The sequence below is a fragment of the Macaca fascicularis genome, chromosome 5 (assembly GCF_037993035.2).
Source record: "Macaca fascicularis isolate 582-1 chromosome 5, T2T-MFA8v1.1".
Lineage (NCBI taxonomy): Eukaryota > Metazoa > Chordata > Mammalia > Primates > Cercopithecidae > Macaca > Macaca fascicularis.
The window spans coordinates 65,236,886-65,381,064 of record NC_088379.1 but is presented as its reverse complement, the minus strand read 5'-3'; the positions used below and the strand labels follow the sequence as shown (position 1 = coordinate 65,381,064).

Below are 144,179 nucleotides of genomic sequence, written 5' to 3'. Positions count from 1 at the left end.
AATATTTTATTCATTCCCTGTGAGTGCCAGGAAGGGAGTGAAGGTAGAGAATATTTCATTTGTCAATACTCTTTCAAACTACTGATTTAGGGAAATTCATGAAAGAGCTTATAGTTTAAAATTCTACAATGGATTAAATACATATATCTGATTATAACTGAAGTTCAAGTCCGTCATATCAATCAGCAGTATTTTCAGAGATAAGTAGATTTATTTCCTAATTAATATTTATGTCTCTATTAAATATGGTTCTTCGTTGCACATACTTTGATTTTTTTTTTTTTTTTTTTGAGACGGTGTCTTGCTCTGTCACCCAGGCTGGAGTGCAGTGGTGCAAGCTAGGCTCACTGCAACCTCTGCCTCCCAGGTTCAAGCAATTCTCATGCCTCAGCCTTCAGAATAGCTGGGATTACAGGCGTGTACCACCATGCCCAGCTAAGTTTTGTATTTTTAGTAGAGACGAGGTTTCACTGTGTTGGCCAGGCCGGTCTCAAACTCCCAACTTCTGGTGATTCGCCCACCTCGGCCTCCCAAAGTACTGGGATTACAGGCATGAGCCATCACAACTGGCCCATACTTAGAAATTTTTAACCATCAAATTAGTGAATAAATTACTGAATAAAACTTAACCATATCTCTTCCATGTGTAAGGAGACTACAGCATCACAAAGGAACAGCGTTGTTGTATCTTTACATTAGGAAACATTGGATGAAGATGGAAGAGTAAGGACAATGTTATTGTTTCCATTGTTCCATCATCATAATGTGCCATGTTGTATATAGACTTCTCTACACTGTGTGGCTACTTCTTTGGAATACATAGTCCTAAGCATTGCTGGGGTTGTGAATGCCAAGCTCCTACTATAGATATTTTGTATCTCAGAACTTAAACTTGATAGGCAGTAATTATTGTCTTAATCATTGGTTTTACCCTTCCCATCACTGTGTTGGAATAAGGTCTTTCCTGAAGTGAGTACTATAAGCAAGGTAGTATAGAAATACACAAGAGACAATAAAGTATGTGAGGAAGGCTGGGTGCAGTGGGTCACGCCTGTAATCCCAGTGCTTTGGGAGGCTGAGGCGGGTAGATCACCTGAGTTCAAGACCATCCTGACCAACATGGTGAAACTCTGTCTCTACTAAAAATACAAAAAATCACTGGGTGTGGTAGCATGTGCCTGTAATCCCAACTACTTGGGAGGGTGAGGCAGGAGAATCACTTGAATTTGGGAGGTGGAAGTTGCAGTGAGCCAAGACTGTGCTGAAAGGACACAAAGATAGATGTGTACCCGCCCCCCACCCGCTACACCCTTGTTCTGCTCTCTAATCTTTGCACATACCAGAGATTTCGTAAGTTCTGTGAGTACCTGGTTTTCTGCACGTACCAGAGATTTTGTTTTGCACATACCAGAGATTTTGTAAGTTCTGAGGCAAGGTCACAAGGCGTGTTTAAGTAAGATAAACTCTTGCTGCCATAAACCTGCTCTCCCGCCTCAAAGTTTGAACCAAAATATCAGAAATGGCGGGAACCAATCATAGTTAGCCAAATCGCCTTGTTCAAACACTAGCCAATCATATATCTGATTTGTATAATAACTCTATGCCCACTTTTCTTAGACTATATAACACTGCTCGGAGCTCAGTGGGGGAGCTCTCCTGCCCGTCTCGTTTCACGAGCGAGGGAGAGTTCCAGGTTCGAACCTGTAATAAAGATCCTTGCTGCTTAGCTTTGACTCTGGACTTTGGTGGTCTTCTTCGGGGAATAAACGGTCTGGGCATAACAGTGCCATTGCACTCCAGCTTGGGTAACAGAGTGAAACATATGTATATACATACATGTGTATAAATATATATGTATGTGAGGAGGATAATAGTTAATGTTAACAGATTAATTTAGAATCATTCAATCAGTAGACTGGGCTAAAATTGGGAAGCCATCATTTAGTATTAAATTATAGGCACCAGGGGTAAATGAGTAATAGAGCAGGAAACACCAGACAGAGAAAGGAATGAAATACAAATGATGGTCAGCAGGGAGGAGATGGTCAAAGAAAATGAGTTACGAACAGAAAGAACTCTATTTACAAGCTGACACTATAAATGCTTGTAAATGAAAAATGAAATCTAAGGCCTCCAGTGAACTGAATGGAACCCTCATCTTGGCCAAGGGTATTCCAAAGTTAACCTGAAACACTAGTTTGGGCCATGATGGGAATGACTGGTCAGACATGCCTCATTATACCCTCCTCCTGTTGGAATTCAGTCACTACTGACCAGCATTAACATTAAAACAGAGACCTTAAGACAACAAAGGGAGACACGATTCACTTTGTAGCAATGAGAGACCAACATGGTAGACAGCAAGCCCTGAAAAAAACTGAAGTATTTTACCCCAAGATATATTTCTTTGATATAGATTGAAATGGGACTGCAAAGGTGTCTGTTGTGGGGAAAATCTATATTCTGTAAAGAATTCCCTTCCCTTTCCAGGTCTTTTTCCTTATCCAGGAGAGAATTAACTAAGACTTTGGCACCTTTTTAAGATCTGATGAGAAATATTTACAATGTATTCTCTCTGAAGCCTCCCACCTGGAGGCTTTATCTGCATAATAAAAGCCTTGGTCTCCACAACCACTTTTCTTAACCCAGACACTCCCTTCTGTTGATTCCAAGCCTTTAAATAAACTCTTCAACTGTGACCTGAAATCCCACTCCTCACAAGCACCCACAACCAAGTTGAGTTGTCCCACCTTTCCAGACCAAACCAATTTACATCTTACATGTATCGATTGATGTTTTATGTCTCCTTAAAATGTATAATACCAAGCTGTAGCTGACCACCTTGGGCACATGTTCCCAGGACTCCTAAGGTTGCTTCAAGGGTATGTTTTTGACCTTGGCAAAATAAACTTCTAAATTGTTTGGGAACTGTCTCAAATACCCTTTGGGTTACTCGTTGAACTACAGCCAGAAAATCATTGACATTGTGGAGGAAAAATATCTTGGGTCCCCAAAATCTCTAAGCTAAAGGGAAAAGTTAAGGTTGGGAACCTCTTAGGGAAACCTTCCTCCCCTTCTGTTCAGTCACCTCTCTTCTCACTGAGATAAGTGCATATCTGATTGCCTCCTTTGGAGAGGCTGATCACAAACTCAAAAGAAGACAACCATTTGTCTCTTATCTTGTGATACCCTACCTTGTTTTAACCTGAATTGACTCTCCCTTAGCTCAGAGAGCCAGACAGACTCCATCTTGGCTGTTTCACTTGCAGCTCTTTACTCACCCTCTTTCCTCAAGGACTTAACTTGTGCAAGCTGACTCCCAGCACATCCAAGAATGCAATTAACTGATAAGATACTGTGGCAAGCTATATCCACAGTTCCCAGGAATTTGCCTGGTTAATAGCACCAGAGCCCCCGCGTTCGTTCGTGTCCAGTTGATAACGCCCAAAGCCCCGCCTCTATCACCTTGTGATAGATTTGAAGCCCCTACACCCGGAACTGTTTGCTTTCCTGTAACCATTTATCCTTGTAACTTTTTGTCTGCTTTACTTCTGTAAGAATTGTTTTAACTAGTCTCCCCCGCTCCCCTTGCTAAACCAAAGTATAGAAGAAAATCAAGCCCCTTCTTCGGGCCAAGAAAATTTTGAGCACTAGCCGTCTCTCCGTCGCCAGCTAATAAAGGACTCCTGAATTTGTCTCAAAGTGTGGAGTTTCTCTCTAACTAGCTCGGTTACAACATTTGGAGGCCCCAGCGAGATTATGCCACCGGGTGCGGGTCGAACGTGTTCCAGGCTCCCCCAGATGGATGATGGGCTTATAGGGGACATGCGACCTGAGACGTTCCAGGGCCCCATGGGCCACCGTCTTCCCGAGGGGAATGGATCAACAGCTGGTATGTACCCACCAAATTCAACTCCTGAGTCCTCAGTTTCTGGTCCCGGGAAGGTAAGTCAGATCTGACTCTGTTTCTCTGGGAGGGAAGCGGCCCAGATGAGGGTGCCCCTCTGACTCTGCCCATATTCCAGGACGCTGGAGGACAGAGTCCTGGTTTCTGTCTGACTCTGTTTCTCTGGGAGGGAAGCAACCCTGAACGAGGGCATCCCTCTGACTCTGTCCATATTCCACGATGCTGGAGGACAGGGTCCTGGTTTCTGTCTGACTCTGTTTCTCTGGGAGGGAAGCAGCCCTGATTGAGGGCATCCCTCTGACTCTGCCCATATTCTAGGACGCTGGAGAACAGAGTCCTGGGTTTTTGTCAGGCTTCTCTGTAAGACTAGTCTCTCTCTCTCTCTTTCTCTCTCCCTCTCTCTCTTCTCCTTCTCTCATTCAGGTCTCCAGGAGACCTCTGTTTTAGAACGGGAATAAGAATTGTAATAAACTCTGTGTGAATGAGTGTGTGAATGTGGAGTTCAAGGGCTTGCGCTTGAATTTCCTGTTTGTAGCTCCATGATGAAAGCTATCGAGTTCAAGAGGGTCCTCACCTGCCATTCCGTGGCGACCTCATAAGGTTTAAGGCAGCATCAGGCATAGCTCCATCGGAGCCTGGGGTTTATACCAGCCTGCCAATGCCAAGAGGGGCCTAAGTCCCCTCCAGGGAAGTGGTCAGGCGGGCATCTGACTGATGCCATCATGGGATTCCCTCCCCTTGTCTGTCTATAAAAATTGTCATAATTGTCTATATACCACAGTGTATCTTGTCCTGTCTGGTGTCTGTCTAAGTTTCGTATGTCAGGTTGTCGATTTTGCCCAAGACAACGGGCAAGGACTTCTTCAAAGTCCTGAGTGCAGATTTTCTAACATAGGAGGTCAAATTTCTCATCAGTCATTTGGGCTGGCCTTCCCAGTCCTGCCTTTTCTGTCAGAAACAAATCAGGTACTGTTATGGGGAGGGGTGTGGAAGACATTTGCCCGTTTAGGATTTCTGGCACCATAAAGATTGCTGGTGTTGGGATTGCCATACCCCATGCTCCAACGACTGCTCCACCTTCTCCTTAAACCAGTGGTGGATCTAAAATAGCTATCCTGTAGACCTCCTTGCTCACCTTTTCTGTCACCCCTTAACTTTTCCCATGACCTTACATAAGGCACTGTGCAGAGAAACCGACGCCCATACTACTCTACTCCATCTGGAGGTCTCCCGCCTGTCTCTGGGTTGCCGCCAGGCACGCCTCCACCAGTTTACAAAAGAAACAGCCTCCTTCCCCTGTGGCAGAGGTTCACCAACTCGCGGGTGAGGAGTGGGAGGTGAGGGCACTGGATCCCTCCCCCAGGGACCCCTGCAGGCACCCGGCTCCAGAGCCTTCAGGCGTCAAAAGCCCCAGACTTCTCCGAGTACCGGCACCTCCACACTGGGCTGGGAACGCAGGGGCCCTGGCCTGCTACAGTGACCTTGGCCCCTGGCGGGGCTTCTGAGCTGGGCTTGCAGTGTCTGACAGGGCCTGGAGGCCGGGCAGGGGACTGCAGAGTCCTCCTGCAGAGCCGGGCCTGGCTCCTCCCATCCTGAGAAGATCCAAGTGGCCCCGTTTCCTCTTGATCCCCATCTCTTACCCCCGCACATGTCGTTTTACCCACAGCAAGTCCAGCGCCTCCAAGACTTGGCTCTGCTCTCCCTCCTAAAACCCTTAAAAGAAAGGACCAAGTATGAACTTTTTGCCTTCAAGTCTGGAGACACCAAAAATATTTAGGCTATAAGTCAAAAAGGAAGGGGGATCAAGTAGGTCCCACTGACCTTGGACCCGCCTCTTGTCCTCCCCCTAGATCTCAAAGATTAAAAAACCAGACCTTATGTGGCAAGAAAAGTTGGCTATAGCTGTTTTTGTACTTCTTTTAGCTATAATACTTCTGTTCTTCCCATACTGCAGGCCCCCAGGCCGTGAATATTTCTGTCCATGCTGGGTTTAATAATTCTGCTTAAACCTTGTTAATTGCCTCCAGAATAGGAAACTCTTCTTCCTGGTCCCGTAAAGATTGGAGCCCTCTCCGATGTATGTTACAGAATTTCTCTCTGGGCCTCTCAGATGATTACGGAGTCCACCTTAAAAAAGGCAGACTCCAGACACTGTGAAGTAGAATGGCCAAAGTTTGGAACCGGGTGGCCCCCAGAAGGGTCACTAAACCTCACAGCTGTTCAGGCTTTGTGGCAGGTCGTTGCTGGAACTCCCAGTCACCCTGATCATTTTCCCTATATTGATCAATGGCTGAGCTTGGTCCGGAGCCCTCCCCCTTGGCTCCGCTCATGTGCTGTTCCTAATCCAACCTCCAAGGTCCTTTTAAGCCAGACCACACTTTTGTCCCAATCGTTGGCTCCCTCGGCTCCTCCTGTATTACCTCCCTCTGAAGAAGAGAAAAGTTTTCCTCACACAGTTCCGCCACCTTATAACCTTCCTGCTCCCTCAGAATCTTCCCTAGTCTCCTTGACTACATCCCCTGTGGGCTGTCTGCCTGTAGTCTCCCAATTATGGCCTTGGCAGGAGGAGGTAACCCCCTCCTGCTGACAAGCACAAATTCTTCCAGGTGATGAGCTCTCAGCTCCCTTCTTAGTTTATGTCCCCTTCTCTACTTCTGACTCGTACAGCTAGAAGGCTCATAATCCCCCCTTCTCTGAAAAGTCCCAAGTCTTGACCTCCCTGATGAAGTCCATGCTCCGGACTCACCGGCCTTCTTAGGATGATTGTCAGCAATTCCTTTTAACCCTTTTCACCTATGAAGAGAGGAAACATATCCGAAGAGAAGCCAAAAAGTATTTCCTTACATCAGCCGGTAGACGGGATGGAGAAGCCCAAAACCTCCTTGAGGAGGTTTTCCCCTCTACCCAGCCTAATTGGGATCCTAACTTCTCAGGTGGGAGGAGGGCTTTGGATGATTTTCACTGGTATCTCTTTGCGGGCATCAAGGGAGCCGCTTGAAAACCCATGAATCTGTCTAAGACAACTGAGGTTGTCCAGGGGCCGGATGAGTCACCTGGAGTGTTTTTAGAATGCCTCCAGGAGACCTATCGAACTTACACCCCTTTTCACCTGGCAGCTCCCAAGAATAGCCGCGCTATTAATTTGGTGTTTGTGGCCCAGGAAGCTCCTGATATTAAAAGAAAATTACAAAAGCTGGAGGGATTTGCTGGAATGAATATCAGCCAGCTTTTAGAAGTAGCCCAGAAAGTTTTTGACAATTGAGAGTTTGAAAAGCAAAAACAAGTAGTTCAGGCAGCTGAAAGGGCTGCTGATAAAGTGTCCAAAAGACAAGCGAAAATCTTAGTGGTGGCAATCCAGGAAGCCAGAAAAGAAGGGCCCCCGTTACAAAGCACTAGCTAGGGGACTCTGGGTCCCCGCCAGAAATGCCAGAAAGGTGAGCGGGCTCCCCTACAAAGAAACCAATGAGCTTATTGCAAGCGGATGGGACACTGGGGGAAAAAAAAAAGCCCAGAAAATAAAAAGGTTCTCACCCTCCCCACAGCAGAGTAATCTGATAATTGATGGGGCCAGGGCTCCCTCTCACTTGGCTCTCAAGAGCCCATGGTGACCGCCACAGTGGAGGGCCATGGCGACATCCAGTAGCCTACCTGTCTAAGAGGCTGGGCCTTGTGGCCTCCGGGTAGCCAAGTTGTCTGTGAGCCATAGCAGCCACAGCAAACATGGTTCGGGAGGCTGATAAGCTGACTCTAGGTCAAAATTTAGCCCTTATGGATCCTCCATGCCGTAGAAATTGCTATGAAGTTCTTCTGGCAAATGGATGTCAAATGCTCGCATCCTGCTGTATCAGAGTTTACTGTTAGATCAGCCTCGTTTAACTTTCTCTCCCACAAGGTGTTTAAATCCAGCTACTTTACTCCCTGATCCAGACTTCACCACACCTGTCCATAACTGCCAGGAACTGTTGGAGACTATGGAAACTGGCTGACCTGATCTCCAAGATGTGCCTTTTAAAGGAGGCGGATGCCACAGTGTTTACAGAAAGTAGCAGCTTCCTTGAACAAGGAGTACGCAAGGCTGGCCCAGCTGTTACTACATAGATGGATATACTGTGGACTCAGGCATTGCTGTCAGGTACCTTAGCACAGAAAGCTGAATTGGTCACTCTTACTCAGGCTCTCCGATGGAGTAAGGACAAACATATTAACATCTACACTGACAGCAGGTACGCTTTTGCTACTGTACATGTAAACAGAGCTATTTACCAAGAGCAAGGGCTATTCACATCAGCAGGAAAGACTATTAAAAACGAAGAAAAAATTTTGGCCCTGCTTGAAGCTGTTTGGCTCCCTCAACAGGTGGCTGTAAATTACTGCAAAGGACATACAAAAAAAAAAAAAAAAAAAGACACGGCAATTGCCTGTGGTAACCAAAGGGCAGACTCTGCAGCTCAGAAGGCAGCTCAGGTCCCAGTGGTGCCTCTGACCCTGCTGCCTGCAGTGTCCTTTCTGCAACCTGACTTACGAGACCACCCAGAATACTCCCAAGAGGAAGAAAAACAAACTTCACATCTTCAGGCCAATAAAAATCAGGAAGGCTGGTGGATTCTTCCTGATTCCAGAATCTTCATTCCCCGAGCCCTTGGGGAAATTTTATTCAGTCATCTGCATTCTACCACCCATTTGGGAGGAGTAAAACTGGCCCAGCTTCTAAAAAGCCCTTTCAAGATTCTCCACCTTCAGGACTTAGTTAACCAAGCAGCTCTCCGGTGTATGGCTTGTGCTCAGGTAAACGCCTAGCAAGGTCCTGAACCCAGTCCAGGCCACCGTCTCTGGGGAAGCTCACCAAGGAGAAAGGTAGGAAATTGGCTTTACAGAGATAAAACCACACTGGGTAGGGTATAAATACCTCCTGGTACTAGTAGACACCTTTTCCAGATGGACCGAGGCATTTGCCACCAAAAATGAGACTGCCACCACAGCAGTTAAGTTTTCACTCAATGAAATCATCCCTCGACATGGGCTGCCTGCTGCCATACGGTCTGATACTGGACCGGCCTTCACTTCGTCCATAGCTCGCTCAGTCATGAAGGCATTAAATATGCAATGGAAACTCTATTGTGCCTATCTACCTCAGAGCTCTGGACAGGTAGAATGCATGAACCGCACCCTAAAAAGTACTCTTACAAAGTTAACTGTAGAGACTGGTTAAAAATTGGGTAAGGCTCCTTCCTTTAGCCCTTCTTAGAGTAAGATGCACCCCTTACCAGGCTGGGTTTTCACCTTTTGAAATCATGTATGGGAGGGCTCCGCCTATCTTGCCTAAGCTAAGGGATACCCATTTAGCAGAAATCTCACAAGCTAATTTATTACAGTACCTGCAGTCTCTCCAACAGGTACAAGGCATCATCCAGCCACTAGTCCGGGGATCTCATCCCAACCCAGTTCCTGACCAGACGGGACACTGCTACTGTCTCCAGTCGGGTGACCTGGTGTATGTTAAAACAGTTTCAGAAAGAAGGACTCACCCCTGCCTGGAAAGGACCTCATACTGTCATCCTCACCACACTGACGGCCCTGAAAGTGGACGGCATTCTCTCTTGGATTCATCACTCTTGCATCAAAAAGGCCAACAGAGCCCAACAAGAAACATGGGCCCCCAAGCCTGGGCCAAGCCCCTTAAAGCTGCGCCTAAGTTGAGTGAAGCCATCAGATTAACTCTTTTTATTTACCTCTATTGTTTGTTTCCACCTACTATGCCCGCTGGTCCATCCTACTCTTTCCTCCTCGCTTCTTTCACGACAGGACGTGTGTTTGCAAACACTACTTGGAAGGCAGGAACCTCCAAGGAAGTCTCTTCTGCAGTTGATTTATGTGCTTTGTTCCCAGAGCCTACCCGTACTCACGAAGAACAATGCAATCTGCCAGTCATAGGAGCAGGTAACGTCGACCTTGCTGCAGGATTTGGACACTCCAGAAGCCAGACTGAGTGTGGAAACTGCAAAGGTGCAGAAAAAGGACTCCAGAATGTTGACTTTTACCTCTGTCCTGGAAATCACCCTGACTCTAGTTGTTGAGATTCTTACCAGTTTTTCTGCCCTGACTGGACAGGGCATGTGTAATCTTGGCCACCTACTCTGCGGGATCAACCCAATCTTCCACCCTTTCCATAGCTAGTGCTTCCCGACCTAAATGGTGTACTAAGAGAAATTGTAATTCCCTTACTATAACTGTCTATAACCCTAATTTAGCTCAATGGTATTATGGCATGTCATGGGGATTAAAGCTTTATATCCCAGGATTTGATGTTGGAACTATGTTCACCATCCAGAAGAAAATCCTGGTCTCATGAAGTCCTCCTAAGCCAATAAGGTCTTTAACTGATTTAGGTGACCCTATGTTCCAGAAACACCCAGACAGGGTCGAACTAACTGTTCCACCACCATTCCTGGTTCCTAAACCTCAACTGCAAAGACAACACCTCCAACCCAGCCTGATGTCCATTCTGGGCAGGGTATATCACCTCCTAATCTCACCCAGCCTAAACTAGCCTGAGACTGTTGGTTGTGCCTAAAAGCCAAACCCCCTTATTACATTGGATTAGGAGTAGAAGCCATGCTTAAAATTGGCCCTCTTTCTTGTCATACATGTCCCCATGCCCTCACATTAGGAGACGTTTCCAGAAATGCTTGCTGTTTAATTAGCACCAGATATAACTTATCTGCTTCTCCCTTTCAGGCTACCTGTAATCAGTCTCTACTTACTTCCTTAAGTGCCTCAGTCTCCTACCAGGCACCTAACAATACCTGGTTAGCCTGCACTTCATGTCTCACACACTGCATCAATGGGACTGAACCAGGACCTCTCGTGTGTGTATTGGTTCATGTGCTCCCCCAGGTCTACATGTATAGCTGGCCAGAAGGGCAACTTCTCATTGCTCCCCCTGAATTACATTCTAGGTTTCATCAAGCCGCCCCTCTCTTTGTACCCTTTATGGCCGGCTTAGCATAGCCGGATCAGCAGCCATTGGCATGGCTGCCCTGGTTCAGGGAGAAACTGGGTTAATGTCCCTGTCTCAACAAGTAGATGCTGATTTAAGCAATCTCCAATCAGCCATAAATATACTACATACCCAAGTAGAGTCTCTAGCTGAAGTAGATCTTCACAACCGCCGAGGCTTAGATCTCCTATTTCTCTCCCAAAGAGGGTTATGTGCTGCTCTGGGAGATAGTTGTAGCTTCTATGCCAATCAGTCTGGAGTCATAAAATATATTCTCCAAAAAGTTCTAGAGAATCTAGATAGATGCCAACAGGAATGGGAAAATAACACCCCCTGGTACCAAAGCATGTTTAACTGGAATCCGTGGCTAACTACTCTAATCACTAGTTTAGCTGGACCTTTTCTCCTCCTATGTTAGACTTAGTCTTCAGGCCTTGTATATTAAATTGGTTTCTTAACTTTATAAAGCAATGCATAGCTTCTGTCAAGCTTATGTATCTTAAAACAAAATATAGGCCAGGAGCAGTGGCTCAAGCCTGTAATCCCAGGACTTTGGGAGGCCGAGATGGGTGGATCATGAGGTCAGGAGATCGAGACCATCCTGGCTAACATGGTGAAACTCCATCTCTACTAAAAAAAAATACAAAAAAAAAAAAAACCTAGCCAGGTGAGGTGGCAGGTGCCTGTAGTCCCAGCTACTCGGGAGGCTGAGGCAGGAGAATGGCGTAAACCTGGGAGGTGGAGCTTGCAGTGAGCTGAGATCCGGCCACTGCACCCCAGCCTGGGTGACAGAGCAAGACTCCATCTCAAAAAAAACAAAAAACAAAAAACAAAAAACAAACAATATAACCCCTATGTTGTAACTGAGGAATCAATGATTTGATTCCTCAAAAACACAAGCGGGGAATGTGATACCTTATCTGGTTTTAACCTGAACTGACTCTCCCTTAGCTCAGAGAGCCAGACAGACTCCATCTTGGCTGTTTCATTTGTAGCCCCTTACCCACCCTCTTTCCTCAAGGACTTAACTTGTGCAAGCTGACTCCCAGCTCATCCAAGAATGCAATTAACTGATAAGATACTGTGGCAAGCTATATCCACAGTTCCCAGGAATTTGCCTGGTTAGTAGCACCAGAGCCCCCGCATTTGTGTCCTGTTGATAACGCCCAAAGCCCCGCCTCTATTACCTTGTGATAGATTTGAAGCCCCTACACCCAGAACTGTTTGCTTTCCTGTAACCATTTATCCTTGTAACTTTTTGTCTGCTTTACTTCTGTAAGAATTGTTTTAACTAGACTCCCCCCCTCCCCTTTCTAAACCAAAGTATAGAAGAAAATCAAGCCCCTTCTTTGGGGCCGAGAAAATTTTGAGCACTAGCGGCTCTCGGTTGCTGGCTAATAAAGGACTCCTGAATTTGTCTCAAAGTGTGGCATTTCTCTAACTCGTTCAGTTACAACAATCTACGTATGACCTGGAATCCCCCTCCAGGCTTCCAGTTGTCCTGCCTTTCCAGATCAAAACGATGTTCATCTTACATATGTTGATTGATGTCTCATGTCTCCCTGAAATGTATAAAACCAAACTCATCTGACTGCCTTGGGAACATGTCATCAGAACCTCCTGAGGCTTTCATGGGCTCACGTCCTAAACCATGGCAAAATAAGCTTTCCAAATTAACTGAGACCTCTCTCTTATATTGGGGATTCACATTTTGGTAACCACAGAGGGATTCTGAGTAGAGGTGCCCCTGACCTTTGACAAATCTCCTATTGGTGTTTGGTGTCAGCTTGAGCTATCTTTATGGCTCAGGCTAATAAGATAATTTGCTGAGGTCTGGAAGCACCCTCACCAGAGAATCCCTGATCTTCAAAAATTTGGTTGAGATCTATAGTTTATTTTGGTACATAACTCCTTTTTTTTTTTTTTTTAATTTTACTTGCTTCCAATACAAGGAAGGCAAGTTTTCCCTGCTTCCATAATGATGGAAGGCAGGTAACTCCTTTGTGGAGTTCGAGCTCACTTCCAACAGGGAAGATGAATTTTTTTTTTTTTTTTTTTTTTTTTTTTTTTTTTTTTTTTTTTTTTTTTTTTTTTTGAGACAGAGTCTCACTCTTTCACCCAGGCTGGAGTGCAGTGGCATGATCTCAGCTCACTGCAATCTCTGCCTCCTGGGTTCAAGTGATTCTCTTACTTCAGCCTCCTGAGTAGCTGGGATTACAGGCTTTCATCACCATGCCCAGCTAATTTTTGTATTTTTAGTAGAGACAGGGTTTCAACATGTTGATTAGGCTGGTCTTGAACTCCTAACCTCGAGTGATCTGCCTGCCCTGCCCTCTCAAAATGCTGGGATTACAGGTGTGAGCCACTGCACCCAGCCAGATGAGTTCCCCCGTGCTGCCCCCTACTTCCAGGATGGTAGAGAGCAGCCTTCAGCCTGAAACCCATTCCTAGGCAAGTAAATGAAGTGGGGTTTGTCTTGGTTAAAGTTAAGATTTTGAACTGGCTGGTCTTAATTTCTCCTCATCATTAGAGTGCTTGGTAATTATATAAGCTGAGGAATTATCTGTTTTGCTTAACTTTTGTTTTGTTGCTTTTTGCTTCTGTTTTTGTTGTTGTTTCAGTCCTTTTCCCATTGGGTTTGATAAACTCTATCCAACTAGATCAAATCCAAGGGATGTTCCAAATTATGGAACAAGGCCTCTGACATGGCTAAATTCCCAGAAAAACAACAACAACAACAACAAAACAAAAACAGCAAAAACGGTGGTGTGGTAGCAGAGAAATACACCAACAAAAAGAAAAAAAGAAGAAAGCCTTTGATTTTGACTACTAATAGGCTTTATTTACAGAGCAAGGTGGCCATTTTGCTAATCAGGCCAAACTGAAAGAGCAATGGCTGTACTTTTTGTTAGGCGGGAATCTAGACCCAACATGGTGGCGTTACCCGGCATAGCAGGCCTTTTATTAAAGACTTCCTTCACCCTTGTACACACCCACAGACTCACATGCGTCAGAGTTCCGGCTGGGCAACCACACTCCCCCATGACCTACAGCTCACCTGCATTCTACAAGTTCGTAAACAGCAGTTTCAGTTGACAGTTTCCAAAGACCCCTTCCTCATGACCCTTACTCAACTCCTGCCCTAGTAGTTTCAAGACCCCCCAGGCCCTGTTTGCACAACTAGCTTCCCTACCTCTTGGGCTATAAAAAGCCCCTACCCTCCTCCCTCAGCGTGACTTCCTCGGCCCGCACCCTTGGACTGAGGAACCTCGCCCGCGAGTCCTAATAAAGGCTATTCTCACTGCCATTTGCCTTGTGTCTTTGTTCCCGGTTCGGCTCCAGCCTCAGTTTACCTTTACATTTGGTGCCCTGGCGGCTGCCACAGAACTTACCCAAGAGGCCCTCAAACTTACCCTAGGGCATCCTCTCACAGTCTACTTTTCTCACTGACTGTCAGATCTCATCACACACAAGGGTCTCAGCCATCTCACCCCGTCCCGGCTTCAATAGTTCCACCTGCTATTCATTGAAAACCCTCACATCACTCTCACCACCTCACCCCCTCTGAATCCTGCTACCCTCTTGCCCACTCCAGGATATGATTCCGCCCCCGCACATTCCTGCCCGGAAGTTCTCGTCACCTTGCCACCCGCCCGCCTCGGTCTTTCTGAACAGCTATTAGAACACCCAGACCGTACCCTGTTCGTAGATGGGAGCTCTGTCTTAACCCCCAATGGCCACAGACAAGCAGCATACGCTGTCATAACAGCAACCCAAACGGTTGAAACCAGGCCCTTGCCTTTAGGCACCGCCTCTCAGAGGTCTGAACTCACTGCCCTTACTCGTGCCTTACTTCTCTCCGAGGGGCAGAGGGTTAATATCTATACAGACTCTAAATATGCTTACCTTATTGCACATACTCACTCTATTCTCTGGCAAGAGTGTGGGTTTCTTACCACCAAAGGGATGCCAGTAGTCAATGGATCACATATAAAGAGGTTCCTTGATGCTCTCCAGGCCCCCAAAGAGGTAGCCATCATCCACTGCAAAAGCCACCAGCATTCTAAGGACCCTGTGTCACAAGGTAACAGCCTAGCTGACTCCACCGCACAGGCCACTGCCCTCACTTCCCCCCATCCCCGAGCACCTTTACTCTTTCTTTCCCCTGCATATTCCCCCAACTACTCTTCTCAAGAACTTCAAACCCTGATGGCCCACCCCAGTGTTACCTGGAACAAAGATGGGTGGGTGTTCATTGACAGCCGAATAATAGCACTCCCTCAGACTCAGGCAGTACATATACTGACCGATATACACCGCTCTCTCCACATAGGACCCAAGGCTATGTATAACACCCTAGAACCCATCTTTCACCTTCCCTCACTGCAGGCCCAAATTAAGAAAGTACATCACAAATGTGCCACCTGTTCAGCCACTAACCCCCAAGGTAGGCTCAGACACCCAGGGCCTACTCATCAGCTAAGAGGCCACCAGCCAGGAGAAGATTGGCAACTTAATTTTACTCACATGCCCCAACATAAAAAATTTTGCTACCTGCTGACCTTAGTTGACACCTTCTCAGGATGGATTGAGGCTTTCCCCACCACTCAAGAGACTGCAGAAGTCGCGGTAACTATTCTCCTAGAGCACGTCATCCCCAGGTTCGGTCTCCCCCAAACCATCCAATCAGACAATGGTCCAGCTTTCATTTCCAAACTCACCCAGCAGGTGGCAGCCGCACTCCAGATTACCTGGAAGCTCCACATTCTCTACCATCCGCAGTCATCTGGTAAGGTAGAACTTGCAAACGGCCTCCTTAAACTGCATCTAACCAAGCTCACTCTAGAAACCCGCCTCTCATGGATAACTCTCCTTCCCTTGGCTCTTACTCGTCTTAGGGCAGCTCCTTGGGCCCCCACAGGGCTCAGCCCTTTTGAGCTACTGTACGGATGCCCGTTCCTTTTCCAGGAGCTGCCAGCCCTCTCCCCTCCCTTAGGCTCCTACCTCCCTTACTTAACCCTCCTACGTGAGCTTCTAAGAAAACACGCGGACTGGTGTCTCCCCACACCCGCTTCCCCAAACCCTAAAAATCCCACCATTGTAGCACCAGGAGACCTGGTACTGGTCAAGCAGCTGCAGCCCCGAGCCTTATCTCCCTGGTGGAAAGGACCATATACTGTAATCCTTACCATGCCCACTGCTGCCAAGCTCCTTGGCCTTCCCTCCTGGTATCATCTGTCCCAGCTGAAAAAAGCACCCACCCAGCATGATTCCAGGTGGACGACTCAGGCTGTTGCCCCTACTAAACTACGATTTATGCATGCCGGTAATGACGCTCTGCCTAACCTTCTTCAGCTATCCAGTACTCCTGAGTCTAGGTAAGACTCCTACCCAAACTCCCCCCATCAACCCATTCCGCTGGAGATTCTATCTGTCAGAGACCTGGACCCAAAACAATCACATAGGTTCCCACATCTTAGCCACAGTTGACTGCCGGCCCCAAGGGTGCCAGAGTCAAATTACCTTTAACTTCTCTGCCTTTAACAGTTGCCCCGACTGGTGGAACCCAGTCATATGCTTTCTCTATGATCAGGTAGAATATAACTGTCTCAATAACTGGGTAGAAACCAACGGCGGGTGTCCATACCATTATTGTAACATGCATTTTATTTACCTTGACATGTCATACACCAAGTGGCAGCAATCGGCATCAACAGTTCGGTTAGTCAGATCATACGGACGAGAAGAAGTGCCTACCTTCTTCCTTACCATTTCTGACCCGTGGGACCCTTGGTGGGCATCAGGTATAGAGGCTCGCCTTTACTGGCACGGCTAGGAATCTTATCCCGTAGCCCGACTCAAGATTTATAGAGCCTACGTCAGGGTCACAAGCAGCCTCGTCAGCCTGGCCTCCAACATCAAACAACAAGAAAAAGTCATCTCAGCCCTAGCCAACCCAGACAACACAGCCAACTCAGACGACAAGCCTCAGGGCAGTGGTAACCCTTTTTCTTGGCTAACCCTAGTCAGAGAAGGGGCCCAGGTAGTACATATGGTCGGAGTGCACAACATCTCCTGTTGTTTCTTTTGTGTGGCATTAAATAAGCCCCCACTGGTTGTGGTACCTTTACCTAGCCCTTTTAACGCCTCTAACCTAACCCCCTCCTTTCCCCTTCCCGGTCAAACCCTGGGGGAAGTTCCTTTGTTCCAAGACCTGCTTAGACAACAACTCCCCTTTTGCTACTCCACCCCTAATACTTCCTGGTGCAACTGGACAGGATTGGTGCCTCCAAATCTCACTGCCCTCCCAGGCGGGTATTTTTGGTGTAACTCCACCCTGTCAAAAACTCTCAAGGCTTCCAACACTACCCTATGCATTCCCATCTCTCTAGTCCCCAGCCTCACCCTGTACAGTGAAGCCGAGCTATCCTCTATTCTGTCCGTTGCCCGCCCCTGCCACCAGGCAAGAGCAGTATTCCTTCCACTAATGATTGGAGTCTCTTTAGCCGCATCCCTCATGGCCTCTGGCCTTGGAACTGGAGCCTTAACTCATTTTGTCCGATCCTCTCAAGACCTTTCAGCCCGATTACAGGTAGCAATCAAAGCTTCGGCAGAATCCCTGTCTTCCCTCCAACGACAGATCACCTCAGTGGCCCAGGTGGCAGCCCAGAATCGCAGAGCACTCGACCTCCTTATGGCTGACAAAGGTGGGACCTGTATGTTCCTTAATGAAGAATGCTGCTACTACATCAATGAGTCAGGACTAGTAGAAACCAACCTCCTCACTCTAGAAAAAGTCCAGACTCCACAAAAAAACCCTCAGGATTAGAGTCCCCATTCGGGTGGTGGCAGTCGTCCATGGTTTGCTGGGTCCTACCCTTCCTAAGCCCCTTACTAATTATTGGCTTCTTACTGCTCATAGCTCCCTGTATCCTCTGCTTCATCCAGAACCGCATAAAAGAAGTCTCCTGGATCACTTTCAATCAGATGTTGCTCCACCCCTACACCCGAGTTCCGACCTCCGAAGAACCCCACGATGATCCATACCAGCAGGAAGCAGCCAGATGAACATGTCACCCCATTTTCTTATTAGAAAGAGGTCACAATGTTAGGCAAGAATCTAGACCCAAAATGGTGGCATTACCCAGTGTTGCAGGCCTTTTGTTAAAGACTCGCTTCACCCTTCTACACACCTGCAGACTTACATGTGTCAGAATTCTGGCTGGGCAACCACACTCCCCCATGACCTACAGCTCACCTGCATTCCACAAGTTCATAAACAGCAGTTTCAGTTGACAGTTTCCAAAGACCCCTTCCTCATGACCCTTACTCAACTCCTGCCCTAGTAGTTTTAAGACCCCCCCGGCCCTGTTTGCACAACCAGCTTCCCTACCACTCAGGCTATAAAAAGCCCGTACCCTCCTCCTTCAGCGGCGACTTCCTCGGCCCGCACCCTTGGACCGAGGAACCTCGCCCATGAGTCCTAATAAAGGCTATTCTCACGCCATTTGCCTTGTGTCTTTGTTCCCGATTCAGCTCCAGCCTCAGTTTACCTTTACACTTTTGAAATAGCAGCAATTTGTCCTAGCTGAAATATGGTAATGATATTTAAAAAAAAAAATTTTTTTAAAGGAGCTCAATGGCTAAAAGTCAGCTTAATTAAAAGCTAACATCCAAGATGTGTGTGTGTGTATGTGTGCATATGTGTGTGTTTGTATTTAAAAGACCCTCATGCTTTTGTTTTTGCTTTTCTCCTAGGACTTTTTCTTTTTTTGAGCAAAAGTTTTTTTCTTCTCAGTTGACTGAATTCTGTTTTCTTCACTTGTTTGTTTCTGCTCTCTCTCCTTTCTCTGCACCCTCTGCTGCATGGGGAACCTAAAATAGTTCATAATAGCCTGGGGTTCCTTAAGGAAAACAGAGAAGACACCAGACTCCCTTTGAGTGAGAAACAAGAATGCAAACAGACAAGGTCCTCTCAGCTCTTAAACTGCTTACTTTTGTATTGTGTTACCTGGTTTTTTGTTCTTGTTTTTGGCTAACATGGTTATTGCAACAGAGTTTGCTCTTGGGTTTTTAAGGAAGAGTGTGTTTTAGACACTTAGAAATGTCTTTGCTTAAAAAATTTTTTTTTAAGTGCAGTGTAAAAGCATCATGTGGTCTAACCTTATAATAATTCTCCCATTTTGGAGACCCAGGAATCAGTGTGGACTCTGCCCACAGCTCAGAGATCCAGTTAAAAGATAGGTAGCTCCTATCTAAATAAAACTGGTCTCCTTACCCAATCTTATGATAGATTTCTGTAATTTTATGTTTGATTTGGCATCTATCTTTAATCTCCCTCAAGCACCATCAGACTTTTTCTCTCTGTACCTTATGATGTAAATTTTGCTATTTGCTTTTCACCTGAGTCGTTTCCTTTAATTTGCAAATTTGAGGCTGTTTACCTGACAGCTGCCTGAGGTTGTGAAACAGATTATCCTAAAAATTTGGAAGTCTAAGGGGAAAAAAAGGCTTTTGTAAATCTAACACATATACTTTTATCAGCATGCCTAATATGTCTATGTATTTATATGTTATGTACACCATGTTTCACTACTGAAAATAGGTAAAAGAGCTCTAATTAATTGGCTTAAGAAAATAAAAGTGCTTGAATCAAATATTTTATTGGGAAAAAAAAGACTAGTCAAATCCTTATTCAAGTTTATGTAACTTAAGTAAAATCTTTAATAAATAAGCTAGCTTTAAAATTATTTGTAAAGTAATATTAGAAATGTCTTAAGAATTGCCAGCATACATTTTTGTTTTGTACTTATTTTTATTTATTTATTTATTTATTTTTTATTATTTTATTTTATTTATTTATTTATTATTATTATACTTTAAGTTGTAGGGTACATGTGCATAACGTGCAGGTTTGTTACATATGTATACTTGTGCCATGTTGGTGTGCTGCACCCATCAACTCGTCATTTACATCAGGTATAACTCCCAATGCAATCCCTCCCCCCTACCCCCTCCCCATGATAGGCCCCGGTGTGTGATGTTCCCCTTCCTGAGTTCAAGTGATCTCATTGTTCAGTTCCCACCTATGAGTGAGAACATGCGGTGTTTGGTTTTCTGTTCTTGTGATAGTTTGCTAAGAATGATGGTTTCCAGCTGCATCCATGTCCCTACAAAGGACACAAACTCATCCTTTTTGATGGCTGCATAGTATTCCATGGTGTATATGTGCCACATTTTCTTAATCCAATCTGTCACTGATGGACATTTGGGTTGATTCCAAGTCTTTGCTATTGTGAATAGTGCTGCAATAAACATACGTGTGCATGTGTCTTTATAGCAGCATAATTTATAATCCTTTGGGTATATACCCAGTAATGGGATGGCTGGGTCATATGGTACATCTAGTTCTAGATCCTCGAGGAATCGCCATACTGTTTTCCATAATGGTTGAACTAGTTTACAATCCCACCAACAGTGTAAAAGTGTTCCTATTTCTCCACATCCTCTCCAGCACCTGTTGTTTCCTGACTTTTTAATGATCGCCATTCTAACTGGTGTGAGATGGTATCTCATTGTGGTTTTGATTTGCATTTCTCTGATGGCCAGTGATGATGAGCATTTTTTCATGTGTCTGTTGGCTGTATGAATGTCTTCTTTTGAGAAATGTCTGTTCATATCCTTTGCCCACTTTTTGATGGGGTTGTTTGTTTTTTTTTCTTTTAAATTTGTTTGAGTTCTTTGTCTGGATATTAGCCCTTTGTCAGATGAGTAGATTGCAAAAATTTGTTTTGTACTTATTAATCAAGCAATTTCATACTTATCCCTGTCAAATACTACAAGGTGTCAAAATTTGGCATAGGGGTTACAAAACTCTAAAACCAGCCCAAGACAGAATGATCTTTGCTTGTGTAATCTTTAATAATTAAGAGATTGATATTGGTGTAATAAGCTACATCTTTTTATTTTATGTATGTATATATGTATGTATGTATGTATGTATTTATGTATGTTGTTTTGAGACCGAGTCTTGCTCTGTCGCCCAGGCTGGAGTGCAGTGGCATGATCTCGGCTCACTGCAACCTCCACCTCCCAAGTTCAAGTGATTCTCCTGCCTCAGCCTCCCAAGTAGCTGGGACTACAGGCACATGCCACCACACCCAGCTAAGTTTTTGTATTTTTAGTAGAGACAGAGTTTCACCTTATTAGCCAGGGTGATCTCGATATCCTTACCTTGTGATCCGCCCACCTCAGCCTCCCAAAGTGCTGAGATTGCAGGTATGAGCCACCATACCCTGCCTTTATTTATTTATTTTTTGAGACTGAGTCTCACTTTGTCACCCAGGCTGTAGTGCAGTGGCATGATCTTAGCTCACTGCAACCTCTGCCTCTTGGGTTCAAGTGATTCTCATGCCTCTGCCTCCCAAATTGCTGGGATTACAGGCATGTGACACTGTTCCCAGCTAATTTTTGTATTTTTTGTATAGATGAAGTCTTGTCATGTTGGCCAGGCTGGCCTTGAACTCCTGGGCTCATGTAATTTGCCCACTTCAGCCTCCCAAAGTGCTGGGATTATAAGCATGATCCACCAAGCCCTGCCAACATCTTGAATTTAGTAAGATTACCATGACTTCTAATCTTGTGGCTTTCAGACGTCTAGTCCACAGGCAGTAAGGTTTGTTTTGGGAAAGGACTGTTATCATCTTTCTTTCAAAGCGAAACTATAAACTAAGTTCTTCCCAAAGTTAGTTCAGCCTACACCCAGGAATGAACAAGGACAGCTTGGTGGTTAGAAGCAAGGTGGAGTCAGTTAGGTCAAATCTTTTTCATTGTCTTAGTTATAATTTTGCAATGGTAATTCCATAACTTTAAATGATGACAACCACACTTTTATAAATAATCTAGATAAATGATTAAAATAAAATAATTAGGTAAATTCAATGGGATAAATACTTATAGACAAACTCATAATTTAGAATCTAAAGTTATATTAAATTAAATAATAGATTTAGCAGGACATGATGTTCTTTTTAGACCCAGGAGTCAAAGCCCTGTAACTCAATGTCACAAAGACTTTAAAAGCACATATAGGACTGGGCACAGTGGTTCACGCCTTTAATCCCAGCACTTTGGGAGGCCAAGGCAGGCGGATCACTTGGGGTCAGCAGTTCGAGACCAGCCTGGCCAACATGGTGAAACCCCATCTCTACTAAAAATACAGAAACTAGCCAGGCATGGTGGGGTATGCCTGTAATCCCAGTTACTAGGAAGACTGAGGCAGATGAGTCACTGTAACCTAGATTGCAGTGAGCTGAGATTATGCCACTGCACTCCAGCCTGGGTAACACAGTGAGACTCCATCTCTCAAAAAAAACAAAACAAACAAACAAAAAAACCAAAAAAACACATACAGGCACATATAGGAGGATACAAGGATGTAGTAACCTTAATTAATTTTTTTAAATCTCAGTTTTTCCTAAGCAAACTAGACTTAATAATAATAATAATAAGGGAGGAGACCACCCCTCATATCATCTTATGCCCAATTTCTGCCTTCAAAGAAAGAAGAAGTAAAAACTAAATGCAGAAATGAAATCCACAGGCAGACAGCCTGGTGCTGCACCCTGGGCCTGGTAATTAAAGATCAACCCCTGACCTAATTTGTTATGTTATCTATAGATTACAGACATTGTATAGAAATGCACTGTGAAAATCTCTATCTTGTTTTGTTCTGATCTAATTACTGGTGCATGCAGCCCCCAGTCACGTACCCTCTGCTTGCTCAATCAATCACGACCTCTCACATGCACCCCCTTAGAGTTGTGAGCCCTTAAAAGAGACAGGAAGTGCTCACTTGGGGAGCTAGGCTTTTGAGACAGGAGTCTTGCCAATGCTCCCGGCTGAATAAACTCCTTCCTTCTTTAACTTGGTGTCTGAGGAGTTTTGTCTGTGGCTTGCCCTGCTACAATAACATAGGAACTATTTCAATAAAACGTAAAATCTGTTAGGCCAGTTACCAAAAGACAAAAGAAAAGACCTTCTACGGTACACAAAATATAATGCTGGAAGAAAACATTGTTAGCATCAGGCCACAAAAAAACAGAACCTCAGGAGGAAAAAAAAATTATATGAGCTAAAATGAGTTGATGGGAAGTGTTAATGTTTTGTGCCTCAAGAGGACAGGAAATCCCCCAGCTCACAGGTATTTGATGGTACAAATCTATGGCTATGCTCAGCTTTAAAAAAGTCTTATCTGAGATTCCTTCCATGGAACAAACTTCTACCAAAGCCAATTTAAAAGCCTATGTAAAAAAATAATTATCCTTGCTGAACTGTATACAAATAATTTGGCCAAGTATCATAAAGCAAACCAATTCTATCATGATTTGTCTTTAGTAAAAATTGAAAACTGGAGAGAGAATAATTGTGTTTCAAAACCTATACTACATCTGTTGTTAGATTCCAGGTCTTGCCTAATGTTTTTCAATTTTTATTATTGCCTACAGTTTGGACCAAATTCTAATTTTTCTTGACTACAAGTCTTCAAAATAATGTTCTCAATTTTTTTCTTCTTTTTATCCCCCATTTTTCCTAATTTGAAGTCACTGAAAACTAAGCTGTGCTTTCTTAAAGCCCTGTGGACTGAAGCTAGACAACTCAAACTTCAGAAGAAAATAACAACAACCTATTTACATACATAAGCCACTTTTCTACCTGCCTCCAGTGTAAGGATTTCAGAGTAATGTGACCTACATCAATTTTCCAGGATTGTTCTTTTGTTTATTGTTGTTTTTCTCCATTCCTCCCCCTATTTTATCTTCAAAGGATATGAAGCTTCACAACCCTCTAAAAAATGAGCTTTCCTAATAACTCAGGACCTGTCTGCCTAGGAATAACCCATCGTAGCCATGAGAAATTAGATGAAACCTGAGATCAGAGACTCATTTTCTTCTAATATGTTTTCTCCAAAAGATTTTATAAAAGAAAAGGGGGGAAATGTGAAAGAAAAATATCTTGGTCCACCCCAGATTACTAAACTAAAGGGAAAAGTCAAGCTGGGAACTACTTAGGGCAAACTTACCTCCCATTCTATTCAGTCACCCCTCTGCTCATTGAGATAAATGCAAATCTGATTGTTTCCTTTGGAGAGGCTAATCAGAAACTCAAAAGAAGGAAGTACTCAGAGATCTTGGCTTTAAAAGCAGCAAATGCAGCAGGAAGAAAGTTCCAAAAGAAGAAGAAATTTCACAATTAAGATTTACCAAGCAAATTGCAACATTTTACATTGCCCCTTTATTTACTTATTAAAGACGTTTTGAAAACTGAAGGAAAAAAAAAAAAAAGAAACTCAAAAGAATGCAACCATTTGTCTCTTATCTACGCATGACCTGGAAGTCCCCTCCAAGCTTCCAGTTGTTCCACATTTCCAGAATGAAACAATGTTCATCTTATGTATGTTGATTCATGTTTCATGTCTCCCTGAAATGTATAAAGCCAAACTGTGCTCTGACCACCTTGGGTACATGTCATCAGGACCTCCTGAGACTGTATCATGGGTGCACATCCTCAACGCTGGCAAAATAAACTTTCTAAATTAACTGAGACCTGTCTTAGATTTTTGGAGTTCACAACATTCATTGGCGATTGGGGATCTAGAACTGAAATTTAAAGGCATAGATGAAGTCTGACAGATCAAATCTGATGTTAACTCTGGGATTTTCTTTAGCTTCCACTCAGTGCCACAGTCCTCCTTACAATACTTTACACCTCCATGTCTCTTTCCTTTCATAAAAGCCAATTGCTTCTCTAACACTAGGTCTCTGCCTTGCTGTTACCTGCCTTCAGAACCTGGGGTCTTCCCCTCATAGTTAGGGTTCCCAACAGTTAAGAATTCAGGGCCTGGATCTCTGCATATTGCCTATGGTCAGATTGCTTTGCTGCCATGTCCCACCTGTCCTGTCACACTTTTCTCACCTGGAGTTTGACTGTTTCCTTGTCACTATTCCTTGTAGTGTGCTCTACTTTGCGTCTCTGAGCAGACCCTTGCATAATCCTGGATCTGCCCCATATGCCTCTAGTAGGAGTTGATGCTGGACTTGTATTATGGACAGTCCCAATGGTAAATTAACCCTGACTGTTGTTCCTTCATTCATCTATGAAATATCATTATGCTCTATGTGTATTAAGCATTATGCTAGGCACTTGAGATATAATGAGAGAAATAACCATGGAGGAACACAGGAACTCTCATACATTGCAGGAATTTGGTAGTATTTTGTAAAGTTGAACATGTACATGCCCTACTCTCCAGCTAATTAATGTCTTGGTACGTACCTATAAAGACTCTTGTTTCTTCTCATTCACTTCACTTGCCTGTCTTTCATTTACAACATATTATGTAGGACATATTTCTTTTTGTTTGTTTGTTTGTTTTTTGTTTTTTGTTTTTTTGAGATGGAGTCTCTCTCTCTCCCTCAGGCTGGAGTGCAGTGGCGCAATCTGGGCTTACTGTAACTACCACCTCCTGAGCTCAAGCATGGTGGAGGTTGTAGTGAACCCAGATCCTCCTGCCTCAGCCTTCTGAGTAGCTGGGATTATAGGCACATGCCATCAAGACCGGCTTGGGTACAGGACTTCAGGTGATCCTGACCTTAGATGATCCACCCACCTCAGCCTCCCAAAGTACTGGGATTACAGGCATGAGTCACCATGCCTGGCTGAGTAGGCCAAATGTATAATCTGTCATACGCATCTGTGTGAAGAGACCACCAAACAGGCTTTGTGTGAACAACATGGCTGTTTATTTCACCTGGGTGCAGGTGGGCTGAGTCCAAAAAGGGTCAGCGAAGGGAGATAAGGGTGGGGTCGTTTTATAGGATTTGGGTAGGTAAACGAAAATTACAAAGGGGGGTTGTTCTCTGGTGGGCAGGAGTGGGGGTCACAAGGTACTCAGTGGGGGAGCTTTTTGATCCAGGATGAGCCAGGAAAAGGAATTTCACAAGATAATATCATCGCTTAAGGCAAGGACCGGCCATTTTCACTTCTTTTGTGATGGAATGTCATCGGTTAAGGCGAGGCAGGGCATTTGCACTTCTTTTGTGATTCTTCGGTTACTTCAGGCCATCTGGGAGTATATGGGCAAGTCACAGGGGATGATGGCTTGGTTTGGGCTCAGAGGCCTGACACAATAGGTAGACATTATTTATAGGCATAGTTCAAAATAATAAAATGAATTAAAAATCAGTCACATAAATATATGGGTATTTTCAAAATAACCCAACATGAAAACCTTGATATCTTTCCCTAGTTCTATGGCAGACTTTGTCGTCTCCATGACATTACATATCTTGGGTTCAGAAACGACTCTCTAGAAAAACTGAAACACCACATCTCGGTAGATAATGATGTACAGCTGGGGCTCAGCCACTTGTGTTAATGAAATTCCTTTCAAACCAAAGATACTCACTTCACTTCCATATTATATCCAATCGCAGTATTTCAACTTTTGTCAAAATTCCCAGTCTTGAACTATGGTGCAGCAGATCCTTTCAAATGTAAATACAATAACATAAATGACTTATATATTGTCAATTATGTAATATACAGAATTTCATTCTGTATGATTCTATTCAATAGAGTTTCAAAATACTCATATGGATGACAACAAAAGAAAGTAAGGTTAAAGATGTGCTCTTTGTGAAAAAGTGTAACCCACATTTCAATCAGGGATACTTTATAACCTTTAAAAAACACACCACCGGCCAGGTGCGGTGACTCATGCCTATAATCCCAGCACTTTTGGAGGCTGAGGCGGGTGGATCACCTGAGGTCAGGAGTTTGAGACCAGCCTGGCCAACATGGTGAAACCCCAACTCTACTAAAAATACAAAAATGCTACCCAGGCATGGTGGCAGGTGCCTGTAATTCCAGCTACTAGGGAGGCTGAGGCAGGAGAATCACTTGAACCTGGGAGGTGGAGGCTGCAGTGAGCCAAGATTGCATCACTGCACTCCACCCTGGGTGACAGAGTGAGACTCCGTCTCAAAACAAACAAACAAACAAACAAGCAATCAAACAACCACACCATGGGCCAGGCACAGTGGCTCATACCTGTAATCCCAGCACTTTGGAGGTTGAGGTGGGCAGATCCCTTGAGGCCAGGAGTTTGAGATCAGCCTGGCCAACATGGTGAAATCCAGTCTCTACTGAAAATACAACAATTAGCTGGGCATGATGGTGCATGCCTGTAATCCCAGCTACTAGGCAGGCTGAGCACAAGAATCACTTGAACCTGGGAAGTGGAGGTTGCACTGAGCCGAACTCGCGCCACTGCACAACAGCCTGGGTAACAGAGACAGACTCTGTCTCAAAACAAAAAACAAAAAACAAAAAACCACCATTATTTTTATTTTTATTTTTTCCCTATTTACTACTTCCACAGGTAAATTGTTTGATTTTTGCTCTAAGCCAAACTTCATATGCAGGGTAAGGTTGAGGGAAAACAAGTGAGAAAGTGGTTGTAGATAGATGTACACGAATGACCATGAGATGATCCTTTCAGGACTTGTGCAACACGTATGTCACCAGCCCCATTAGCCTGTGTTAGGAATAACGCTCAAAATTCTAAGGAAATTGAACACTCGAAAAAAGGATTCTTAGCAAAGCAAATTTACTTCTGCGCAGAGGGGTGCCTCCTTAACCAGTTGCCATGAGAGCACACCTGGACAAAGGGACACAAGAACCTTTACTTCTGACGCAAAGTCCTTCCCCGTACCCTTTTTTTATTGGCCAGGGTCGGGTAGTGCAATCTACATCAATCCTAGTTGGCTAAGCATTTGATTTTTTTTTAGACAGGGTGGGCACGTAGAAGAAAGCGGAGAGGAAGGCCGGGCACAGTGGCTCACGCCTGTAATCCCAGCACTTTGGGAGGCCGAGGCGGGTGGATCATGAGGTCAGGAGATTGAGACCATCTTGTCTAACATGGTGAAACCCTGTCCCTACTAAAAATACAAAAAAATTAGCCGGGCATGGTGGCAGATGCCTTCAATCCCAGCTACTTGGGAGGCTGAGGCAGGAGAATGGCGTGAACCCGGGAGGCAGAGCTTGCAGTGAGTCAAGATTGCCCCGCTGCACTCCAGCGTCGGCGACAGAGCAAGACTCCTTTTCAAAAAAAAAAAAAAAAAAAAAAAAAAGGAAGTGGAGAGGGGAAGGGCAAGGGTTGTCTGTAATGAACTAGAAAGTTAGTCTTTTTTTTTAAATAAGGAAAGGAATGCGAGGTGGTACTGATAATGCCTGGTACTGTGGCATGCCCGGGCATTTAACAAAGGAAAAAAGGAGAAAAAGGAGATAAAAAGCGGAGGTATTATGAATTAAAGAATAAAAGATTGATCAGATTATTTGAAGAGAAACCTCATCATATCCCATACCTGTCACTACATAATGAGGTTATGCATCACTTTTATATCTATATAATTATGAAAAAAGACCCTATTTGCTTACCAGATGTTAGCATGTATGCATTTTTCTTTTTCTTTCTTTTTTTTTTTTTTGAGACGTAGTCTCACTTTGTCGCCCAGGCTGGAGTGCAGTGACATGATCTTGGCTCACCGCAAGCTCCACCTCCCAGGTTCAAGCCATTCTCCTGCCTCAGCCTCCCGAGTAGCTGGGACTACAGGCGCCCACCACTACCCCCGGCTAATTTTTTGTATTTTTTAGTAGAGACAGGGTTTCACTGTGTTAGCCAGGATGGTCTTAATCTCCTGACCTCGTGATCCGCCCGCCTGGGCCTCCCAGAGTGCTGGGATTACAGGCCTGAGTCACTGCGCTCGGCCTAGCATGTATTTTTCTACCACATTGTTTGGAGTGTTTCCCAGGGTACTGGTTGGCTTTTGTTCAGGAGCCTTGCTGCAGCTGGGTCCTTCCTTGCAGCCTTCCCATCCTGCTGACTGACAGGATGTTACCTTTATTGCTGCTGATGTTTAACATACTGATACTCTGCCTCTAATTGCAACTGGCATTGCTTCTCCAGCTCACAGGAGGGGAAACTGTTCTTGTAATTCTTCATAATACAGTTGAGGCCTAGCTAGGACCTTGGCCAGGCTTGGGAGTCAGGGTTTGCAAACTCAAATGTCACCAGAAGCCTGGCTGGTAATGGAAGCGTGAAGGCTGTATAGTTTAAGAAATGTGGCCATGCCATTTGGCTTTAATGTTAAGAAATAACAGTCAGTATGAGTGAACTGATGACCACGTGATGCATTTAAAGGAAGAAGCTGCTATACAAAGCCAACTGATTGTTGATATAGGGAAACAAGGGCTTAATTTTTCCAGTTATGATTTTGCAAAAGAACTCTGCAATTTATATTTTTTAAGTGAAATATTCTTATTTTTCAATACTGGTAACTAATTCTATCTTTTTTTTAAAAGAAACTGCTGTGGCCAAACCAAATATTTCTGTGGACCTCAATGGAACTATGAAACACTAATCTATGACCATTGACTAACAACTGCTACCAGAAGTAGCTACTTGCTACTCCTAGAACTCATAGTCCAACTATCTTTTAGATTCCCTGCATAGCAACCGGCAGGCCTCCACTTGGCATGAGCCAACGCAGACAGACATACTCACATACACATGCACATGCACATTTACAGAGTGAGTGTGAATGAAAATCCCATTTATATCAGGAGAAAAACCCACATCCTCCCCAATATTGGTGCTGGGCTCCAAAGACTATTCAAAGCCATCACTGTGGTTTGCCCATTTAGTCTCAAATAACACTTTATGTGGAAGAAGAATGTTACATTACAGTCCATATGCCACTGCATCAAATCCAGTGCACTTTGCATTCAATCTTGTCTTCAGGATGAGGTAAAGAAAAGTTGCTACTATATGTATGGCATAATCTCATCTCCTATCCTCCTGGAAGCAAATGGTTGAACAAAAATTATAAACACGACTTCCAAGAACAAAATAGTAATTTTCAGTAACAAGTAGGCTGAATTCAGATTTAAGATAAACTATCTCTAACTCTGTGGAGGTTCAGCCTGACTAATAAATCAAATTTACGTTAAGGTCAGGGCTTTGGTGGGACTATTCCCTGATATTCAGGAGTGTCGTCAAGAGTAATGGAAAGCTACTTGAGTGCAAGAGTAAAAGGGCTCACTCAATTTCCACATCAGAATGCAGGAAAACCACATGCCAACTTCTCATTGGAAACTTCTCCTGCTTCAAAATTTAAAGTTCATCCTGCACTAGATAATCCATTTGATTAAAAGAAAATAACTAACTTCTGAGGGCTAACCTGTTAAATAAGCCCATATCCAAAGTCATCTTAGAGGTGACTCTCAGAGCAATAAAATGAAACAGTAACCCTGTTGGAAGGCAAAACAAATTTGAAGAACAATTCAGCCAGAAGGCTGACTGGCCAGCTACAAAGCTGACACAAGTAGAGTCTTGAAGTCTAACACCGGCCATAAGAAGTGAACACTATGCTGAAGAAGAGGTGAGAGATCAGACTACCTTGTTTTTGAGTAACCTAGCATGCAGATATCCATTGCTCAGGAAGATGTATCAGGTACCTTGGAATTGCATAACTGATGTCTATGGTGCTGAATTTATGCTAATAAATATTCTGATAACTTGATTTTCCCATTAAGAAAAAGTTTGCTGGTCAACCTGAAAAATATGGTCCACTTGACCAGATTGACAATGTTTCTCACTATAAATTAACAAATAAGTTTTCTGGTTATATACTTTAGTTACACAAATATATTGTATAATTGTATGATATGATTGCATTGAGAGGGTCTAAATATTTTATATACTTAAGAAATATTAGGTAATTTGATTTTAAATAGGCATTTTTTAGATGGCAACATGGGTAAATTAAAATATCACCTTATACAGTCAACTCATTTTTAACTTTTCTTTATTCATGCACTGGAAATATGCATTTTTATTTTTATTTCTCAAAATTTTTTTTAAGATAAAATGAACTCATTTTTCTCTACCTGCAGAACTTGCCCTGTCATTAAGAAGGAGGAAGAAGAGAACATTCATATTTATTGACAGCATTGTTTGGCCTCTTATATATATATTATGTCATTTGTTTTGCACAATAACCCTGGGGAAAAAAAGCTATTCTCCCTATGTAATAAAAATAGGTTTAGGCATGTTTTACTAAACATGCCTTACATCACACAGCTAGTAAATTGTGTGCTTTTATTCTTTATGATTTTTTATTGGCACATTGTAGCCTGAAATTCTAAAAGAACATATAATCTTGTATGCTACTAAAAATTTAAACTGCCCTAACCAAGGTTTAAGTAGTGTTTGAATGAACCACATTGGGAGAGGCCATGACTCAGTCAGAGTCAGACTGTCAGACTTGCCATGTTGTTTGGAAAGATGGGTTTTCGAGATGGGCATTAGGCCAGACACATGAGGCTTCAAGTAAATCTAAAATCTAGGAGATTATTCTTTGTAGGGTAGAGAAGGGGCAAAGAACGTAGGTCTAAAATAAGCATATTACCCTTTCAACTGAGTGAAGCTTCGAAAGAATCTCCTTACTAACAGAGAAAATAATGAATATATTCTTACATAGTAGGCCATTGACAGAAGACCCAGGAGTAAGATCTGCCATATATTATATCAGAAATATGGCTAAAGTGTAATTAAATATTTAATATTAAACTAAACTCATATAGAACTGGGAAACAAGACCATCAAATTCTCAGTTATTGTTATCTCTGAAAGTGGCTTTGTTTAGTTGCTAATTTGACTAGGGACAGAATTCTAGGTTCAAATATATATATATGTGTGTGTATATATATATGTGTGTGTATGTATATATATATATTTTCCAACTCAATATTTTGCTCAAGTGTTTAATTGCAAGTAGTATGCTGATGAAAAGTCTGATATCAATCTTGTTCTTATTTTCCTGTAAGGAATCTTTCTTTTCTCTCTAGTAGTGTCAGGAATTTCCTTTTTATACTTGTTATTCTAAGATTTCACCATCTTGTACCTGTGGTTTTAATTTTGCATGGCATTCACTGACCCATTGTGTAGTTTCATGTCTTTATGAAGTTCTGGAAAATTTTAGGCTATTACCTCCTGAAATAGTTTTTCCCTACATTCTGTCTAACTCTATTGAAGAGTGTTATGAGTGGTGGAGTAACTTGGTGACTGGTCTCTCGGTATAAGTGCATCTCATTCCTTTTGGTGTCAGCAGCTCTCTAATACACTGCCCTATTTCTCTGCAATAAGTGCTGTATTCATCTTTCCTTTGTGGAGATAGATATTGCTATTTGTCTTATAGGAGGGAGAGGAGAGAGATACTCAGGGACTGACCTGTCTGGGTTCTCCCTTTGTGGGACTCCAACTAATCATCCTGCCAATGGATCTTGGGTACCCCTCCTTCTCCTGGATTTCATTCCTTCCAGGCATGGAGCATTTGTCTTGTTGGTCTCACCTCCTGAGTTAGAACTTTCCTGAGGGAATCATGGGCTGTGACCTCTTTCTTTCTGGTCATATTTTTCAAAGACTAATTATTATTTCTGTAGTTTTCACCATAGATATTTTTATTTATTTAAACAATAAATTTTCCTTAATTTTTATGAATTTAGTATAAGAGGAGGGATTATATTAAATGTTCAACATTTTAAAATTAGAAGTCTGCCTTCTATCTTTCTTTCACTAATATGTGTGTTTTGTACTTAGTCATATGGTCAAATATTTGTACATAAAATTATCCGAAAAAGCAAACAAAAAATTAACTAGATTTTCCTCTCCTATTTACATGTACTCCTTACAAACTTACTTCAGTCTTCATTTTTTTCCTGCCCTGTCCATTTTCATCCAAAACATACACATACACATCATACACTCAAGATAAGCATGCATATATCACAGGTATCTTTAACACAGTTTGAAGATATAATCCTTCATTAAATGATGATGGAGAAAAAATAAAGGTAAACTTAGAGGGTGTAGTTGAGAGATAGTATTAAAACAATTGACTTTTAACCTTATTGGTGTTGATTATGGAACAGAGATGGGTGAATCATTCATTTAGATTTATTTATTTATTTATTTTTTGAGATGGAGCTTCACTCTTGTCCTCCAGACTGTAGTGCAGCGTCATGATCTCAACTCACTGCAACCTCCGCCTCCCTGGTTCAAGTGATTATCCTACCTTAGCCTCCCAAGTAGCTGGGATTACAGGCACATGCCACCATGCCCAGCTAATTTTTATATTTTTAGTAGAGACGGGGTATCACCACGTTGGCCACCACGATCTCTTGACCTCGTGATCTGCCTGCCTGGGCCTCCCAAAGTGCTGAGATTACAGGCATGAGCCACCATGCCCGGCCTTATTTAGATTTTATGTTATTTATTTATAGCTTGATAATATTTTCTCTTTTAATTTTTATTATTATCTAAATATTCAGATTTAGAGGAAATATTATTTTCTTCAGGCAAAATATCAGTGCTGAGAGGCAAAGTTTTTTTTTGCTTTTTGTTTTGAGATGGAGTTTCACTCTTGTCCAGTCTGGAGAGCAACGGCGTGATCTCGGCTCACTGCAACCTCCACCTCCTGGGTTCAAGCGATTCTCCTGCCTCAGGCTCCCAAGTAGCTGGGACTACAGGCATGCACCACCATGCTTGGCTAATGTTTTTTTTTTTTTTTGTTAGAGATGAGGTTTCACCATGTTGGCCAGGCTGGTCTTGAACTCCTGACCTCAGGTGATCCACCCGCCTTGGTGTCCCAAAGTGCTGGGATTAGGTGTGAGCCACCGCACCCAGCCTTCTTTTAAAAATATTATTTCTTAAGTTATTAGTAGAGTGGACTTATTGAAATATATATATATATATTAACTGAAGGTACTTGGCATAGTGAGTTTAACTGTGTTTAGCTCTGTTGATTTGCTTTTACATTTTGTGCAATCATAAGTGTCCTTCAGTTCTTAAATATCCACAGCAAATCAAATATTAACTCTGTGCATGTTTTTGAGTTTTTATTGAGTAGCGTTTGTATCATTGTACCTATTCTCATAGCTATTGCCTACATCCAAGTAGGCATTTTGTTTAGTTCCTTTTCTTTATTATCTCAAAATAATGAAAAGTGAAAATGTCTATCATTTGATTGACTGTTTTAAGTCTTTAAGTATATTATACTTTGGGCAAAATGCCTATTAAAGATATATATATATATATATATATATATATATAGAGAGAGAGAGAGAGAGAGAGAGAGAGAGAGAGACAGCAAAGTGTTTCAGATGTATAATTAAAACCTGACAATGCTGTATAATGGAGAATACGGAGAAAGTTCCCTTTGTAGTAGTGAAAAGCTTGGCATGCATAGAGGTGGGAACTTCAATATAGTAGTGTGGAGGGAGTGGTGTGGAGGTGGTATGCGGTAAGTGTGGAACGGTAGGTAGGAACCGGATCTTTCCTGACCTTACAGATTATAATAAGGATATTAGATCTTTTTCTCAAGCCAATAAGGAATTTTAAAATAACTTTAAGGAGAGGAATGGCATGATTAGTCTATAGTTTTAAAAAGTCACTCTGCCTTCATTATGGGAAATACACTGGGGGCAGAGGGTGCACAAATGCACATAGGGAGGAGGATGTGCACTGAAACATGCACATTTGTTTGTACAATATTTGTACAAAAGAAATATTTTGGGATATTGGCAGATTGGCTAACGCTATTTTCTTCAGACTTCTTTTCTATATTTTCTGAAATTGTCAACATGCACAAATATAATTCTTAATAATAAAAATCAATAAAACAGTATTAAAAACTCTAATATAATACAACACAATATAATATATAATACAATAAAACATAATACGTGCAATGGCTAAGGAAAGTTCAGATTAGGAAGGACACCTAATTTAGACTAAAGGAGAACAGCTTCCTAGAGAAGGTGAAAGATAAGTGCTGGTAGCTGGATAGTTCAGTCTGACCAAGAAAGAGAATGGATTTTCTGAATCAAGGAAAAATATTTGTGTTCATATCCTGATAAAACAGAAAACAGATCAGAGTACAACGTATACCATTACCAGGGATGTGGCTGAAGAGATAGGCAGACAAGGTATTAGATATTATGCTAAAATCCAGAATTTATCCTGAAATGGTAAGTGGTAATTGAAAGATTTTTAGCAAGACAGTGACATGATGAAGCTGGTATTTTGAAATGAACATGCTAGCAAGAGGTGGGATAATGTACTGGATGAGAATAAGACGGGAAGCAGAAAATCCATTAGGAATTTGATTCATTTATTCACTAATAGTGATACCAAATGCTTAGCATATAACAACTTTTGAGCCAGGTGTTGGGGACACAATGGTCAGCAAAAAAGAGGTCCACTGCTTTCCTTCAAAGGTTTAATATCTAGCACATCAATAAAACAATCCAGGGAGGTAATCCAGTATTTGACCATTCTTTCCTTTTAAAAATTATATGTGTGTTACTTTATTATAATTTAAAACAGACATCCTCTCAACCTCTAGGGAATGTTAACATTTTATTGTATGTACATACTTCTAGATTTAAAAAAATATAGTATGTGTATATATTGTATATCATGCAATTATATGAATAAATCAGACTGTTCTCAATAGGTTTCTGATCTACTTTCCTCTTAAAACACATGGTGATCTTTCCATAACCATAAATCAATTTATCCATATTATTTTTTATGAGGAAGTGAAGTTCTATTGCATTTTCGGACATTTTGGGTAGGACTATTCAAAACAATGTTAGAATGAATATACTTATAGGCAAGTTTTACATTAATTTTATTAAATTCTTAGAAGTGGAATAAAAGAAAACGCACATTTTAAAGGCCTTTGATAATGCCCCAAGTCCTCCTTTATAATCTTTTCTTCTGGCTTCCATACCATACATACTTCGCTAGTTTTTTTTTTTTTTTTTTTTTTTTTTAACCACATCAGCAACTCATACACAGTCGTCTTCCATTAGTTCATTGCCGCACATTGAAATCATCTGGGGATCTTTAAGAATTACTGATGCCTGGCTCCCACCCTTAGACATATCAATTCATTGGTATGCCCACAATTCACTGGCTCCCACCCTCAGACATAACAGTTTCATTGGTATGTGGTACAATCTGGGAAGTAGAATTTGTAGAAGTGCCCCAAGTGATTCTTACTTGCAGCAAAAGATAGAAACCACTGTATTCTTTTATTTTCCCTGTTTATAGAAATTTAAGTTCCATCCTAGATCTGCATCTTACCTTTTTTCACATGCTCTTCATATGTAATCATAATTTTACCTCTTCCACTCTAAACTCTATGAATATAATTAAAAACTCATATTTTGCACTTTTCTTGAGGTCCAGTTTCACTTTGTTCATTGTCTATAGGAAAGTATGCACTAATGCTGAACATAGAATTAGCTCTCAAACTTGGTGTATCTCAAACTGAGTTAAGAGATCTCCCTTACTCTTGATAAAGAGAAAACTAAACACATGTTTAAAAAAACAGCAACACCCGTGGGGAAAGATATTTTCTACCTTTCAGTTGGTTGCAAACCTATTCTTTTGATTCTTTCTCAAAAACATATTTTAAATCAGTTTCCCCTACCCTTTCTATTACCATTACCACAGCCTGTACCCTCAGAGTAGTACCACTGTGGCAATACTCATCTGAATATCTGTCTTGGGAGCACTGGCCTGTCAGAGTCGTTTGCCTGCAATCTCACTTGCATGGAGAAAGTACCTAGTGAATACCAGTACATATGACATTAGGGACTGAAATCAAGGTAGAATTAAAATTTTCAATACATGTAAGTAAGTGTGTGTGTGTAGGAGGAAGTGGGATAATGCAGGAGAAGGGACAGTGATCCTTTCGAGTTACTTGAAGATGGCCACTCTTGGGCCAGGAACTCGGCCCAGGGTTGGAGAATGCTGAGATACCTAAGGCCCATCCCAATTGATTTCAGGCTGCAAAGTTCACTTTGAGAATTAATTAACCCAATAATGGAGGAACAACTATAACGTTCCAGGAGAAAGAAGGCTAAAAAGCAAAACTATTTTGTTTGTGTTATAAGTATCTGAAATGTTAGAAAAATTTGAACTCCTTACCCAGGCAACTCTGCCATAATTTCAACCAAGGAGTACTGACAAATATAGAAATTGAGAGATTTATAAGCTACTGAATCTAAAATATGGAAGCAGCTAAGATGACTGGGAGAGTGAGGATCCTTTAATCTCTGACTGTGAGGGTGACTGTCCTTGACATGCTGTGAAGAGTAGCTATAAACCATCATTTCTTGTTTCTCAGTTCTCAAACTATTGATCCACTCAGCTAAATAAAAGCTCCATTGAGCAGAGGCCTTGATTGTACAATTAATTATTCTCCAGCAGCTCTGAGAGTGTGAGATATATGGTAGCCACACAAAAAATATTGAGTTAACAATTTCTCATACTGGCGCCAAAAACCTTGTGACCATAGTAGCAAAGTATTAGGGTGTTCAAGTGTGTTACTTCTTTAGAATTTTAGAAATGGAATTAAATTTTTTTTTTTTTGAGACCGAGTCTCACTCTGTTTCCCAGGCTGGAGTGCAGTGGCTCGATTTTGGCTCACTGCAACCTCCACCTCCTGGGTTCAAGTGATTTGCCTGCCTTAGCCTCCCGAGTAACTGGGATTACAGGCGTGCACCACCATGCCCAGTTAATTTTGTATATTTAGTAGTGTCTATTCACATGTTAGCCAGACTGATCTCTAATTCCTGACCTCTGGTGATCTGCCTGCCTCAGCCTCCCAAAGTACTATGATTACAGGGGTGAGCCACCACTCCTGGCCTAAGATATTTTTAATGAGATTTAAGAGATGCTAGTTTCTGTCTTTCAAGAGAGATACAAATTTCCATCTAAGCAGGTCCACCAGAAAGTAGATATAGAAAAACAGGACAAGCATATACATTTGTAAAGCAAAGCATTTTATTTCTAGAACAAGATTTGAAATCCATGAAAGTTAGGAGATAACACAGTTTTTTTTAGTTATTTGTCACACTTTAAAGACGTTGTAGCAGTTAGGAAATAGTGAGATCTTCGCAAACAAAATGTGGACATCTAGGAGAAGCCAAAGATTTGGGAACACTTTTTAAGCATCTCTGACAGCTGCTGTCTAGTTGGACTAAAGGAATACTATATCCTATCATAAATCACATTTCCCTGAAATTCAGCTTAAAGGGCAAACTTTAGAAGGAAGACCTCCATCATCCTCATTCAATACTTCAGCTACTGTTTCTCATCTGAGTCTAAACAAAGGTCATTAGAGTTACAGGGAAAAGCAGAGCTGCCAGGAATGATGCAGAGATGGCCTATCTTTTTCTTTAGCAAACCAAAAGCTTAAATGGGCATGACTCCAAAAGATTTTTTTGTTTTAGTAATTAGCAAATAGAGTTTCAAATTCAAATTGACTTGAAGAAAGCAGAGGTTTTAAATTAATTAAATTTTCTAGGAAAAGGAAGCCTAGACCTAGGAACAGAGATTACTCAACTTGTAATGCATTCCTCAGGCCTAAGTATCCCCACCTATAAAGAATGATTTGGACTTGCAAAGGTAATACAGCTACTCAAGAAGAATCTCTCCAATATCAGAGAAATCTTTCCAGGGAACAGAACTCAAGGTGCTGATTGGCTTTTAAAGGACATTTCTGAGCCAGGTGTGTTGGCTCATGACTGTAATGCTAGCACTTTGGGAGGTTAAAGCTGGTGGATAACTTGAGTCCAGTGCTTTGAGACCAGACTGGTGAACATGGCAAAACCCCATCTCTACAAAAAGTACGAAAATTAGCTGGGTGTGGTGGCACACACCTGTAGTCCTAGCTACTTGGGGGCTGAAGCTGGAGGATCGCTTGATCCTAGGAGGTTGAGGGTGCAGTGACCTGAGGTTGTGCCACTGCACTTCAGCCTTGGCAGTAGAGTGCCACCTTGTCTAAACAAAACAAAACAAAACAGCAAAGACACTTCCTCTATTTCCAAGGAAGCAAGTCAAGAACATTTTATACTGCCTGCTCCTAACAAATGATTATTCCCAAGCCTCTTTCTTTTCCCTAAATGAGATATTTTATTATGGTAATTATGTCTGTCATGCGCCTTTTATTTGCCCCTCTGAATCCTTTTCCATGCTCCACCTTCCTCTACCTACAATGCTATCCTGGGAGGCTGACCTGCATGAACAACCTTAAATGATTTTTACCTCCTCTGGCTTCCAGTTGGGTTAAGCCAATGGGGAGGCACAGCAGTAGATAAGAAGGAAGTGGGGCCGGGCACAGTGGTTCAAGCCTGTAATCCCAGCACTTTGGGAGGCCGAGGCAGGCGGATCATGAGGTCAGGAGATGGAGACCATCCTGGCCAACACGATGAAACCCTGTCTCTACTAAAAATACAAAAAAAATTAGCCAGGCATGGTGGCGGGCACCTGTAGTCCCAGCTGCTTGGGAGGCTGAGGCAGGAGAATGGCGTGAACCAGGGAGGTGGAGCTTGCAGTGAGCCGAGATCAGGCCACTGTACTTCAGCCTGGGTGACAGAACAAGACTCCATCTCAAAAAAAAAAAAAAAAAAAAGAGGGGTGGGAGGCTAGGATAAGGGTACTTATCTTAAGCCTCCCTTCCTGTGTCCCTCAGCTGAAGGTCACTGCTCATTTCAGGCCAAATGGCTTTATGGGACCCTCCCTCCTTTAGTAACTGTTGGCCTAGGGACAATAGCTCAGCTACTACAAAACCCTGGGTTCTTGAGTTATAAATCAGAATTTCTCTACGTCCACACTTAATTTCCTTCTTGAAATCTACTCTTTACATAGAAAAGTGAATTTTCTCCTCCCTGACCAAATCAGGTCTCCAAGTATAAGCTTTTGTAGCTTCCTTAAATTCTTGATTAATTTTTACGATTAATTAAATGATTAGTTTGAATTCTCCCTTCCTCTCACAGAATGTAAGTTTCACAAGAGCAGAAAGTGCATCAGTGTTGTTCTCAGCTGTTTGCTCAAGGTTTCAATAAAAATTTAAACATAGAAACAAAAATTTTTCTTTTTAGTTGTACTTTCTACTTTTGCTTGGGACCCTGATGGATACAGCAGTGAAATTCATCATCCAGCTGAAGATTGCAGTTTTTGGGAACTTGACATTAACGCCTCACTCAATTACACTGAAGGAGGTTATACATCTCACAGAAATCTTGGACTTGAGCACTGATCTCCGGACACTACCTGAGAAGGTCTAGTAGATATGATTTTATGTAATTTTCCATTGGAGAGGAGGTGGGTGTTTTTGACGGCATGTAGATTATGACCGGCAGGGGCATTTTTGGAATGTAAGCATGTCTTTGAGTATGTGCTAGGTAAAATTGAAGGGTAGATTGTAGTGAGCGTCCACTGTGGTTCTGTTTTATGCCAATAATTTTTCTTTTAATTTTCTATTCATAAAATAATCTGCATTAGGACTTTTACCAATTCAGCAGAATTATGCCATTATGACAAAGGAGTGTAATAGGACATAAATTGGTTTGCCTGTGCATGAAATCCAAAATAATATGATTTTCACAATTTTGACAAAGCATTCACCTTAAGAAGAGGCAAACAAGCAGGGAAATAATACAGATAGAGTTAGGTTTAGTAGAACACTGATACTTGTGATATTTATGACATAATCATGGTTCTTTTTGTCAAAATATGGTATTTTATATGGTTATTTACTTAAGTGACTATATGCATATGAACTACTAACATTTTTTACATTTTCTCTGCCCATATTTGGGCTCCTCAATAACAGATAGAGATGTTACAGTTAAAAAGAAAATTATTGGCTGGGTGCGGTGACTCACACCTGTAATCCCAGCACTTTGGGAGGCTAAGGCGGGAGGATCACAAGGTCAGGAGATTGAGAGCATCCTGGCTAACACGGTGAAACCCCGTCTTACTAAAAAATCCAAAAAATTAGCCAGGTGTGGCAGCACGTGCCTGTAATACCAGCTACTTGGGAGGCTAAGGCAGGAGAATCACTTGAACCCGGGAGGCAGAGGTTGCAGTGAGCCAAGATTGCACCACTGTACTCCAGCCTGGACGACAGAGTGAGACTCCATCTCAAATAAAGAAAAAAAAAAAAAGAAAGAAAATTATTATCTGGCCAGGCACAGTGGCTCACACCTCCAATCCCAGCACTTTGGGAGGCGGAAGGCGGGAGGATCACCTGAGGTCAGGTGTTTGAGACAAGCCTGACCAACATGGTGAAACCCTGTCTCTACTAAAAATACAAAAAAATTACTGGATGTGGTGGCAGGCACCTGTAATCCCACTGACTCGGGCGGCTGAGGCAGGAGAATCGCTTGAACCTGGGAGGCAGGGGTTACCATAAGCTGTGATTGCGCCATTGCACTCCAGCCTGGGTGACGAGAGCAAAACTCCGTCTCAACAACAACAACAATTAAAAAAAAAAAAGAGAGAGAAAGAATAAAGAAAATTATTCCCTATTCTCCTTAGATAACCCTAATCTTAATCTAGTAATATTGTATCCTTTTTTGAGAAGATTTCAGCTAAGATGAATTGGTTAACAAGACACATTACACTTAAAAATCCCTAAATGAGTCATTTTAAAAACCTGTCTTTCCATCTAATAGCCAGAGTTTCTCTGTGCATCATTACTTTCTGATTCATCTGAGTGATACTTGATAATGCCAGGAAAACAATAACAACATTTCTTGCTACTGAGCCCTACCTTTGCCTGGAACTCAGCGAGCATCCTCCAGGAGGTGGCAAATTGTTCTGGTATTAGTTTGTAGTAAACTTTTCCTGAATTAGCAATGCAAAGGAAGACAATATTATGTAAGACTTTCTATGGGTTCACAAAAATGAAGTGTTATCTTGTGTTCAGATCCCAGACTTAGATGCAATGATTGTGTTTTCTTTTCTTTCTTTCTTTCTTTCTTTTTTTTTTTTTGAGACGGAGTTTCGTTCTTGTTACCCAGGCTGGAGTGCAATGGTGCAATCTCGGCTCACCGCAACCTCTGCCTCCCAGGCAGCTGGTTCCCCAAATAATTGTAATATAGATTCCAGGTGCAATTGGATATTACTACTTGCTTTCTCATTCGTATGCTGAAGAAAGAGAGAATGGCTTGCTTTCTGTAAAGACCAAACAGGAAATTTTTAGAAGTCTGTAGCCACCATCTCTTCATTTATCATTGGTTAGAACTGCTGACTTATAAACTGATAGCTGGAGGAAAGAATGTGATTATCTTTAGACCAGTCAGGCTCACACATTGAGTTAAAAGTAATTTCTAAAATCAGAGTACTGCCATTTCATGGATAATAGAGTGGAATGCACTTGGGGATTTGCACACAGTGAAAAAAATCTCTAATCTCTCTCTATGGATATTCTAGAAAATTAATATTGTCATATGATAGTATCTGGACAATGAATTAAATTTCTTTTTAATTTTCTTCCTTTCATTCACATGTATATAATATTCTTCTGTAAATAAGCATACATTGCTTTTTGTCTCTTTAACCTTTTAGTATGGAAAATTTCAAATAAACCCAAAAACAAAAATAGTAATATAATGAAACCTTAAGTATCCATCACCCAACTTCAACAATTATCAACTTGTGGAAAATCTTGTTTTATGCATTGTTTGTAATAAGAAAAAAACGTTGATGTTAGTTAAAAAATAAGATATGTTTAACATTTTCTCTTGTCTATAGAATATACCTTAAAACAAAGCAGTAAAGTTTAGCTAAGGATAGCCCAATCTTTTTCCTGTCAATTGCCCAAGATCTCTCTTAAATTATACCCCAAGTATTTTTTTGCAAATTTGGTTTTCTCAGTTTCTTATCCTACATATGCATCTCAAAAATTTGTACTACAGTACCCCAACATCAGGAGAAAAGCACAAAACTCTAGGAGCTTGTGTGTATGAAACAAAGTGGCTCACTAAAAGCATAATTATTTTGAAATCTCATTTTTATTTTTAAAGTCTGTAATTTTTTTTTTTTGTTTTACTCTATCTACCAATGTTTAATAGAAATAAAATATTTCAAATTACTCACCATTGAATAAACTTGACACTGTTGGAAGATGGTCCATGTTGGTCTTATGGCTTCTTGTCCTCTGAGGCATCCTGACAAATACCCCCGTGAACACAAGGTCCTCAATTTAAGAGTCATAGATTACAGTTTTCTTCCCTTTCAAGACTCCTCTTTTGACCTTTGACCATATTTCCTTGACTTTCAAACTTCGTTCTCTTTGAGGACTTTGCTTTGAATTCAGTCCTCTGGCTTTTTCCATTTTAGACTTCCTCAGCCTGTATACCCTATCTTCGGACTAATACTCACTTTCCAGTGCTGTAGACTCATGTCCTGGCCAGGCCTGGCCCAGTACGCTGCAAGAGGATCTTAGACCCGTAAGTCAAAAATATCAAGGTACTCATTCATTTACTAAATCTTTATTGAGTACCAACCATGTTTCTGGCACTTAGCTAGCCCTTGGGGATACTGTGGTTAAAAAGATAAAATCTCAGCTTTTAAGAAGACTAAAGACATCAGGAACAAAAAAAATATTTAGGCAATTATAAAATGGGCAAATAAGTGCTACATTGGATGAAGTACTGCATTCTATAAAGCACAAAGCAGTCTCTTAAGTGGATGAGGGAAGTCTTCCAGGAATGAGACGCAGTATAACAATAAGAGGGAAAAGTAAGTGGTGGTAATTTTCTATATTTGAATGAAAAGTTACTCTTGCTTAACGATGAAGGATAGTTTCTTAGAAATAAAGGGATTGTCAAAAACAGCACTCAGTATGGGAGCTTACAGTGATGCATCTAGAGGGGACAAGCATGAAGAGTTTGATTACTTGGGAGTGTAGTTTAGAAAATAACTATGTTTCCTTCACAGAAAAGAAGTGTTCTGCCAGGCGGAGTCATTGCTTCCTTTTCTCTCTTCCCTTAGTTCTTTGTTTTCTTTTTTCTTTTCTACTTTTTTCTTACGCTTTTTCTTTTTCTTCTTCTTCTTCTTTTTTTTTTTTTTTGAGACAGAGTCTGGCTCTGTCGCCCAGGCTGGAGTGCAGTGGCGCGATCTCAGTTCACTGCAAGCTCCACCTCCCGGGTTCACACCATTCTCCTGCCTCAGCCCCTCAGCCTCCCGAATAGCTGGGAGGACAGGTGCCCAGCACCACACCCGGCTAATTTTTTTTGTATTTTTAGTAGAGACGGGGTTTCACAGTGTTAGCCAGGATGGTCTCCCCCTCTCCTGACGTTGTGATCTGCCCGCCTTGGCCTCCCAAATCCTCGCGCTGGGATTACAATGGCAACAAAAGCCAAAATTGACAAATGGGATCTAATTAAACTAAAGGGCTTCTTACAGCAAAAGAAACTACCATCAGAGTGAACAGGCAACCTACAGAATGGGAGAAAATTTTTACAATCTATTCATCTGACATAGGGCTAATATCCAGAATCTACAAAGAACTTAAACAAACTTACAAGAAAAAAATCAAACAACCCCATCAAAAAGTGGGCAAAAGATATGAACAGACACTTCTCAAAAAAAGACATTTATGCAGCCAACAGACACATTAAAAAGTGCTCATCATCATTGGCCATCAGAGAAATGCAAATCAAAACCACAATGAGACCATCTCACACCAGTTAGAATGGCAATCATTAAAAAGTCAGGAAACAATAGGTGCTGGAGAGGATGTGGAGAAATACAAACGCTTTTACACTGTTGGTGGGAGTGTAAACTAGTTCAACCATTGTGGAAGACAGTGTGGCGATTCCTCAAGGACCTAGAAGTAGAAATACCATTTGACCCAGCAATCCCATTACTGGGTATATACCCAAAGGAGTATAAATCATGCTGCTATAAAGACACATGCACACGTATGTTTCTTGTGTCACTATTCACAATAGCAAAGACTTGGAACCCACCCAAATGTCCATCAATGATAGACTGGATTAAGAAAATGTGGCACATATACTATGCAGCCATAAACAAGGATAAGTTTAGGTCCTTTGTGTGGACATGAATGAAGTTGGAAACCATCATTCTGAGCACACTATCACAAGGACAGAAAACCAAACACCACATGTTCTCACTCATAGGTGGGAATTGAATAATGAGAACACTTGGACACGGAGTGGGGAACATAACACACCTGGGCCTGTCGTGAGGTGGCAGAAGGGATAGCATTAGGAGATATACCTAGTGTAAATGACGAGTTAATGGGTGCAGCACACCAACATGGCACATGTATACATAGGTAACAAACCTGCACATTGTGCGCATGTACCCTAGAACTTAAAGTATAATTAAAAAAAAAAAAAAAAGAGAGAGAAAGAGACTCACCCAACCATTATTGCAGTCCTCTAAGGTGGGGATAGAGGACACACAGTTCTTAAGGGATGAGGAATGGAAAAGAATGGGAAAACAGGTGAGGAAAGGCCTGTGCTGACCTTTTTGATGCCCTCCCATGGACGTGTTTTTCCTGCACGTGAAGTTATTTAAGCAAAAGATTGTCTTTGTTTGGATTTCTTTTCTTTTCCAACTTCAGCCATTTCTTTTCTTCTTTTTAGGCATGAAAACATTAAATAAGGTGATTCTTAAAGCCTTAAGCCTTAAGGGATATTCTCCCTTAAGGCTTTTTAGATGATAAGGAAACAGCATGTCCATTCTAACAGCCTGTTTAAGAGTTCTACTTTTAATAATTTGTGTCTCATACTTCCAGATATTCCACACATAGGGCAGGTCTTATTATTTCTTGTATATTTTTAGGCCCAAACAAAATAAGAGTCACGAATAGGCAAGAAAACTTATGACTGTAGTAAACTAGGTGTTGAACAGGAAATTGTGGCTTCCAGGGTTAAAATAGTTTTGTTTGTGATCTTAGAGGAAGCCAAAAGGTGTTCACTTAGGTCCGGTTTTAAACAGGCAGAACAACATATTTTAAAGTAATATTTCTGTTAATGCTGCAACTACTTTGTAGTGCCTCTGCCGTACTAGGCATTGTGCTAGATCGTATGAGGAATTAAAGATGAATAAGAACAAAGTTTCTTTCTTAGGAGGAAATACATTCTAAGTTAGCTTTTCTCTTTATTGTAACCAAAATCATTTGATGACTTCCAAACAAGGTAACATATGTGTCAAAACCAATCATATTTAAATAAACATGCCAAGGTTCTGCAGTTCAAGTTCAATTAACTTCATTTAATTTGGACACTTCTAGTATTAGAAAAATATCTTTTTTTGCTATCATGCATTAAATCATTAATATTTTTAAAGATTCACTTCCATCTGTCTTTTTAAGAATGAGGTGTTACATAAAACTATAGGTAAATACATTTGAAAAAGAAAGCAAGTAAGGCTGAGTGCAGTGGCTTATGCCTGTAATCTCAGCACTTTGGGAGGCCGAGGCAGGTGGATCACTTGAGGTCAGGAGTTCGAGACCAGCCTGGTCAACATGGTGAAACCCAAGTCTACTAAAAATACATACAATTGGGTGTGTTGGCATGCACCAGCAATCCCAATTACTTGGGAGGCTGAGGCAGGAGAATTGCTTGAACTCAGGAGGTGGAGGTAGCAGTGAGCTGAGATTGTGCCACTGCACTGTGCCAATGCACTCCAGCCTGGGTGACAGAGCAAGACTCCACACCCCCGGCCCCCCCCAAAAAAGCAAGCAAGCAAGTGCAAGTAAGACTTTGTATCTTTCATTAGATGTCGAACAGTGAATGTCTCTTCCCAGACAGTTTAGATAATTTACATATATTCTTTTTCTGGTTAGCCTTACAGATTAAAAAATGGTGGCCTTTTAAGTTTTAAGTTGAGTGACTTATCAAAAATACTTTAAGACTTGAAGAGCACCAGTCTAGAAGTTAGAGATAAAATATTAGAATACGGCAGTAAACAGTCCAGCCTATGAACTAGAACTAGATTGACTGTGTTCAAATCTCAGCTTAGCCACCTACTAGTATGAGACTTAGGTTAAGATATATAAGTCCTTGTATCTCATTTCTCTTATTTTTAAAATGGTGATAACAATAATGTTTATAAGATGTTGTGGGGATTAAGTCAATAAATATATGTGAAGTGCTTAAAAAAAAGTATGGCACAGGCAAACACTCCATAGAGTGTTACCTATCATCATTTTTACGTGAGTGAGGGACCTGCTATCCAATGACATCAGAAGTCTCCCACTGTGACATAAAAAGATCACATACGAAGAAATGCTTAATAAATAATTCATTCATTCAATCAAGTATTTTTGAGAGCCTAAATTCTAGATTCTAGGGATACAGCCAAGGAGGACAAGATGAATTTCTCAGTTTTAAGGGACTTTCATCTGAATGAAGTAAACTGGCAATAAACAAGAGCAGCATACACATATATACATATGTTAAGCATTAATACCTACTTTGAAGAAAAAGCAGGCTAAAGGGATAGAGACTAATAAGGAATAATAATGGGCAAGCTGCTATAGATGGGGGGGATTTATACTCTTTTGAGGAGGTGATATTTGAGCAGTGATATGAATGAAATGAGAGTGAATGCTGGGAAAATTAACAGGAAAAGAATTCTAGAAAGTGGGAACAGCAGAATAAAGGCCAGGAGGCAGAACTGAATTCAGGGGTTCAAGAGTAAACAGAAGGCCCATCATGGCATGAAGTAAGATCTAGTATTTGAAGCTGAGGTAGAAGTAGTCAAATAATTTTGGATTAATAATAGACACATTTAATGACTCAACCAAAATGATGAGACATCTGTAAACAAGATTATAAGATGTTGAGTGGGACTTTTTTTGTTGCCCATAATTGAAAATAAGACGAGCTAAGCAACCCCTTTTCTATGAGAAACTCGAAATAGATGCCAAATATTGAGGCCAGACACTGTCCCCATCTACCAAATGGTATGCTACGAGGTGAAAAAAAATGCTCTCCTACCAGCAACTAGCACCCAGCTCTGAATATGCATAAAGAGAATAACTAGAGAGTGAATCAGTGCAAGACAGCAGACAGTGCTCACAGGGAAAGGTTACTCCTCTTCCCAAGTGGAACAGAAGGATTATTATTTTTTTCTTTCTGAAGCCAAGTAATGTTAGTCCATCAGAGATTGTGTGCGAGTTTGTGGGAAGGAAGATTAGCAATTCATTTCTCATCTGGCTGGATGGTAATTTACTAAACACACCGGCCCATCTAGAGCTACTATGGCAGAGCAGGGGCGAATGTCTCCGTGGAGTTGTGTATTTGGTATCTGAAGGTTAGGAGCCACCCGTGAATCCAAAACAGCTGTTAGTCTTAAGATTTCTGAAGGAGAGGAAATTGCTGCAGTAGCTTATGGTAACAGAGTTAGAAGGAACTGTGGTTTAGAGTTTGTTCCTGATAGGGGTTAAATTCCCTCCTTTATCCCCATCCTGGTCTTCTGTGGCCCTTGGAGCATTTAGAAGATGGTGTCAGAGGTTATTGTGGTCCAATGCAAAGCAGCATGGTGGTAAGGAAGGGAGCAGAATAACTGGTAGTGAGGAGACACTCCACCTGGGGAAGCAGTTAGGGGCATGGTCTAGTGTCAGGGTCCAGGCTTTTCATTGAGGGATTCCTCAAAGAGTGAGAGGGCAAAGCAAAGATGAAGTGTCTATAGAAAACCAAGCACACCACCAGCACAGATTTCTCAATACCACCATCTGTTAGCAATAGACAAAACTGGATTGAACCAGAGAAAAACCTAGGACACTTTCTCATACAGACATATAACTGATTATGTAAGATCTCTACTACCCTTGTCTTCTCTCTTTGACCCCAAAACTAGAGTAGCTCAGCAGCGGGGAGTGAGGATGGTTGTCTCAGAGTCAGACCTCCTTCCAACTTCTCTACTCCAAACAGACAGCCTCACAGTTTGTGTTGAGGGGAAAGAAAGGTAATCATATTTATGTCAGTTTCACAATCCAAGTTTTAAATTGGACAAATAAACTTCAAATAACTGAAACTGGTAGAAAGTTAGAAGACGTGCTAGGGTTTCATTAAAGGACATGAGAACAAGATTTGACAATCATGAATGGAAGCCTTGACAAGAATACAAAATATAACTATTTTGTGTTTATGCTCTTGTTGAGACACATTACATGAGTAACCAAACAATAAAACATAACACTATAAGCCACAGCAAATCTATGGAGGAATGAAAATGCACTAATCTAAAATTATAATTTCATGGGACATTTTTCTTTAATGTAAAATTTCATCTGGCTTCTCAGTTTTGATAAAGTAGAGATTCTATCAATTGCTTCTTTGTTATAATAAAGTGAGTCAATCTTCCTTCCATCAGCAACATATAATACAAATTCTTCAGGCCCTTGCCAGGAATAGAAACTCATATCATCTCCTTTCTGTTCTAAAAAGTTCTTCTGAGAGAAGTAATATTTAAGAAAGTTTATCTAAGGAACATTGTATCCTTTTTTAAGTATTTTGAATTCTGCCTTTGGATCAAGCTAGACCACTGGAATTATATGCACCTGACCAAAAAAATATATCTCCTTTAAAAATCTGTCACCAACTTTAACTTCAAAGTTTTATTCTCAGGCTTCTTTGATTATCATAAGAAAGTTTATAAAATTCTCTTCTATTTGTTGGTAAAAATATTGCTGATATTATTTAATGCATTGCTCAGTGTCATCTCCATATGAGAAATTTTTCCAACTTAGTGGCAGGAAAAATTCTCTCTTGATTTGTTTCTTTCTTTTAAATAATGAGAATTGTGAAACTTCCTAAGTTTTCCTTGTTATTCTTGCTATCAGCAAGTTCAAAGCCAAATTTGCAGCTCCATCAGAGCGAGTATCTTAAACAATATGTACAATGTATTGCACTTGTGTTTTTTTTTGAATTTGATTCTTATTTTATCAGTATATTTTATATTTTAGGGGAGTGTCTATTTGTAAAGAAATGGAGTATGGGTAAATAAATTTGGTTCATGTGCTAGGAAAAGTTGGTTCAGATGACTGAAACTTGATCTCCTAACATGAAATTGATTAATCTTTGAGGTGTTTTTCAAAGACTACTTGAAAAAAAAAAGAGACTTAAAATGTTCCCCAAAATGTTAAGTGTTATCTTTATTCATTAGTTTAATAACATTAACCAGGCTATACTGTATATTCCAATAAATTGAACAATAATAGGTTTATTTTAACATTATTACTGTCAGTTAATTCTAAAAATCTTATCTCTGGTTTTTATTATATGGACCATTATATATTGAAAAGCTTAGCAGATCCTCACATCAATTCCCAGAAAAATTATTTCCAGCATTGTGAAGACACTTATATCAGTTGTAGAACATCTTACAGAAGAATAGGGAAGAGAGGTAATATTTTGGGTAAGAATGTAGCACAAGGAAAAGGAGAGTCAGTGACAAAGTAGTGACAGCTTGTCTCTAAATGCGAATTAATTATATTGATCCTCTTTGTTTTCTCAGCTTAAACAAAATAAAGTGCATGGGTACCTTCAAAGCAACACATGATAGAAGGGAATGGATTCACCAATGACAATAGCTGTGTTTACCTAGACACCTAGTTAATTCATTAATTTAACAATATTGGCCAGTCTGTAATGTACATCCCAATAAACTGACCAATAAAAGGATTGCCTTAGCATTATGGAAATATAACCAAAGTATAGGTTTAAGGGCTTTCATAAATCAATCAGATTATTTTTATACATAGGCATTTATATATTATCAGGTATAAAAGAAATTTGTACGAGCTAGCAGATATTCAAACAATGATAAAAATCATCTATGACTAGCCACCTGGGAACTATACTTCTGTAGTTTAAGGCCATAAAATGCCTCATGGCTTTGACTTTGCTAAGTGTAAAAAGGGCTGTAGAATAATTTGTTGACTGATAAAAATGTTTGTGGTCACATTGCTATTTTACTTATTATGCAATGTAAGATATCTACTGTGGATTTCTAAGAGACTAAAGTCCACAAATGTATTTCTCCTGACTATTGCTGACATTGCACAAAATGGCACAGGCAACACAGACCAACACACAAAAAGAAGAGTAACTCTTTGAAAACATTTTCTTCAAACTGTAGTTTAGGACAAAAGTATTGCAGAATAAAATTTACGGTTTTAGAAAAAACAGCAAAAAAAAAAAAATTTGAATGAAAAACAAACTTTTGCTTTTTCGAACTTTTGGAAGACAAAATTATGACTCCAATGTTTCATTCCTTCTTTCCTTGCCATTCAAATTTCTACTAAAGTGTAAGATATATCACAAAATTTGATGACATACACTCCAATGCCCATTGAGCAGACTGAACAAAGGCCATTAATATAGCAAGGAAGACGTATTTTTAATATCTTTAGTCTGACATTCACTTATCATTTATTTACCTATGCTTAACCTCTTAATTTTCTACAAATTGTAACTTATACTCACAGAGTTTTAAAAAAATTCATGAGAGCTCTCCGCCAGACCGCCGCCGCGCCGCCATCATGGACACCAGCCGCGTGCAGCCTATCGAGCTGGCCAGGGTCACTAAGGTCCTGGGCAGGACCGGCTCTCAGGGACAGTGCACGCAAGTGCGCGTGGAATTCATGGACTACACGAGCCGCTCCATCATCCGCAATGTAAAAGGCCCCGTGCGCGAGGGCGACGTGCTCACCCTCTTGGAGTCAGAGCGAGAAGCCCGGAGGTTGCGCTGAGCTTGCCTGCTCGCTGGGTCTTGGATGTTGGGTTCGACCACTTGGCCGATGGGATTGGTGTGTCACAATCTGCTCCTTTATTTTTTGCCCGCCACGCAGAATTGAGATGCTCCTTTAAATAAAGCGTTTGTGTTTCAAGTTAAAAAAAAAAAAAAAAAATTCATGAGAGCCCTCTCATTTTCTGCATCTACAATTCTAGGTTATACACAAACCTAAGTGTACAGGTCCATAGGGCTATATAAAGAATTTATTTGAATTTGAAATTTTGATTTTGTGAAAGACAAAAACGTCTTGAGATTTTGTTAAAATAAGTCTGGTAAATCTTGGCCCAAAGTTACACTAAGAAGGAATCTGTTTTCCTTTGAAAACAAGAGTATAATCAGTATTTTCATAAAATGGAAGTATAAAATAGAATATAGTATTATTAAACCATATTAACCTTTCATTGGCAGAGATTTCACTTTGATAAAGGCTGTATAAGTACAGCTTAATCTCATAACCCAGAAGTTTTTACTGTAATTTTTGCCTCTTTATTTTTGGCTAAATTGTAATTTTTAAATGAGTATACAGAAACCCAATACTATATATTGAATGACTTTAAGTGAATAAATATCCATGCTATTCTCAGGGTAAGTGATCTAGTGATCAGGATAAAAAGGATATATGTTGTTAGACCCTAGCATAGTATGCCCCAGGACAGAGGTTTCTTGGGTTACTGCTGGTGAGTGATTCCAATTGTTAGCAGTCTGATCCCACACATTACATAAATTCCAACTCCTGCATCTTGTTTAGGTGAGCTGCTGGCTAAATGGATGTGTAGTGAAATTAAACAATATTTATTTATTTTTTAAGGTGATTTTTAGAATGGGTTATACCCCCTCTTTTTCTCCTCCTTTCTTTGCACCGCGCCCTCTACTCATCCTTTCTATGCATATTTTTGAGAGCCTGAATATGCTAGGAACAGGGTTTCAGTCTGTTAAGAATTCCCAACCTTGTGGAGTTGAGATACAATTAATAAAAAATTCTAGTATAATGAGGTAAATATTACGATACCATGAAAGCAGAGAGGAGAAACATCTACTCTGTTTTATGAGGATTAGAGAAGGCAATTTAGAGATTATGCCTAACACAAACATGCAGATATTTGCATAGTATGTGAGCACACATTAAAAAAAAATGTTATTTACGTCCCAGAAATAAGACAGTAGGGACTCAGTGTGAGCTGATATGTCTGTCTCCACTATAATAAAAGAAATAGAATGTCTCAAGTGTGGGTTGACATTTGCAAACTAACTACTTTTTCTAGAAGAATGATGCCACATAATTTAAAAATATTAATGCTTTTCTAATCTCTAATGCATTTTCAATGGCTAACATAGTTAAAACCAAAGGGAAACTTTTATTATGTACATAATCAAATTCAAAATGTGTCAGGCTAGTTTAAAAAATATGAATGTCAGTCCTGGCTTGGCAGTTTAATAACTTTGGTTTTTGACCAAGTCATTTAACTTAATTAAACCTCAGTTTATTCTCTGGAAACAAGACAAGGTCAAGCAAGATAGTTTTAAAATTTCTTTCCAAATTTATACATCTGACTTTTCTAAAAAATATGGTTTACACTAATACTTAAAAGAAATTATCTTAAGACAATAGTTTTTAAGTTCCCACTCCTAGGAAGTGCTTATAAATTATTTTTTGCTCTTGCTCCCTGTAAAATTTGTCCTTGTTCTGCTAGTCACATATAGTCCCCACTACACCAGCCAAGACTCGTCAGACTGGTTCTGTTGAGATCATCAGTGACTTATTTCCTCACTTCAATTCAGCCCACAAAGTCATTGATAGAGCTGGATGCACACACTTGGATATAGACCTCAGTCTTCACAGGAGTCTTCATTGCTGGTCAGCAATGTATCGGTGAGTTCCCTTTTTCTTTCTAGAAGTCTTAAGGTAACTTTTAGTTTAAAACGGCATGAGCCACACCAAGGAATGTGTAGATCTACAATTTATTATTTTTTTAAATATAGAAACATATTTTTGAGATTTTACGTAAAATTATGTCAAGAAAAAGATTTCTGTTCTTTCTGTATTATTGTTTCCTGTCCTCTTGTTTTGTATCCCACAGTGTTTTTCTGTATACTTTTAGAAGGGTTTTACACAATGTAAAGGTACATGGTGTTTGACAACTGTCTTTTAGTTAGTTTGCCTATATGTTTCAAAGAAGATATAACATATTTTTAGCTTGGGCTTTGTCTTATTGAGAAATACTTGTATTTTAGAAGGTGTACATGAAAAAAAGTCTAAAATAATGCAGATAAAAACGTTTATTTTGTAAGTAGTTAAAAATTTAAAAATTCTAGATATTTTGAAAGAATCAGAAACAACTGAAGAAAATAATATGACTAAATTGTTATAGCCTGATTTAAAAAATAAATCCACTGATATTCCTGGCCATAGTCAACTTCTCCAAAGATAAGTCTTGATCATTTTGAGGTTTTCTTTCAAAGTTAGAAACTAATCAGTAACAAGGTTTTGGGAGTACTAGTTTTGTCTTTGAAAATAATTTTATCTTCTGATTAAAACTTATTTACCTGATTCACATATTGGCATATCAGTTTTTATTAGTTTTTACTTTGAGAAGAGTTTGAACATGTTAAACTGTGAATGAAATCTGTGGTCTTCATTTAACATGGAAAAACAGGTTCTGTCATCAGTTGAAAGTTCTACATACTTTCAACTTATTAGAAGTTATTAGAAGCTAGAAGCTTAATACTCTTCTGTACATGTCCGTGAAGCAACTAAAAGCTACAGATACTAAAGCTTTTGTCGAGCTTATCAAGGCTCCCTGCCTTTTGCAAGTATTTGTTTACAACCAATGATGGTTTTGTGTTTTATTCTCTTTTTCTCATTAACTTTACTATAAAAAAGAGTGCTTCAAGAAAGCTTCCAATAAACTTAACATACTAAATAGATTCCAAACGTTATCTATGGTATATGTCAGTGATTTGGAATTTGGTTATAAATGTGTAGAGGAGGTATAATGTGGGAATACTGGAGTGAATTTTTCTGAGTGTAGTCTCTAATTTGAAGCAAAAGATGTACCTATTTTTAAAAATCCTGCTGCAGAATAGATGCAAGTAATCTCTCAAGGAAAAAACCAAAAACCAAAACCAACCAACCAACAAACGAAAACATCTTCCTGATCTGAAGACTGTATAAAAGATGAAGCACATCTATGTTTGAGTGGGTCTAGATGAGATAAAAAGTTAAGAGCATGTACTAGAGCGAAAAAGGATTAAGTCTATCATTCACGTTTGCTGTCGTAAATGTGCCAACAGGAGTGTTGTCGAGAAAGATGGATAATTGAAATCCTAGGACATTAGTAGACAATTTCTTTTAAAGGTCATTGGTTTTAACTCAGAAAGAATGTAAGAAACAGGTGGGAAATTTTATTAAATAGCATGCTCCTTCCTTTTCAGTCGGATTTTGGATAGCCTCCTTGACTCTACCTGAATAATAATCAGGGTTTTTTTTGGTTTGTTTTTTTATTTTTTTAGAATTTAAAGGTAGGAAAATATTTAAACTGGGTAAACATTATTCTTCTTGTACTTCCATTTTCTCCAAACTCTTATTTTGGACTATTCTTTGAGCATGAAGAGATAAACATGTGAATTTTATAAACACACAACAGAAAGTTAAAGAACATTTTATCAGGCATAAGTTTATAGAAAAGAGATTTGGGAAGAGAAGAAAGTATCCATTAAATATACTTATTGTTGATAGGGGTGTATGCTAACTATATTTATCAGCAACCACTGAGAAGAATTAAAAATAGGCTGAATTTATAGGCATCGACATCTACACATATTGAGATGGATGAAGGTGAAATGAGTAATATTCAAATGAGGCAAAATGGACAACTTTAATTTTTACTTAATAGGGTAAGCACTGTCTCTCAAAGTCTGGTCCATAGAGCCCTGCATTACAGTGCTTATTAAAAATAGGAAAGTCCAACTCTCATCCCAGAAATTCTAATGAATCTCTGGTTGAGACATGGAAATCATATTTAAAATATTTACACAATATAATTCTTATTTACCCTAAAGTTTGACAAGCACTAATAGTATAAAGACATAGAAAAAGAAAAAGAAACCTGTAAGCCTGAAAGAAATTAAACCATACATGAAATAGGCCAGTTGTTAAAAGTAGTTCTTTGTTTTATTTAAATTGGTGTAATTACATCTTAATGGGAGGTGCTTTCTCCCAGTCACCTTTCCCTTCAAGGGAGACGAGTACTCATTTATGCAACATGGTGATGATTAAGAAAGAGAGGATAATTTCAGCAAGGATGGGAAACTGAGTGGGGAGAACATAGACATTTTGGTTAGTTTGTGTCTAATAAGGAGGATGACTTTATTTGGATCATAAAAATCTATTTGTTTACAGGAAAAACCTTGGTATAAAATTAATCTAGCAGTATCATCCTGTGACATTAGTCAGTAGGGATACTGAAGGGACACTCTTTTGAGGCTTAGGCCCAGAGTTGCTATATGATTGTGTTATGAGTATTTAACATGTGCTCATACTTCTCCTTCAACTAGAATCAGCCCTGATCTATATAACAAATTCTAGTAAGTTCTCATTGTATACTAAGTCCTGTGTGGAAGAAAATTATCTGTTCAGCACCTGCTATATATTGTATATTTTATAAAATGCGATTTCATTAAATTTTGGTAATGTTTTGAGAAGTGGTTATTGCTTTCATTCCTTTTAAAAGATGAAGTACCTGTGATTGTCTAGGCTGTTAGTAAGTAACCCTGATCTTTCTGATTTTAAAATCTATACTTTTTCCCTATAACATATTGTCTACCATGTGTAGGAAGCTAAAAGTAGAATCTTTGGAAAGTTTACAGAGAAAATAGATGGCAACAGAGGAATAGAAAATAAACCCACACATATCCACACATGGAGAAAATGTTGGTGCATAGATTTAAAAAACCAGAAGATGTAAAGACTAATATGAAATCATGCACATTTATGCTGAGGGAAGAAGTGTGGAGGTATAATTTTACTTTCATTTATAAGTTTTAAAAACATTTTAAAAAATATGCTGCCTGCCCTTATACAACCGACTTTGTATTTAAACTAAATAAGGAGTGACCTAAGTTTTCTGCACTGTTTCAAAGGTGATCAGAGTATAGCACTTTAACTACATCATCCCTGTTTTCTAAAAAGGATTACATTTGCTATATTGTGAAAATCAAGTTTATCTTAGAGCAGCATTTCATAGAACTAATTCACTGGTCTGCAGTAGCTGTCTGCTAAATGGATCTTTGTTATTCTGTCATTGTTTTCTGCTTTCCTCCAAAAATATGTCATTGCTTCAACATAAAGAGAAAATAGAAACAATCCAGAAAAATATGAAAAATAGCAGTATCATGTGTTTCCGTATTAGCGCTGAGATTTATAAGCATGCCTGATGGTTTTAGTGCTTGTGAATGAGGTAGATTGAACAGTCGTGAAGCAGGTCTTCTGCAAGGGTAGGAGGTGAAATGGGTTCTCTGGCTTGTTTTATGGCTCTATCAGGGTTAGAGTTTAGAGAAACTGCACAGAGAAGTTCTTCAAGTGCACTCATTTGGATCTGTTCTCATTGAAGATAATAGATAAGAATTGTGAAGAATACTTTCACATTTTCAGGTTTTAATAGGTTCTAAATGACTGGACTTGAGAGAAGGAAGGTTTTAAGAGGCTGAGAAAGAAAAATGGGCTGCAGAAACACCGAGTCATGCCAGAACCTGTAAGCCCAACCTTCTCCCGGTACACACATGGCCTGTGTGGTTGGGCAATTTCTGATATTTTTAGAATTGTAATTCTAAGATGATAGAACTAATCTTAGGGGGATCCAAAGTACCATACAGACATATTTAAATTATATCTTGCAACCTTTCATCTGAAGATGTCAGATGATATCTCTGTTTTGAAACTGCAAAAGCAGACACAGAGAGAGTTCGCACTTTTTTAAAAGTTGAACTGTGAGTCAGTGCAGGACAAAATAATAATTGCTATCTTTAGTTTCACATGTACTATCTGCCAACTACTGTCCTAAAACATCATATGCGTTTAAACTTTATATCAACCTATGGTTATATTATTATACTCATTTTACAGATGAGAAAAATGAGACTGAGACAGGTAATATTTTTTTTTTTTTTTGCCCAGGGGTAATAATAAAAGGCAGAACTGATAGTTAACCTGGGTCTATCTGACTTCAAAGCCTATCTCTTAATCACAATGCTATACCACCCTCACAATGCCTCCTTCATCTGCCTAAGTGATTCTTTTACTTCTTTGATTTAACTGACTTACTGTCTTAAAAGATGAATAATTTACATTTTCAAGAAACATTGTTATGGATGATCTTTGAAGCAGACGTCTAAGGCCAGTGAATAGGAAGCATTGCTCTATGCATTCTCTAAAAGAAGGGAATAAAATGCTCAAAGATAGGATAATTTGCAGGTGGCCACAGGAATGAATTAGTCAGTCAAGACAGAGATAGTCTGTCCTCCCACTTCACCTGTATACTGATGTCAATACAATCAAATAGAAGAGTTAAATTAACACCGGTGACTACATGACCCAAGACATATTATTGTTATTTTTATTACTGTTACCATTTAAGCTTGTACGAAAATATATGGCCTATTTAAAATTAGTTACTTCACATCAAATCTTGTCAGGTCACAGTTAGTAAAATTTAGGGAGGATACATATAGTAAAAATAAAAATATTATTTAACATAAATATGCTACATATATAATTTCAACATATGTTTTCTCATTTGGTACTTTACAACCCTGAGAATCAGATAATTTTAATATTACCATGACTTTACAGCTAGGGAAACCAAAAATTAGGAAGACTGAGACTTCCAAATCTCTGCGTAAGTGACTGGTAGAGCTGGAATCTGAGCACATCTGTTCTCACATCAGCCCTGTTCTTTCTAGCCCTGGCTTCTGCCAGGTCATGATTCTGGGATCAGAAGTGCTTCCTTGGTGAAGCGCAGATAACTTACCTCGGCTTTCAAAAAATTACTTTATTTTAGGATTTCAACTTTCCTAATTAAGAAAATATCAAACATAATAAATGAACACTTTAAAAATATTTTAAACTAATCTTTTAATTATATAGTACATTCAAGTCATTATTAGGCATTTGGGGATACATTATTTGATTCAACAATAAAGCTACATTTAGCCTTTTAAAAACAGGGTAATGAATTCTTGTACTAAACTATAGGACAATTGGCAGCTGCCTGACTCAAATCTCTGCACTGGATGGGTTTGAAGATGAATGCTTTTTAAAGTTTTCTTTACTAGTTGAATCCCTTTTTGCACTGGAATCTTAATGCAGACCCTTGATGTTTGGAGCAGAATTGCTGTGGGTAAAGTGGAATAGAGGCTAGAAGCTTCCTCTACCTTTCCGTCTTTTATTCCCTTAGGCATATGTGAGGCAACTGGGTGGATTTTTCAACCCACCTTAAAACTAATTTTTCATTATGAAAGAGGAAATAATGGCAATGGCCAACTTTTGTAGGGTATTTACTGTGTGCCTGGCATGGTGTCATCTGCCTTGTGTTACTTTATTTAATCTTCAGAAGAATCTTCTGAGTTAGGTCCTATCAGTATCTCCATTTGTGAGTGGGGAAATGTAGATTTAGAGAGGATGAGTAACTTTCCTAGAGTCACTTAGCTAGTAAGAGGCAGTTAGGAATAACCCCAAGCTATTTGATGCCTAAGCGCAAGTCTTTATCCACGAACAAGAAAATGGAAGTCATTTGCTTAAAGTCATAGAGCTTGTTACAAGGAGGCTCTTGACCAGAACCTTGGTCTTCTGGTATATTAGTATTATAATTATTAATTGTATCTCAAAAAGATGCTGCTAGAGAAAATTAAGTCAAAATAATTTACCATCTTTCACATATGCAGAATTTGCCAGAGAATTAGTAAATATGTGTCTTCATGTCATCTTTTTCCCAAAGATGATTATGTGAAAATGGCAATTTACCTTGATTGCAACAATCTGTTTTGCATATTATAATAGTATCGGATTTAGTTATGAGTAACAGGAAACCCAGAGTAACAGGGGATTACATAAAATGGAATTTTATTCTGTTTAATGTGAAACAATTCTGGAGGTAGGCAGGTAAGAGCTAATAGGGAGGTTCACAAATAATTGGGAATTTAGGCTCCTATTATCATGCTTGATTATGTGTCTTCCAAATCCTGGTCTACTGTGGCAATCTGTGCTTCAACTAGCACATATGTATTCTAACTATGAAATGCATATTAGGATTCTAGCCAACAAAGTAGATACTCCATTGGAAAGAAAGTATTCATATGTTGACTCTTACGGACAAGGGGCACTATTTGATTTTTCTGGCGGCTGTGTGCCTAACCAAAGATCAAAGTTTCTGTTATTAGGAAGAAAAGAATAAATATTTGGGATAGGTGTCTAGGAGTTTCTAGTATAACTGTATTAAGTTTGAATAGTAAGAGGTATAGCCCATTGTGGTGAACATAGATAGGCTGGTGGATATATAGTTCTGAAGTGTAGGCAACTGAGCTGAGCTGCAGTTATAGATTTGGTAGTCATCACTATATAAATATGAATTAAACCCATGGACATTGGTAACTAAAAGTATTTATTCTTTTGGGTAAAATAATGCTTTTCTTATAATTTTTATGGCATTAATTTGTACAGAAATCCCACTTTATTCTAATATGAATCTGAGCTTATTTCACTATGTTATTATTAAATGCCAATATATTAGAACATAATTGTTAAAGTAAGTATATAATAAAAAATTTCATAAATTTTGTGTACCATCCAAAAATTAAAACTGAATTCTTACATGTATTTTAGGTCAGTAACTGGGGAAGAAAATTCTTTAATGAAGAAAACTCACTTTTCATTTTGGAAGAATTATTTAAACATTGACAGGGTCTATACATTTTTCAATTTCTCTTCATTGCTGAATTAATTCAGAATTTTGTTACGTGTAGAAATTTCTAGATTGTCTAAATAATTGTTGGTGTATGGTTTAGAGTGCTTTCTAAAGAAACAGCAAGCCGGAGGACACAACAGGGTGTTAACATGTGGCCCAACTGTCACATTCAGGCACATTTTAATCAGGGTCTAGAGATTTTTAAAAAATTGATGTTTAATAGTTATACATATTTTGGGGGTATCTGTGATATTTTGATGCTTGTATGCAATGTGTAATGATCAAATCAAGGTAACTGGGATGTCTATCACCTGAAACATTTATCTTTTCTTGTGTTGGAAATATTGCAGTTCTCTTCTAGCTATTTTGAAATACACAACAAGTTATTGTTAACTAAAATTTCCCTACTGTACTGAATAGTAGAACTTATTCCTTCTATCTATACTTTTGTACTCCTTAACCAACTTCTCAATGCAAGTAGTAAAGTATGATTTTCAAAGTCTGACTTTCTCAGCTATGGTACTCAGATCGTTTCAAATAACTTGTAGTCTCTAGTTTGACTGCAGATTATTTCAAACTATCTGACATTGTAGTCAACAGAAAAATGAGGCATTTGAAAAATTACCTGAAGTCTGATTGTTTAATAAATGCTGAATTTTAATTAGGGTATTTAACATTTTTGTGTTATGTGAGGCATGGAACAATAGCTTGGAAGGAAATTGAAGAACATTTAGATCAATTTAAATTTCCACTGATTTTTTCACATGTGAAGATAAGGAGAGCACTCAACATCATAAAAGTTGGGGCTCAGGGGATGCTGGAACTCGTGTGATGTGGAATATGCTCTCAGATTTCTCATCTGTTTGATCTAACACTAAGACATAGGTTACTGGTTTTCCAGTTTAGAGCTACTTCCATTGTATCATGCAAACTTTCTTGGAGTCATCTAGACAATATCAAAAGGAAGATTTGGTAGGAAGACAGCTAAAATTTAAAAATGTTTCTGAAAGTCTCAAGCTATTAGCAGCCACAAGAGTGTCTCTAGCTCAGGTTCCTCAATCGTTTTTCTTCTGATACACTTGCCGTGGTATCAGCACACTGTTTGTTAATTCTTATTTTTCTTTCACACTTTGAAGTGCATAGAATTCCCTATGATTGGCTGCAATGGCATCCCGCGTTAACTTTGCTGTGGGATATTGTTGTGTATAAAGTTGCTGACTCAGATAATGCCAATTTATTATCTTGAACTAAAAAGAGTTTGAGGAAAGAAAGCAAATATATTAGTAGAATTCAAACTTCAGTAGCTTAGTTTAAGTCTATAAACCCATAACTAATTAGTTAATAATATCTTTAATTTTTTTGCAACTCACTTATCTGTATGTAGTTGCAAACTTCTAGAGATCAGGTCAAGTGTCAACTTAAATCAGTTTGTAGTCACCTGTGCTGTACCATATCTAGTTGGAAACTTAATAAAGACCTTGATGACAACCACAGTGGAGATCAGAGACAGTCCTTACTGTTGAGTTGCCACTAATATTTATGTAGTACATCTATCTAACAAAGTCTGTTGATATCATATGCAATCTTCACAACCTCCTTTTAAAGGCAGGGGAAAGATACTGTCACTTAAGTTTCATGTTTGGTTAAACAGAAATAGTTAAACTTTGGGTTTTGTAACTTCTCTATGAGAACTAGGCATAATTATTATGGTAGGGAATGCAAACATTGCAATTCAGCCCAAGGGCCTAGCTGATGCTATTATATACTTATAGATATGTTTTATCTATCAGTGGATAGGACAGAAATATATTATTTGTAATTTTATATGGAGTAATTTGCTTGTATTTCTTCTTTAAAAAAACAGCAATGAAAATATACAATCCATGCACATATATATACAATATTCTGTTTTATTTCTACTGTGGATATTTTTATCATCTTGTTCTAGAAAGTGTGAGAAGGATTAATGATGTCACTAATGCTTGCTGGTATGGGTTTTTCACAATGTAAAACACATCTCAAATACTTTTATTGATAGGATAAGCAGGCACAATCCTATGAGCTAAGCTACAGTCAAATATGTAACATATGCCAAAACAGATACATAGACCAGTGGAACAGAACAGAGGCCTCCGAAATAATGCCACACATCTACAACCATCTGATCTTTGACAAACCTGACAAAAAGAAGCAATGAGGAAAGTATTCCCTATTTAATAAATTGTGTTGAGAAAACCGGCTAGTCAAACGCAGAAAACTGAAAGTGAACCTCTTCCTTATACCTTATACAAAAATTAACTCAAGATGGATTAAACTTAAATGTAAGACCTAAAACCATAAAAACTCTAGAAGAAAACCTAGGCAATACCATTCAGGACATAGGCATGGGCAAACACTTCTTGACTAAAACACCAAAAGCAATGGAAACAAAATCCAAAATTGGCAAACGGGATCTAATTAAACTAAAGAGCCTCTGCACAACAAAAAAAAAAACTATCATCAGAGTGAATAAGCAACCTACAGAATGGGAGAAAAATTTTGCAATCTATCTGACAAAGGGCTAATATGCAGAATCTACAAAGAACTTAAATTTACAAGAAAAAAAAATCCCATAGAAAAGTAGGCAAAGGATATGAACAGATGCTTCTCAAAAGAAGACATTTATGCAGCCAACAAACATATGAAAAAAAGGTCATCATCACTGACCATTAAAGAAATGCAAATCAAAAGCACAATGAGATACCATCTCATGCCAGTGAGGACGGCGATCATTAAAAAGTCAGGAAACAACAGATGCTGGAGAGGATGTGGAGAAATAGGAATGCTTTTACACTGTTGGTGGGAGTGTAAATTAGTTCAACCATTGTGGAAGACAGTGTGGCAATTCTTCAAGGATCTAAAACCAGAAATACCATTTGACCCAGTGATCCCATTACTGGATATATACCCAAAGGATTATAAATCATGGTACTATAAAGATACATGCACAAGTATGTTTATTGTGGCACTGTTCACAATAGCAAAGACATGGAACCAACCCAGATGCCCATCTATGATGTCTGTTATACACATCTCCTTTCTTTTTCAATGATAGACTGGATAAAGAAAACATGGCACATATATACCATGGAAAACTATGCAGCCATAAAATGGATGAGTTCATGTCTTTTTCAGGGACATGGATGAAGCTGGAAACCATCATTCTTAGTAAACTAACACAAGAACAGAAAACCATACACCGCATGTTCTCACTCATAAGTGGGAGTTAAACAATGAGAACACATGGACACAGGGAGGGAGATATCATACACTGGGGCCTGTCAGTGGGTGGGGGACTAGGGGAGGGATAACATTAGGAGAAATACCTAATATAGACGACGGGTTGATGGGTGCAGCAATCCACCATAGCACGTGCATACCTATGTAACAAACCTGTACGTTCTGCACATGTACCCCAGATCTTAAAGTACAATTTCTTTTTTAAAAAAGACCTACTATTGATGGGTGGTGTTGCTGTGAAGAGGCTTGTTCTGGTAAATTTTTCTTTGAAACACTGAGCCTTGACTTGTCATTTTCCAGTGCTTGCGCATTAGTACCTTTTTCCCCTTGTCTTTTTGCTGTTGCTGCTGCTGCTTTTCCTTTTTAGCACTATTCTAAAAATGACACATTAATAAGTGATAATAATAATGCAGATCTAAACATATTGCTTGTTTTCTGGCAATTTGGGGCTAAAAAAAGCATAAGCATACTTTAACTGTTATATTCACTTGACTTGTCACTAATTATACATGTCCCTAGATTGAAAAGAAAATCATATAAAGAAAGCGATTTTATATTACTAAAGCTATTAGAATTCAATTAGTCTATCTGAAGGTGATTTTACATGAATATGTGCACATAAGTTTTGATAGATGAAAATAATGACTGGACAAATGTTTATGTATGTTCAGGAGGAGGTTAATTATACAAATGTCTGTTGATATGTAAAATAAATTTATTCGTTCACTTTACTATTTTTTTGAGCACATTTTCTTTCACATGTAATTTGGAGGAATTCAGTATTGAATCACTTACTGAGAAAATAAAAAAGTAAGTAAGAAATAGGGTCAATTATATCTCAAAAAAGCTAAACAAATATGGCGAATTAGTTTGAAAAACAATGCTATACAGACTGGGAAAAGAACAAAGTTTCAAATGACAAACATCTTAGTAATGTGGTCATTACCACTATTACTAATAATTAAAATAATGATGATAATGATTATCATCCTTGTTATTTGTACAATGATTTTTCCACTTGGGAGCTCAAAGTACCAAACCGCCTTATCATTTTTATCTCTACCTAGCTCATTAGGTTAGGAGGAGTCTGGACTTATTATCCTTGTTTTTCATATGGAGAAATTAAGACAGATAATTGAATCTGTGGGTACAAGACTATGTAATAAATGAGTTGGTGGCAGGACTCAGAAATATAATCTCTTAATTGTTTATTCAAAGTATTTTTGATGGATTCTCTTTTTTCTTTGTCCCATGTTATCCCTTTTGTCTTCTAGCCACCCAGGAGAGCATGTCACTAAAATAGTCGTGAGTAATGTGGGAAGGTGGGGGTCAGAAAAGGAATCACAGTGGTACCTTGGACACTGCAGTGATGTGAATTCCATGAAAATACATATGTAATCTTCCTTATTTTTTTTCATATTTTAAGAATGTCCTATGTCTCTCTCTCTCGCTTTCTTTTAATTCAAAAGTCATAATGTTTGTTCTTAAAAAATCCACCATAAAACAAACAAAACCACGAATTAAAATTAAAGTTTCTCACTTATTTGTTATTCTGCTTCTTACTGAAAAAAAATTGTTGTGTCTTCTGTATATTTTGTTACGCACAGATATATATATATAGTTTTATTATTTAGAAAGACTGAAACATGGAATGCATATTGTTCTATAACTTTTTAAAATTAAAACTTATCATTAACCTTTTTAACGTTAATACATGAAACCTACCTCATCAATAGAATGGCTGCATTGTTTACATTTTTATCTTGATTAAAACTTACTGTAGAACAAATAGAAAGTGTCTAATATTTCACAATTCTACATAGTAATCATGTATTTTGATAATTTCATGTTTTCTACAAGCACAAATTCATATTCTTCATCTGACATGTTTTGATATTAGTTGAGAAACCTCTGCCCGTATTCCCCTCAACAGTTTTGCTTATGTCTGTTATACTCATCTCCTTTTTTCTGCAATAGATGAATAGCAAGCATTCAGGGATGAAGGAATAGGAGTCAGTTTTGGGGGTTTCTTAGGCACAGTTGTACATAAAAAGTAATCTCATTGTGGAGAAGTCTTTTTATATTGCAGTAATTGCCATTCTAGGAACAGATGTTTGGAATTCTACTCAAGGGAAAACTGGAGATGGGAAAGGTTGGGGAGAGTAAGATAAAGCTTCCCTGGTTACAGACCCATGGAAAAATCACAGGAACAAGGCAGGAGAACAAGCAGAGTCCCTGGAGCCTTCCACCACATCTCAGTGCCTTCCCCAGGGACAGTGTTGTGTAGCGATGGTAATACCACTGACTTCTGTGCCAATGCTCTTTATTTTGTGCCCAGCCAGAGCCAGGATGTAATGATGGTGTGACAGGGGCCAACATGATAATATCATCACTTCCTGATCCTATGTCATCAGGAAACAGAGTGTTCTTGATTTCTGTAAACAAAAAGTATTTATTGTGAAATGCTTTGCTGTTTACACATTCATGATCTAATTCTAGGTCCCAAAGCACTTTAGACGCAATGGTTATCCTGCTCCTTACTGATATATGGAGAAATTGAGCTCAGAGTTTAAATGATTTGTCCAAGTCGCAGACCTGTTAATGAAAGGGCTGCACTTAGAATTCTCCTTATTCTGATTCAACACCCAGTACTTCTTCAGGAGAATACCATGTTTTCCTCAAGTCCTCATATAGCAGACAGCGCTCTAGAAAAAAAAAAGTATAGCATACACTGGCATGATAAATACCTCAAGAAATCTAAAATAACAGTATCATATTCAAACTCCTTAGTCATCTCTGACTTATTATTTCACATTTCTAGCTTTAGAGTTTGCTTACCAAATATTATAACCCAATGGGACAATTTTACCAATCAAACAAAAAATCATGTGGATCAATGTTTTCCAGTTACATGTATTTTTGAAGGCAGAATAAATAGAAGAAGTTGAGGGAATCTCAAGCAAAAAGAATTTCCTGTAGCATCATTAAAGCTTAGAGGTAAATATTAGCTCAAAACCTCAGGTTCTTTAGGAAGGGGCCTCTGGTTGTCTCTTCTAGGTATCCTCAAAGTTTGGTTTGGAAATAGATCGGAAAATTAGAAGCATAGGATTAGCAACTCTATCTGAAACCTGGTATGCTTCAAGCTGTAACACATTTAAAAAGGATATTTAAGATTCTAAAGTGCTAGAGAAAAGGCTTAAAATATTTTTGTAGCTCCTGCAGTGTCTAACTCTATATCAAGTATGTGGCTGGCTCAACAAGTGATAGCTAACATTTAATATTGCACTTTCTACATGTCAGGCATTGTTACAAGCACTTTATATATAGTACTTCATTTAATTCTCACAATAATCATATGAAATAGGTACTATCATTATCATCTTCCTTTTATGGATGAGAAAAACTGAAGCACAGAAAAGTCAAACTACTTGCCTAACAACAGGAGTCAGAGTCAGGATTGGCCTCAGCTGCCTGGAACCAGGGTGTGCTCTAAACCCAGACAGTACACGACCCTCCAAATGAATGTCCTTTATTCCACAAAAATATCTGTTTTGTCTAAGGAGTGGATGTGTTGCATGCTCTGAAATAATCTATCTATTTACTTTCTTCCTTAGGCCAGATGTGGTGAGGGCTAGGAAAAGAGTTTGTTGGGAGCCCTGGGTTATCGGCCTCGTCATCTTCATATCCTTGATCGTCCTGGCAGTGTGCATTGGACTCACTGTTCATTATGTGAGATACAGTAAGTATAACCTGCCTTGGCATCATGTAATTTACCCCAAATATTTCCTCATACCTTGCTGTTTTGATTTGCCTCAGGCTTATTCATTCATTACTAAGATTCATTTGCATAACCTGTACAAAGGAATCTTTACCTGCTTTGTCTCTTATTTAGTGCTCATAAGTCAAGGAGGATTATGTTTTCTATCTTTGATGTGTGATGCTTTCTGCTGGGAACAGCATGCTCATTTGCATCTTCCTTAATAAGCAATAAGTGAATATTAATCAAGGGAAAACTACAGCATAGCTAGAACCAAGGTCTTGAGTTGTTTGAGGTCATAGGGCAAGCACTTTGATTTAAAATAATTCTGACCGGGTGCAGCGGCTCACGCCTGTAATCCCAGCAATTTGGGAGGCTGAGGCGAGTGGATCACTTGAGGTCAGGAGTTTGAGGCCAGGCTGGCCAACATGGTGAAACCCTGTCTCTACTAAAAAAAAGGAAAAAAAAAAAAAACCCAGATGTGATGGTGTACCCCTATAGTCCTAGCTCCTAGGGGGGCTGAGGCAGGAGAATCACTTGAACCCAGGAGGCGGAGGTTTCAGTGAGCCGAGATCATGCTACTGCACTCCAGCCTTGGCAACAGAGAAAGACTTGGTCTCAAAAAGAAAAAAAAAAAAAATCCAACTCGTTGAAGTCCTGACATGCCAATAAATCAATGACACAATCTGGAGTCATAAAAAAGTAGGCTCTATTCTATACCAGGAAGTTAGAAAAATAGTCATAGTGATGCATTGTTGAATAAGTGCCTATTTCTGTTATTAAAATCTCATCTTAGGATATATTGTAGGTGATTAAAGAGGATAGGGTATGCTGAGAAAGCTCATTATAAAGAAGTTCACCCTGCGGTTATCAGGTACCTCATTGCTAGATGAACTGTTAGTTGCTATGTTATTAGAAAGGTCTCCAGGGTACTTCAGAACTGTTCTCCAGGAGGTAACAACCCTTCTGAAGTTTCCTCCTACTTTGCTTCGGGTTTTAATTACTTGACTTAACCGTGACCTGTTAGTTTAATACCTCCCTCTGTTACTAGATTATACTTGGATATTCAAGGCACCGTAACCATAGAAGCTAATCACTTGATTCTAATTTAATTGGGACCTTGTTGAAGTTGCTTTCCAATAACGAGAAGGAGTACTCTGCAATCTGGTTGTCTTCCTCTACTGTCCCTGCAAGGGTAATCTCAATTTCCAAAGCAAGATGGATCATTTCTGGATAGTTTAAAAAAATATTTAAAACAAAGATTTTTTTTTGGTAGAATTTGCATACAGACAGGTCTTTAAATTTGGAGTGTCTGCATATTATTAATAGATTTTTCTGTAGCATACTTTTTTTTTTTATTTTTTGAGACGGAGTCTTGATCTGTTCCCAGGCTGTAGTGCAGTGGCTTGATCTCGGCTCACTGTAACCCCTGCCTCCTGGGTTCAAGTGATTTTTGTGCCCCAGCCTCCTGAGTACCTGAGATTACAGGCGTGCACCACCACACCCAGCTATTTTTTTCTATTTTTAGCAGAGACAGGGTATCATCATGTTCGTCAGGCTGGTCTTGAACTTCTGACCTCAAATGATCTGCCTGCTTTGGCCTCCCAAAGTGTTGGGATTACAGGCGTAAGCCACTGTGCCAGGCCTGGAGCACACTTGAAATAAAAATGAATTGCTGAAATAACTTTATAGCTCTACAATTCTGCTGAGTATACTGAGTCCCACTTTGTTGTAAGCATCATTATTTGTCCCCATGGATGCCTAGGACTGTTTTACACACTTGTGTGTGTCTAGAATTTATCAGAGTCTTGGCACATGTTAGGTGGATTAAATACTGAATGATAATATCGAATGAATCGTACTTATGATATGTTCCTGGGCCATACTGTGGCTTGTCTGACTTCACAAGGAATTCCTAGTAATACTAGGGGCTAATGACCTCAGTGAGAGAAAATGTCCCTTACTACTTCTCATTTGCCTCTTCCCAAGCCAAGTTTTATAAGATTCATAAATCTTACTCATATGTATACAGTGAAAACTTGGCAAGAATTTTTTCAGTAACCTGTTTCTGAATCCTGTTGTTTGGATGATCAATTGAGTAATATTGAACACACAGCTTCCACTGCCCACACAGTACACCTGAATAAACAGTGATTGTTGTGATGTGTGTTACTGTCTTCTGTTTGTGATCTGCTTTCTGTTTTGGGGTATAAACTAACAGAGTGGTTTCAGAGAAGCTGACATGCCAAAATAACCAAACCAAACCAAAAAAATCTGTTACAGAAATAGACAGATACAGATAAAGGTAATCATATTTGGAAAAACATCATTTTGGTTCTTATTTCATAAAGCCCAGGACAACATAGAATTCTGTATACAGTTCGTGTCTGGAGCCTTTGGGCGTGCATTTCTGCCCCTGTGTGATTTGGATGTCAGAAGATGAATCTGTTATAAGCCAACACCATTGCAGATTATAGAATCACAAACCTGCTGGAAAAGTACTCATGTTTATCCTTATTTTTAACTTTTCTGTTAATATTCCTAACATGTTTTAGTAACTACTCATACCATATATTTATGGCAGCTGGTAATATGTTTTAACAGTGGCATGCTTAAGTCTACAGAGTAAAGTAAAATTTTTTTTTTTTTTTTTTTTTTTTTTTGAGACGGAGTCTCGCTCTGTCACCTAGGCTGGAGTGCAGTGGCCGGATCTCAGCTCACTGCAAGCTCCGCCTCCCGGGTTCACGCCATTCTCCTGCCTCAGCCTCCGGAGTAGCTGGGACTACAGGCGCCCGCCACCTCGCCCGGCTAGTTTTTTTGTATTTTTTTAGTAGAGACGGGGTTTCACCGGGTTAGCCAGGATGGTCTCAATCTCCTGACCTCGTGATCCGCCCGTCTCGGCCTCCCAAAGTGCTGGGATTACAGGCGTGAGCCACCGCGCCCGGCCGTAAAGTAAAATATTGAGCACAGATAATAAGTTGTTAACTTGGTTAAACCATATGCAATTGCCAATATTTGACTATTTTTGACCTGTACTAATGACGATTTTAAATAATTCAATCTAGTAAGTCAAAAAACTACATTTAAGGATATAGAGGGGTCTGTTACCATTCTGTCTAGAACCTTGCTATTTAACATATGATTAGCTACCAGAAGCATCAACATCACTTGGGAGCTTGGTAGAAATGCAAAATCTTGAGTCTAACTTTAGACCTCATGTACCAGAATCAGCATTTTAACACGCTCCCTAGGCGGTTCACTTTTACATTAAAATTTGAAGCAGAATTCTAGAAGAATGGATACAACTCCACATAAAGTTATAGCTAACCATGAGGCAGATGTTTACAAATACAAATGTAATAGAACAGTAGTTTACAGAGATAGTTATGAGTTATTTCCCAGTATTTCAATACATTTGAAACCGTACTTGAAGTTAGGTTTGAAACTTCCATTCAGAGAAAGGGAGGTGAGGAAGGATGGAGGAAGAGTAAAACCTCCCGGGTCCTTCACTTAGGTCTCTAGTACTCTGGCGACTCAACTTTCAGTGTCTTCCGCCTGCCATTCATCTCTTTTATTCATCACCAACCCCTCCCCAGCCCTTGTCAGAGTCTGATAGTGCTTCTCTCTCTGTCCCATCAAATCCTCTAGATGGCCAGGGTGTTTTTTTTTTTGAAATATGCTAGTAGTTTTTTGAATAACTTTTATACAACAAAAGACTTGTCCCGTAGCTTCAATAAGTGACTTTTTTTTTTTTTTTTTCTCTAAGAAGCAGCTTGTGAAATAAGTCTGTATTCTGGAAGTTAGTCTTGGCTATGCCCTGCTGGGCTTGGGCAAGTTATTTACATTTCCAAGACTGTAATCTGTTAAATGTGGATAATATTGCCTTTTTGTGGAGTTATTATAAATTAAATGAGATATGTGACTGTACCAGGGACATTGGTGTTCAGTGTTATTTTATTTTTCTTCTGCAGTTTAAGTGAAGAGGGAAAGAATAGGAAGGAAGAGAGAGGAGGAGAGAGACTGTGACTGGATGAGCCACACTCTGCTTTCCTATAGAAACTACATACAACTGTCTTGATCACCTGTGTATTTCTAATGCCTGACACAGTGTCTCTTGCTGAAAAGTGGCTGGCATTAATATTTGTTGAATGAATACATTAATTTTCTGAGGGCTGTGTGCTTTCCTCATGCACTGGAGGGTAGAGGAAAAGTTATGTGACATTAACTTTTCAGCAGGTCAAAAATGTGGGTTGCTTAAATTGGATGCAGAAGGTAGAGACAGTGGCTAAGGAGCAGACAAGCCAACCCCTGTGGTTGGTGGGAAAAACATACATGCAGTGACAAGGGAGCCGGGTGAAAGTAAATAGTGTCCCTGGAAGATTATGCCAGGTGGCAGCTTTAGCTCCCTGAACTTCTATTTACTGAATCCCTTGCATTTTAATTTCTAACCTCATCTTCCTTTTCAGCCAAAATAAATTTTCTCACACTAGAGTTTTTATGGACAGAATTGATGTATAGTTGATGGAAGGGAAAAGAAAATCTACATTTGGAATATACAAATACAGTGACCCTTGGGAGGCTTCTGAATCCATCCCTGTTTGTATGCTCAGATGGCATGACTTGCTCTCTCTTGTGGCTTACTGAGGATTGAATAACAGATGAATAATCAGCCCACTCTTCTGATGAGCTACTTGTACAATACTCCAGGAACACCAGGCATTTCTTACAGCTTTGATACTCTAAATCACATGATGATAAATGTTGTTTTATATCCTGAGATAACTATGAGGCCTGGAGCAGGATGATGATGATGATGATCTGTGCTAAGAGCATTCCTTCCTGTTTCAGTCTTCTAGCAACAACCAAGTAGGGAAATAATGATGCTTTACACCCATCTGATAAAAATTAAGATAGGGTTTTGCTTCTTTCCTTGTAGATCAAAGGAAGACCTACAATTACTATAGCACATTGTCATTTACAACTGACAAACTATATGCTGAGTTCGGCAGAGAGGCTTCTAACAATTTTACAGAAATGAGCCAGAGACTTGAATCAATGGTAAGCAATTTGTCATCCACTTCTGGTGCATTTGCTGTCACTCTTTACCATATTTTTAGCGTCCTAGCTTCTAAAAGATCCGTTCAACTAACAGATCCCTGTGTATTTGCAAAATGAAAAGAGGCCCTAACCCAAGGAATATGAAACAAAACAGACAATACATCACTTAGCGCAATATCACTCGCAGGGCTGAACCAAAGAAACTTGAGCCATTCAGTCAGGTCCTTCTTACTTACCTTTCCTTAGCTAGTGCTATACTGTTGATCAGCAGAGTCCAGAGATTCTGGAAATGTTTGAGTGTGGCCTAAAATATATTTGCTGTATCCTACACTTCCTAAAAAGGAGACTCTGAGCAGAAGATTGCCAAGATTGAAACTATTTATGCACATACCTAAACAGTCTTTTAGTTTATAAAAGTATCTAACCTTCAACCAGCTTTTGGTACAAAAATATGTAGTAAATCCACAGATATGCAACTCTACCCAGTTTTAAAAAATATTTAACATTCAACTAGCTTTTGGTACGTAAATCCACAGATATGCAACTCTACCCTTAATGCATCAGTATTCATCTCGAGGGATCGATTAAATACTTAAGAAACTGGAAAAATTAGCATGGGCCAAAAAACAAGGGACTAAGTGGTAACTTCTTATCATTATCAGATTAATTAAAGAATAATTTAACTTTTTCTGGCAGTCTGTGAGGTAATTCATGGTATAATGTGATGGAAAGAACCCTGAGCTAGGAGCTGGGAGGCACATGTAGCTTCAGTGGCACCCACTAGCTAATGATACATCACTTGACATATCAGTTTATCATTCTGGACAAAATTCCTTATGTGAAAATTAAGGTATTAGGTTAGATAATTTCCAAATTGTCTTCCAGTTCCAATAAACTGAACAAGAATGGAAGTGAGACCCTGGAAACTGCCCAGTAGACAACAGCCTGGGGATTTGGCCAGCTTGCTGAGACAGAGGTTGAATCCTGGTTACATCTGCCCTTGCAAACACCAAATCAGGGAAATATTTGATCAGGCTCTTCTCTAAGGCTAAATACATTTGCAAAATGAAGAAAGTGAAATTGAACTAAAAAGGTCAAGAAGAGATGGCACTATTGCCCTTGTTCTTTGTGCCATTCAAGTACATTTTATTTAAGTAAATAAAATCCAGACAGATTTAAATCTAAAGGAATATACATAGAACTCTTTAATGCCTTCAAAATTAATAATAGTTTTGAAGTTACTTGACAAAAATTAACCCTTCAATAAAAATTTTCTTGTGAATACTGTCATCCTATTCAGAGCTTTGTCTCATAATTCCAAGAACTGTCCTTAGGGAAAACAATTTGAATTAATAAAATGTAAGAAAGAATTAAAAGTCTCATTGCTTCTGTTAATCACCAGCATGTAGTAAGTGTTTACTTACTACATACTATATATACACATACTGGAAACAAGACCCCTTGAAGTGTTTCCTTACATAAACTCCTAATTAAAAAATTAAGTTGCCTAGAATTCTTATTTAGAATAATAACTAACATCTCTACAAAAATAGATTCTTTCACTTTAGTAGAGTAAAACTTAGGCTAAGTATCCCAGTTCACCTGGGTCTTTCTATGAGCATTTGGAGTGCTGAACTGGGTATACATTATGCCAGGATACTTGACAACTTTGTCACTAGGTTTGGGAAGCATTTGACATGGACATGCACTCATTTCTATAATCCAATTATTATGTGGCAGAATTATTTCATTTCCTTTGTCTATGGGCAGTAAAAGTCCTTATCTCCAGGTAAAATTGCTCACTCTTAATTTTCAAGAAACAGGATGTTCATTTTCTTTTGTCTCTTTCTGAGCATTAGTACAGCAGATGTCACTTCTGTCCCCACTGCGGTTCCCTACTCCTATCATTCCTAAGACAGAGTTCAGCTGAAATCACTGAGAATATCGCAGTAGATTCCTCAAGCTTCCTCAAGTTCAGCTCACTGCGAAATGTCAATGCCTTTTGCTCTGTTTTGTTTTTTAATTTTCTAAAAAGCTTTGAATTAATTTGTGGAATTTCATAAAGTTCTTGCTGACATATTTTGAATATTTTTCAAACAGGTGAAAAATGCATTTTATGAATCTCCATTCAGGGAAGAATTTGTCAAGTCTCAGGTTATCAAGTTCAGGTTTGTAAATCTGAATTGCCAACTTCTGAATTTAAAGTTGAAGCTGTTAATCTGCTCAGCAATAAATATGTTTTGAAGTGTTAAATATATAATTCAATTCAACAAACATTTGACACTTGTTCTGTGTAAGTTATGGGTTACAAAGTCCCTTATTGATTCCTTAAATCCCAAAGTAAGCATTTGCAAGGTGATTGCTGGGGACAGAGGTATAATTGGTGCCTATGCTATAAAACTGTTTCCTGAGAAACTTACTAAGTACAGATAGTGCTAAGTACAGATAGACCTTACACATATCCTTGGTTTAATGGCAAGTAGTGCCCCACGTAAGACAGTGTAGTAGATCAGGTTTGTCTTTAGCTCTTCTTCCTCCTGTTAGTCAATCTTGTTTACCTTCTTCTATTCCATCCCTCTATTCTCAAAATATGTAGCTGAGAAGATCTCATCTGTCAACTAACCATTCATATATAGGTTTAGAACATAATATTAGGGAAAATATTATAAGAATTTTCAATATGATATTACCATAATACAAATTATTTGTATTAAAAAATAGAATAAGAACTATTTCCAAAATTATTCCAATGACAAAACTCTAAAAGTTTCCTGCCATTCTATTACTTAGCTGATATCTCTAAGGCATTATTTGATCACTCTGTTCTAAAAATTCTGTACTCTCTGGTGTTTGAGATAGTGCCCTTTCTTGGATCTGCAACTACTTCTCTCATCTTTAAGTTTCACTTTCTCAGGGGGACCTCATTCACCCACATGGCCTCATATTCTATTGAAATACAGATTTCTATCTCCAGTCTGAACTATTTTTCTGATTTCTATCACTGTATACACATCCCCATGTGGAAGTTCCACAGAAAATTCCCTAACTCAGGAAGAATCCAGTCACATAAATGAGAAACCTGGAAGTCATCGAACACTCCTTCCTTTCCTGGGCCCCTCGTATTTTATGAATAACTAAGTACTACTAATTCTATTTTCCCAATAACTTTCTAATTTGTTCACCTCTTTATTCCAGTAATCTTGCTACTGCTACTCATTATTCTGTCTTCTGTTACTGCAATAGTGAGAAGAGCAAGTGTATTGAAAAGATTAAGTCAATTTTGGAGATGTTGAATTTACATACTAAGGGACCATATGAACCTGAAAAATGAGTGTGACTTGGTAGAGGGAAATGGAACTGAGCAGAAGATAGAAATTTGCTCACGATCAACTCAAAAATTTGGAAGCATGGGCGTAAATTTCTCGGAAAAAGAATAATAAAAGGGAATGAAAAGGATGATGAAGAAAGCTTGAAGAACAATATTTAAGGTGATGGAAGGAATATAGGAACCTTAGATATAGGGAAAGAGCAGGAAGATAGAAAAATCATGACAGAGGCACCACTGATGCAAAAGATAAGAAGTTTCAAAGAGGGTGTGGTTTAATGGCAAGTAGTGCCCCACGTAAGACAGTGTAGTAGATCAAGTTTGTCTTTAGCTCTTCTTCCTCCTGTTAGTCAATCTTGTTTACCTTCTTCTATTCCATCCCTCTATTCTCAAAATATGTAGCTGAGAAGATCTCATCTGTCAACTAACCATTCATATATAGGTTTAGAACATAATATTAAGGAAAATATTATAAGAATTTTCAATATGATATTACCATAATACAAATTATTATGACAAATAATCCTGACTGAATATAATAAATACTGAAAAGAATCCACTGGTTTTGTTAACTAGGATACTTGGGTTGTTATTTATTTTCCTGTCTTGAAAATAGTGTTACAATTAACATGTATATAGGTCTGTCCTTGCACAAATGCATGAGTGCATTTGAATATTTAATTTCTGGAAGTGGAAATGCTGTGTCAGAGAGGACAGATATTCAAACTTATAATAGATAAAACTGCTATCCAAAAATAAGACTCTAATTTGTATTCCCACTTCCAGTTTATGAGAGTAGTGGTTGATGCAATATATAGTGAAGAGTTAGATTCTTTCAGAAGTGACTATGAAAAGGAGTGGATAAAGTAGCTGGCAGGATGATTCCAAAGTAGTAATTCATACAAATAGTATTAAGACTAATTAATACTCTGTGTTGAAAAGACAGTTACATGAAGTCAGTACAATTTGGTAAAGCATTCTGATATCTTTAGGATTGGGAGTTGTTTAGGATAACCTGAAGATTGTTTAGGGGAGGTAAGTAGACTTGAGACACAAGAATAAAACCTGAAATTCAAAACCACAGTTGATTTTATATTTAAGACACATTGTATTTGATAATTTTGAATGGTTTTTGAAAGGTGTGTTTTTATATTAATAACCATATACTTAACTAGACTTTTTGAAGGTAAGGGATACCATGAACAGACTAGCTCACTATATGAGAGACTGAATTTGTGGTTCTTCACATACTAAACAGTAGCAATATAGAAGGAAACATTTATGGATTTATGTGTGCATTTCATGTAAGTGATAAAGAAAAAAGCAGACTGAGATATTACCCTTCTTTCTTTTTCTTTTCTTTTTTCTTTTCTCTTTTCTTTTCTTTCTCTCTCTCTCCCCTTCCTCCCTTCCCTTCCCTTTGCTTCTCCCTCCTTCCTTCCTTCCTTCCTTCCTTCCTTCCTTCCTTCCTTCCTTCCTTCCTTCCTTCCTTCCTTCCTTCCTTCCTTCCTTCTTTCCTTCCTTCCTTCGTTTTCTTTCTTTCCTCCCTCCCTCCTTTCCTCACTTCCTCCCTCCCTCCCTCCCTCCCTTCCTGCCTTTCTTTCTTCCTTTCTTTTTTTTCTTTCTTTCATTTTCTTCTTTTTTGGCCCACAGTCAACAGAAACATGGAGTGTTGGCTCATATGCTGTTGATTTGTAGATTTCACTCTACTGAGGATCCTGAAACTATAAATAAAATTGTTCAACGTGTTTTACATGAAAAGCTGCAAGATGCTGTAGGACCCCCTAAAGTAGATCCTCAGTCAGTTAATATTAAAAGTAAGTTAATTTCTCTTATTTTTCTTTCATAGAACAGTTTCATTTTAGGTTTGATCTTGGCATTCATTAAAAAATTTTTTTTGGTATCCTTTAATTCTGGGGTCTTGCCACCAACAGTATATTTCTTTGGAACTAAATTGGTCCTAATGAAGTATTTTAATTTTTGAAACTGCCCTAAACTTAGGCCTCCCATGCAAGCTTTTTATTAACTCCTGAGCAGTTTTCTTTATATTACACTTTATACTTTGGCTATAGAATCCAATTATAAGTGAAGAAAATGGCTTTGTATCTTCTTCTTCTTTTTCTTGTTGCTTTCATTGTATGTTCTGAGGGTATGGTATATGGAAAGGTTCATGCCATTTACACATTTGTTTTCAAATGTCATTAATATACCTTGCTGTACTTTCTTCCTTTAAACTTTTCACCAATGAAACATTTATAATAAACTTATTTTTGGTATGTTTACACCTATAAATGAAAAATTTAGGTAGATTTTTGTTGTTCTTGTTGTTATTGCTTGTAGGGCCACATGGGACAAAACAAATGATGATAGGTCCTCACATTTATAAAATAAGAAATATGAGATCCTCAGTGGAAATTAAGGTCTGGTTAAGGGCTGAGTCATATGTTATAGAACAATGCAGGTCTATAGAAATACTATGTGGGCACAAGTATAATGTTACATTTTCTAGAAGTTACATTAAAAACAAAAATAAGCATGTAAAATTAATTTTCAATAATTTGTATATTCAACCCAATATGTCCAAAGTATTGTCATTTAAACAAATAATGTAAAAATTATTCATCAAATATTTAATTTTTTTTGTAGTAAGGATCTGAAATCTAGTAACATTTTATATAGCTAGTACATTTCAATTTAGACTAGCCATACGGCAAGAACTCATTGGCCACATGTGGCTAGTGGATACAGTAGTGGATATGGCAGCACTGGGAACTAGAGAATAGGGGACAAGTAGAGAGAATGAATACAAACTGCTAATATAAAATCTGATAGATCTGAGTAGACGCCTAAATTGATGGCCAGCCAACCCACTTGCTTAGGAAGGAGGCTTCAGTAGTCAGGGACAGATACATAATTTATGCACCCTAGCACAAAATGAAAATGCTAGATCTGTTTTCAAAAAGCAACAAAAAAGTGCTGTTAAAAGTACAAAGATATAAGAGTTTTCTTTCTTCCCTAGTGTCTCTCTCAACTTTTCATGGTGTTTTCATTTGCTGATTATTGTCATTCTAAGAGAAAAAAATTAAATTTGTAGATTACTAATATGAGTTTAATTGTTTATATCGTGAAATATTAATTTAACTGCATATATAAGTACATTTAACTTGTATTTCAAATCATGGAAATTATGCAACTATATTGCATAGCTTATACATATATGTTTTTCATTTTTGCCATCAATGGAAATAGTACAAAAGGTTAATGACTCTTCTTATTTTCCTGGTTAGTATGAGCAAATTCTACCAACACTCTCTACCTTCAGCTTACTGAAGAGTGAGGAAGGACTAGAGGGAAAAGGAGATCTGGGTTTCCCTATCTTTCTCTTTCTAAGTTGTAGTTTTCAGCAAAAGCTGTTGGCTAATACACAGAAGTAACAGAAGCAAGAAGGGATATGACAGGCTCTGTTGTTCATCTGTGTTTATTAGAATGCTATTGTCTTTTCTCTGGGTTTTAAGCAAGTTTTGGTTCAAACAGAAAACATGGCCTCCAAGGCATGTCAGTGCACCTCCACTTACTTAATGGAAGGAATAGCACACTTACCTTGTACTTGCTTTGAGTCTTGCTGAACCCCTGTGCATTGTGGGTTCACTAGAATTCTGATTTCATAGGGAATTGTGAATGATATATGCAAATGAAGTGGGAAGAAACCATGGACACACTTATTGCACATATCTTGTCTGCCAACACTATGATCTATTATCCTATTGAACTTCATTTTCAAAACACAAGTTACAAGATAAAATTATTAAGAATGTCAAGTGAGCAACAGCAGAGCATTGTACCAAGCACAAAGCCATTGTGAATATGAGACCCAGTGCAGATGTATAAGTCACACATGAAGCCAGCCTTGTCAGTACTGTCAATACACAAAGCTTGAAATTTTCGTAGGAAGAGCTTGAGATAGAGAATAAGTTATTTGAAACAAAGAGATCAGAGGTGGTCCTTTTAATATTAACTGAGACTAAATTGTAAATTCTTCCTTATTTTTGCCATTTTCCCCACAAGTAGCCAGAATAAATAAAGTCAGAAAGAAGGTGTTCTAGAATATAGATTTCCACTTCATTCATACTATTAAATACTAAAGAAAACAAAAACACTAATATTTTCGTATTTAGAGCATCCATCTTTCCATGTACAAAGAATAGTTTTGGTCATTAGAACTCTGCTGAGTAAGGAAGTTTGAGCTTAGAGTTTTATACATCTATTGGCTAGGTTAGTGTTTGCATAGGGTTTGAGACTGACTAGTGAGAAGTCAGCAAGCTAAGAAGTCATTGGCTGGAGCTAAATGACAATTTGAGGGCAGACTGTCTTTTCAAATTTGACTTCAAAAGGGGTAACATTGTTTTTAACTGTGAGTGAGTGCACATTTATGGAGATGCTATCAGGTGTGTTATACAAGTGGGACTATGCTCATGAGCTTAATGATATAATCTGAAATAACGGTTAATAAATGTATTATTACATTTGGGGAATCAATACTATGGTTTAGAGCAGTGTTTCCCATGGAGGGGTTGTGGACTCCCTGCATCTTATTTACTGGTATAAAATCCAAATTCTTGGGCTTCAATACAAACTACTGAATTAGAGTTACTGGGAAGGGGAAGAGGAGTTTACATTATAAATATGCTCCCTATGTGACTCTTACCCACATTAACATTTAACACACCATTCACATTCTCTGCAATGTGACGATCATACTATGTCTATGACAAACTATGTCGCTTTCTTTATAATCCAGAAATACTGTTTTATAATAAAATTAAGCAGCCTTTTAGTATTTAAAATACTCAGAGGCATAGTGTAATTCTGATGTGCTGACCCTATTCTATTTACTGTTTCTATGTGTTTCAGAAATCAACAAGACAGAAATAGACAACTATCTGAACCATTGTAAGTTTCATATATTTATTAACATAGCATTACCTGAAGGTAAAAAGCTAACACTATATAGGTCATTTAGGTTTACTTAGTGTTGATATCATGGGACAGAACAGATAAAGTTTGATTAATTTGTGTACAGTTCATTGTGCTTTATCATATCTCGGAGACACATTTTATTAGTAAAGAATAGCAAAATTGAGATAACTTTGGAGTGGATGTATGGGTGCCTGGGGCAGATGTGTAGTGGAAGTGAGTTGTACAGCTGTTAAAGAAGAGGCAAGAAATGTTTACTTATCACTGTTCTGTTTGTAGATATCTATAAGATAAAACAAATCTATACATTGTGTTTTTCAGCTAGAGTCAGAAACTTATTATCACTATATCCTAGATAAAATCTTCTTGATGTTATTAATCCTATGTCATGGAAAGTGCAGGAAATTATGGGGTATATTTTAATAAAATTACTTTAGACACATAGATAATATCTTCACCTATATTTTAAAAGTGCTGACTCTAGGCCCAGCACTTTTCTTCTCCTGTAGCCAAGTACCCCACCGTGATTTACAGTATACATTCAATAGTTATGGGGTTGTTGCACATTACATTTCTCTTAAAAGGTGGAAGAATATGTGCTACTCACCAGCTCATATAGTTGGTTAATTTCTAAAATTAACTAAATACAAAACCAAAAGATAATCTCATTACCTAAATAGCATATACTCTCGCCACCAATATTTATTGGGAACATACCATGTGCTAGCACTGTGTTAGACAACAGGGATACAAAATGGATAAGATATAATCTCTACCTAAAGCACCTCATACTCTAATGGGACTAGATGCATGAGGCTAATTCATGAACACATCATTCTTAAACAACACTTCTCAACCAAGGGAAATATTGTTGGCCAAGCTATCATGCCCCACCCACTGTGGCATTGTTGTCATGAATATAGGGGGAGGGTTACTGGCATCTAGTATATATAGGCCAAGATCTTATGATGCACAGGGCAGCCCCCTACAACAAAGAATTAAACAGTTCAATATGTTAGTGGTGCCAAGGTTGAAGAACCCTGTCATAAACAATGTCAATATGTATACATACACATAAGCACACATAGAGAGGGTATCTGTTATACACATAAACACACACACAGAGTGTGTTTGTTACTATTATTATTTTGGAAGCACCAAGAAAGTAATAACTAATCCAGATTGGAGACAGGGTAGTTAGAGAAAGCATCCTAGAGAGGTAACAACTGCTTTAAATTTTACAAAATGAACAGGAGTTAGCTGAATAAAACATTACAGTTTACAGAAAGGTAAGAGCATGAGAAAATATTTGATACTATTGGAGCACAAAGCAGAAGAAATTTGGAACACAGTAACACAATTTGATGCTTAAAACAATTGCTAATTAATGCACCCACCAATGCACCCACCCTCTCTCTTTTGCAGGCTGTGGAACACGAAGAAGTAAATCTCTAGGTCAGAGTCTCAGGATCGTTGGTGGAACAGAAGTAGAAGAGGGCGAATGGCCCTGGCAAGCTAGCCTGCAGTGGGATGGGAGCCATCGCTGTGGAGCAACCTTAATTAATGCCACATGGCTTGTGAGTGCTGCTCACTGTTTTACAACGTAAGTTTCGAAACTTGAGGATGATTGGGAGTGAACAAAGTGCACTGGGTTTTGGCAAGAAAATATCTCATGAATTTTGGGAGATTTGAGTTTATCATAAATTAAAAATAATGCATATATCACAAAAGACTGGAATATTTGTAAACATTAGTAAGAGGTTTTAAAGTCTGGAAATGGAAATGGAGTCAAAGTATATGTAAATAAATAATCTTTTGATAAATACACAATCATTTCTCAAAGAAAGCAGGAATTTTAAAATCATTTTTGAACTTTGAATTTGCTGTCAAACAGGAGTGCTTTATCTCTCTGCTGAGTATCTCAATCAGAGATGGAGTCTGGATAGGTTGTAGGTTGGATCCTAAGGTGGAAATTTCACATGGTAAGAAAAAGAATTAAATATGAAGAATTATATAACGAAGATATGAAGAATTTGGAAGTAGCAAGTTGTACAAACGAATAGATTGACTTATTATATTGCAAAAAATGGAGGACCCTTCAATCTATTGTCAAAATGTCTATAGTATATAAAATAGTAATACTTTGTTAAATTATTGTGTGGACTTTTTGGTTTTCAGAGAAATGTGTATATTTCTGGGTGGGGTACATGAGGCACATAGAATATATTAATTTTTCTTATTCTGTACAGGGTACTTTCCATAGGTCCCTTGGAGTCATTAATATTCAGAAATATCAAAAAGCCCTAGCATTTGGAGTGGATGACTTGGCATATGGAGTGGCATGTATATAATAGGAAATGGTGGCTTTTTCACCTGGTCAGACCCCTGAGCCTTATTCTCAAATTGGAAAGAGTTCTGTACATCAAAACTATAAAAAGAAAAAAAAATCTACACCTGTAGACTAAATTATTCAATATAAATTATTAGACTGGTAGCATGGTAAAAGGAAATTTATTCTTCATTTTCTTCTTCCCAGATATAAGAACCCTGCCAGATGGACTGCTTCCTTTGGAGTAACAATAACACCTTCGAAAATGAAACGTGGTCTCCGGAGAATAATTGTCCATGAAAAATACAAATACCCATCACATGACTATGATATTTCACTTGCAGAGCTTTCTAGCCCTGTTCCCTACACAAATGCAGTACATAGAGTTTGTCTCCCTGATGCATCCTATGAGTTTCACCCAGGTGATGTGATGTTTGTGACAGGATTTGGAGCACTGAAAAATGATGGTGAGCATCTGAAGAGAAACTCAAATCAAAGTTATATTGGTATTTTATGGCATTTAAAGAATGAAATGCTATTATGCCAAAATATGTTAATTGTGTGGTCATATGACCTGGACCAAGGCAGGCCCTAAAAGTGAAGTAAATAACTTGGAAGACACACACAAATTCCTTCCTGCCTAAGTTAATATCAAGTAAATTGCTTCTACTATATGATACAGTCATAGTACTGCTAAGATGTCTGAAAAAGCAAATATGTCTCCCAGCCATGAACTTTTCTTTAGAGAATTAACCACTTTAGAGATTAGCAATCAATAATATATCCAATTCTGAAGATTGGAGAATCATAAAGCCACCATTGTCCCCTACTGAAATTTCCTTCTAATCTTAACAATGGAGTGGACATTATTTAGATAACTTGTGGTTCTTTCCTAGGCACCCAACTTTTTACTGAAAGTAGTTAGGAACAAATTATCTTCCCAAATATTACTGTTCTAAACATGTGTATTCTAAGATTCTGTATCACTATCTTTTCTTTTTTTTTTGAGACAGAGTCTCATTGTTGTCATCCAGGCTGAAGTGCAATGGTGTGATCTTGGCTCACTGCAACCTCCGCCTCCCAAGTTCAAGTGATTCTTCTGCCTCAGCCTCCTGAATGGTTGGGACTACAGGCGCCCGGCTAATTTTTGTATTTTTAGTAGAGACAGGGTTTCACCATGTTGGCCAGGCTGGTCTCAAACTTTGAGCTCAGGTGATCCACCCTCCTCGGCCTCCGAAAGTGCTGGGATTACAGGCATAAGCCACCGCTCCTGGTACCCCCCTTTTTTTTTGGGACGGGGTTTCTCTCTGTCCCCTAGGCTGGAGTTCAGTGGTGCGATCTTGGCTCACAGCAACCTCTGCCTCCCAGGTTCGAGAGATTCACCTGCTCAGCCTCCTGAGTAGCTGGGATTACAGGTGCATGCCACCACAGCCCGAATGATTTTTGTATTTTTAGTAGAGATGGGATTTCACCATGTTGGCCAGGCTGGTCTCAAACTCCTGGCCTCAAGCGATCCTCTAACCTTGACCTCTCAAAGTGCTGGGATTACTGGCATTAGTCACCGTGCCCGGCCTGTATCACTATCTTATTTTTAATCATGAAACATTTTCTTCTGGTTTATAAAATATATATATATGTCTACAAAGCCTTTTTTTTTCTTTTAGGTAGCAGTCAAAATCATCTTCGACAAGCACAGGTGACTCTCATAGACACTACAACTTGCAATGAACCTCAAGCTTACAATGGCGCCATAACTCCTAGAATGTTATGTGCTGGCTCCTTAAAAGGAAAAAGAGATGCATGCCAGGTAAACAGTTTTGCCCATTAGTATGTTGCATAATTTTTTGTTTACTTTTCTTTGAAATAATTACATATTTGCAGGAAGTTGCAAAGATAGTACAGAGGAGTCACAACGTCTCACCCAGTTTTCTTCAATGATTACATCTCACATAACTATAGTTCAATATAAGATCTGCGAAACTGACAGTGGTACAAAGTATGTGTCTAATTCTATGGCATTTTATCGTATCTGTAGATTTGTGTAACCACCACTAGAGTTAAGATGAAGAACTATTCTATCACCACAAAGATCTACCTCTTTCCCTCCTCCTACTATTGCTAACATCTGGCAATCACTAATTTATTCTCCATCTCTATAATTTTTCAGTTTTCAAAATGTTATATAAATAGAGTTACAGTAGCTTTTTAAACAGAATTTAATTTTGGATCATCTATTGGTATTTTCGGCTCTTTTTTGTAGAAAAATTTTAGTGGTTCCTCTAAGTTTTTTATATATATATATAAATGTGTATTTATTTATTATATATTTATTATTTATTATATATGTGTATTTATTTATTATATAAATGCATATATAGATATGTATTTATTTATATATACATATATAACATCACTGTCTACGTGTATTGAAAATTTACTAGTTTTGCTGAAGTATAGAATGGAAAACTTACTTCCCCTTAAATCCCTTTGCTTTTCCCTCATTAATATTAAATATTAATAAACATAAACATTAAATATTAATAAATATAAATATTAAATATTTGCTTTATATTTTGAGAACCACAGAAGACAATGTTTTGCTTCGACTGTCCAATGTAATTTAGAAAACATAAGAGGAAAAGGAAAGGCTATTTACCTATAGATTTGTTCTTTCCTCTTTCCTGGTTCCTTTTTTTAAAAAAAGTCATTTCTGTTTTAGGAACTTCCTTTAGCCACTCTTTCAGTATAGGTATGCTGATGAAAAATTCTCTTAGATTTTCTTTGTCTCTAAAAGTCTTTATTTCTTCTTCATTACTGAAGCATAATTTGGCACTGACAGTTCTTTTCTTTCAGCATTGAAATCATTGCCTCTGTGATTTCTGCAAGGAATGTGCTGCTATTAGAATTATTTTCTTCCAATAGATGAGGTGTCATTTCTCTCTTTCTGTGTTCAAGAGTTTTTCTTTGTCTTTAGTTTTCAGAAGTTTGATTATGTATCTTGGCATGGATTTCTTTGAGCTTATCCTGTTTGAGGTTTGCTCAGCTTTTTGAATGTGTAGATTTATATCCTTTGTCAAGTTTGATAAATTTTCAGTCATTATTTCTTGAAATACTCTTTCAGCCCCACCTTCTTTCTTCTTTCCTTCTGGAACTCTAACCATAGCAATGTTTACTCTTTTATTATAGTCCCAGAGTTTCCTAAGCTTCTGTTTATTTTTTTTTCCACCCTAGTTTCTCTCTGTTGTTCAGATTGGGTAATTTCTATCAATTTATCTTCAAGTTTACTGATCCTTTTATCTGTGTTCTCTATTCTTATGTTAAGTCTGTTCAGTGAGTTTTGAATTATGCTTATCATATTTTTTAGTTCCAGGGTTTTTCTTTGATTCTTCTTTTTATATTTACTATTTCTTTGTTGACACTTCCTATTTCTTTTCCTTTGTTTTAAACATGATAGCAATTGCTCATGGAGATGCATTTATGATGGCTGCTTTAAAATCTTTGTCAAATAATTTCAACATTTGTGTTATCTCAGTGTTGGTACCTGCTGATTGCCTTTGCTCATTCAAGTTAAAACTTTTTCTATTTCTTTGTATGATGATTTATATTCAGATATATCCTGGGCATCTAATTCTTATTTATTCTGTTCTGTTATTGTTGTTATATCATGCTTTTAAATTTATATTATTTTATTTAATTAATTACTTGTTTCTTCCAACTTTTATTTTAGGTTCAGAGGTTATATCTGCAGGATTGTTACATGGGTAAATTGTGTGTTGCTGGGGTTTGGTGTACAAATTATTTCATCATGCAGGTAGTAAGCATAATAATCAATAGGTAGTTTTTGGTTCTCACACTCCTCCCACCCTCAACCCTCAAGTAAGCCCCAGTATGTATTGTTCCTCTCTTTGTGTCCATATGTACTCAGTGTTTAGCTCCCACTTATAAGTGAGAACATGAGGTATTTGGTTTTCTGTTCCTGCGTTCATTTGCTTAGTATAATGGCCTGTGGCTGCATGGCTGCATCCATATTGCTGCAAAAACCATGGTTTCATTTTGTTTTCTGGCTCCATAGCATTCCATGGTGTATATTTACCACATTTTCTATATCCAGTCCACTGTTGATGGACATCTAGGTTGATTCCATGACTATTGTGAAAATTGCTGCAAGGAACATATGCATGCATGTGTCTTTATGGCAGAACGATTTGTATTCCTTTGGGTATAATATACCCAGTAATGGGATTGCTGGGTCATATGGTAGTTCTGTCTTAATTTTTTTGAGAAATCTCAAAACTGCTTTCCACAGTGGCTCTAATTTACATTCCCACCAGCAGTGTATAAGCATCCCTTTTCTCCACAACCTCAACAACATCTGCTGTTTTTTGACTTTTTAATAATAGCCATTCTGACTGGTTTGAGATGATATCTTATTGTGGATTTTCATTTCCCATTTCCCTGATTAGTGATGTTGAGCATTTGTCCATATGTTTGTTGGTTGCTTGTATGTCTTCTTTTGAGAAATGTCTGTTCCTGTCTGTATTAGGCTGTTCTTACACTGCTATAAAAAATACCTGAGCCTGGCATGGTGGCTCACATCGGTAACCTCAGCACTTTGGGAGGTCAAGGGAGGTGGATCAGTAGAGCTCAGAAGTTCAAGACCAGCTTGGGCAACATAGTGAAATCCTGTCTCTGCCAGAAATATACACATTAGCCGGTGTGGTGGTGTGCGCCTGCAGTCCCAGCTACTTGGAAGCTGTAAGGCAGGAGGATTGCTTGAACCCAGGACGTTGAGGCTGCAGTGCACCTCCTGCACTCCAGCTTGAGTGAAAGAGCAAAACCCTGTCTCCAAAAACAAACAAACAAACCAAGCAAACAAAAAGCCAGTATTAGATAATGTATAAAGAAAAAAGGTTAATTGGCTCACGATTCTGCTGGCTTTATGGGCAGCGTGGTGCTTACAATCATGGCAGAAGCTTACAATCATGGCAGAAGGTGAAGTATGAAATGGGAGGGAGCAGGTACATCACATGGTGAAAGCAGGAGCAAGAGGGGTAGAGTGGTAGGAGAGGTGCCATACACTTTCAAACAATCAGATCTCACAAGAGCTCACTCACTATTGCAAAGATAGCTCCAAGCCATGAGTGATCGGCTCCCCTGACCAGCTCCCATGATCTGAACACCTCCCACCAGGTCCTGCCTTCAGCATTGGGGATGACAACACAACATGAGATTTGGGTGGGGACAAATAGCCAAATTATATCACTCTGCTCCTGGCCACTCCCAAATCTCATGTCTTCTCACATTGCAAAATACAACTATGCCTTCCTAACAGTCCTCCAAAGTCTTAACTAATTCCAGCTTTAACTCAAAAGTTCAAAGTTGGCCAGATGCAGTGGCTCACACCTATAATCCCAGCATTTGGAAGGTCAAGGTGGGTGGATTTCTCGACCCCAGGAGTTTGAGACCAGTCTGGGTAATGTGGCAAAACTGCATCTCTACAAAAAAATTTAAAAAAATTAGCTAGGCTTTGTGGCATATGCCTATAGTTCCAACTATTTGGGAGGTTGAGGTGGGAAGATTGATTGAGCTTGGGAGGTTGAGGTTGCAGTGAGCCATGATTGCACCACTGCACTCCAGTCTGTGTGACACAGAAAGATTTCATCTAGGGAAAAAAAAAAAAAGTCTGAAGTCCATAGTCTCATTTGAGATAAGACTTTCCACTTCATCAACCTGGATTTCACTGTCGATATAACTATCAGCATTTTGGTCACAACCATTTAACCAGTCTCTAAGAAATTTCAGACTTGATCTTATCTTTCTGTCTTCTGAGCCTTCCAAATTCTTGCATCCTTTACCTGTTACTCAGTTGCCAAGTCGCTAGCACATTTTCCGGTATCTTTATAGCAATGCCCCACTCATAGTTACCAATTTTCTGTGTAAGGCTGTTCTTGCATCGTTATTAAGAAATATCTGAGGCTGGGTAATTTATTAGAGAAGACGAGGCTGGGCGCGGTGGCTCAAGCCTGTAATCCCAGCACTTTGGGAGGCCGAGGCGGGTGGATCACGAGGTCAGGAGATCGAGACCATCCTGGCTAACACGGTGAAACCCCGTCTCTACTAAAAATACAAAAAACTAGCTGGGCGTGGTGGCGGGCGCCTGTAGTCCCAGCTACTCGAGGCTGAGGCAGGAGAATGGCGTGAACCCGGGAGGCGGAGCTTGCAGTGAGCCGACATCACGCCACTGCACTCCAGCCTGGGCGACACAGCGAGACTCCGTCTCAAAAAAAAAAAAAAAAAAAAAAAAAAAAAGAGAAGACGTTTAATTGGTTCATGACTTTTCAGACTTTATAGTAAGCATGATGCCAGCATTAACTTGGCTCCTAGGGAGGCATCAGGAAGTTAATAATCATGGTAGGAGGTGAAAGGGGAGGAGGAACATCATGTGGTGAAAACAGGAGCAAGAGAGAGAGTGGAAGGAGGTACCACACGCTTTTAAAGAACCAGATACTGTGACAGCTCACTCGCTATTGCAAAGACAACACTACACCATCAGGGATCCGTTACTCAAACAACTCCCACCAGCCTCACCTCTAGCAATGGAGATTAAACTTCAACATGAGATTTGAGAGCGGACAAATATTCAAACTATATCTATGTTATTTTTCCCCATTTTTAAATGGAGTTGTTTGTTTTTTGCTTGTTGATTTAAGATTTCTTATAGATTCTTATAGATATTAGAACTCTGTTAGATGCATAGTTTGCTAATATTTTTTCCTATTCTGTAGATTGTCTCTTTATTCTGTTAATAGTTTATTTTGCTGTGCAGAAGCTCTTTAGTTTAAAAGGTCCCAGTTGTCAATTTTTGTTTTAGTTGCAATTGCTTTTAGGGTCTTTGTTACAAAATCTTTGCTAAGACTGATGTCCAGAATGGTAGTTCCTAGGTTTTCTTCTATAGTTTTTATAATTTTAGGTTTTACACTTAAGTATTTCAACCATCTCAAGTTGATTTTTGTATACGGTGAAAGAAACGGGTTCAGTTTTAATTTTCTGCATATGGCTAGCCAGTTATCCCCAGCATCATTAATTGAGTAGGAGTCCTTTCCCCGTTTCTTGTTATTGTCATCTTTGTCAAAGGTGAGATGATTGTAGACATGCAGCTTTACTCCTGGCTTCTCTATTTGATTCCATTAGTCTATGTGTCTATTTTTTGTACTAGCACCATGATCTTTTGGTTACTATAGCTTTGTGGTATAGTTTGAAGTCTGGTAGTGTGATGCCACCAGCTTTGTTTTTTTGTTTAGGATAACTTTGGCTACTCAGGCTGTTTTTTGGTTCCATATAAATATTACAATAGTTTTTACTAATTCTGTGAAAAATGACATTGGTAGTTTTGTAGGAATAACATTTAATCTGTAAATTTCTTTGAGCAGTGTGGCCATTTTAACCATACTGATTCTTTCTATTCATGAGCACAAACTGTTTTTCCATTTGTTTGTGCCAACTATGATTTCTTTCTTTCTTTTCTTTTTTTTTTTTAATTGAGACAAGGTCTTACCCTGTTGACCAGGCTGGAGTGCAGTGCCACAGTTGTAGTTCACTGTAACCTTGAACTCCTGGGCTTAAGTGACCCTCCCACCTGTCTCCTGAGTAGCTAGGACTATAGGCATGCACCACCACACATGGCTAATTTTTTAGATTTTTGGTCGAGATATAGTCTTGCCATGTTGCTCATGCTGGCCTTGGACTCCTGAGCTCAAGCAATCCTCCTGCCTCTGCCTCCTAAAGTGCTGGGATTATGGGCATCAGCCACTGTACCTGGCCTTCAACTACGATTTCTTTCAGCAGTGTTTTTAATTCTCATTGTAGAGGTCCTTCACCTTCCTAGTTAGCTGTATGTCTATGTATTTCATTCTTTTTGTGGCAATTGTGAATGGGATTGCACTCTTGATTTGGCTGTCAGCTAAGATGTTATTGTTGTATAGAAGTGCTCCTCATTTTAGTACATTGATTTTGTATTCAGAAACTTTACTGAAGTTGTTTATCAGTTCTAGGAGCCTTTGGGCAGAGACTATGGAGTTTTCTGGGTATAGAATCCTGTCATTTGTGAAGAGAGATAGTTTGACTTCCTCTCTTCTATTTGGATGCTTTTTATGTCTTTCTCTTGCCTGATTGCTTTGGTTAAAACTTCCAGTACTATGTTGAATAACAATGGTGAGTGTGTACATCCTTGTCTTTTCTGGTTCACAGGGGAATGTTTCTAGCTTTTGCCCATTCATTATGATGTTGGTTATGGGGTTGCCATAGAAGACTTTTATTATTTTGAAGTGTGTTCCTCTGATGCCTAGTTTGTTCAAGGTGTTTTTTTTTTTTTTCTTTTTGAGACAGAGTCTCTCTTTGTCACCCAGGCTGGAGTACAGTGGTACGATCTCAGCTCACTGCAACTTCTGTCCCCCAGGTTCAAGTGATTCTCCTGCCTTAGCCTCCTGAGTTGCTGGGATTACAGCTGCTCACCACCATGCCTGCCTAACTTTTGTATTTTTAGTAGAGATGGGGTTTCGCCATGTTGGTCAGGCTGGTCTTGAACACTTGACCTCAGGTGATCCACATGTCTGGGCCTCTCAAAGTGCTGGGATTACACGCGTGAGCCACCGTGCCTGGCCATATTTATGTATTTTCATATGTTGTACCAGCCTTGCATCCTAGAAAATAAGCCTACGTTACTGTGGTGGATTAGCTTTTTGATGTGCTGCTGGATTTGGTTTGCGAATATTTTGTTTGCAAATATTTTGTTGAGGATTTTTGCATCAATGTTCATCAAGGATATTGTCCTGAAGTTTTCTATTTTTGTTGTGTCTATTCTAGGTTTTGGTATCAGAATAACACTGCCTTTGTAAAATGAGTTAGGGAAGCATCTCTTTTTCTAGAATTTTGGGAGTATTTTCAATATAATTGGTACCAGCTCTTCTTTATATATCTGGTAGAATTTGGCTGTGAATCTCTCTGTTCCAGACCTTCCTTGTTGGTTGTTTTTTTTTGTAAATTACTGGTTCAATTTTGGAACTCTTTATTGGTCTTCTCAGGTATTCAATTTCTTCCTGGTTCAATATTGGGAGTTTGTGTTTCGAAGAATTTATCCATTCCTTCTAGATTTTCTAGTTTGTGTGCATAGAGGTGTTTACAATCATCTTTGAATTTTTTGTAAAAAATATTTCTCTTCCCTTTGGCATTTCTGATTGTGTTTATTTGAAAGTTCTTTTTTTTTCTTTGTTAGTCTTGTTAGCAGTGTATCAATCTTATTTATTCTTTCAAAGAACAAGTTTTTGTTTTCATTGACCTTTTATATGGATTTTTGTGTCTCTATTTCATTCAGTTCAGCTCTAATTTTGGTTATTTTTTGTCTTGTGCTAGTTTGGGGATTCACTTACTCTTATTTTTCTAGTACTTCGAGGTGTGATGCTGTTAATTTAAGATATTTATATCTTTTTTTAGTTCTTCGAGGGGTGATGTTAACTTAAAATATTTGTATCTTTTTGATATCGACATTTTGCCCTATAAACTTTCCTCTTAACACTGCTTTACCTGTGTCCCAGAAATTCTGGTATGTTGTATCTTTATTTTCATTAGTTTCAAAGAATTTCTTGCTTTCTGTCTTAATTTCATTCTTTACTCAAAAGTCATTCAGGAGCAGGCTGTTTAATTTCCATGTAATTGTATAATTTTGAGAGATCTTGGTATTGATTTCTATTTTTATTGCACTGTGGTCTAAGAGTGTGATTGGTACGATTTTTAAAAATTTGTTTAGAATTGCTTTATGGCCAAGTGCATGGTTGATCTTAGAGTGTGTGCCATACATATGCAGATGAAAAGAATGTATATTTTCTTGTTGTTAGGTGGAGCATTCTATAGATATCTGTTAGGTTCATTTGGTCAAGTGTTGAGTTTAGTTTCAGAATATCTTTGTTAGTTTTCTGCCTTTATAACACCTTTAATGGGGTGTTGAAATCTCCACTATAATTTTGTATTTCTCTAAGTCTTTTTTTTGTAGGCTCTAAGAACTTATTTTCTGAGTCTGGATGCTCCAGTGTTGGATGCATACACATTTAGAATAGTTAATCTTCTTGTTGAATTGAACACTTTATCACTTTGTCACACCCTTTTTTGTCCTTTTTAATTATTGTTGTTTTAAAGTCTGTTTTGTCTGAAATAAGAATAGCAACCCCTGTTCTTTTTTGTTTTTCATTTGCTTGGTAGATCTTTCCTTATGCCTTTCCTTTGAGACTATGAGTGTCATTGCATTTGAGATGGGTCACCTGATGATAGCATACAGTTGGGTCTTGCTTCTTTATCCAATGTGCTACTCTGTCCCTCATAAATGGGGCGTTAAGCCTGTTTATATTCAAGTTATAATATTGATATGTGAAGATTTGATGCTGCCATTGTGTTGTTAGCTGGTTATTCTATAGGCTTGATTGTATAGTTGCTTATAGTGTCAGTGGGCTATGTAATTTCTTTTTTATGGTGTCAGGTAATGGCTTTTTTTTTGGGGACAGACTTTTGCTCTTGTTGCTCAGGCTGGAGTGCAAAGGCTCAATCTTAGCTCACTACAACCTCCACCTCTCAGGTTCAAGTGATTCTTCTGCCTTAGCATCCTGAGTAGCTGGGATTATAAGCACATGCCATCACACCTGGCTAATTTTGTATTTTTAGTAGAGATGGGGTTTCGCCATGTTGGCCAGGCTGGTTTTGAACTCCTGACCTCGGGTGATCTGCCTACCTCGGCCTTCCAAAGTGCTGGGATTACAGGCGTGAGCCACCGTGCTTGGCCAGGTAATGGTCTTTTGTTGCCATGTTTAGCACTCTTTTATTATTATTATTTTTGTTTGTTTGTTTGTTTTTGAGACGGAGTCTCGCTGTGTCGCCCAGGCTGGAGTGCAGTGGCGCGATCTCGGCTCACTGCAAGCTCCGCCTCCTGGGTTTACGCCATTCTCCTGCCTCAGCCTCCTGAGTAGCTGGGACTACAGGCGCCCGCCACCGCGCCCGGCTAATTTTTTGTATTTTTAGTAGAGATGGGGTTTCACCGTGGTCTCGATCTCCTGACCTTGTGATCCGCCCGCCTCGGCCTCCCAAAGTGCTGGGATTACAGGCGTGGGCCACCGCGTCCGGCCGTTTAGCACTCTTTTAAGGACTTCTTGCAAGGCAAGTCTGGTGGTAATAAATTCCCTTAACATTTGCTTGTCTGAAAATGATTTTATTTCTCCTTCCCTTACGAAGCTTAGCTTAGTTGGATATGAAATTCTTGATTATAATTGTTTTCTTTGAGAATGCCAAATATAACAGCCTGGCCAACATGGTGAAACCCCATTTCTACTAAAAATACAAAAATTAGCCACCTGTGGTAATGGGCGACAGTAATCCCAGCTATTTGGGAGGCTGAGGCAGCAGAATTGCTTGAACCTGGGAGGCAGAGGTTGCAGAGAGCTGAGATCATGTCATTGCACTCCAACCTGGGTGACAAGGGCGAGACTCCGTCTCAAAAAAAAAAAAAAAAAAAAAAAAAAGAATGCTAGCTGAGTATAGGTCCCCAATCTCTTTTGGCTTATAACGTTTCTGCTGAAGGTTCTGCTGTTATCCTGATAGCACCCCGTTTGTACGTGACCTGTCCCTTCTCTCTACTGCTTTTAAGATTTTTTTTCTTTCATGTTGACCTTTGAGAATCTGATTGACTACGTGTCTGGAGTATGGGTGTGTTGTATGTTATATCTCTGGGGTTCTTTGAATTTCTTGAATTTGGATGTTGACCTCTGCAGCAAGGTTGGGGAAGTTTTCAAGAGCAATATTCATAAATGAGTTTTCCAAGTTGCTTGCTGTCTCTCTCCCCCCGGTTTTTGGGGATGCCACTGAGTTGTATATTTGGCATATTTATATAATTCCATATTTCTTGGAGATTTTCTTCATTTAAAAAAAATTCTTTTTCTTTGTCGGAGTTGATTTGAAGAACTGGCCTTCAAGTTCTAAAATTGTTTTCCAGTTTGATCTATTCTGCTGTCTCCCTCCCTCCCTCCCTCCCTCCCTCCCTCCCTCCCTCCCTCCCTCCCTCCCTCCCTCCCTCCCTCCCTCCCTCCCTCCCTTCCTTCCTTCCTTCCTTCCTTCCTTCCTTCCTTCCTTCCTTCCTTCCTTCCTTCCTTCCTTCCTTCCTTCCTTCCTTCCTTCCTTCCTTCCTTTCTTCCAGCTCTAGATCAGTTTGATTCCCTCCTTCCTTCCTTGCTTGCTTTCTTGCTTGCTTTCTTTGACAGACTCTCTGTCGCCCGGACTGGAGTGCAGTGGCGCGATCTCGGCTCACTGTAAGCTCCGCCTCCCAGGTTCACGCCATTCTCCTGCCTCAGCCTCCCGGGTAGCCGGGACTACAGGCGCCCGCCACCACACCCGGCTAATCTTTTTGTATTTTTAGTAGAGACAGGGTTTCACCGTGTTAGCCAGGATGGTCTCCATCTCCTGACCTCGTGATCCGCCCGTCTCGGCCTCCCAAAGTGCTGGGATTACAGGCGTGAGCCACCGCGCCCGGCCCTGATTCTTTCTTAAAATGGCAATTTCATCTTTCAGCTCTTGTATTATTTTATTGATTCCGTAAATTCCTTAGATTGTGTTTCGACTTTCTCCTGAATCTCGATGATCTTCATTGACGTCCGTGTTCTGAATTCCATGTCTGCCGTTTTAGTTTGGTTAAGAACCATTGCTGGGGAGCTAGTTCAGTCATTTGGAGGTAAGAAGATACTCGTGCTTTTAGAGTTACCACAGTTCTTGCATTGGTTCTTTCTCTTCTGTGTGTTTGAAGTTGTTGTCTTTTGTATGGAGCTTTTTACTTTAATATTCTTTAATGCCTTTTGTGGTTTGATTGTGGTATTAGTTGTGCTTAGTTAATTTCATTCACTTTTGGATGATTTCAGGGGTCCGAGGTTTAGCTCCACACTCCTGGGCTGCATGCTATACCAGGCTGTAACCTTGGGAAATTGGGACCAGGTCTGAGGCTATTTTCTTTAGCCCCTAGAGGTTAACTACCTCCTGTGTTGGAGGGAATGAGGTGTTCCTGGTCCACTGGCAACAAAACTGTGGTGGCAAAGGCACTTTGGCGGGGTGGCAGTAGGTCAGTGAGGGTCCTTATGCACACATATGTGCTGGCGGTGGGTTAGTGGCAAGTCCTGCACAGACATGTGTGCTAGTGGTGGGGTGGTGATGGGGTCAGTGTGCATGCATGCACCAGTGCTGGAGGCTGCAGGCAAATGCATGATAGCAAAGCAGCATGTGGAGGCTGCCAGTGAGTGCATGCTGGTGGGTGCTCACTGACAGGGATCTGCCTTTAGTAGCTCTCCAGCTGTTAGGCAGAGTCTGCCACCAAAATAGCAATGGTTGAGGCTTTCAAAAAATGCCTTGGCTGGGCAACTGAGGCAGTGATGCAAATTTGTGTGGCCAGGCAGGGCCCCTGCCATAGGCCAGCCAACAAGCGAGGGCTCACATCAGGCTGTTCCCATCCCACAAGCAAGAGAGCCCTGTGATGTCCAGGTCTGTCCATCAACAAAGACTAAATCCACCTAGAGATGTATGATGAGCTTTGGGGGATGGGCACCCATGGCCATGCTCTGCTGTAGCCATTCTCATGCCAAACCCTGTGGATTCCGTGCAGGCCAGAATTCAGTCTCTTTCAACTCTCCAGGCCATTCTCCCTGCCACCTCAAAAGTCCATGGGGGATGAGGGGTCTCTGGCAGCTAAGATTCTGGAGGTCTGTGGTATGAGTTGACCACTCCATGACCATTTAACTCATCCCTTCCCCAGGAGACTCTCCAGGCCAGGAACAAGTTCTGGTGCTTGGCAACCCTGTGCAGGGTTACCAGCTGCCTCCCCTTTCAGCCTGGGGTCCGCATTCTCCTTCCATCCACTCTCAATGCCTTCTTTCTGAAAATTTGTTCAGAGTGTGCCAATCTTCTTGATGGTCTGGTCCTTCATTGGGAGAAGGTCTTCTTGTCTGTATCTAGTCGGCCATCTTGTTTTAGTATTGATTAAATAATGAAATAATAATTTGAAAAAATTAAATTATTATTATTTAAAACTCTAGACCTTATTTAAATTTTCTGTTTAACCATGCCTCAGCAGACATTGCGATGCAGAGGGAGGGGGATGTATGAAGGAATTGCCTCATTTCCCACTCAGCTTCCTTTGATACTCAGGTGAGAGACTAATGCCTCATTACTACTGCATGGAGGTTAGGCCTCTTCTGATAACACTCTGGCTGAAGGTACTTTGTTACTGCTCCCCTTTTGCCTCCACTGACATCATGGGGTAGTGATTTCATTACTGCTTGGCAGTGGTGAGACTTGACTTCCCACTACATCCCCTCAGAGATGGTTCTAGTAGATGGGGAGAGTTATTCCTCTTACTGGTTGGTAGTTCATGCTTCCCACTCAGCATATATATATATATTTTTAAGTATCCTCCTTTTTTTTTTTTTTTTTTTTTTTTTTTGAGGTGGAGTCTCTCTCTGTTGCCCAGGCTGTAGTGCAGTGGTGTGATCTCGGCTCACTGCAACTCACTGCAACCTCTGCCTCCTGGGTTCAGGTGATTCTGCTGCCTCAGCCGAGTAGCTGACATTAAAGGCGAGCACCACGACGCCTGGCTAATTTTTGTATTTTTAGTAGAGACGGGGTTTCGCTATGTTTGCTAGACTGGTCTCAAACTCCTGATTTCAGGTCATCTTCCTGCTTCAGCCTTCCAAAGTGCTGGGATTACAAGCGTGAGCCACTGCACCTGGTCCCTATTCAGCATATGCTGACATCAATCTCGTAGGGAATTGGGCCTTGTTACAGCCTGGTAAGCGTGGAAGCCTCTTCAGTTGGGATTTATTGTCTTCCCGGATTTGCGGTTTTTCCAAGTTGTCTTCTTATTGGTTGTTTTACTAAGGAGAGCAGGATTTTCTTGGAGCCTTTTAAAAAACCTGCACTTGTTGGCAGGTTGCCAGTTTGCTGACTTCTTCAGTTTCAAGTCCATGCTATATGAAGAAAAAAAAAAATTCAGAGCGCTCACTGTTGTATCATTCCTTTTGTCCTGTATTTCTGAACCTACCTGTCTTCTTCTAATTTTCAGTCTTTTTATGTTTGTTTTATTTGTAATGTCTGGGTATTTTTTGGTTTGTTTTAGTTGTGTTTAGCTGGGGAAAAAAGAATAAGTAAGTCTATTCCATATTGGTCTGGAGCATTTGCATATTTTTGAAGCCGGGTTTTGTTTTCCAATGTTTGGCTAGTGCCACCAATTTTGTACCTTTGGTGGATACAAAAATTTTGACCTCTATGTCTTCGTGTGCATCACTGACAAAATCATGGAGGGGGCCAATAACTGGTTCCTTGTATGTGTCACTAAATGCTTTTATAATTTTCATTTTGTGATTTGACAGAATTTTTGTTTAATGTGCTTTCAAAGCCTTATATTTCTCTTTAGAATTCCATGTTATTCTGTGTGCTTTCTAATCTGTATTCACAAAATGGTACCATTAATTTCTAACCTTTTTTTTTTTCAATTTTTTATGTTATTCCTTTCATGCTTTCACATGAACACTGTATGTGTATTGCCTTCATTTGCTCCACCTCATTTAATTCACTGTTGGCATCACTATAGTTCTTTACCAACTTTTACCTTTGGGTTAGTCGTTTTAGCAATGTTCAGTTTGCTACACTAAATTATTTTATTCAATTGACCTTTGTTTATACTCTGACAAATTCTCAAGTTTAGACTCACTTCATTGTGTTTCTTTTTCTGCTCTGAGGCCCTAATTGCTCCTAGAGGAACACACGGAACAAAGTAGATTGGTCCCATTACCACACTCTACTAAAAATTCCTTCCTAAAAATTGAAATTGATTCTGTAGTTCAATCTCCTGAAATGAATTCAACTTAAAAGATGCACTTGAAAATATACTTGATCCTTGTTATTTGCAGATTTCATATTTTCAAATTCACCTACTCACTAATATTTATTTGTAACCCCCAAATCAATACTCAAGGCACTTTTATGATCATTCACAAGCATGCACAGAGTGGCAAAATATCTTATTACTCAATGAGTATATTCTTACCTGAGGTTGAAAAATATGATGCCGTGCCTTTTTGTTTCAGTTCTCATACTGTAAACAAGTGTCCTTTTCTTGGTCTACATAGTACTACATTTTTCACATTTTTATTACTTTGCTGGTGATTTTGCTGTTTAAAATAGTCCCCAAGTGTTGTGTCAAAGCATAGTGCAAGAAGGTTGTGATGTGCCATATGGAGAAAATATGTATATTTGGTAAGCTTTGTTTAGTTATAAGTTATAGCAGTGTTTACTGTGAGTTTAATGTTAATGAATCAACAGTGCATATTAAATAGAATGTCTTTAAACAGAAACACGCATGAAATCTGTTTATGTATTGAGCAGTTGACAAAAATGTGACCAGATTCTCCCGGAAAACCAACCCTGTATTTCTCCTAAGAACAAGGACTCAATAATCATTAATTCAGTGTTTGTGGTGACTTCATAGAACACAACTACTATGAATAATGAGAATAACCTGTATTTTATTTGTCTTCTTGATGGTCATAGAATCATTGGTGGTTTAGATATTACGCTAGACCTTCTTTTGTCCTAATCATCATCATCCTACTTGCCTCCAACTTTCCTGAAACTGTTGAAAACGTCATGCACTTTTACTTTTACATTTATGATCATCCGTTATGTTCTTTATTCAACTATCTCGCTTTCTATAGTCTCCATAGTAATGTCCTTCCTAAAAATTTCAGAGGAACAGATGTATGCCCTCTTAATCTTTTATTTTATAATTTTTATTATAAAAATTTCAATAGTATTCAAAAATAGGGAGGATAAAATAAGGAACTTTCATGTACTCATCACCTAGTTCAAAAATTTACAACTCATGGCCAACCTTACGTTATCCGTACATACCCTGACACAATCCCCTCATCCCCTTCCCCCACCAAAATATTAAATCTATTTTGAAGTTAATCCCAGATGTTATATACTTTCATCTGAAAATGTCCCCATTCAAAAATACCATTTTGATGGTGATATTAGAGGTATACTCTTTACAAACTTTGTGAGCTACAGAAGAGAAGCCAAATTTGCTCTGTGATTACAATATTCTACTTTCTTATCTCTGGAAAGACATGGCACCCATTTTTTGGGGGCAGGGATGGAGTTTCATGCTTGTCACACAGGCTGGAGTGCAGTGGTGCGATCTCTGCTCACTACAGCCTCCACCTTCCGTGTTTAAGCTATTCTCTCACCTCAGCCTCCCGAGTAGCTGAGATTACAGGCAATCACCACCATGCCAAGCTAATTTTTGTATTTTTAGTAGAGACAAGGTTTAACCATGTTGGTGAAAAATTCCTTCCTAGCTTCCAGGCTGGTCTCAAACTCCTGACCTCAGGTGATCCACTTGCCTCAGCCTCCCAAGGTGCTGGGATTTCAGGTGTAAGCCATCGTGCCCAGCCTCCGTTTAAAAAATGTTCATGTCTAGCATCCACAATTTTTCCCACTTGCCTTGCTCTTTATATTTTAATATCACAAAAACCATTAATAACCTCATATGTAAAAATTTTTCCTTGAATCTCCTACTGTTTCTCATCTCAGTGGTATTTGGCGACCTTGTCTTTCTAAAACATATCCCTTGTTTGAATTTCATAATTCTGAAATTTGCTGATTTCTTTCCTCCTCCTCCATCTACTCATTGCTGGCTCTATCCTTTGATTAATCTTTCTCTCTCTCTCTCTCCACCTGGCTATTTTCAAGATTCAGATCTCAGATAAAATTTTTATCTGCTGTCTATATTCTCACTTGAAGAAGCCATCTTTTCTTTGAACTCAGCTATCACCTTAATGAGTGCCAAATCTATGTCTCCAGAATTCAACTCTTGCCCATATTTAGTCTTACATTTCTACCTACTTCAAAGTGATCTCTATTTATATATTTTAAGTTCTAAATACGAAATGAAAAATTGTATATATGCCATTTGAAACTTAACAGGTATCATGAAATGTTGCCTGGGTTTTTAAGTTTCTCGCTCATATTATTAGGGTTCGCTATTCTTAGAGTTGTTTTTTTTTTTTTTTTTTTTACTCTTATGTTTCCTCCACATGTATTCAGCTAAGTCCTAGACTATTTTCCCACTTTACCATATCTTTCATGTTTATTTCTTATGCCTCTATTATTTCTGTTAACACTCTAATCTGTTCCCTCATTTCTTTGTGTCTTAATACTTCCACGGCTTCCTGTTTGGCTTCCTACTTCCAATTTTAGAAGTTTCTGTTGTGATATGCACATTTCTGAATACACTTCCTGTTCTGTTTCTCACTAAACCATTCACTGAAAATAACAGGATTAATGAGACAAATGGGGTTAGAGACAGACTGGTCCCTCCAAAGCTATGCAACTTTTTAACTGAAGAATTAACAAATATAATAATTTGTACCTTTAAAAGTAGCTTGCACAGTGTAGGTAGGCAGAATGCCCAAGGTCTGGTGGCTTACTGGGGGTATGTTAGAATGCACAGAAACAATAATGTGGAAACATAGGTTTGCTGGTGCTAAGGCAACATACACAGGGAAGTGTAGTCCTGAGCAGAGAGAAACACAACCTAAAACTGATACAAAGCTGGGATACATCTCTCTGGGGAGGGAGTTTTGGGAACAGGAACTCAGGCGTTTTCTTAAACCAGTGCCCTAGAGTTGTCTGCCTGTGCAATAGCTGAGTTGAAAGGATTTTCCTTTTCTTCTGCAGTTTATAATTCTACTGCCATTATTCTGGCTCCCTTGCCTAAAAAAAAGCACATATAAACGATCATAATTTCCATCTTCTGACATAACTCTGCCATTCACTAATCAAATGTGTGCTAATTAGTGCTGGTAGAATAGACTTTATTTTTTTTTTTATATTTGATACTTACTGGACATCACCTTACTTTCAGCTTGTAATGCTATTAGATACACTGCTATCTCTTTAAAAGAATTATTTATTCTCAGACTCATTTGTTCCTGTCTCTTATGCTGACTTAAGCTTTCTTGTCTCTTGTATCTTCTATTTCTCTATCCTGATTTTCTCTGCCTGCATATAGACTTGGGATTTTATTATCAAAATTATTTATTTTCGAATAGCTTTATGTGGCATATCTTATTTCTATAAGCAGATTGCGGGTTCCTAGAGGACAAGATCCACGTGTTTATAATACTCTTTTTATATCTCCTCCTATCTACGAGGGTATCAGTAAATGCTTATTGGTTAGATTTAAAATCACAAATGTATTATTTCAAATTTACTATGATGTTAATTTTTTAAATGGACAAAAGAAAATTCACAAGGAAGTTAGCATAATGTAGGGAAAAAAGCATGGCCTTCTGAATTAGATCACTCTGGATTCAAATTCAAGGTCTGCCACTGATTAGCACGTGATCTCAAGCAAATTACTTAATGTTTCTGAGTTTCAGGTTTCTTAACAACCTGGAAAAAATTAACCTAGTTCTATGTTTTTATTAAACAAGAATTATACGAATTAATGCAATAATATTTTAATCAATTAAGAACTTCATAGAGTGTGAATACTTAATGGGTGGCCAATAATTAGAGGTTCCAGGATCTTGAGGGATAATCAGCCAGTACCTTGTTATTAGAAGCCATATAAAGAAGCAAAATTCCAGAGTTTGCAGGATATAATTAGAATTTGTGATTTTATATATGCATTTCCTAAGTTCTGCCTTTTGCTAGACTAAGCACTTTACATTCACTGTCTTACATCATCTTCATAGTACTCATCACAGGGAGGTATTATTAGGAGCATTTACAGATAAATAAATTAAAGGTTTTAGCCAGCTTGGAAAGGCCAAACTTGAGAGAGAAACCCTGGTGTCTGACTCTAATGTCTTTTTTTTTTTTTAAGTTTTATTTTATTATTATTATTTTTTAGTCAGTAATAGACTCTTCACTCCCTTTTTGGGGGTTATGTTACACTAATAAAGAATATAGACAAAATAACTAGGGAGTTATTTTGTCAGATGTATCACGTGAGTTAAGAGTACAGTTCTTCAAAGAGATGGAGCTTTCAATCTCATTGTTTTGAACCTTGAGGCTACATCAGTTTTCAAGGTATTGGAGTTCCTCTTTTAGGTGGATAACTGACATAAATGGAGAAAATCACTTATGCATGCGAACACACTGATTACTTTTGAAAATTACCCCTTTCATTATGTTCTTAAGTTAGAAAAATAGCCAATTCCTCTGTAATGAACTGAATTATGAATTACTAATTTCTGTCTTCTCCTTTAGGGTGACTCTGGAGGACCACTGGTTAGTTCAGATGCTAGAGATATCTGGTACCTTGCTGGAATAGTGAGCTGGGGAGATGAATGTGCGAAACCCAATAAGCCTGGTGTTTATACTAGAGTTACGGCCTTACGGGACTGGATTACTTCCAAAACTGGTATCTAAGTGAGAAAAGCCTAATGGAACAGATCACATTTTTTGGGGGGGTGTGTATAGGCCATTTTTAGAGATACAGAATTGGAGAAGAAGACTTGCAAAACAGCTAGATTTGACTGATCTCACTAAACTGTTTGCTTGATGCATATATTTTCTTCCCAGCTCTGTTCCACACATAAGCATCCTGCTTCTGCCAGATCAGCTCTGTCATCTGTGAGCAATAGTTCAAACTTTATGTACATAGAGAAGTAGATAATACAATATTACATTACAGCCTGCATTCATTTGTTCTCTAGAAGTTTTGTCGTCAGAATTTTGACTTGTCGACACAAATTTGTAACGCATATATACAATTTGAAGAACTCCTTTTCTTCAGTTCCTGAGCTCCTCTCATTTCAGCAAATATCCATTTTCAAGGTGCAGAACAAGGAGTGAAAGAAAATATAAGAAGAAAAACATCCCCTACATTTTATTGGCACAGAAAAGTATTCGATGTTTTTCTTTTTCTTAGTGGAATATGGGAAATGATCATATTCATTATGAAAGATCAAGCAAAGACAGCTGAATACCAATCACTTCATCATTTAGGAAGTATGGGAACTAAGTTAAGGAAATCCAGAAAGAAGCCAAGATATATCTTTCTTTTCATTTCCAAACAACTTACTATGATAAATGTGAAGAAGATTCTGTTTTCTTGTGACCTATAATAATTATACAAACATCATGCAATGTACTTGTTCTAAGCGAATTAAAGCAAATATTTATTTAACATTGTGTTACTGAGGATGTCAATATATAACAATAAAATATAAATCACCCAGTTGCTTGACATTATGGTATGATAATCCACAAAGAAGGGGAAGATGGGGAAAATGTTACTAGTCAATTTATTATAAATTATTTTAAAACTTGAGCCTAGGATGAAAATTAATTTAATAACAATCAGCATGCCTATGTAGTAAAATAATTGTGCTGTGGAATGGGAGGGAATGAAGAGTTCAAACAATTGGCAGAAAAGGTTTTATTCATCTAAGACTTTCCCAAATAGCAAATCCTTGAAGGGAATGAGATCCAGGTGTTAGTGTATAGTCTAGTGATGCAACTAAACTGGGGTTCAGACCTCTATTTTGAGACGATTGCAGATATTTTTCTCCCCTTGCTGTTGTGTTTACAGTTCATGCATGGGTAATCGTCCTGTTAGACTCATTTGGGCTGAGATGGAAAGATATAGAGAAAATATCCTGGAAAGTGCCTCACTGCTGCATCTAGTGTGATACTGAATTGCTAACTGCCTGGATAACAAAACTGAAGAGTAAAAGCGTAATATTGGCCACCTTCATGATTTTAGTTGTGGTAAATTATTACTGAGCTGTTAAGAGACACAGCTTTTAAGTAATCTAGACCATAATGAAGTTAGGACTGGTACCATGACGTACGGCGTGTTAATGGTGAGATTTCACCAAGTCTTTCTTCATTGTATATAGCTACTCATATAAATTCTATATTGTACAATAATTACCTTGAAAACCGGTATTGCGAGGAAAAATTTGACTTTATTGATCTGAATAACATTGGAGTATGAACTGATAAAATTTAGGCTCTTGGCAAAAATATGAAAACTGACGTGAATTGATAGTGTTAAATATTTTACGAAAGCTATTTTTGTTTCATTTAACAAAATGCTCTGGGAAAAAACAAAATTGAGGAAAACCTTGAATTTTAAGCAAGGATGTAAGTACGTTTAAAACTACTCTCAGGGTTGTGTTAAAAATGGATTCCCCTTGTTTCAGTGTATTCTGTAGTTAGGCCGCTAGGTGGCACCCACACGCTGTAGGAAGCTATCGGGAAGCCTGACATCAAGAAGGATGTCTAGATATGTAATAATGAGAACTGAAATTAGACTCTTGCAAAACCAAAAGAATACAATTTATCCTTGCAAATGGCTTTTAAAAATTAATTCGTGTTGATTTACATCATTATTAGTATTTTTCAAATTTCTGGAGATTGTATTCCAAACTAAACAAAATTTATGATGCATGATTTGAGGAATGCCCTCTGCAAACGCACCTGGAGCAATTTAAATTAAGAAGAAATTTTAAAAGCTTAATTTTACAATGACATCTTATTCCTAAGAGAAATACTTTTGATATTTCCTTCTACAAAGGATTTGAGGATTGGAAGTTTGGGTCAAAGTGAAAATATGAACAATAGTTCAAACTTCATGTACGTAGAGAAATAGATAATACAATATTACATTTCTAAAATGATAACTTCTTTTGAAAAGTAATTTCCAAAGGGTTTTATCATTCTTGGGCATGTCTGTGTTAACTGTTTCATTGGATAAAGGTAAGAAGATGCGATTATAATATTTATTATTTTTTTAAAGAGGGCAGGCAATTTCTCTTCTATATCTTCTTTCTTCCTACAGCACCTAGTAAAGTACTTTGTATACAACAGTCCTTCAATAAATGTTGTTGAATGATTCTTTTATTTTTACATTATGTAGAAAACATAGCTTTATTATTATTTACACATTAATTTTTAGAAGTAATCCCAGATTTTACACTTACTGAGTGAATTAAACCAGTTACTATTTATCTAAGCCTATAATCTCACCCATAAGATAGAGATGATATTTGCTCAAATGATTGTTGTAGAAATAAAGCTGTGAATGTTTAAAAAGTGCTTAGCACAGTTCTTGGAACATTAGTAGGTGTTCAAGAAAAGATAGTAATAATAACTGTTACTATAATGAAACTACATTCTTTCTAAAAATATGGTATTTGATTATAATAGGCTGAATACCTTTTTTTTTTTTTTTGAAATGACAAAATTAGACCAACAGAATGTGCTCGTTTAAAAAATTTCTGATTCTACAAAAAGTTTTATTGGAGTAATTCTGAAACATATTTATCAAAGTAGTCTGTCACTGTGAGGGTTTATTCTAACTTTTCACTTCAATTTTAAAAAATGATAAACCTTATTAACCACTGAGTGGCTGGATTATATCAAGATCTATCGTGTAACTCAAATGTCGTCTCTTCCATGAAGCCTTTTTTTACTTCCTCAAGTGGATGTACTATCTTTTTTTTTCTGAACTTCCTTACCATTAATATTTTTATTTTCAGATAGTCATTGATTCAGATACGGTTAAGATATAACTGTAGGATATAATTCACAGAGATTCTGTGTACCCTTTACTCGGTTTACCTCAATAGTAAGATCTTGCTTAGGTGTAGTATAATGTTACAATGAAGAAGTTGACATTGAGACAATCCATTAACTTTATTAGGATGCGATCAATTATATGTGTGTGTGTAGGTGTAGGTGTGCGTGTAATTAGTTCTATGTAATTTAATTACATATGTAGATTCTTGTGATTACCAAGATACAGACAGATTGTTCGCAAGGCTACATCATGCTACCGACAGCCATCCAGCTCCCTCCCTACCCCTGTGTCTAGTCTCTAATCCCTGGCAACCACTAATCTGCTCTCCATCTTTATAATTCTTATTGTTTCAAGAATGGTATATAAATGTATTATACAATATGTAGTTTTTTCAGGTTGGCTTTTTCGCTCAGCATAATTTTCTTGAGATCTCTCCAAGTTGTTGTGTTTGTCAGTAGTTAGTTCTTTTTTTATTACTGAGTAGTATTATATGATATGAATGTACCACAGTTGGTTAACTGTATACCCATTGAAGAGCATTTGGGTTGTTCTCAGGTTTTGGCTATTACAAATAAAACTGCTATGAAGATTTGTGTGTAAGCTTTTTGTGTGGACATAAGTTTTTATTTTTCTGAGGTTTATGGCCTAGAGTACAATTGCTAGGTCATACGGTAAGTACATGTTTAGATTTTTAAGAAACGGCCATATTCTTTTCACATGCTCCTTACTACTTGTAAAACTTTGTACTTAGAATCTTTACCTGTGGATTTCAGATGTGTAGATAGATGTGATTTCAACAACTAGACTGTAAACTCCATTAGGGTGGGACAGTAACTGATTCATTTTTATATCCTTCACAGTTCATAGGAAACTATAATATTATTTATGGCAGTTGTTCTATAAAGATTTATTAAATAAAAGTAAAGACAGTAATAAAAGCAAACAAATAAATACATGTAAAATGAAAAAGAAGAAATGACTTTGGGTAGAAAAGAATGAACAGTATTTTATTTCCTTCATGAAGGTATTACTGCCCAATTTCTGTAATTCTGCATGAACTTTACCATGGCACCTCCATGTGTCTTATGTTGGTTGATATAAAATCTTGTTTTTCACTTTTCCATGGGATACACAATCAATCACAGACTACAAACATGGTTGATATGGAGAATCTGTCCATATACCTGAATTTATTTTCTGATGCATGTTATATTTAATAGTTTTCTGATACATCTGTGTCAACTTCTACTGTACTTGTGGAATGGATTCCAGTTTAAGGATACACTCAATAAATATTTGTTGCTCTTACTTTTTATAACCATGACTCTAGAATTTGTCCTAATGTAATTTTTATTATATAACTCTTAAGGTGGAGTGAAAGACAGAGACCTGTGAAATGTAATCAGAAGGTCTCCCTTAGTTGTCCCTAATGCATTAATCAGTACCTCTTTGGCATAGATGTAGTCAGCTTAAATATTACAATCACTGTACTCACTGCCTTGCATATACCCCTCACCTGCTTGTTCTCTTGCTCCACCACTCTGTGACACTTGCTTTTTACTATGATCCTGGTAAAATTTAACTCTCCACTTACTGCTTTTAAAAACGAATTAATTTCTCCCATTTTTGTTAAAGTGTAATTGGCTAATAAAAATTGTATATAGTTACAGTGTACACTTTGATGTTTTGATATATGTTTACATTGTGAAATTATTAAATCAAGCTAATTAATATATCCATTACATCAACACTTACTATTTTTTATGAGAACATTTAATATCTACTCAGCAATATCTACTTTTAACATTTTAAAAATACTCAGTCCATTATTAACTGTAGTCCCCATTCTGTAAATAGGCCTCCAGAACTTATTTCTTCTATGTAACTGAAACTTTGCACCTTTTAACCAATATCTTCTCATTTCCAACACACTCCAGGCTCTAGCAACCACCATTCTACTCTCTGCTTCTATTATTTCAGCTTTTTTAGATTCCACATATAAGTGAGATCATGTAGTAATTAACACTCTCTGCTTGGTTTATTTCACTTAACGTAATATCCACCAGGTTCTTCTATGTTGTCACAAATGACAAGATTCCCTCCTTTTTTAATGCCGAATTGTATACCAATGTGTGTATTTCTTTATTCTTCCACCAATGGACATGTAGGTTGATTCTATATTTTGGCTATTGTGAATAATACTACAATAAACATGAGAATGCAAGTATTTCCTTACTGAAAGTGAAAAACAGAATGGTTGTATGGTACTTAAAGTATGGTTTCTACTGAATATTTCTATCGCTACTGAGATAACCAAAATAGAGTGTAAAAAACAATAAAGCAAATAAGCAACACCAAAATTGCACTTTTTCAAAATGTCAAATAAATGACTAAACTTTTAACTAGACTGAACTCCCATAAAAGAGATGATTCACATTTTAATAATAAAGTCAGATATAGTAGTAAAGACATTATTACCAATCATACAGAAATAAAATTATAATTGTATATTAGGAGCACTTGTATGTCAACAAATTGTAATAACTCAGATGAAATGAACAAATCTCTAAAAAGACACAATCATGCAGACTCAAGAGTTCTAATACAATTCCATTATGTTCAAAGGACACATTTTGTATGATTTCAGTACTTTTATTGAGAGCTTTGCTATCAATGGACTGTCTTAGAAAATGTTAATGTACTTGAGAATATTATATACAGTCATGCATCGCTTAACAACGGGGATACATTAACTGCATTGTTATATGATTTTGTTGTGTGAATATCATACAGTGTACTTACATAAATTTACATGGTGTAGCCTACCACACACCTAGGCTGTATGGCATAATCTATTGCTCCTAACCTACAACCTATACAGCATGTCACTGTACTGAATACTATAGAGAACTGTAACACAATGGGAAGCATTTGTGTATTTATATATAACTAAACATAGAAAAGTTACTGTACAAATACAATATAAAAAATTATAAAACGGTATACTTGTATGAAATTCTTATCATGAATGGAGTTTGCAGGGCCAGAAGTTGCTCTGGGTGAGTCAGGGAGTGAGTGGTGAATGAATGTGAAGGCATAGGACATTATGATAACTACTGTAGACTTTATAAACACTACACACTTAGGCTACACTAAATTTGTAAACAATTTTCCTTCTTCAATGAAAAATTAACTGTAGCTTACTGTAACGCTTTTAATTTACAAACTTTAAATTTCTTTCACTTTTTGACTCTTTTATAATAGCACTTAGCTTAAAAACAAACATTTTTCAGTCATACAAAAATATTTTTTCTTTATACCCTTATTCTATAAGCTTTTAAAAATATTTTAATAATTTATTATTTTTTACCTTTAAACATTTTGGTTAAAAACTAAGAGCCCACCACAACTCAGCAAGGCCGCTGTGGCCAGACTGACTCCTTAGAGTCCCTCCTCTCTGGGCAGAACATCTCTAAAAAAAAGGCAGCATCCCCAGTCAGAGACTTATAGATAAAACCCCCACCTCCTGGGACAGAGCAGCTGGGGGAAGGGGCAGTTCTGGGCACAGCTTCAGCAGACTTAAATGTTCCTACCTGGCAGCTCTGAAGAGAGCAGTGGATCTCCCAGCACAGCATTTGAGCTCTGATAAGGCACAGCCTGCCTCCTCAAGTGGGTCTCTGACCCCCATGTATCCTGACTGGGGGACACCTCCCAGTAGGGGCCAACAAACACCTTACACAGGAGAGCTCTGACTGACATCAGGTGGGGGCCCTTCTGGGATGAAGCTTCCAGAGGAAGGAATAGGCAGCAATTTTTGCTGTTCTGCAGCCTCCACCAGTGATATCCAGGCAAGCAGGTTCTGAAGTGGACCTCCAGCAAACTCCAGCAGACCTGCAGCAGAGGGGTCTGACTGTTAGAAGGAAAACTAACAAACAGAAAGGAATAGTATCAACATTAACAAAAAGAATGTCCACTCAGAGATCCCATCTTAAAGTCACTGACTTCAAAGACCAAAAGTAGATAAATCCACAAAGATGGGGAGAAACCAGTGCAAAAAGGCTGAAAATTAAAAAAAACCAGAATGCCTCTTCTCCTCCAAAGGATCACAACTCCTCACCAGCAAGGGAACAAAATCGGATGGAGAATGAGTTTGATGAGTTGACAGAAGTAAGCTTCAGAAGGTGGGTAATAAACTCCTCCAAGTTAAAAATGCATGTTCTAACTCAATGCAAGGAAACTAAGAACCTTCAATAAAAGGTTAGACAAATTGCTAACTAGAATAACCAGTTTAGAAAAGAGCATAAATGACCTGATAGAACTGAAAAACACAGCACGAGAACTTCATGAAGCCTACACAAGTATCAGTAGCTGAATTGATCAAGGATAAGAAAGGATATCAGAGATTAAAGATAAACTCAATGAAATAAAGTGAGAAGACAAGATTAGAGCAAAAAGAGTGAAAAAAAAAGAATAAAGCTTCCAAGAAATATAGGATTATGTGAAAAGACCAAATCTATGTGTGATTGGTGTACCTGAAAGTGACAGAGAGAATGGAACCAAGTTGGGAAACACTCTTCAGGATACTATCCAGGAGAACTTCCCCAACTTAGCAAGGCAGGCCAACATTCAAATTCAGGAAATACAGAGATCACCACAAAGATACTCCTTGAGAAGAACAATCCCAAGACACACAATCATCAGATTTGCCAAGGTTGAAATGTAGGAAAAAATGTTAAGGGCAGCCAGAGAGAAAGGTTGGGTTACCCACAAAGAGAAGCCATTTAGACTAACAGAAGATCTCTCTGTAGAAATCCTACAAGCCAGACGAGAGTGGAGACCAATATTCAACATTCTTAAAGAAAAAATTTTCAACCCAGAATTTCATATCCAGACAAACTAAGTTTTATAAGCAAAGGAGAAATAAAATCATTTACAGAAAAGGAAATGCTGAGAGATTTTGTCACCACCAGGCCTGCCCTACAAGAGCTCCTGAAGGAAGCACTAAACATGGAAAGGAACAACTGGTACCAGCCACTGCAAAAACATACCAGATTGTAAAGTCCATTGACACTATGAAGAAACTGCATCAACTAATGGGCAAAATAAACAGCTAACATCATAATGGCAGGATCAAATTCACACATAACACATTAACGTTAAATGTAAATGGGCTAAATGCCCCAATTAAAAGACCAAAACTGGCAAATTGGATAAAGAGTCAAGACCCATCAGTGTGCTGTATTCAGGAGACCCATCTCATGTGCAAAGACACACATAGGCTCAAAATAAATAAAGAGATGGAGGAATATTTACCAAGCAAATGGAAAGCAGAAAAAAATAAAATAAAATAAAAGCAGAGGTTGCAAATCTAGTCTCTGATAAAAACAGACTTTAAACCAACAAAAATCAAAAGACACAAAGAAGGGCATTACATAATGGTAAAGGAGTCAATGCAACAAGAAGAGCTAACTGTCCTAAATATGTACGCACCCAATACAGGAGCACCAAGATTCATAAAGCAAGTTCTTAGAGACCTACAAAGAGACTTAGACTTCCACACATAACAGTGGGAAAATTTAATACCCCACTGTCAATATTAGACAGATTGAGACAGAAAATTAACAAGGATATTCAGGATTTGAACTCAGCTCTGGACCAAGCAGACCTAATAGACATCTACAGAACGCTCCATCCAAAGTAAACAGAATATACTTTCTTCTCAGCACACATTGCATTTATTTTAAAATTGACCACATAATTGAAAGTAAAACACTTCTCAGCAAATGCAAAAGAATAGAAATCATAACAGTCTCTCAGACCACAATGTAATCAAATTAGAACTCAGGATTAAGAAACTCACTCAAAACCACACAACCACATGGAAACTGAACAACCTGCTCCTGCATGACTACTGGGTAAATAACAAAATGAAGGTAGAAATAAGGATGTTCTTTGAAACCAATGAGAACAAAGACACAATGTACCAGAATCTCTGGGACATATTTAAAGCAGTGTGTAGAGGAAAATTTATAGGACTAAATGCCCACAAGAGAAAGCAAGAAAGATCTAAAATTGACATCCTAACAGCACTATGAAAAGAACCAGAGAAGCAAGAGCAAACAAATTCAAAAGCTAGCAGGACAAGGAATAACTAAGATGACAGCAGAACTGAAGGAGATAGAGACACGAAAAACCCTTAAAAAAATGAATCCAGGAGCTGGTTTTTTGAAAAGATGAACTAAATAGATAGATCACTAGCCAGAGTAATAAAAAATAATAAAATAGACTCAATAAAAATGATATAAGGGATAACACCAATGATCCCACAGAAATTCAAACTACCATCAAAGAATAATATAAAACCCTCTATGCAAATAAACCAGAAAATCTAGAATAAATGGATAAATTCCTAGACACATACACCCTCCCAAGACTAAACCAAGAAGAAGTCAAATTCCTGAATAGACTAATAACAAGTTCTGAAATTGAGACAATAATTAATAGTTTACCAACCAAAAAAGTCTAAGACCAGACAGATACACAGTCGAATTCCACCAGACGTACAAAGAGGAACTGGTACCATTCATTCTGAAATTATTCCAAACAATGGAAAAAGAGGGAATTCTCCCTAACTCATTTTATGAGGCCATAATCATCCTGATACCAAAACCTGGCAGAGACACAACAAAAACAGAAAATGTCAGGCCAATATCCCTGATGAACATTGATGGAAAAATCTTCAATAAAATACTGGCAAATCAAATCCAGCAGCACATCAAAAAGCTTATCCAACACGATCAAGTCCACTTAATCCCTGGGATGCAAGGCTGGTTCAACATATGCAAATCAATAAATATAATCCATCACATAAACAGAACCAATGACAAAAAACCACATAATTATCTCTATGGAGGCAGACAAAATTCAACAGCCTTTAATATTAAAACTCTCAATAAACTAGGCATTGATAGAACATATCACAAAGCAATAAGAACTATTTATGACAAACTCATAGTCAATATTATAATGAATGGTCAAAAACTGGAAGTATTCCCTTTGAAAACCAGCACAAGACAAGGATGACCTCTCTCACCACACCTATTCAACATAGCATTGGAAGTTCTGGCCAGGGCAATCAGGCAAGAGAAAGAAATAAAGGGAACTCAAATAGGAAGATAGGAAGTCAAATTGTCTCTGGTTGCAGATGACATGATTGTATATTTAGAAAACTCCATCGTCTCAGCCCCAAATCTCTTTAAGCTGATAAGCAACTTCAGCAAAGTCTCAGCATGCAAAATCAATGTGCAAAAATCACAAGCATTCCTATACATCAATAACAGATAAACAGAGATCCAAATCATGAGTGAACTCTCATTCACAATTGCCTCAAAGGGAATAAAATACATAGGAATAAAACTTACAAGGGATATGAAGGACCTCTTAAAGGAGAACTACAATGCACTGCTCAAGAAAATAAGAGAGGACACAAATGGAAAAACATTCCAAGCTCATGGATAGGAAGAATAAATATCATGAAAATGGCCATATTACCCAAAGTAGTTTATAGATTCAATGCTATCCCTATCAAGCTACCATTGATTTTCTTCACAGAATTGGAATAAACTACTTTAAATTTCATATAGAACCAAAAAAGAGCCCATATAGCCAAGATAATTCTAAGCAAAAGGAACAAAGCTGGAGACACCAGGCTACCTGGCTTCAAACTATGTTACAAGGCTATGGTAACCAAAACAGCATGGTACTTGTACCAAAAGAGATATAGGCCAATGGAACAGAACAGAACAGAACAACCATCTGATCTTTGACAAACCTGACAAAAACAAGCAATGAGGAAAGGATTCCCTATTTAATCAATGGTGTTGAGAAAACTGGCTAGCCATATGCAGAAAGCTGAAATTGGATCCCTTCCTTACAACTTATAAAAAAATTGACTCAAGATGGGTTAAAGACTTAAACATAAGACCTTAAACCATGAAAACCCTAGAAGAAAACCTAGGAACTACCATTCAGGACATAGGCATGGGCAAAGACTTCATGACTAAAACACCAAAAGCTATGGCAACAAAAGCCAAAATTGACAAATGGGATCTGATTAAACTAAAGAGCTTCTGTACAGCAAAAGAAACTATCATCAGAATAAACAGGCAACCTAAAGAATGGGAGAAAATTTTTGCAATCTATTCATCAGGAAAAGGTCTAATATCCAGAATCTACAAAGAACTTAACAAATTTACAAGAAAAAACAAACAATCCTATCAAAAAGTGGGAGAAGGACATGAACAGACACTTCTCAAAAGAAGACATTTATGCAGTCAACAAACATATGAAAAAAAGCTCATCATCACTGGTCATCAGAGAAATGCAAATCAAAAGCACAATGAGATACCATCTCACACCAGTTAGAATGGTGATCATTAAAAAATCACAAAATAACAGATGCTGGAGAGGATGTGGAGAAATTGGAATGCTTTTACACTGTTGGTGGGAGTGTAAATTAGTTCAACCATTGTGGAAGACAGTGTGGAAATTCCTCAAAGATCTAGAACTAGAAATACCATTTGACCCAACAGTCCCATTACTGGATATATACCCAAAAGATCATAAATTGTTGTAGTATAAAGATACATGCACACGTATGTTTATTGCGGCACTGTTCACAATAGCAAAGACTTGGAACCAACTCAAATGCTGTTCAATGATACACTGGGTAAAGAAACTGTGGCACATATACACCATGGAATACTATGCAGTCATAAAGAAGGATAAATTCATGTCCTTTGCAGGGACATGGATGACATTGGAACTATCATTTTCTGCAAACTAACAAAAGAACAGAAAACCAAGCACCGCATGTTCTCACTCATTATTGGGAGTTGATCAATGAGAACACATGAACACAGGGAGGTGAGCATCACACACTGGGACCTGTTGGTGAGTGGGGGGCTAGGGGAGGGATAACATTAGGATAAACACCTAATGTACATGATGGGTTGATGGGTACAGCAAACCACCATGGCAGGTGTATATCTATGTAACAAACCTGCACGTTCTGCACATGTACCTCAGAACTTAAAGTATATAAATATAAAAAAAAAAGACACAAACACACACATTAGCCTAGGCCTACACATGATCAGTGTCCTCAATATCACTGTGTTCCATCTCCATAATTTGTTCCCATGCATGGAGTTGTCATCTCCCATGATAACAATGCATTCTTTTGGAATGATTCCTGAAGGAGCTGCCTGAGGCTGTTTTAGATACATTTATTTTTTTTTAAGTAGGAGTATATTCTAAAATAACAATAAAAGGACATGAACAGACACTTCTCAAAAAAAAAAAAAAGACATACAAGCAATCAACAAACATATGAAAATATTCTCATTACTAATTATCAGAGAGATACAAACCAAAATCACATGAGATACTATCTCATACAAATCAAATGGCTATTATTGGCCAGGCACAGTGACTCATGACTGTAATCCCATCACTTTGGGAGGCTGAGGCAGGAGGATTGCCTGAAACCAAAAATTTAAGATCAGCCTGGGCAGCATAGTAAGGCCCTGTTTCTACAAGAAAAGAATAGCTGTTATTAAAGAGTTAAAAAGTAACATATTAGTAAAGTTTTGGAGAAAAGAGGATGCATATACACTGTTGGTGGAAATACAAATTAGTCCAACCCCTGTGAGAAGCAGTTTGGAGATTTCTCAAAGAACTAAAAATGGACTTGCCATTCAACCCAGCAATCTCATTACTAGTTAGATACCCAAAGGAAAATAAATTGTTCTGCCAAAAAGACACCTGTACTTATATGTTTATTGTAGCACTGTTCACAACAACAAAGCCATAAAATAACCCTAGGTGCCCATCAATGGCTAACTGGATAAAGAAAATGTGGTACATATACACTATGGAGTTCTCTTCACTAGGCATAAAAAAAGAGTGAAATCATGTTGTTTTCAGTGACATGGATGCAGTTGGAGGCATTATCCTAAGTGAATTAATGTGAAATAGAAAACTGCATATCACATGCTCCCATTTATAAGCAGGAGCTAAACAATGGGTAGACATAGACACAATAATGAAAACAATAAACAATGGGGATTTCAAAAGAGAGGAGGTAGGGAGGGTAAAACGTTGAAAAGCTACCTATTGGTTACTATGCTCACTACTTGGGCAACACGATCATTAAAAGTCCAAGCCTTACCATCCCTCAATGTACTCATGTAACAAACCTGAATATGTACCCCCTGAATCTAAAATAAATCTTTAAAAAATAAAAATAAAAACAATAAAATAAATTAGTAACATATTGATTGCCATTATCAAGCATTATATACTGTATATAATCTTATGTTTTCTACTTTTATACGACTGGCAGTGCAACAGGTTTATTTATACCATCGTTACCACCAACACAAGTAATGCATGGCACTATGAGGTTAGAACAGCCATGACACCACAAGGTGCAGGGATTTTTCAGCCTACTATAATTTTATGGGACCACCATGGTATATGTGGTCAATCATTGATTGAAACATTGTTACATGGCACATAACTATATTTTGCTGTTTTGGAGTAGAATGCTGTATAGATCTCTGTTAGAACTAGTCAGATTTTAACTCTTCAATACTTTTATTTGCTTGTTGGTCTTTCACCTGGTTTTTCTGTCTATTGTCAAAAGTATAGTAATAAAGTGTCTAATACTATTGTTGGGTTACTTCTCTCTGTATTTCTTTCTTTTTTTTTTTTTTTTTTTGAGATGGAGTCTCACACTGTCACTCAGGCAAGTATAGCAATAAAGTGCCTGATACTATTGTTGGATTCCTTCCTTCCTTCCTTCCTTCCTTCCTTCCTTCCTTCCTTCCTTCCTTCCTTCCTTCCTTCCTTCCTTTTTTTTTGAGACACAGTCTCCACTGTCACCAAGGTTGGAGTGCCGTGGCACAATCTCTGCTCACTGTAACCTCCCAGGTTCAAGCAATTCTCCTGCCTCAACCTCCTGAGTAGCTGGGATCACAGGCATCAACCACCATGCCCAGCCAATTTTTTGTATTTTAATAGAGACAGGGTTTCACCATGTTGACCAGATTGATCTTGAACTCCTGACCTCGTGATCCACCTGCCTCAGCCTTCCAAAGTGCTGTGACTGCAGTCATGAGCCACCACGCCAGCTGCCTCTCTATTTCTGCTTTTTGTTTCATATATTTTGGGCTCTGCTGTTGGATGCATATGTGTTTATAATTATTACATATTCATGAGAGATTGACACTTTTATCCTGAAAAAATATCCCTCTCCATATTTACTAACATTTTGGCTTTAAGTCTACTTTTTTGCTTATTAGTATAGTTACTCCAGCTGTCTGGAGTGATTGGTTGCTGTTTGCATAATACATCTTCTTTATAATCCTCTTATTTCAACCAATTTGTATCTTTAAATGTATACTGTATCTCGTTAGGTGGCATAAGGTGTCCTGAGCAGTCTAACTGGGAGACATCCCCCACTAAGTGCAGACCGACACTTCACACCTCACAAGGCTCTATGGACACATGGCTGGGTACACCCCTGAAACGAAGCTTCCAGAGCAAGAATCAGACAGCAACACCTGCTGTTCAGCAATATTCTATCTTCTGCACCCTCTGCTGCTGATACCCAGGTAAACACGGTGTGGAGTAGACCTCAAGTAAACTCCAACAGACCTACAGCTGAGGGTCCTGACTGTTAGAAGGAAAACTAACAAACAGAAAGGACACCCACACCAAAACCCCATCAGTATGTCACTATCATCAAAGACCAAAGGCAGATGAAACCACAAAGATGGGGAAAAAGCAGTGCAGAAAAGCTGGAAATTCAAAAACTCAGAGTGCATCTCCCCCTCCAAAGGAATGCAGCTCATAACCCGCAATGGAACAAAGCTGGACGGAGAATGACTTTGAAGGGTTGAGAAAGAAGGTTTCAGTTGATCAAACTTCTCAGAGCTAAAGGAGGAACTACATAACCAGCACAAAGAAACTAAAAACCTTGAAAAAATATTTGATGAATGGCTAACTATAATAACCAAATGTAGAGAAGTCCTTAAAAGAACTGATAGAAATGAAAACCATCACACAAGAACTATGTGACAAGTGCACAAGCTTCAATAACTGACTCGATCAACTGGAAGAAAGAGTATCAGAGATTGATGATCAAATGAATGAAATGAAGTGAGAAGAGAAGTATAGAGAAAAAAGAGTAAAAAGAAAGGAGCAAAGCCTCCAAGAAATATGGGATTATGTGAAAAGACCAAATCTACGTCTGATTGGTGTGCCTGAAAGTGATGGGGAAAATGGGACCAAATTGGAAAACATTCTGCAGGATACCACCCAGGAGAACTTCCCCAACCTAGTAAGGCAGGCCAACATTCAAATTCAGGAAATATAGAGAATGTCACAAAGATACTCCTCAAGAAGAGCAACTGCAAGACATAATTGTCAGATTCACCAAAGTGGAAATGAAGGAAAAAATGTTAAGGGCAGCCAGAGAGAAAGGTTGGGTTACACACAAAGGGAAGCCCATCAGATTAACAGTAGATCTCTCAGCAGAAACTCTACAAGCCAGAAGAGAGTGTGGGCCAATATTCAACATTCTTAAAGAAAAGAATTTTCAACCTGGAATTTCATATCCAGCCAAACTAAATTTCATAAGTGAAGGACAAATAAAATCCTTACAGACCAGCAAATGCTTAGAGATTTTGTCACCACCAGGCCTGCCCTACAAGAGATCCTGAAGGACGCACTAAACATGGAAAGGAACAACAGTTACCAGCCATTAAAAAAACATGCCAAAATGTAAAGTCCATTGATGCTAGGAAGAAAGTGCATCAACTAACGAGCAAAATGTCCAGCTAATATCATAATTACAGGGTCAAGTTCACACACAACAATGTTAAGCTTAAATGTAAATGGACTAAATGGTCCAATTAAAAGACACAGAGTGGCAAATTGGACAAAGAGTCAAGACCCATCAGTTTACTGTATTCAGGAGACCCATCTCACATGCAGAGATACACATAGGCTCAAAATATAGGGATGGAGGAAGATCTACCAAGCAAATGGAAAACAGAAAAGCAGGGATTGCAATCCTAGTCTCTGATAAAACAGATTTTAAACCATCAAATATCAAAAGAGACAAAGAAGGCCATTACATAATGGTAAAGGGATGAATTCATCAGGAAAAGCTGACTATCCTAAATATATATGCACCCAATACAGAAGCACCCAGATTCATAAAGCAAGTCCTTAGAGACTTACAAAGAGACTTAGACTCCCATAGAATAATAATGGGAGATTTTAACACCTCACTGTCAACATTAGACAGATCAACGAGACAGAAAGTTAACAAGGATATACAGGAATTGAGCTCAACTCTGCACCAAGAGGACCTAATAGACATCTACAGAACTCTCCACCCCAAAGCAACAGAATATACATTCTTCTCAGCACCACATCATATTTATTCCAAAATTGACCACATAGTAGGAAGTAAAGCACTCCTCAGCACATGTGAAAGAACAGAACTTATAACAAACTGTCTCTCAAACCACAGTGCAATCAAACTAAAACTCAGGACTAAGAAACTCTCAAAACCACTGAAATACATGGAACCTGAACAACCTGCTCCTGAATGACTACCGGGTACATAACGAAATGAAGGCCGAAATAAAGACGTTCTTCGAAACCAATGAGACAAAGATACAACATACCAGAATCTATGGGACACATTTAAAGCAGTTTGTAGAGGGAAATTTATAGCACTAAATGCCCACAAGAGAAAGCAGGAAAGATCTAAAATTGACACTCTAACATCACAATTAAAATAACTAGACAAGCAAGAGCAAACATTTTGGGGTCCGCGTGTTTTCTAAACAAAGGAATGAACACACAAGACAACACAAGACAAGACAAACATGGTAGCCGCCTCGAATGGGGTGCTCTGCTTTATTTTATACAGTCATTTGTGGAATGTTGCCAAGTCACAAGACACATTGTTGTTTTTCTGACCTTTCCCTGACCTTCTGGATTTTCAAGATGTTTACACATAAACAAGCCCCCAGGGTCTGCTGTTAGCAGCTGGCTCCTTTGTCCTCTCTGTTTGCAGGGAAGGAACACCCTGCTTCGTTTGCAAGAGCAGGACTTATCGGGAATGCCCTGCTTCATTTGCAAAAGCAGGACTTATCGGGAATGTCTCGTTTGAGAGCATGTAGTCCTCTACATTTCCCCTTTCCTTATTTACAAGTTTGAATTTTTTTTAAAACTATCATTACATGTTGGACTCGCTTGGATTTGGTGTTTGCTCTTTGGTACCATCTCCAGCAGACTGTGAAAATGACAAAGGCAAGAACAACAATCAATACATTACTAGAAACAGAGGTCAGCAAAGTTTTTATAGGGCCCATAGGGTTTAACGACATCAACCTTTGTGCAATACCAGTCATCAAATCTGCACCAATCAGCAACGGTAACTGATTGCAAAATGTTTCAGAAATGTTCTGTGTTAATTCTTGTATTTCTAGGGGAAGATTATTATGACCAATTAAAAGTCTCTTTATCTCAGTCCAATTATGTACAGTGCTGTTAAAAGGAACAGGAGTAATACAAAATTGGGTAGTATTCCAATCACATTTCAACAAAGCTCGGGTATTCAACACTGTTAGCTGATCTCCCAACCAAGCAACCACTTGTTCCAGATTATCCACTCATTCAGTCAAATGAGCATCTATGTCTCGTTGCTGCTGCCACAACAAATGTGATTGTTCATGTCATTGTTGCACAAATTCTGCATTTTGTATACTCTGGTGTAGAGCTAATCCAGCAACAGCGGTGGTGGAAGCAATTGCTACAAGTCCTATCACCGCGGTCATGACGATTCCAACCATACTCCAGCTGCGGTGGACAAGATCTTGCATAACCTTGTAAATTTGAGTAACCCCAGCAGATTCACTCCAAGTACGTGTTAAGCTTGCAAGTAGCCAGGTTTCTTTTCTGGCTCTTAGTATATATAAATCGGAATGAGACTCATTCCAATTATTATTCCACCAAGTAGTATTTATACAACTTAAGAATGTACAATTGTTTGTACAGTTAACTACCCCTGTATTATTATCCCATTTAAAAATTCCTGTCAACAATAAGTAAGGCTTTCTTACACATGCAATAACATATCTAGAACTATTTTGATGCAAAGGTATATGGAAAGGGTTAGTAATATTAGTAAGATTTAAGGACATGTTTCCTGTGAAAGTGAACATTGGTTTACCAGCAGCTAGTAACTTCCAAATATGACCTTGTATTTGTGAGGTATTAGCCAAATGTGGCATAGGGGGTGATAGACCACCATCATGCCAAATACTAGTTTCATTGCCATCTGCAAAATGCTGTGATTACCTTTATGCCAACGCAGGTTGACATGGCTGAATTTAGTCTGAAAATCTCCATGTACACTCCAAACTGTAACAAGATATTTATGACTCTTCCCTTTTACTTCTAACAACAATCGTGGCCCACTACCTCTACATCTAGTCCACTCTAGTTGGGAAACACCTCCGGACACATCGAGGATAGGGCATAAAGATAATGCACTTGGCAGAGTTTCATTAAGTACTACAGTATGATTATACTTAAAACTTTGAGCCACAATAATCATAGTAAAGGTAGAGATATGACTATGGTTGTAGCGAATAGCCCAAGCCTCATGAGAAAGATGCAGACAATGTGGACCACCCCCAAGATATATAGGTAACCCTTCAACCCCAAATTGATATGAACTATTTACTGTGCCAGTGTCTAATTCAGGATCCTGGTTTAAAAAAGGCAATGGCATCCAAGCAATATTATTAGTAAATACTGGAACTTCTCTGTCTCCCCAGGCCACACCTTGATATAAGAGCGGAAAAGGAATATAAGCCCAGTATGTAAATTTTCCAGCTGTTAACTGACAATTTACTACAGCCAGCATAGCCAGGAATAAAGTCAGTGGGGTTTTGGGCTGCCCAGCTTGTTGAACAACCCCTTCAGCTTCTTGAGTCAACTTTTTCAGTTGTCTCCATGTCGGGGGCTCTGCACGTTGAGTTCCGAAGGTGAATGTTCTCTGAGCACTCAGATTTCGCTCCTGGAATTCCTTCAGGAACTCTTCGGATCGGCTCCTCTTTGCCATGGCACTGCTTCAACCATCGAGATGGAAACCACTCATCTCCAGCACTTGTACGGACAAGAGCATAGCCTCGGTCCCATTGTAAAACTTTTCCTTTTAAATATTTCCCTTGTAATGCCAAAGTAGCAGAAGGGAAGGTAACAGGGAAGGCTCATGGCGGAGAGATAGGAGAAACAGGAGCAGCGGTACCTTGCAATTTTAACAACTGTTGTAACATCTCTAAAATGCGCTGCAAATCAGAATTTCCTTCAGATGAAGGAGGCATTAGCTCTTTTTCCAATTCCTTGTCCTCAACAACCGGGGCATAAATATGTTCCTCTCTAGGATCATTCCTCTCTAAAGCTTCAGATGCCTCACCTCCTATGGCAGTATCGCCATGCTCTGAGTCAGTTTCAAGTAACTCTAATTCCTGAGTAATGGAACTACACAAAGTCCATAAAGTCAGAGGCATCGTTTGCCCTCACTGATGAGCTCGATGCAGGACTTTAACCACTTGTAACCATTCCTTTCAATTTAACTGCACTTTGGTTTGATATTGAAACCAATAACAATGTTGTTCAACATGGGCAAACAATCGCTTCAAAGTCTTTTCTTTTACTTCTACTCCTATAGACATCAACAGTCCCTGGAGTAACCGCAAATATTCAGAGGCCAGAGAGGTGGAACTCCCCATAATTTTCCCGTGGGTTCCCCTTCATTTATTTACTTGCCTGGGGTGTTCCCCCTCCAGTTCCTTGCTCTCATGGAGCCACAGACCCTACTCGTTGTGCCAGATGTTGGGGCCTGTGTGTTTTCTAAACAAAGGAGTGAACACACAAGACAAAACAAACATGGCGGCCACCCCAAATTGCACGCTTTGCTTTATTTTATACAGTCATTTGTGGAATATTACCAAGTCACAAGACACATTGTTGTTTTTCTGACCTTTCCCTGACTTTCTGGATTTTCAAGATGTTTACACATAAACAAGCCCCCAGGGTCTGCTGTTAGCAGCTGGCTCCTTTGTCCTCCCTGTTTGCAGGGAAGGAACGCCCTGCTTCATTTGCAAGAGCAGGACTTATTGGGAACGTCTCATTTGCGAGCATGTAGTCCTCTACACAAACACATTCAAAAGCTAGCAGAAAACAAGAACTAACTAAGATCAGAGCAGAACTGAAGGAGATAGAGACACAAAAGACCCTTCAAAAAATCAATGAATCCAAGAGCTTGTTTTTGAAAAGATGAGCAAAATTGATAGACCACTAGCAAGACTAACAAAGAAGAAAAGAGAGAAGAATCAAATAGACGCAACAAAAAATGACAAAGGGGATATCACCACTGACCCCACAGAAATACAAACTACCATCAGAGAATACTATAAACACCTCTACACAGATAAACTAGAAAACTTAGAAGAAATGGATAATTTCCTGGACACTTGCACTCTCCCAAGACTAAACCAGGAAGAAGTTGAATCTCTGAATAGACCAATAACAGGCTCTGAAATTGAGGCAAAAAATTAATAGCTTACCAACCAGAAAAAGTACAGGACCAGATGGATTCACAGCTGAATTCTACCAGAGGTAGAAGAAGGAGTTGGTACCATTCCTTCTGAAACTATTCCAATCAATAGAAAAAGAGGGAATCCTCCCTAACTCATTTTATGAGGCCAACATCATCCTGATACCAAAGCCTGGCAGAGACACAAGAAAAAAAGAGAATTTGAGACCAATAATTCTGATGAACATCGATGCAAAAATCCTCAATAAAATACTGGCAAACCAGATCCAGCAGCACATCAAAAAGCATATCCACCATGATCAAGTGGGCTTCAACCCTGGGATGCAAGACTGGTTCAACATATGCAAACCACTAAACGTAACCCATCATATTAACAGAACCAAAGGCAAAAATCACATGATTATCTCAATAGACACAGAAAAGACCTTTGACAAAATTCAACAGCTTTTCATGCTAAAAACTCTCAATAAACTAGGTATTGATGGAATATATCTCAAAATAATAAGAGCTATTTATGACAAACCCATAGACAACATCATACAGAATGGGCAAAAACTGGAAGCATTCCCTTTGAAAACGGGCACAAGACAGGGATGCCCTCTCTCATCGCTCCTATTCAACATAGTGTTGGAAGTTCTGGCTAAGGCAATCAGGCAAGAGAAAGAAATAAAGTGTATTCAGTTAGGAAAAGAAGAAGTCAAATTGTCCCTGTTTTCAGATGACATGACTGTATATTTGGAAAACCCTATTGTCTTGACTCAAAAACTCCTTAAGCTGCTAACTTCAGCAAAGTCTCAGTATACAAAATCAAAGTGCAAAAATCACAAGCATTGTTATATACCAGTTACAGACAAACAGAGAACCAAATCATGAATGAACTCCCTTTCACAATAGCTTCAAAGAGATTACAATACCTAGTAATCCAACTTACAAGGGATGTAAAGGACCTCTTCAAGGAGAACTACAAACTACTGCTCAGTGAAAAAAAAGAGGACACAAACAAATGGAAGAACATACCATGCTCATGGATAGGAAGAATAAATATTGTGAAAATGGCCACACTGTCCAAAGTAATTTATAGATTCAATGCCATCCCTATTAAGCTACCAATGACTTCCTTCATAGAATTGGAAAAAACTGCTTTAAAGTTCATATGGAACCAAAAAGGACCCTGCATTGTCAAGACAGTCCTAAGCCAAAAGAACAAAGCTGGAGGCATCAAGCTACCTGACTTCAAACTATACTACAAGGCTATAGTAACCAAAACAGCATGGTACTGGTACCAAAACAGAGCTATAGACTAATGGAACAGAACAGAGTCCCCAGAAATAATACCACACATCTACAGCCATCTGATCTTTGACAAACATGACAAAAACAAGAAATGGAGAAAGGATTCCCCATTTAATAAATGGTGCTGAGAAAATTGGCTAGCCATAAGTAGAAAGCTGAAACTGGATCATTTCCTTACTCCTTATGCAAAAATTAATTCAAGATGGATTAGAGACTTAAATGTTACACCTAATACCATAAAAACCCTAGAAGAAAACCTAGGTAATACCATTTAGGACATAGACATAGGCAAGGACTTTACATCTAAAACACCAAAAGCAATGACAACAAAAGCCAAAATTGACAAATGGGATCTAATTAAACTAAAGAACTCCTGCACAGCAAAAGAAACTGCCATCAGAGTGAACAGGCAACCTACAGAATGGGACAAAATGTTTGTCATCTACTCATCTGACAAAGGGCTAATGCCCAGAACCTATAAAGAACTCAATCAAATTTACAAGAAAAAAACAAACAACCCCATGAAAATGTGGGCAAAGGATGTGAACAGACATTTCTCAAAAGAAGACATTCATACAGCTAACAGACACATGAAAAATTGCTCATCATCACTCACCATCTGAGAAATACAAATCAAAACCACAATGAGATACCATCTGACACCAGTTAGAATGGCAATCATTAAAAAGTCAGGAAACAACAGGTGCTAGAGAGGATGGGATAAATAGGAACACTTTTACACTGTTGGTGGGACTGTAAACTAGTTCAACCATTGTGGAAAACAGTGTGGCAATTCCTCAAGGATCTAGAACTAGAAACACCATTTGACCCAACCATCCCATTACTGGGTATATACCCAAAGGATTATAAGTCATGCTGCTATAAAGGTACATGCACAGATATGTTTATTACGGCACTATTCACAATAGCAAAGGCTTGGAATCAACTGAAAGGTCCATCAGTGACAGACTGGATTAAGAAAATGTGGCATGTATACGCTGTGGAATGCTATGCAGCCATAAAAAAGGATGAGTTCATGTCCTTTGTAGGGACAAGGATGCAGCTGGAAACCATCATTCTCAGCAAACTATCACAAGAACAGAAAACCAAATACCACATGTTCTCACTTATAGGTGGGAATTGAACAATGAGATCACTTGGACTCGGGAAGGGGAACATCACACACTGGGTCCTATTGTGGGGAGGGGTTGGGGGGATGGGTAGCATTAGGAGATATACCTAATGTAAATGATGAGTTAATGGATGCAGCACACCAACATGGCACATGTATACATATGTAACAAAGCTACACATTGTGCACATGTATCCTAGAACTTAAAGTATAATAAAACAATTAAATTAATATTTTGTATATTTATTTATAGATTTTAATATATGAAATAAGTGTCCTAAAGCAAACTCTAAAGGGATCACATAGTATATCAAATTTCTGATCAATTCAAATATTCTGAATGATACAAAAATCTTGTAACGTGTTATTTTGTATCAATATGCTTATTTTATAATTAATTTTGAACCACACATAGTCACTCCAGAATATCTCAGGGGGATTTCTTCCCACTGTCCCTAACAGATACCAAAATCCATGGATGTTGAAGCACGTTATATAAAATGGTGTAGTATTTGTATATAATCTATGCACATCTTTCTATGTACTTTAAATTATCTCTAGATTAAATATAATATCTAATATAGTGTAAATGCTATGTAAATAGTTGTATTGTTTTTAAAAGTTATATATTTTTAATCATTTTAAAAATTATTTTATTTCCAAAGATTTTCCATTCATGTTTGGTTGAATCTGCAAATGCAGAACTCACAGATACTGAGGGCTTACTGTGATTAATACGTGAAAATATTATTGTGAAAGGTTAGTCAATAACATATAGAGTGAAAATGACAATTTCCAGAATTGGAAATTCTGTGACTCTGTATATTCTTTCAGATTATTTTTTCTGTTTACAGAAATCTACATGTATTTTAATTCCAAAGAAGAGTATTATACTTAGTTTTTTCCTGAAACTTGTTTTTTTATTTATTAATGTGACATAAAGAACATTCAATATTGCGTGTAATCTACCCTTTCTTTTATTTTTTCTTCAACTTTTATTTTAAGTGCAGGGGTACACGTGCAGGATGCACAGGCTTATTACACAGGTAAACGTGTGCCATAGTGATTTGCTGCACAGATCATCCCGTCACATAGGTTTTAAGACCAGAATTCATTAGCTATTCTTCCTGATGCTCTCCCTCCTGCCACACCCCACCCTCTGACAGGCCCCCATGTGTGTTGCTCCCCATCACATGTCCATGTGTTCTCATCATTCAGCTCCCACTTATAAGTGAGAACATGCAGTGTTTGGTTTCCTGTTCCTGTGTTTGTTTGCAAGGATAATGGCTTCCAGTTCCGTCCATGTTTCCCCAAAGGAAATGATCTCATTCTTTTTTATGGCTGCATAGTGTTCCTTGGTGTATACGTACCACATTTGGTTTATCCAGTCTATCATTGATGGGCATTTAGGCTGTGTCCATGTCTCTGCCATGTGACTAGTGCTGCATTGAACATATGCACTCATGTATCATGTAAATAAAATGATTTATTTTCCTTTGGATCTACCCTTTCTTTGTAGTGGCTCTATACCTCCTACCTTTTATTCAAGTTAAGTGTTCGCTGATTGATAGCCACTTAAGTACTGGAGGGAACATATCGTACATACATATCATCATGTGCAAATATTTCTGTGTGACAGATTCCTAGATTTAGAATTTCAGGGTTAAATAATATATTCATAATTAAAAAATTTAGAATGTATATTTTTTGTTAATGTTAATTTCAGCAATCATAATTGCCTTACATTTATGTAGTACAATGTAATATTTTTGAATATATATATAATGTGGAATGATTAAATTCAACTAATTATAATATCTTTCATCTCACTTAACATTTTTTGTGGCGATACATTTGAAATTTACTCTGTTACTTATTTTGAAATATCAATACATTATTATTGACTATAGTCATCTTGTTGTGCAATAGATCTCAAAGCTTATTTTTCCTTTCTAGCTGAAACTTTATACCCTTTGATCATTCCTTCATTCTCCTCATCCCCACGCCTAGAATATTGTAACCATAGTTCTGCTCTCTACTTTTACAAATTCAATTATTTTTTTTCATTTTCCCTGTATGGAAGATCATATGGTGTTTTTCTTTCTGTGCCTGGCTTATTTTAGCTAACATAATCTCTTCTGGGTTCATCCAGACTGTCTCAGTTTACACATAATACAAGAATGAGATGGGGAAAAAGGATGAATATAAAAACAACCATTTTGACGTTCTTGAAATTAGAAACTCATTTACTAATTATGCCAAATGTAACTGATTATATGAGATAAAATGAAACGCAATGGATGAATGACAGAATGAAAAAGATGAGCAGTGGAGAGAATGAATGGATTTTCTGTTTCTCTGACTGAACCTCTGACTGAGCCCCTAATATGGATCACCTAACCCTCTAGGAAATGCAATAAGCTGATTAAAATGTATTATTTGTTAACACCTTACATTAGAGCCCTACTGGTTGCTTGGTTTACTTTTAATCCTCTCTTGTTTCTCTGTCTTTACCTCCCTCCCTCCTCTCTTTCTTTCTTTCTTTCTTTCTTTCTTTCTTTCTTTCTTTCTTTCTTTCTTTCTTTCTTTCTTTCTTTCTTTCTTTCTTTCTTTCTTTCTTTCTTTCTTTCTTTTCTTTCTCTTTCTTTCTTTCTTTTTCTTTCTTTCTTTCTTCTTTTTCTTTCTTTCTCTCTTTCTTTTCTTTCTTTCTTTTCTTTCTCTCTCTCTTTCTTTTCTCTATTTCTCTCTTTCCCCTCTCTCTCTCTCTTTCTTTCTTTCTCTCTAGACAGAGTTTTGCTCTTGTCACCCAGACTGGAGTGCAGTGGTGCCATCTTGGCTCACTGCAACCTCCACCTCTGGGGTTCAAGCAATTCTCCTGCCTCAGCCTCCTGAGTAGTTGGGATTACAGGCACAAAGTGCCACCATGCCTGGCTAATTTTTGTATTTTAGTAGAGATGGGGTTTCACTATGTTGGTCAGGCTGGTCTTGAACTCCTGACCTCATGATCCGCCCGCCTTGGCTTCCCAAAGTGCTGTGATTACAGGTGTGAGACATCACACCCAGCCACTGTCTTGTTTTTAATTGTATTCCTGGTCTTAATCACTCATCCTATTTTTCATTATGTTTTTGTCTACTATTAAAAGTGGAGTAATGAGGTATCTGCTTACTATTGTTGGAATGTCTATTTCTCCTTCCATTTTTGTCTGTTATTACTTTATGTATTTTGGGTTTTGATTATGTGTGCATATATATTTATAAATGTTACATATTTATGATAGATACTTTTATAATATACAATGTCCCTCTTTATTTTTAATAACATTTAAAAAATATTCTGTAATGTCTGGTATTAGTATTGCCACTTTACCTTTCTTATTGTTACTGTTTGCATTGTATATCTTCTTATGACTTTTTATTTCAACCTATTTGTGTCTTTAAATTTAAAATGAGCCCCTTTACGTAGCATACAGTTCAGATTTAAAAAAAATCTATCTGTAATTTGATCTTTGATGGTTTAAAGTCTGTTTTATCAGAGACTAGGAGTGCAACCCCTGCTTTTTTTGTTTTCCATTTGCTTGGTAGATCTTCCTCCATTCCTTTATTTTGAGCCTATGTGTGCCTTTGCAAGTGAGATGGGTCTCCTGAATACAGTAAACTGATGGGTCTTGACTCTTTATCCAATTTGCCTGTCTGTGTCTTTTAATTGGACCATTTAGTCCATTTACGTTTAAGGTTAATATTGTTATGTGTGAACTTGATCCTGTAATTATGATATTAGCTGGACATTTTGCTCGTTAGTTGATGCACTTTCTTCCTAGCATCAATGGACTTTACATTTAGTCATGTTTTTTCAATGGCTGGTACCTGTTGTTCCTTTCCATGTTTAGTGCTTCCTTCAGGATCTCTTGTAGGGCAGGCCTGGTGGTGACAAAATCTCTAAGCATTTGCTGGTCTGTAAGGATTTTATTTGTCCTTCACTTATGAAACTTAGTTTGGCTGGATATGAAATTCTGGGTTGAAAATTCTTTTCTTTGAGAATGTTGAATATTAGCCCCCACTCTCTTCTGGCTTGTAGAGTTTCTGCTGAGAGGTCTACTGTTAATCTGATGGGCTTCCCTTTGTGTGTAACCCGACCTTTCTCTCTGGCTGCCCTTAACATTTTTTCCTTCATTTCCACTTTGGTGAATCTGACAATTATGTGTCTTGGAGTTGCTCTTCTCGAGGAGTATCTTTGTGGCATTCTCTGTATTTCCTGAATTTGAATGTTGGCCTGCCTTACTAGGTTGGGGAAGTTCTCCTGGTTGGTATCCTGCAGAGTGTTTTCCAATTTGGTTCCATTTTCCCCATCACTTTCAGGCACACCAATCAGACGTAGATTTGGTCTTTTCACATAATCCCATATTTCTTGGAGGCTTTGCTCCTTTCTTTTTACTCTTTTTTCTCTAAACTTCTCTTCTCACTTCATTTCATTCATTTGATCATCAATGTCTGATACTCTTTCTTCCAGTTGATTGAGTCAGTTATTGAAGCTTGTGCATTTGTCATATAGTTCTCGTGTGATGGTTTTCATTTCTATCAGTTCTTTTAAGGTCTTCTCTACATTGGTTATTATAGTTAGCCCTTCATCAAACCTTTTTTCAAGGTTTTTAGTTTCTTTGTGCTGGTTAAATAGTTCCTCCTTTAGCTCTGAGAAGTTTGATCGACTGAAGCCTTCTCTCAACTCGTCAAAGTCATTCTCTGTCCAGCCTTGTTCCATTGCTGGCGATGAGCTGCATTCCTTTGAAGGGGAGAGGCACTCTGATTTTTTGTATTTCCAGCTTTTCTGCACTGCTTTTTCCCCATCTTTGTGGTTTTATCTGCCTTTGGTCTTCGATGATAGTGACGTACTGATGGAGTTTTGGTGTGGGTGTCCTTTCTGTTTGTTAGTTTTCCTTCTAACAGTCAGGACCCTCAGCTTCAGGTCTGTTGGAGTTTGCTTGAGGTCTACTCCAGACTGTGTTTACCTGGATATCTGCAGCGGAGGGTGCAAAAGATAGAATATTGCTGAACAGCGGGTGTTGCTGTCTGATTCTTGCTCTGGAAGCTTTGTCTCAGGGGTGTACACCGCTGTGTGAGGTGTGAGGTGTTGGTCTGTACTTAGTGGGGGATGTCTCCCAGTTAGGCTGCTCAGGGGTCAGGGACCCACTTGAGCAGACAGTCTGTCCATTCTCAGATGTCAATCTCCATGCTGGGAGATCCACTGCTCTCTTCAAAGCTGTCAGATAGGGACATTTACCTCTGCCGAGGTTTCTGCTTTTTTTTGTTTAGCTATGCCCTGTCCCTAGAGGTGGAGTCTACAGAGGAATGCAGGCCTCCTTGAGTTGTGGTGGGCTCCACCCAATTCAAGCCTCCCAGTGGCTTTGTTTGCCTACTTAAGCCTCAGCAATGGCTGGCGCCCCTCCCCCAGCTTCACTGCCACCTTGCAGTTAGATCTAAGACTTCTGTGCTAGCAATGAGGGAGGCTCCATGGGCGTGGGACCCTCCAGGCCAGGTGTGGGATATAATCTCCCAGTGTGCCATTTGCTAAGACCCTTGGTAAAGTACAGTATTAGGGTGGGAGTTACCCTATTTTCCAGGTGTTGTGTGTCTCAATTTCCTTTGGCTAGGAAAAGGAATTCCCTTCCCCCTTGCACTTCCCAGGTGAGGTGATGCCTCACCCTGCTTCAGGTCTCACTGATCGCGCTACATCCATGGACCAGCACTGACTGTCTGATATGCCCCAGTGAGATGAACCCGGTATCTCAGTTGAAAATGCAGAAATCACCTATCTAATGTGTTGCTTATGCTGGGAACTGGAGGCTGGAGCTGTTCTTATTTGGACATCTTGGGCACTCCCTCTGGAATGTTTTTCCATTTGTTTCTGTTCTCTTTTATTTCATTGAGAAGTGGTTTGTAGTTCTCCTTGAAGAGGTCCTTCACATTCCTTGTAAGTTGGATTCCTAGGTATTTTATTCTGTTTGTAATAGTTGTGAATGGGAGTTCACTCATGAAATGGCCTCCATTTGTCTGTTCTTGGTGAATAGGGATGCTTGTGATTTTTGCACATTGATTTTTTATATTGGGACTTTGCTGAAGTTGCTTATCAGGTTAAGGAGATTTTGGGTTGAGACATTGGGGTTTTCTTTTTCTCTCTTTTTTTTTTTTTTGAGACGGAGTCTTGCTCTGTCGCTCAGGCTGGAGTGCAGTGGCCGGATCTCAGCTCACTGCAAGCTCCGCCTCCCAGGTTTACACCATTCTCCTGCCTCAGCCTCCCAAGTAGCTGGGACAATAGGCGCCTGCCACCTCGCCCAGCTAGTTTTTTGTATTTTTTAGTAGAGACGGGGTTTCATTGTGTTAGCCAAGATGGTCTCGATCTCCTGACCTCGTGATCTGCCTGTCTCGGCCTCCCAAAGTGCTGGGATTACAGGCTTGAGCCACCGCACCTGGCCTAGGTTTTCTAAATATACAGTCATGTCATCTGAAAACAGGGACAATTTGACTTCCTCTTTGCCTAATTGAATACAATTTATTTCTTTGTCCTTCCTGATTGCCCTGGCCAGAACTTCCAACACTATGTTGAATAGGAGCGGTGAGAGAGGGCATTCCTGTCTTGTGCCCGTTTTCAAAGGGAATGCTTCCAGTTTTTGCCCATTCTGTATGATGTTGTCTATGGGTTTGTCATAAATAGCTCTTATTATTTTGAGATATATTCCATCAATACCTAGTTTATTGAGAGTTTTTAGCATGAAAAGCTGTTGAATTTTGTCAAAGGTCTTTTCTGTGTCTATTGAGATAATCATGTGATTTTTGCCTTTGGTTCTGTTAATGTGATGGGTTACGTTTAGTGGTTTGCGTATGTTGAACCAACCTTGCATCCCAGGGATGAAGCTGACTTGATCTTATTGGATAAGCTTTTTGATGTGCTACTGGATTCGGTTTGCCAATATTTTATAGAGGAGTTTTGTATCGATATTCTACAGGAATACTGTTCTAAAATTCTCTTTTTTCGTTGTGTCTCTGCCAGGCTTTGGTATCAGGATGATGCTGGCCTCATAAAATGAGTTAGGGAAGTTTTCCTCTTTTTCTATTGATTGGAATAGTTTCAGAAGGAATGGTACCAGTTCCTCTTTTTACCTCTGGTAGAATTCGGCTGTGAATCCATCTGGTCCTGGACTTTTTTTGGTTGGTAGGCTATTAATTTTTTGCCTCAATTTCAGAGCCTGTTATTGGTCTCTTCAGGGATTCAACAACTTCCTGGTTTAGTCTTGGGAGGGTGTATGTGTCCAGGAATTTATCTGTGTCTTTTACATTTTCTAGTTTATTTGCATACAGGTGTTTATAGTATTCTCTGAGGGTAGATTGTTTTTCTGTGGGATTGGTGATGATATCTCCTTTATCATTTTTTATTAGCAGCTATTTGATTCTTCTATCTTTTCTTCTTTATTATTCTGGTTAGTGGTCTATCTATTTTGTTGATCTTTTCAAAAAACCAGCTCTTGGATTCATTGATTTTTTGAAGGACTTTTTGTGTCTCTCTCTTTCAGTTCTGCTCTGATCTTAGTTATTTCTTGCCTTCTGCTAGCTTTTGAATTTGTTTACCTTGCTTCTCTAGTTCTTTTGACTGTGATGTTAGGGTGTTTATTTTAGATGTTTCCTGCTTTCTCTTGTGGGCATTTAGTGCTATAAATTTCCCTCTACACTCTGCTTTGAATGCATCCCAGAGATTCTGCTACATTGTGTCTTTGTTCTCATTGGTGTCAAAGAACATCTTTATTTCTGCTTGCATTTTCTTACTTACACAGTAGTCATGCAGGAGCAGGTTGTTCAGCTTCCATGTAGTTGTGCAGTTTTGAGTGAATTTCTTAATCCTGAGTTCTAATTTGGTTGCACTGTGGTCTGAGAGACAGTTTGTTGTGATTTCTGTTGTTTTCCATTTGCTGTGGGGGCTTTACTTCCAACTATGTGATTAGTTTGGGAATAAGTGTCATGCGGTGCTGAGAAGAATGTGTATTCTGTTGATTTTCGGGTGGAGAGTTCTGTAGATGTCTATTTGGTCTGCTTGGTGCAGAACTGAGTTCAAGTCCTGAATATCCTTGCTAATCTTTTGTTTGATTGATGTGTCTAATATCAACAGTGTGTGTTAAAGTCTCCCATTACTATTGTGTGGGAGTCTAAATATCTTTGTAGGTCTCTAAGGACTTGCTTTATGAATCTGGGTGCTCCTGAATTGGTTGCATATATATTTAGGATAGTTAGCTCTTCTTGTTGAATTGATCCCTTTACCATTATATAATGGCCTCTTAGTCTCTTTCGATCTTTGTTTGTTTAAAGTCTGTCTTTTCAGAGACTAGGATTGCAACCCCTGCTTTTTTTGTTTTCCATTTGCTTGGTAGATCTTCCTCCATCCCTTTATTTTGAACCTATGTGTGTCTCTGCACATGAGATGGAGCTCCTGAATACAGCACACTGGTGGATCATGACTCTTTATCCAATTTGTCAGCCTGTGCCTTTAATTGGAGCATTTAGCCCATTTACATTTAAGGTTAATATTGTTATGTATGAATTTGACCATGTCATTATGATGTTAGCTGGTTATTTTGCACGTTAGTTGATGCAGTTTCTTCCTAGCATTGATGGTCTTTACAATTTGGTATTATTATTATTTTTTTTTTTTGCAGGGGCTCGTACCAGTTGTTCCTTTCCTTGTTTAGTGCTTCCTTTAGGAGCTCTTGTAAGGCAGGCCTAGTGGTAACACAATCTCTCAGCATTTGCTTTTCTGTAAAGGATTTTACTTCTCCTTCACTTATGAAGCTTAATTTGGCTGGGTATGAAATAATGGGTTGAAAATTCTTTTCTTTAAGAATGTTGAATATTGGCCCCCACTCTCTTCTGGCTTGTAGAGTTTCTGCTGAGAGATCTGTTGTTAGTCTGATGGGCTTCCCTTTGTGTGTAACCCGACCTTTCTCTCTGGCTGCCCTTAACATTTTTTCCTACATTTCAACCTTGGTGAATGTGACAATTATGTGTCTTGGGGTTGCTCTTCTTGAGGAGTATCTTTGTGGTGTTCTCTGTATTTCCTGAATTTGAATGTTGGTCTGCCTTGCTCGGTTGCGGAAGTTCTCCTAGATAATATCCTGAAGAGTGTTTTCCAGCTTGGTTCCATTCTCCCCATCACTTTCAATTACTCCAATCAAACGGAGATTTGGTCTTTTCATTCACATAGTCCCATATTTCTTGGAGGCTTTGTCCATTTCTTTTTACTCCTTTCTCTCTAAACTTCTCTTCTCACTTCATTTCATTCATTTTATCTTCAATCACTGATACCCTTTCTTCCACTTGATCAAATTGGCTACTGAAGCTTTTGCATGCCTCCTGTTGTTTTCATGCCATGGTTTTCAGGTGTATCAGGTCGTTTAAGGTCTTGCTTACACTGTTTATTCTAGTTAGCCATTAGTCTAATCTTTTTTCAAGGTTTTTAGCTTCCTTGGTATGGATTCAAACATCCTCCTTTAGCTTGGAGAAGTTTGTTATTACTGACCTTCTGAAGCCTACTTCTGTCAATTTGTCAAAGTCATTCTCTGTCCAGCTTTGTTGCATTGCTGGTGAGTAGCTGCAATCCTTTGGAAGAGAAGAGGCACTCTGGTTTTCAGAAATTTCAGATTTTCTGCTGTGGTTTCTCCCTATCTTTGTGGTTTTATCTAAGTTTGGCCTTTGATGGTGGTGACCTACAGTTGGGGTTTTGGTGTCGGTGTCCTTTTTGTTGATGTTGATGCTATTTCTTTCTGTTTGCTACTTTTCCTTCTAACAGGCAGGTCCCTCACCTGCAGGTTTGTTGGAGTTTCCTAGAGTTCCATTCCAAACCCTGTTTCCCTGGGTATCACCAGTGGAGGCTGCAGAACTGGAGATATTAAAAAGCAGCAAACATTGCTGTCTGATGCTTCCTCTGGAAGCTTCTTCCCAGAGTGGCACCTGGCTGTATGAGGTGTCAGTGGGCCCCTACTCAGAGGTGTCTCCCAGTTAGGCTACTCGGGGGTCAGGGACCCACTTGAGGAGGCAGTCTGTCCATCTCAGAGCTCAAACACGGTGCTGGGGAATCACTGCTCTCTTCAGAGCTATCAGACAGGGATGTTTAAGTCTGCAGAAGTTTCTGCTGCCTTTTGTTCAGCTGTGCCCTGCCACCAGAGGTGGAGTCTACCAAGGTGGGCAGACCTCCTTGATCTGTGGTAGGCTCCACCCAGTTTGAGCTTCCTGGCCACTTTGTTTACCTACTAAAGCCTCAGCAATGGTGAACACCGCTCCTCCAGCCAGTCTGCCCCCTCGCAGTTCAGTCTCAGACTGCTGTGCTAGCAGTGAGCAAGGCTCTGTGGGTATGGGACTGGCTGAACCAGGCACGGGATATAATCTCCTGGTATGCCATTTGCTAAGACCATTGGAAAAGTGCAGTATTAAGGCAGGAGTGTCCTGATTTTCCTAGTACAGTCAGTCATGGCTTCCCTTGAGTAGGAAAGGGAAATCCCCCTGTCCCTTACACTTCTGGGGTGAGGTGATGCCCCGCCCTGCTTTGACTCACCCTCTGTGGGCTGCACCCACTGTCCAACCAGTCTCAGTGAGGTGAACCTCGTTCCTCAGTTGAAAATGCAGAAATCACCTGTCTTCTGCATCAATCATGCTGGGAGCTGCAGACCAGAGCTGTTCTTATTTGGCCACCTGGTTCATCACTATAGACACATTTCTAAAGAAGAAAGCCAACAAGTATATGAACAGCCAACAAGTATATGAACAAGTATATAAGCAGCCAACAAGTATATGAACAAAAAGGTAAATATCACTGATCATTTGGGAAATGCAAATCAAAACCACAGTGAGATATCACTGAGCATTAGATAAATGCAAATCAAAACCACAGTGAGATACCATCTCACACTAGTTAGAATGGGTATAATTACAAAGTCAAAAAACAACAAATGCTGGTGAGGTTGCAGAGAAAAGGGAACACTTATATACTGTTGGTGGGAATGTAAATTAGTTCAACTATTGTGGAAAGAGGTGTGGTGATTACTCAAAAAACTAAAAGTAGAACTACCAGTTGACCCAGCAATCCTATTACTGGATATATGCCCAAACGAATATAAATCATTCTACCATAAAGACACATGTACATTTATGTTCGTTGTAGCACTGTTCACAATAGCAGAGACAAGGAACCAACCTAAATGCTCGTCAGTGGTAGATTGGATAAAGAATATGTGGTACATATACACCATGGAATTCTATGCAGCCATAAAAAAGAATGAGATCATGTCCTTTGCAGGAACATGGATGGAGCTGGAGACCGTCATCCTTAGCAAACTAACACAGGAACAGAGAGCCAAATCCCGCAAGTACTCACTTATGAGGGGGAGCTAACTGATGATAACACATGGATGCAAAGAGACAATAGACACTAGGGTCTACTTCAGGGTGGAGGGTTGGTGGGAGGAATAGGATCAGAAAAGAATAACTATTGGGTCCTAGACTTTGTACTTGGGTAATGAAATAATCTGTTCAACAAATTCCCATGACAGGAGATCACCTATATAAGAAGGCTGCACTTTTACCCCTGAACCTAAACTAAAAGTTTTTCTAAAAAAGAATCTTTTGTGTGTGTGTGTGTATGTGTGTGTGTATGAGCAATAAAGCTTTTTAATCACCTGGATGCAGCCAGGCTGAGTTGGAAAAGAGAGTCAGCGAAGGGAGATAAGGGTGGGGCTGTTTTATAGGATTTGGGTAGGTAAAGGAAAATTACAGTCAAAGGGGGGTTGTTCTCTATTGGGCAGGAGTGGGGGTCACACGGTGCTCAGTGGGGGAGCTTTTTGAGCCAGGATGAGCCAGGAAAAGGAATTTCACAAGATGATATCATTGCTTAAGGCAAGGACTGGCCATTTTCACTTCTTTTGTGGTGGAATGCCATCAGTTAAGGAGAGGCAGGGCATTTGCACTTCTTTTGTGATTCTTCAGTTACTTCAGGCCATCTGGGGGTATTCGTGCAAGTCACAGGGGATGTGATAGCTTGGTTTGGGCTCAGAGGCCTGACATTCCTGCCTTCTTATATTAATAAGAAAAATAAAACAAAATAGTGTTGAAGTGTTGGGGCGGGGAAAATTTTTTGGGGGAGTGGTATTGAGAGAGAATGGGCAATGTTTCTCAGGGCTGCTTCAAATGGGATTAGGCGTGGTGTGGGAACCTACAGTGGGAGAGATTAAGCTGAAGGAAGATTTTGTGGTAAGTAGTGATATTGTGGAGTCGTTAGAAGAAACATTTGTCATATTGAATGATTGATGATGGCCTGGATGTGGTTTTGTGTGAATTAAAAAACTAAATAGAAGACACAAGGTAAGAGAAGGAGAAAAAACAAGGTAGGAGAAAAAAAAAATGAAGGACTAAGAATTGGGAGGACCTAGGACATCTAATTAGAGAGTGCCCAAGGAGGTTCAGCATAGCCTTGCCAGCAAAGATTAGTTATTTACTTTAAGAGGGAATTTAGAATGGCGATTTGGGATAGCACTAGGAGATATCAGCTGTGATGGCTTGGAGAAACAGTGTAAACTGGCAGTGTAAACATGAGCAGGGCATTTATGAGTAGTTGAGAACAGTGAATAGGAATATGACTAGACAGAAGACAGTAGGGATGAAAGTCTTTTGGGGTGCAGTCTAAGTTGGTCTGGCGTCTGGAATGAGACTGGGACTTAATAAAAGGAGTGTTCATATAGGAACTCAAATGGGCTAGAACCTGTAGCATTCCGAGGACAGGCCTGAATTCTGAGAAGGGAAAGTGGTAAAAGTATTGTCTAGTCCTTTTTAAGTTGGTGGCTGAGCTTGGTGAGGTGTGTTTTTAAAAGACCATTAGTCCGTTCTACCTTTCCTGAAGATTGAGGACGGTAAAGGATATAAAGGTTTCACTGAACACCAAGAGTCTGAAAAACTGCTTAGGTGATTTGATTAGTAAAGTTTGGTCCGTTATCAGACTGTATAGAGTTAGGAAGGCCAAACCGAGGAATTATGTCTGACAGAAGGGAAGAAATGACCGTGGTGGCCTTCTCAGACCCTGTGGGAAAGGCCTCTACTTATCCAGTGAAAGTGTCTACTTAGATCAAGAGGTATTTTATTTTCCTGACTGGAGGCATGTGAGTAAAGTCAATTTGCCTGTCCTGGGTGGGGGCAAAACCTCCAGCTTGATGTGTAGGGAAGGGAGGGGGCCTGAACAATCCCTGAGGGATAGTAGAATAGCAGATGGAACACTGAGAAGTGATCTTCTTGAGGATAGATTTCCATGATGGAAAGGAAATGAGAAGTTCTAAGAGGTGGACTAGCAGCTTGTAACCTACATGGAAGAGGTTATGAAATGACGACAGAATAGAATGGGCCTGTGAGGCTGGAAGGAGATATTTTCCTTGGTTTAAGAAACATTTGCCTTGTGTGGGAAGAGATTGATAGGTGGAAGTTTCAGCGGGGGAGTAGGTGGGAGTGGCCGATATGAAGGAGAAAAACTGCCGTGAGAGATAGAAGTTGGAACGCTAGCTGCTTTTTTATCTAACTTGTCAGCATAAGCATTGTCCTGAGCAATGGTTGGGGGCAGAAAATAGATTTTGGAAGTTATGAGAACTGTAGAGAATTGAGCATAGTTTGTGATTTTTAGGGCCTCTAACAGTATTAAAGCAGTGGCAGTCGCTGCATGCTGACATGAGGGCTAGGCTAAAACAGTAAGGTCAAGTTGTTTGGACAGAAAGGCTACAGGATGCAGTCCCAGCTCTTGTGTAAGAATTCTGTCCTCATTAATCATGCTTAGGAAGGAAAGGAGTTGTTTTGCAGAAGGGATTCGGGTTTGGGAGATTAGCCGGACACAATCAGCAGGGAGAGTAAAGGTGTATTTATGATAATTATGTCAAGATAGATAACAAATGAGGAAGAAATTTGGGCTTGACCGAAGAATGGGGGCTGCCTGTGAGGCCTTGCAGCAGCACAGCCTAGGTAATTTGCTGACCCTGATGGGTGTCACAGTCAGTCCAAGTGAAAGTGAAGAGAGGCTGGGATGAAGGGTGTAAAGGAATAGTAAAGAAAGCATGTTTGAGATCCAGAACAGAATAATGGGTTGTGGAGGAAGGTTTTGAGGATAGAAGAGTATATGGGTTTGGCACTATGGGGTGGATAGGCAAGACAATTTGGTTGATAAGGTGCAGATCTTGAACTAACCTGTAAGCCTTGTCTGGTTTTAGGACAGGTAAAATGGAGGAATTGTAATGGGAGTTTACAGGCTTTAAAAGCCCATGCTGTAGCAGGCGAGTGATAACAGTCCTTAATCCTTTTAAAGCGTCCTGCGGGATGGCATATTGGCGTTGAGTGGGGTAAGGGTGATTAGGTTTTAATGAGATGGTAAAGGGTGCATGATCGGTCACCAAGGAGGAAGTAGAGGTATCCTATACTTGTGAGTTAAGGTGGGGGGATATGAGGGGAGGATGTGAAGGAGGCTTTCAACTGGGGGAAAAGGCAGCAATGAGGTGTGGCTGTAGCCTAGTCAGGGAAGCAGGTAATTTGGTTAAAATGTCTTGACCTAATAAGGGAGCTGGGCAGGTGAGGATAACTAAAAAAGAATGTCCAAATTGGCACCAGAGTTGGAGAGTTTTAAGAGGTTTAGAAGCCTGGCCATTAACACCCACAACAGTTATGGAGGCAAGGGAAACAGGCCCTTGAAAAGAAGGTAATGTGCAGTGGGTAGCCTCCATATTGATTAAGAAGGGGACGGACTTACCCTCTACTGTAAGAGTTACCCAAAGCGTCTGTGATGGTCCAGGAGGCTTCTGAGGAGATAGGGCAGCGTTGATCTTCAGTTGCTAAGTTGAGAAGGTCTGGAAAGAAGTCAGTCAGAGAGCCTTGGGCCAGAGCAAAAAAAAAAAAAAAATCTTAGAAACTTAAAGCCAAAAGTTTTGTGAATATTATGTCAAAATTACATGCTCACCTTTTAGTTGCTGTTCCTGTTTTAAAAAATGCATTTTTTCTTTCTCTCTGTAAAATAATGGTGTTCCCTTTCCATTGGAAACATACTTTCAGATCCTAATCATTGGGGTAAACATTCTTTTTAAAACTATTGTTTACAATAATAAAAATCTACTTTGTCCACACAGATCATATATTGCCAGGTATTTTTTAAAAACTTAATTTTAACCTTATGACATCAGTTTTAATAGCAGTCATTATACTATTATTCCAGGAGATTCATGGGGCACCCAGGTACTCTGTGTAATTGCAGTGATCTGTAGCCACATTTAATATGACATGTTCAATGTTTTGTCTCACAGCCTCACTGCTCAAAGTCTTCTTCATCCACCCAATACTGAAGTAATGAAATGGCAATTAATAGATCCATCACTGATCTCATTCTGTGACATCTTTATCAGAATAATATAAAATCAGTGTAAAAAATTTTGTGAAATTATGAAAATTTAGAAAAAAATAAATTTCATTTATAAAATCTGCGTGTTTTCATTATGATTTTATTCTATTTCTATAACCCAATGTACATATATTACATTTATATAAAATTTTTTTATCTCATTGTATATGCCTTTTCTTCTGACACAAAATTGTGATATTGTTCTGTTCATCATTTCGTTCTGTAGTATTCAATAATACCTGTACTATGACTGACAGTGTAATTTAATATTTTTTGATAAAATAATTGTGATGGCATGGTAAACATATTGTATTCATTTTTAATCATTTCTCAATGTAAGATATTTGAATTACCACCAGTGTTTATTTTATGACTGTCTGCCACAAATATTGAATCTGACCATCGTGATTTAGTTGTTCTCTGTATAATTTCTTCTGAGTATATTTTTAAGCCAATGGCTATATGCATTTTATAACACTTAATACTTTTCCCCAAGTGTCTTATTCTTTTAACATATACAAACATTATCTGAGAATCTAATACATAATGGAAAAGCAAGCAAATTTGTGGCAACAATTATTTTATGTAAGAAAGAATTAGAGGACAGACTGCACAACTATTGACTTGGATTCGAACCTACCTTCTGCAAATGAATAACAACAGCTAGTACTAGTATTTATCAGTATTGTACTACTAGTCATTCTTGCCCTTGTCTTCCTTCTCTGCCTACTTTTTCCCCCCTTCTAATGACACCATCACTTTCCTCTAATGTGAATGGGGAAATTTTTTGAGAATAAGGTTAGAGTGCATAGAATTTTCATTGGTCTTACTTCTGCCTTTGTCCTTTGAGAAATTACCACATAGAGCCTATGCAATTTTCATTCAACATAAAAACCGGGATTTAACTCGACTAAGATTTCAGTTTTCTGTTGAATAAGAAGGTAGACAAAAAGATCTCTTAAGGATTATATAATAAAGTAGTGAGGAATGCTTACTTTCTACTTGTGTCTCAAAAGAATGACATGAAAGTAAAATATATGAGGTTCTTTTGTTTCCTCATAAGGAAGATCATCCTATACCCTGATAGAACTCTTTTGTAAATCTAAGGGTAGTATTCAGATGCAAGTGTTATACATTATTTAGAGCTTATTATACATGACTTGTTCATTTTTGTTTTGGTGCTTCTCTGTCAGGCAACTGTGAGGATGAGTCCCAAGTTTCCCAGAGATTTTTACTGAAGTGTCCTATAGAGTTGGCGTAAGGCAGGAAACATTAAAAGGGTAAACTGATCCGTTTATGCTCTAAGATATAAACCTCTGGGATCTCACTGATGAATGTTTTAAATGCTAGAGTGAAAACAAGTAAATATTGGCTCTGTCTCCTAATATTCTGGTGTGATACATTTATGTCATTGAGGAATAGTGTACCTTGAAAAGCCTTAACCCTTACACCGTTAGCATTTCATCTTGTTCATCTGACTGCCCAAACATCTATATGTATACAAGTCCACAGGGGATCTGTTCTCTAGGACTTTGCTGGAGGGTCTTGCTGTGTTGGGAAACCTGTTCCTATTA

The 144,179-nt window shown here is 38.8% G+C and overlaps 2 protein-coding genes and 1 long non-coding RNA gene across 3 annotated transcripts; all 3 read left to right on the top strand.

Moving 5' to 3' along the window:
• The first annotated feature begins 3,504 nt into the window (after positions 1–3,504).
• LOC135970934 (uncharacterized) lies at positions 3,505–10,202 on the top strand. Its single transcript, XR_010586866.2, has 2 exons — positions 3,505–3,892; positions 7,800–10,202. It is a non-coding gene; the product is annotated as an uncharacterized lncRNA (long non-coding RNA).
• A 41,190-nt stretch (positions 10,203–51,392) lies between these two features.
• LOC102129332 (small ribosomal subunit protein eS28-like) lies at positions 51,393–51,787 on the top strand. Its single transcript, XM_045392547.3, has one exon. The coding sequence runs from the start codon at positions 51,419–51,421 to the stop codon at positions 51,626–51,628; it is 210 nt and encodes a 69-aa protein (XP_045248482.2). The 5' UTR covers positions 51,393–51,418; the 3' UTR covers positions 51,629–51,787.
• A 1,675-nt stretch (positions 51,788–53,462) lies between these two features.
• On the top strand, positions 53,463–107,618 carry LOC102128952 (transmembrane protease serine 11E). The gene is made up of 10 exons (XM_005555178.4): positions 53,463–53,542; positions 67,523–67,647; positions 72,602–72,723; positions 74,824–74,891; positions 77,702–77,865; positions 80,960–80,998; positions 82,448–82,625; positions 83,559–83,818; positions 85,016–85,158; positions 103,704–107,618. The coding sequence occupies exons 1-10, from the start codon at positions 53,535–53,537 to the stop codon at positions 103,863–103,865; spliced, it is 1,269 nt and encodes a 422-aa protein (XP_005555235.1). The 5' UTR covers positions 53,463–53,534; the 3' UTR covers positions 103,866–107,618.
• Positions 107,619–144,179: the final 36,561 nt, after the last annotated feature.

Bases quoted from the DNA above. Each gene is read 5' to 3' on its own strand.
- LOC102128952 (XM_005555178.4), top strand. The intron at 72,724-74,823 runs GTAAGCAATTTG...TTTTTCAAACAG, and splicing joins GCCAGAGACTTGAATCAATG to GTGAAAAATGCATTTTATGA. The intron at 82,626-83,558 runs GTAAGTTTCGAA...TCTTCTTCCCAG, and splicing joins GCTGCTCACTGTTTTACAAC to ATATAAGAACCCTGCCAGAT.
- LOC102129332 (XM_045392547.3), top strand. From the start codon at position 51,419: ATGGACACCAGCCGCGTGCAGCCTATCGAGCTGGCCAGGGTCACTAAG.